Raw genomic sequence first — 144,179 nt, forward strand, 5'->3', positions numbered from 1 at the left:
CCAGGGACACCCCCCCCCCCCAACCAGAGGGACAGCAGAGAATGGGGGACCCTATCCCAGGTAAGTATAGGTAAGTACAGGTAAGTATATATTTTTTTAAGTGCCATTGGGGGCCCTGAAATGGGCCCCCCTACATGGCACTGGGTGCAATGGCCAAGCCCAGGGGACCCTGGTCCCATGTGCTGGCCATTAGGGTGGTGGGCATGACTCCTGTCCTTTCTAAGACAGGAGTCATGTGGTATGGATTGTGTTGTGTCAGAAAATTACTCTAGGCAGTTTAGAGTCATTTTGTTTTACTCTAACCTGCCTAATGTCATTTCTTGGTGCAAAACCCCCTTCTTCCACACCGTCAGCCCCACCCAACTAACGTAATTTGTTTTACCCTAGCCTGCCCTTTGCACCGGCTTGCACCATTCCATAAATATGGTGCCCAGCTGGTGCACAGAAATGGTGTAAGCCGGTGCTAAACTGTGTTAGTGGAGTTTTGCACCAAACAGTATAAATCAGGACCTGAATGTACAATAAATGGCTCAGGATCTCTCATGGGGTCTGTGAACTGGACATTGTATTGCATTGGAAAATACACTTGCACCTGTAAATAAATCTCCTTGTTCACATGTGTCATGTCAATGTTTACTGTGATCCATCAACTCAGCCAAATGTATGAATCATGTGAAGCTATTTCAATGAGAACATAACCTAATTACATGTGTGCCTTACTATCAGACACAAAGCCACACACTAGGATTCTAGCAAGAAAAAGGTGACAGATGGTGTTGTGGGCAACAGCCAAATTACAGAGCCTTAAATACATGTATTGAACAGGTATCCATGAAAGTTGACATATGGCATGAGTGGGTCAGAGTCAAGTGTCTAGAAAATTTCTCAGATGAGAGCACCAGTACAACTAATATGATGTAATATGTGCCACACTTTCTACCAATAATTCTGACAGACCTCAGTGATGACAGTTGAAGTTCCATACTTACCTATCACTTATTCTGTTTACATATACAATGGGGATGACAAATGTTCTGAGTAGCTGATGTCATTTTGCAGCCAATCTGACAGCTCCTTGGTCGTAGGAGATGCACATGGTCATCCATGGAAATAAAAATAGAAAGCATACCCTAAGGCATTCCTCCTACTTGGCTAGTGCACACATGAGAATACCCAGACACTCAATCAACATGGAGATATAACTGTCTAATACTAACAGGATTTATCAAAACATATTAAGAACATCATATCAAAACCTAACCTAGACACTACCCTACACTAAACTAACCCAAACTAACTTATCTTAACTTGCCCCTACAGCTATCTATCCTATTCTAAATCTATCTTAAACATGTAACACCGCACTCTAAACATCGTCCCCCCGCCCCTCTTAAGAGAAAAGATATAAATAAAACAACATCATCTAAGGCTACAGATGTACTAACTTAACCTATATCCTAGACAAATATATATTTTTGTAAGGTTTTTTGGTTTTGTAAAGTCTTTTATATTATAAACATAGAAACCACAATATAATCCCCAGCCAGCTCCACCAAAATAATTTTTTTACTAAAAGTCACTCCCAACTATACTTACACTAACCTACACTTAACCTAAACCATTTAACTAACTTAACTTTACCCACCTAACACCCACTAAAAAAGTTAACATTAGTAAAAGGAAGAAGAGAATGAACTGGGAGGCTGTGCCACAAATAGTTTACATCCTCTTAAGTCTCTTTTTGCAGTACTTAATCAATTTGTAGCCCTGTCATTTTCTTTCTCTAATTTGTCCAATCTTGCCATAATGGCTGCCATGTCTCGTCTCATGTCCGCCTCAAAGGTTGAGTTTGTGGCTGGAGCAGGTGGCTGTTGGGGAGCCTGACTATGGAAAGGTACAGAAGATGTGTAGGGGGTAGAACCAGGAGAGGCCCCTCTGACCCCAGATTTTTCCCTGGTGTGGCCTGCACAGTTGTGGGCTGTAGCAGAGGTCCCCCATAAGAAAAGGCAAGCCAAACCCCAGTGGATTTCTCTCTCTCCGATATTTCTTTGCCATCCTTTGGTACCCAGCCTGTAACTCCATGATGTGTTTGCATCTGTTAGCCCTCTTCTCAAATGCATGTTTCTGTGCTGGTGTCATGTTGGCAGCTAAAACATGAGTAGAACATGGCATCAAATACAGCATTGGGTAGAGATCGAACAGACATGCAATGTACACAGCATTCTCAGATGACACATGCTGTCCACCACACATTCCACAACACTGACAAACTCCAAATCCATACTAAATTCCTACCAGCCGTCTACAGTATTGTGTACATGTCACTGGGGTAAAGGCTAGCCATTGTTTACCACCAGGGCCCAGTGGTAAGTGCACCTGTGCATCCTTGCGCAACATTAGTGTAATCATACTAGTGAGGATCAAGTGGCCCAACAAGTCCCAAATCCCTGTGCCATAGTCAGTAAGCGGTGCAATGTAAGCAATCCACCTCTTTGACAACCCTGGGGGTACATCAAGCCTTGGTCAGGCATCATGGATGCAAGGTGGGGGTCATCTGATTGGGGGACCGGAAACATTCCACTGGCAATTCTAAGGTTTGGCAAAAGATCATTCATGTGCCCTTGGGTTAACACATGCTCAGAGCATGCATTACAAGGGGGCACACCATTGCTCACAGTGGGCCCCATGTACAGTTCAGGCTTAGTGCCCATATAATTTGCCCAAAGATTGAACAGTACATCTGTGTTGTCGACAAATTTTGTACCTGTTGCACCCTACCCTGTGCTATGGTGTGCAAATTGGGTAATGCGGAACACACATGGTGGCTATATAGGTGCCCTAAGGGGCACAGGAAGATTGTCACTGCACTGGGTGCAGCTACAGCATTCCTATTTATTGAACTACATGTGCACATGCATGTCAGACATCTGTGTACCAGGTACACACTGAGGATTCACTTTCTATGCACATGTGATGTGACCAAGATCACGCACAAATATCATGATGGGTAGACCATGTTGGTAATTCTGCACACATCTAGCTTGCTACAATCCATAGACATGTCCCTCATCCATCTGGAGCAGAGTTGTATTCTCATTGTGTATTCAACTAACTGTTGGCCAGCACAATAAGGCTGCCTCTCTTAAAGTCTGAAGAGTAGTGAGGCACTGGTGGTGCAAGTGTCTCCTACATAAGCCTTCCATAGACCTCAACACATGTACCTCATCTGTACCGTTTCCTGAGCAACTGGAAGCTACTTGTGGCACACAGTGCTGTAAACAGTGCTGTAACAAATATATTGGCAACAGGCATGCTAATATGATAAACAGCACCCCAGACACATATCTCAATTGACATCAATGTATATGTGGGCATGCTTTCCTTTTCCTAATACCCATAATTCCAAAGCAGCACACTTTGGCACTTGTGCAACAATCAACTCATTCTCCATCCTCAACATAGCATCAGACATGATGTCCATATCCTAACTCAGATGATGTCATCTCATTGGTCACACAATACATTTCATCATTACATTGCACACATCATATCCTATCACACAAAACCCTGGAATGACACATGTGACGCACAAAGTGACACTTACAGGCTCCATCGGGGGCTTCAAATCGGGACACTTCTCCACTGGTGTAGGGTAAAGGCCCACCTGCAATACATAACAGGAAAACATAGTTTAGCGATTTTGGGACATTTCTGTGTTTGGACAACAGATTCACATTCAACTTGTTAAGCTGAGTAAGCACGTCAACTTAGGGGTAGGTCAGAACAACTGCCGAACATTAAAAATCTTTGTTTGAGACAAAGGGCCAGACAATGGAGGCCCTGGCACCACCAAAGCGGCACTTTCCCTGATGCTTCTGTGGTGCATTTAACTGCACCATATATACATGGATTTGTAATGCAGCTGTTTTGTTGTGTTACACCTCCATGTCCATATGAGGAAGCACGACACAGTATTCTGCATCAGAGGGGCATGCAATGGTTGTTGCAATGGCCTGTCCCATTGTAACACCCATTGCTTTTGACCCTGCCCCAGATGTTGAGGACATCTTACTCATTATCAGCACCAAAAAACTAGCAACGGCCCAGGGGTGGTGTTGAGAAATGCATTGATACATCCTTGTTTCTTGTTTCTAATATGTGTGTGCCATTTGAAGGCACACACACTAAAGCTAAAATGTCATGGCAGGTTCCTTATGTTTCACATAGTTCTCCCTTCCTCCACATTAACTGAATAACATTACGGATGTCTTTCCTCTACTATATGGGCAGCCATTGTTGCCATAGTAGACCATTCATGTCCAGGAAGGGATACCAACCTGCAAATATACATTCCCCCCAACATAGACACACTTGCACTGTGGTACAAGTATGCCTGCTTTGGTGCAGTCTGCTGAGTAACGTGCTAGTGCTGGCACAGATGCAGGCCTGCCCCATACTGTCAGTAAAACGGGGCAGGCCCGTGGTACAAATTCAGAACATGCGTGTTGGATAATTGAAACATTATGGGGTGTATGTGATACACACTGTACACAAAGAGGAATGTCATAGCTAGGCTCCCTTAAATGCCATTGGCCAAATACACAAAGGGGCAGACTTAATTAAAGTGGTGCTGCACCTAGTGCATGGCAACTGTCCTTGTGCCCTTTAGTGCCCTCCTTTCCCCCACCATTGTGTGCGCTGTATATAATATACAGGGTAGGGGGCAATCACGTCATTATATGTAGATGCAAATGATGTACTCTGCAGGAATAGCACCAAAATGTTGGCGCAACTCCTGAAGATTGCATAGGGGCCCATCATATATAATGGTATGCCCCCTTTTAACACCTGCTCTGAGTAGGTGTTGAAAGTGAGGGAAAAGGGCGCAAGGATATCTTAAAGAGTACCCTGCCCCATTTATTTGGCCCCCTAAGAGGGGTTGGCCCACCTTACATACAGTATGCCTGGCACAGCCATTACTTGTGCAAGGCTGAACAAACTGGTACTATGCATGCATCAAACAACTTTATTAATATGGCACAGGGAAAATGCCACTTCAACCCTGCCTTAGCGTCAATTATAAATTTCACAATGGCAGTGCTAAGGTGGTGCTAGGGGCTCTTAAATTAGGCCCAGAACAACCTGTCCTGACACTTGACAAAACATGCTGCAGTCTACCTTATATCCGCCTGTCATGCACATGCAAATAAGGATGTTGCTATGCAAATGGAGTACTTACCAACTAGTCCCCCAATCTGAATCCCCAGGTGATCCAGTAGATCTTGCTCCCATGCTATGAGGTCTGCCCAACGTTGTTTTAACTGGTGGTCGGTGCGCACAACTCTGAATATTCTGCATAGGTGATGGAGCACCTACCCACCGCAGATTCTGTGCCAAGCCCTGTATTACCCGGCCACCCAAAATTAGCATCATGGGAAAGTAATGCTGCACCAATCAGATTAACCCTCCCAGTTCATCTGCTATCATCTTCGTTGTTCTCCCTTTCCCAGACATTTTTCAGTATAAGGTAACTCCATATGAAACAGCCCCAAAAATAAGATTTAACTACCCCACCTAACCCCAAATACCCCAACAAACTATGCTACCCCAAGACAAACACCCCACAATACAATGACAAATACAGGGGCAGGAGGGGGAATACCCGGAACAACTGGCCCACTCCATTCACAGGCCACCCACCCCCCCACCCCCCCACCCCCACCCACCTCCGTTGCTCAACATGCCCCCCTGGGTTTGGCCCTCCCCCTATGGGCCACCAAACCAATTCCAAGCCCCGTTGTATCCCCAGCCACAAACGACCTGGTCCTATCCCAATGTCCCTTTTTTTGGGAGAGGCCCCGGACGGGGAAGGGGCAGGAAAAAAGGAGTAAGTTGGAACCTAAAGGAGGGATTAACAGACGACGAATCCCCCAGTACAAGCAGAGTATAAGTAAGGGATCCACCACCGTTGTTAACCTGAGCCCAAAGGTATTAAATACCAACGAGCTCCAAGCCCTAGAGAAAGGTCTGGGTTTTGTCCCTACCCCAAAACTTGATATCTTCAAACTAAGGATAGAACTAGCAGAGTTCTTTCGCAAGATCAGATTGAGAACCTTTTTTCTTATGAACCCCGAATCAAATATAGAACAAGAAAGGAACACCGGGCTACGCCCCAAATCCAAGTTCACCCCCTCCCCTCACTTGATGCCACCAGAAGTCTTGGCATTTGAGAAATCAGTGAGTAGGAGGATCGACAACTTACAGAATACACAAAGGGAGATCTTCCACAATATCAGTACCGAAGAACTCTCAGCCCTCCAGAACCTTAGCAATGACTCCTCCATTACTATTAAACCAGCCGATAAGGGTGGGGCCATAGTGATAATGCCCACAGTGATGTACAATACTGAATGTCTACGCCTGCTGAACAACAATCATCACTATAAGAAACTATTGAGGGACTCGACAGAAGAGGTCAGGGAAGAAATCACTTTCCTGATTGACAAGGGTATGAACAACGGGTGGATCACTAAACATGAGGCCGCCTTCCTTAACCAATCTGACCCTAAAACTCCGTACTTCTACATCTTGCCCAAAATTCACAAAAATAAACACCCACCCCCGGGAAGACCAATAGTCTCCGGGATTGGCTCCATATTAGAACCATTGTCCCAATTCTGCGACTGGTTCCTCCAACCACTCGTGAAACAAATTCCCACATACCTCAAAGACACAACAGATGTGCTCTCCCTTCTAGAGACCCTGGAATTTGATAAAGACAAAGAACATCTCATAACACTAGATGTGGAATCATTATATACCAACATTCCACAGGAGGCAACTCTGGAAGTGATCAGTGACCTACTAAATAGGGGTATCTGGAACTACATTACCCCCCCAGAATTTATCCTGGACTTAGCTCATCTGGCCCTTACTAGAAACTTCTTTGAGTTCGATAAGAACTTTTTCTTACAGATCCAGGGCACCTCTATGGGTAGCACCTTCGCTCCAAGCCTGGCATGCCTATATGTGGATCACTTCGAGAAAGAAATGGTCCTCACTGAAGAGAACCCATATGTCAATCAGATCAGGCTATGGAAGAGATACATCGATGACATCCTGGTCATCTGGAGAGGCACAAGGGAAGAAGCAAATATTTTTGTCACTTGGCTGAATACCCTGAATCCCTTTCTGAGATTCACAGCCACACTGGGTGACCCAGCGGTCTCCTTCCTTGACTTATTAATCACAGAAAGAAATGGCTCACTGGCAACAGAAGTATTCTACAAACCTACTGATCGAAACACTCTCCTTCAGTTTCAGAGCTTCCATCCACGCTCCCTCAAGGAAAACCTGCCAGTGGGCCAATTTCTCCGTCTTCGGCGGAACTGTACCGAACTAACGGATTATAAAAAACATGCGCAGCAGCTCACTAAGAAACTCCAAGCAAGAGGATACCCGGACCATCTATTGAGAAGAGCCGACAAACGTGCTCGTGTGAGCCCCAGGGACACTCTACTACATCCTAGCAGCAGAGCCAGTAAGGGAGAACCATTGATCTGTGTGACTACATTTAACCCAGCATCTAATATGATCAAAAAGATACTAAATGAAAACTGGAAAATCCTCACTTCTGGGGGCCTCCCCTTTCAGATCCCAATGAATGCCTACAAAAAAGCAAAAAGTATTCGGGATATGATCATACATACACGCCCACGGGTAAATCCTACCACAAGTAGACAAAGGACCCTCTGGGATCTTCCTCCTCCCAAAGGACACTTTCCATGCGGCAATTGCAGCGTGTGCGCACTCACCAAGAAAACCCTTACACTTGATTTAGGACTACGGACGCCCTGGGAACTGAGACAATTAACGAATTGCAACAGCAAAAACGTGGTATATATGATTACATGCCCCTGTGACAAGAGATACATTGGGATGACAACGAGAAAAGTGGGCACACGCATCGTCGAACATAGGAGTACCATCCGTTGTAAAAGAGATGCCACAAGACTCACTGAGCATTATATCTCCAACAATCACCATCCTGACCACATGCAATGGGTGGTGTTGGACCAATTGAAATCAACAACAATCAATGCCAAGCATAGACTACTACTATATGAACAGAGGTGGATATGGAGGCTGCAAACAGACACTAGAGGATTGAATGACAATATCCAGTGGTCATCTTTAGGTTGATGACTAGATATCTTTACGGTTCCCACGCCGCATGAGATCCCCCCCTGGGGCCTTACAATGCCCTACTATGGGTTCCACTACCGTCTCGCTTGTGTTTATTTTTATATTTAATTTTTATTTTTATTTTTACTTTTGACCAGGGTAGTACCCCTATTAAACAGACTAGTCCCCCCTCTCTCCTGCCATCAGAGCTATTGTCGCTCATTTTCTCTCTCTCTCTCTCACATCTCGTTACTTTTCTCTCCTGCACTTACCCCTCTATTCTCCCGTCTACTGTCTTCTTTTCCCTCCTCTTTCCCATTTCCTTCTTCCTTTTCTTTTTTCCCCCCTTCTCGTCGCTCTCCTTCTCTGATACCCTCCCCTTTCCGCATACATCCCGGCTGTCTTCTCTCCCCGACCCTTGCGTTCCTTCCTCAACTTTCCTTTGTCTTTTTTCTTTCTTTTCCTCGCTTTCCCACTCGCCCTCTTTTCATGTTTTTTACCCTCTTTTCTCTCAGCTTTGTTTCCTCCCTTTTCCCCCTTCTTTTCCCCCCCCTTTTTCCCCCCCCCTTTCTTAGCCTTCCTTTCCATCCCTTTTGATCCCTTTTCCTGTCTTTCTTTTCTCTTTCCCCCTTTTTTCCCCCCCCCTCCTCCTTTCCCCCTTTATCCCCTGGCTTCACCTTTTTTCCCCTTCCCACAACCACCCCCTCTCAACTCCCCCCCCCCCTTTTTTAGTCTTTCCTCTTGTATCCGTTTTCTCCTTGTTTCTTTCCCCTTTTTTCCTCCCCCCCAACCCCCCCTCCTCCTTTCCCTCTCTGTTCCCCCGGCTCCCCCCGCCCGCCCCCGCCCCTCCTCTTTTCTCCTCACTTGGCCTGGGCGTCCTACATGGACTACCAGGCGCGCTCCACGGGACTCCAATTCCCAGAGTCCCCCGGGCGTAGACGACGCGCCGCGCCTCCCGCGACGCATCTCGGCAGGACGCTCGCCGCGCCTGCTAGCCGCGACGCATCCTCATCGCATCTTCCAGCACGTCTCCCGCGGGCCTCGTTTTCTCTGAGGTCCCGCGGGTGGATTCCGCATTGAAGCACCGGCGCACCCCGCACGGGGGTGCGGCCGGTCTATGGGCGTGGCAGAACTACTCCTCGAGCACCGGGAGTCTTCTAGGCAACACGCCCGATACACCTGACAATCCCTACTCCGGGCCCCGCCCCCAGGCCCCCAGCCTCTCGCCTATTGGTTGTTGATCGACATAATATTGCAGATCACCCTTCAGTCAGTACCAGAGCGGCCTGGCTCCGGCATGTAGGTACCCCCCATGGTATTCCCTTTGGAGTGGTAAGTGTTGGCCTCCCTGGCCCCTTGGATATTTTCTTTCACCCTTCTTTCCCTCATTCTGCCTAGCTCCTACCCTGTTCCTTTCCCCCCCTTTTTTCCTTCTTTCCAGTTTTTCTCCTTCTTCTTTTCTCTCTGTGTCCTTTTTCCCTCGTTTTCTTCTTTTCTCCTTCTTTCCTTTTTTTTTCTTTCTTCCTTTCTCTGTCACCAACCGCCAACCCTAGCACCCCCCTCTTTTTTTCCCCTTTTCCCTTCCCTATGTCCCTGTTTTTGCTTTCCCTGTCTTTCCTTACTTCCCTATCTAGGTCTTCCTTGCGCCCTTATGTTCTGCCCTTTCTCTACACATTTTTTATCTTCTTCTCCCCATTCTTCCCTACTTAAACGCCTAATCTCCTCAGAGTGTGACTAAAAGGGAAAACCCCTCCCCGGCATTAGCCAGACCAGAGGCAAACCGCCCCCTACCCCTTGGTAAGTCACATCTGCATGCGTGTGTGATTGCCTTTTTCATTATTTTTACATATTTTCACCTTGTGCTGTGTGCTTTGCAGTGGTTTGCCACGATTTGTCTCACTCTAAATATGTTCTGAATAATTGTGGTTTATCTATCTTCTATCACAGACCTACCCCACCGTGAACTACCCGTTCAGGTAGGCCATTCATTATCCACTTTGAGCACCCCACTTATTGCGTGTGCTCCGACCCTGACGAATGCCCCTGACCTACCAGCACCTAGTGAGGGCAGAAACATGTTGGTCATCCATTTTTTATTTTAGACTCCAGGAGACATTACTCTCCAACGAGCCTTTTCCCCTTGCTTTTAGTCTTACCAGCATGCACCTATATTAAAACTAGCAGCAACTATCAGTGACATGCTTGGTAATTTTATTACTCACCTCAGCTGGATCTAAGTAACTATCCAGTAAGTTTAATTTCAGTACTCCCTCCGGTTCTTTTAACCAAGAGGTTGAGTCCGCCCAAGCAGTATCATCTTGCTTGGGTGGGGCTAGGTGGTCATATGATGAAGCATGACACTATTATGTGTGTGAGACCACCTAGTCCGTAAGGGAGACTCCCCCTTCCCCTGTGGGACTACACAGCACCCCCCCTGTCTGGATATTCTCCAACAATGATTCCCCCGCGTTAGGATCCAAAGCCACCTAACCAACACCGATTTAAGACTGACCCAGTCTTACTTTCGGTTCCCTACTACCCCACACCTTTAGTGATTATATAGATTTCTTTAGGGAGGCGGTGTGGGCTAGCAACACTCCCAGTGCTCTCCTTTTGTGTATTTGTAAATACAGGACAAAAACACTACAAGTCCTGTTTCATCACATCCTGGGCGTGTGCGACACGTTTTCTGCCAATGTAGCCCCAGCATTGGGGTTAGGGGGCTTTGGGGGGGGACCTAACCTCAACATGATAGCTCTTTAGCAGAGAAATAAGCTGTCCTGGGCAGACAGACACAGGCACATATGTGATCACATGGCCTGGGATTTTAATTTTCTTTTGGGGTACTTGATGTCAGTCTTGCCCTATGATGTACAGCGGACTGGCTACTTGTACATGTAGGACGTGTCTCATCATTCGGCATGGTCTGATAGACATGGTAATACATTCTTAGTAATTTCCATTTGCAGCTTGATTGGCTCATCCACCAAACTCTAAATCAGGCTCTTAGTCACCGGGGAGACTCTAATTTTCATCTTGAAAGGAAGGGTAGTGATTACCACTGTACAGTGCTTAATTTGTAAGTAAAAAAGTGCCAAAGCCCTCCTCATAAACACGCAGCTGCTGCAATTAAATGTGTGTACACGGAATACTGAGGCCGTGTAATCCTAAAGCCATCTCGGGCCTCTTCAATCCATTTAAAGCACTCCCTGCAACTTCTTCTCACTCTTGCAGCTTTCTGCTTTCTCCCATTGTGATGCTTTTTCGTTTTTCTCTTCCTCCATCTTCCTCCTGTGTCTTTTGTCGCAGTAAATGGTTGAGGTAAAAAAATAAGTGCCGGCACTCAAAAAAAAGTGCTGGTGCTCCGCACCGGAAACAACAAGCACAAATAAAGCATTGCCACTGCAGTCCCTGCATGGATAGAGACGACTTCGAGGGGTGATATTAAGGTTGCTAGATAGGGTAAGAAACTATCAGAATCAGTCTGCACAGAGGCCTAATGACAGGGTAAGAAAAGTGTGTAAGTTCACAGAAGAAATATGGGTTAGAGGGTAGTTGGAAGGTTATAAGAAAAGTTCTTACAAAGGGTCTCTTCTCAAAATAATTAGGGAAGTGGAGGTAATGGAAGTGTCATTGCAAGTAATGGAGCTTGTGTGTGTGCGTGTATGTATATATATATATATATGTGTGTGTATATATGTATATATATATATATATATATATGTAGACATATATATATATCTTTGTCAAGAATCAGATACATTGCTGAGTCGGCCATCCTACTTGCTGAAAACAAGAAGCAGACAATTGGCACCTTTCTCGTTCACTCCGACCCCCTTGCCTCCATGCTGTCAGATTGATATGTGTACCCTACGTATCAACGGAGACAAAGAGGGGGAGTGAGAATCTCATCAAGCCAACTGCACCTTGCTCAAGCTTGACAACCGGACCCTTGCAGTGATGCTGATTGTCTGCAGTAGGTCTTTAAGATGGTGGCTTTTGTTTTCTTGTTGTGACAGGTGTGACTTGCTATTGGGGACCAATGTTTCTGGTTCAAGGCCCTTCCAGGTTCATAAAGGGGCAAACATGTAAGGTACCAAAGAGAGCAGCACGTAACCTCACATGCCTTCTACAGGAGCATGTTAACAATGGAAGGCCAGGAGGAAAGTGATGACTAGGCCTCAAATGTAGGGGCATATTTATATTCGTTTTGCACCAAATTTGCGGCACTTTTTCAATGAGATGCAAAGTAGGCATTCCCATGCAAAAAATGACTCTATGCCTTAGCGCCATATTTATCCCCCTGTGCTAAAATCACGCACGCGAGGGAGGAGGGGTCAAAAAATGGTGCAAAGCTTGCTTTGCACCATTTTGTAATGCCTGGGTCAGGGCAGGAGTTAGGGGACCTGTGGGTCTATTTTCCATGGTGGAACACCATGGAATATGCCCAAAGGTGCCCTCCCCAGGCCCCAGGGACACCCCCACCCACACCAGAGGGATAGCGGAGGATGGGGGACCTCATCCCAGGTAAGTATAGGTAAGTACAGGTAAGTATTTTTTTTAAGTGCCATTGGGGGCCCTGAAATGGGCCCTTCTACATGGCACTGGGTGCAATGGCCATGCCCAGGGGACCCTGGGCCCCTGTGCTGGCCACTGGGGTGGTGGGCATGACTCCTGTCTTTTTAAAGACAGGAGTCATGTGGTGTGGATGGTTTAGTCTTTTTTTTTTTTTACTCTAACCTGCCTAACGTCATTTTTTGGTGCAAAACCCCCTTCTTCCATACCACCAGCTCCACCCTACTAACGCCATTTTTTTACGCTAGCCTACCCTTTGCAGCGGCTTGCACCATTTCATAAATTTGGTGCACAGAAATGGTGCAAGCCGGTGCTAAATTTTTGGGTGCAAAATTGTGGTAGTGCAGTTTTGCACCAAAAAGTATAAATCAGGACCTCTGTTTGTGCCGTTTGTGCGTCATTTTTTTCCGCAACATGGCGCAAACTTAACTCCATATTTATTTTTTGATGCTAGACCCGTCTTGCGTCAAAATATTGGAGTTATTGTCATTTTATGGATGCGTGATTACATCTTGAGTCAGTGAGATGCAAGGGAGGCATTCCCGTTAAAAAATGACTCTAAGCCTGTAGGGACATATTTATCCCCTGTGCAAAAATGGTGGACGGGTAGAAGGTGGGCCTAAATATTGTCACTAAGCCTGCTTAGCACCATTATTTAACGCCTGGGTCAGACCAGGCGTTAGGAAACCTGTGGACTCATTTCCATGGCTAAACGCCATGGAATGGGCCCACAGGTGCTCACCCCATGCCCCAGGAACATCCACACCAGAGGGATACCAGAGGATGGGGGCCCCATCCTAGGTGAGTAGGGTAAGTATAGGTAAGTATCTGTAAATAAAAATTTAAGTGCCACTGGGGGCCCTGACATGGGGCCCATTGCATGACACTGGGTGCAACGGCCATGCCCAGGGGACACTGGTCCCCTGTGCTGGCCATTGGGGTGGTGGGAATGACTCCTGTCTTTTACAAGACGAGCCTATCGGCATTTTTTGAGGCAAAACCCCCTTCACACCTACCGCCACCCCCTCTCGGCTAACGTCTTTTTTTTTTTACAGTGGCCCAAGCTTAGTGCTTGCTTGCGGCATTCCACAAGTTTGCGCCTGGCTGGCGGTTTGGAATGACGCAAGCCGGCAGTAAACTTTTTGACGTAAAACTGCGCCAGCGCAGTTTTGCACCAAAAAGTATAAATATGGGCCATAGTCACATGAGCTTGGTAGCATCCTCTGAAGACTGCCGGCGTTTTGAATGCACCATAAACCACTAATTAAATGAACAGGTTAATAAATTATCTTAAACTGCGCTTAAAAAAATGCACCTCATAGTTTGCTGAAATGTCAATCATTTGCCAGCCAAGGTTTCGCTTGTCCTTTATGAATACCATTGAGTTTCATAACATGTCTTCTTTACAACATGTTTCCTGGCCAACTCTCAGGAGCTGCATTACTTAGACAGAAGTTGCGTGCTTCGATTTTGCAACAGGGTTTCAACAAGCCATCCTGTGCAAGATGCAGTTTTTTTCAGTGGTCAGTGGGTGCAAGTGTCACTTTTGCACTTACTTCAAGTACCCGTGCAAAATTGAATTGGTGTAATCGAATAAATCCGGAAATATTAGTGCAAATTGCATTCTGAGCAACCTGGCCCTGAAGGTAGTATGAAACATAAAGGGAGTAATTCATTTTCTGCAGAGATCTATTTACAATCTGTAATAGTGAAATAAATATAAATGCAGTAAATCAAAACATCACACAAACGCATACTTGTAAGTAATATATGTATTTCGAAACACGTAAATTATTGTACCAGGTTCAATACTGTGATTTTTTTTTAACTTGCACAATAAATTTGTAAATTTGGGAACATATCACATTTTAAATGATTGAATGTATCTCATTTAATGTCAAAACTCTCAAAATTCTGAATATATTTAAAAAAAATGCCCCATTGCCCAAAACGTTAGCAATCATAAAATTTGTATTTGTGTCAAATGAATCAACAAATTAAAGAAAGTTACTTAAATTCCACAACACACCAACAATTATCACATTTACAATTTAAAACTTTACAAATTCTGAAGTCTTCAAATTAATTACAAGAGGAAAAACATGATGGTGGTGGTGATCTTCTTTCCACAATTCCACTTAAAGGTATTTGTTCCAGAAGTATGATTTCTTCTTTATTTAAGGTCAGCTTCCTTTTCTTGTGTATCTGATGCTTCGGGGAAAGAAAAAAAAAAAGAGAATTCAACAAAAAGAAGGGGGAGAGTAATAAGTCTTAAGTAAGGCAGTGGAGAAAAGCAAAATATTCAGTAGCTTCTGAAGGTACCAAACTAACGAATTTAGGTTGTGCCATATATTAATAAATTATCCAATATTATCAGATTGGTTGGAGGAATGCCATATATATTAAGCATAACTACAGCAATAGAGATACACTTAGGCCCACATTCTGAGCGCCACATTAATATCTTGGCGGTTAGACCGCCAGGGTAACACCAGCACCGCCGGGATCCATGATCCCAACATCCTGGAGGTGGTAGAGATCACAATCAGCCAGGGCGGCGCTTCATGCAGCACCGCCCTGCTGATTACGACCTCGCTCACCGCCAGGCTGATAAGGCGGTTTCACAGGGAGGTGCAGGGGGCCACAGGGGGACTGCTGCACTGCCCATGCACTTGGCATGGGCAGTGCAGGGGTCCCCCTGCCCAGCACCATCGCGATATTCACTGTCTGCTGTGCAGACAGTGAACATTGCAAAGGTGCTGGTGCACCCTGTGGCTACAGCATTGCCCCCTTCTCGATTATGAGTCAGAGACAATGCTGCCACCTGTTTCCCGCCAGCCGAGCGGGAAACTCTTAATGGGTCCGGCGGGAAGGTAGCTAATGTGGTGGCAACCTCCCCGTCGGAAGTTCCTGAACACCCAGTGAGGCCCTTAATCACCAAACCCACCTTGTTTAATGATATAATTTACCTAGAAACACTGTCCAAGCAGCAGCGCCACCACTCCTCCGTCTCCTCAGCAGCAGGCAGGCACAGGCAGCTAGCCTGCCCTGCGGCAAATCCTGATGCTGCTCAGAGCAGCGTTCGATTGGCTGGGACTGCCCAGCCAGGGCACTCCCAGGCAGACTGGGTGCCTCTCCCTGTTCTCTCCAGCCCAGCAATGCAGTGCCAGGTATTGCCGGGATGGAGAGAGCACACTGCACATGTGTGTTTGGCTGGCCCGAAACGGCTAGCAAAACATACATGCACAATGAGGGGGAGTGCTGTGCACCCCCCCCCCATTACTGCTAGTCACCCCAGTGGCCCTGCCCCTTTACCAGAAAATGATAATAAACATGGGGGGGCACTCCTCCGCCCTAACGGAGGAGCCGCCCTTGTGTCCAAGATTCAAAACTAACCAACTACTAAACTTTTTTTGGAACATTTGGGCCCTCATTAGGATGCCTTCGCAGTGGCGGTCAGGAATGCCACTGCTGTGGCTGTTGACCACCACACTAAGACCCCGGCATTTAGACTACCAGGGTACTGCCAACACTGCCGGGTTCCATGAACCAGACAGCCTGATGGTGGTTGGGAGATTGCAGTCAGCCAGGGCAGGGCTGCCTGCAGCACCACCCTGCTGAATACAACATCATTCTCCACCGGCCATGTCATGGCTGGAGGAGAACAGGTGCAGAGGGCCACGGGAGGACCTCTTGGCATGGGCAGTGCAGAGGTGTCCCTGCCCAGCACCATTGCAATGTTCAATGTCTGCTGTGCAGACAGTGAACATTGCGAAGGTGCTGGTGCACCCTGCGGTGGCAGTATGACCGCAGGGTCGATTACGAGCCACAGACAATGCTGCCGCCTGTTTCCCTCTAGGCTGGCAGGCTGAAACCTCGGTTCCTGCCTGCCAGTCCAGCTGGAAACTCTTAAAGGGTCGGCAGAGAGGTAGCCAGTGTGGTGGCAACCTCCCCGTCGGAATTTCAGCAGACGGTGCAAAGCATCCACAGAACTCCTAATGAGGCCCTTAATGTATGTAGTCCCTAATTGAAAATTAACAATCCTATGATCATCAGTTGGTTTCCCAGGCATGGCTAAACTTTACAAACTAAAACAGTTGCATACAGTGTAGACTTTGTGAGATCGTTGGCTGTTATGTGGTGTTGATATCCCCCCGATTTCTGTACACTACTGATGCTAACAGAAATGTACCTAATCCCACTCCAATTCCCACACAGCAGAGGCATAGTCCCCCTACCTCCATAGATACGTGTATAATTACTTTTCTATTTATCCAGTCTCTCCATCGTCAGGCCCTCTACCCATACCCCACCCCTCTCTAGCCTCTTTTTTTCTCCCTTTTCCCACACTCTCCCCACACTCTTCAACAACTAGATCTTAGTTTCCCTAGTGCATCTGGCCCAGGTACCCGGGTAGAGGTTGTACCCTCAGAAGCTGTTAATTTGTAATTCTTCTGTTATCTATTCCCATAGCCATTTGCAGTACTGTTTGCCTCAGGGCTGAGAATTTTAATTTCGGTTCTGATTGTGATTTGCCAGTTGTTTCACTGGTGAACTTTTATGTATTGACATCTCAACTTGTTACTCTAAATCGATAAGAAAACATTGCAATAAAAGGAACAGTTGGACACAATCTTAGAGAACAATCAAATAATTACAAATTGAGAAGGCTTATTTATTTATTTTATTTTATTTATTTGTAGAGTGCAACATTCATCCCCAAAGGGATATCATGGAGCTAGAACATCTGCGACCTTGCAGTCTGCCTCACACTCAGTTATAGGGGAAACAGTCAGGTCTTCAGTTTCTTCCCAAATCATGCATGGTCTGAGGTCTATCAAAGGTCAACAGACAATGAATTCCAGTGCATGGCAGCCAAATGGGTGAAAGAGTGGCCGCCCATTCTGTTTTTTCTGAATGTTTAGCATTGACCAACGGCTTTTAAAAAGCCACTCAACTGAGAGGAATAACCAGTCCGGTGTCATATAAAGGTTTTTGGACATGACACAACAGCTAGACTTTAGCTCTCTTGTGAACAGGTAGCCAAAGAAGTGAGTCTAGGCAGAGAGAAGCTGAGCTGTTTTAGGCGCTGTTACAGATGAGCCTGGCTGTTACATTTTGAAGGATTATAGATGGTTAAATAGAAAATCAGCCATTACTAAATATAGAGCATTACCATAATCCAGCCTGCTCATAATCAGCGCCTGGATTTCTGCCCTTCCCCATTCCACTGGAATCCAGTGAATGATCTTACGCACAAATTCTAAGGAGACCCAAGCATTTGCCACAGGTGGCATTTACCTTTGTCCTGCATGAAAAGGGAATCATCTATTAGGAATCCTAGTTTTTTTGCTACTCTCCTTGGTTCTGGTACAGTGCCCAGAGACATCGACAGCCACAAATCATCCCATATACTGCAGGCTCCACAAAAGAGTACGATCTCTGTCTTTTCCACATTAAGCTTTTAACAATGCACCTACATCCAGGTAGCTACTTCTGACAGAAATCCAATGAGGTTCTCTTGGGTCTCCCTATGTCTCTCCTCTATTGGATTAATAAGCTGAGTATCATCAGCGTAGTAGCAGATCTCAAAGCCCCAAACTTTAATGATACTAACCAAGGAGGAGACAAATACATTAAGTAGTGTAGGACTGAGAGAGGAACCCTACAGAACCTCTCATTTAGATGCATAGGGAGTGGATCTAAAAGTGGCCAATTGGACTGACAGAGTTCTTTTATTCAAAAACTATCCCACCCATAGCAAGGCTTTCATGTACAGCCCAGTCTCATGTAATCTTTTTATCAGCAGCCTGTGAGAAACTGTGTCAAAGGCTGTGGACAGATCAAACAGGATCAGAACAGCCTTCCCCTGGTCTTCAGATCTAATACTATCCAGCACTGCCAGCAAGGTGGACTCTGTACTGTTTCTGGCTCTAACGCCTGTTTATGTCAAATACAGTAAATTAATACTTTCCAAAAAGTAGGTTAACTGGGTAACTAGCCTTTTAAGTACTTTCAACATGTAAGGCAATAAAGATACTGGGTGATAGAGGCCAATCCACTCCTGCTCCACCAAAGGTAAAATGAGGGTCTACTTCCAACTAGTTGAATATTCCACATTGACCAGAGATAGGTTAAAAATCTGGGTCATAAAAGCACTTAGTATAGGGGCCAAGAGTGAGTAGATAAAATGCAGACAAGGATCGAAAAGAGATCCAGATTTTACCTCTAACGTTTGCGTAAGTGTGCCATCGCCTTTTTTTGTGAGGGGCACAGCATTCTAAAGAGATCTCTTCTAAGAAGCATAAAACCTCAAAGGTTGAAGAGATATTTTCAATTTTATCAGAACCTCACCATCTCTTTGCATCGCTCAGCTGAGGCATTCATTATTAATTGTCTGATTTAACTTAAAGGGATGAGCTAATTAATTTACCATTGTAAATAATTCTTTATAGTACCCACTACTTTCTTCCAGTATCTTCATGAAATATTTCTTTTTTGCCTGCCTGATTAGCTTTTGATGGACTTTCAGCGCAGGTCTTATGCCAGGAAATCTTCCACACACTTTGGGGCATATTTATACTCTGTTTGCATCGAATTAGCATCATTTTTTAAAATCTAATTTGGTGCAAAACTAACTCCATATTTATACTTTGGCACTAGACCCATCGAGCTCAAAATTTATGGAGTATAAGTAATTTTTAGATGTGGAAATCTACCTTGCCTTAATGAAATTCAAGGTAGGTATTCCAGTGCAAAAAATGACTCTATGGTCTTAACGCCATATTTATACTCCCGTGCAAAAATGGTGCATGGGAGGGAGAAGGGGTAAAAAAATGGTGCAAAGCTTGCTTTGCCCCATTTTTGAACGCCTGAGTCAGGGCAGGTGTTAGGAGACCTGTGGGCCTATTTCCATGGTGGGACACCATGGAATAAGCCCACAGGTGCCCTCCCTGGGCCCCAGGGGCACCCTCCCCCACACCAGAGGGACAGCGGAGGATGGGGGACCCCATCCCAGGTAAGTACAGGTAAGTATTTTATTTTTTAAAGTGCCATAGGGGGCCCTGAAATGGGCCCCATACATGTCACAGGGTGCAACGGCCATGTCAGGGGACCCTGGTCCCCTGTGTTGGCCATGGGGGGGTGGTGGGCATGACTCATGTCTTTTCTAAGACAGGAGTCATGTGGTATGGATGGTTTTGCATCAGAAAATGACTCTAGGCAGGTTGGAGTCATTTATTTTTTACTCTAATCTGCCTAACGTCATTTTTTGGTGCAAAACGCCCTTTTTCCATTCCGCCAGCCCCACCCGACTAATGTAATTTTTTTTACACTAGCCTACCCTTTGCACCGGCTTGCACCATTCCATAAATATGGTGCCCGGCTGGTGCACAGAAATGGTGCAAGCCGGTGCTAAACTTTTTGGTGCAAAACTGCGTTAGTGCAGTTTTGCACCAAAAAGTATAAATCAGGGCCTTTGTGTGCCTCCATATGTGCTCTGGTAATTTGCATTTCTTTGTTGCATTGCTGTTTCTGCCCTATTTTCATTTGAATACCAATTCTTTGAAAAGAAAAAAACAGATGCATTACTTAACTTCCAAGGAGCACATCCATACAGTGCCCTAATCATGGGTGAGATTATGTTTTCTAGATGTGTTTCAAGTGGTACCTGTCTCCCAACTCAGGAGGACAAAAGTAACTTTTAAAAAGCTCTTAATTAACTTTCCCTCAGGCTCTCTTGGAGTGGGGCCAGTTTTTTTTAGTATAAACAGAAAGTTCAATACAAAATGGTCCGACCAATATATTGTGTCAATATCATTAATCCTGATTTTGTCGATGTTGGAGACAAGCAAATCCAAGGTTTGCCCTGTGCTATAAGTCGGGCCTTTTTTCTCTTTATCCATTGCTTTAAGTGTGGAATCTGCACCTCATTCTCCAGCATTCTACATAGGGAGTCCTCTGAATCTTCAAAATGCAGATTAAAATCACCAGTGACTAAATTGTATTTTAAGACAAATTGGGGAAGCCAGGTATTTAACTTGCCAAAGAGTTATACCCTGATGGCCTATAGAGAATAGTACCAACTAGTAGTACCAAGTTGGTCCTGGACTGCTGAAAGGCTAAGATCTTACAGTCCTCCGTTGAGTATTGCACTCTGTACAGTGATAGGAATCTTAAAAAATAATTGTGATACCCCCTTGTCTGCCTTCTCGATCGCATTTTAAAACCCTATATCCCGATGACACTGCTGCAGTGACCTCGGCAAAGCGCACAACTACAAATCCAAGTTTCAGAAATAAAAACTAGCACAGCAAGTCACCTTGCTACACTGCCCTGCATCATGCCGAAATGGCTGGATTTAGTCATATTTATTCAATACGGCACATTTCTGTCCTTTCCCCTGTGTTGGTAGCTTTTGGGCAGCCTAGTGCCAATGCAGGCAGCCGTGCACCATGGTGCAAGGGTGCCTGCATTGCATGCAGGATTGTTTTTGTGCAGTAAGGGCCCTCTTCCTACACAAAAACACTCCTGGGAGGCTTTTTCCTCTTTCGTTGTGTTCTGCAGAATGCAGCACACATAGAAAGAGGAATGTAAGGAGAACTACAGATAGTGCTCCACATTACGCCTCTCCATCGTAGGTGTCTAAGAGTTTGGGCATTCCCAGATTTACAAGGCCTTATAAATCTGGAAATGCCTCAAAACCCATGGGAGTTGCGTAGAAACACCCATTGCAATGTCTACTCTATATTTTTGAAGCCATTCAATGCCACGCAAAGTGGCTTTGTGTGGCTTCAAAAATATGACTTTGGGTCACGTCTGTGCTACATTGCATGGTGCAAGCATGGCACAACCCACTAATAAATATGCACCTAAAATTGATTTGGCGTTGTTCATTTTGTTCCACATTTCCATGCAGTGCATCAGAAGAGGGCCTTGCAAGGAAATGGTATTTAAAATTTGAAATTTCACTAGTAGTGTTAGTAACATGCCATGCAGGGTTATAAGGCTTCTGATCGGGCCAACCTACCCAGTTACAGCTGGCACAAGGGAAAGGGACCTCTGTGTTCTCCAGTGCCCCTGAAGCACATTTATCCTTATTTGATAGGGCCATTGCTAGTAAAGATTCATGTGAATACATGAGCCGAGCCTGCTACAGATGTGAAATGGACAGGGGTCCCGGCACCTAGCGATGGTCGGGCGAGAACAGGAGCAGATGGGCGTGCCTCTGGGTACCTTCAGTTCGGTCCCTACATACACCCACTGTGTAGGCCTACAGTTCCCACATTTGAATACATACAGCAGGTCTGTCAACTAAACCGCTGGCCTCTCCCTTCCCACCACCAAGATGGCAGGAGAATGACGCTCTATGGCATGATAAAGAAACAGATTGGTGTGATTTAAAAACACCACTTCCAACACACAGGTCAAAAAGTATTAAATTGACCCCAACCTAGAAAGAGCATTTTGTTGTGTCTTCCCTCACCTGGGACACACACTGAGCTGTAAATCCCACGTCTTTCCTGCTCTGCATGTACTTGTGAGCTCCAACATTCTAAACCAAGCATTTATACATTCTCTTCTAACGATTACGTCACACACTGATACGGAGTCCTCAGGGAACCAGAAAGGTTCCGTTCTAGATCATGCAATACACTGCACATATGATTTCTAAAAACAGATTTAAAATGCCCCCAAAACAAGAATAAAGGGCAGGTATGGTGCAAAGTAGCAAACAATCATATTCTGGACGCGCAGTGCGTACGTTTAAATACATGCAGCAGGTCTCCCAACGAGACCGCTGAGCTCTCCCTTCCCACCATCAAGAGGGTAAAAGAAAGACTCTATGGTAGGATAAAAAACAGATCGGCATGGTTTGAACAGACCATTGTCGACACACTGCTCAAATGTATTAGATTGCCCCAACCTAAACAGTACATATGATGTATAAAAACAGACTTAAAATGCCATCAAAACAAGAATAAAGTGTGAAGACGTCACAAACTAATATCACAAAGTATAACACAAGAACCAATGTCTTTGTATGTTTTTGATTTTTCCTTGTACACTGTAGAAGTTATTTTCTTTCCCTTCCTTCTCCTCAGTCCATTAATTTTAGTGAATAGGTTCCCGCACCCCTAAACTACTCAAAATGACATTCTTGTTCAAACATGACGCTCTAAGATCTTATACAGCTTGACATGCATGTGAATTGTAATTTCTTTTAATTAAGCACTATTGCCCACAGTTTCAGGCAATAACGGCTGTTAATACCAACCCACCCCTCTCCCAGTTATGAGCCTGAATCTGAGGTATATTCGATAAAAGAAAAGCCGAATCAGTCAAAGAAAAATAGAAAAGATTTGTAGATGTTGTACTGCTTTCCTTTGGCCGATTTTCCTTTCCTGTCACCAAAATACAAGAGAACGGACCCAGATAACTGTGTATGGACCAGCAGCTGATAGTGACGCGGCTGACAGACTGATGCAGGTGGATGGAGCAGTTTTTTGACACATACATTTAAATGAGAGGATTCGCATTCGCCTGCAACACTCCCCATTTACCCACAACACACAGTAGGGGCTTTGAGAGAAGGGCAGTCATAGAAAGCTCCTTTTGTGGGCCTGTAATGTTAAATGTAACTAGCAAAGAGCGTAATTTGAATGGTAGGGTATTCCAGCAAATTATAGTTTAAAAATAATGTAGCTCGCAAATACTGTGTCAAAAATATTGTGATGTCAAAAATATCTTGGGGCAGGATGAAGAAAGTAAGAATATAACCTTTTCCGTTCTTAATATGTTCTTTAAATTTATCTGTATGATATATTAATTTATTTAATACAGATGTTTAAAATATAGTTTTTTAAATTAATTTGATAGATTTGTGTTATTTTAGTATTATAAGTTATTAGTAATTTAATCATAATTGTGTCCATTAGCTTTAGTGTAGTTTATAACTATTCATTTCAACATTATTTGTTTAATTAGAAATGTTACCTTAGTAGCTGGTTATTGGGTTTGTAGGATATCAGGTTGGGAAGCATTTTAAAATGTGAAATATTGGTTTTAGTTCAAAATAATTTTTTATGTAATTTACTTTTATAATTGATAGCTAATGATTACATTAACTGATTAATTGTTACTTTAAATGTGACTTGATTTCTAATTATGCAATAATTAGTTTATGTTATTATTTAATTGTGTTAAATAAATTATATTTATTGTTTTAATAGTAATTGTTCTATTTATTAATTATTTTACTATACATAATTTACATTTTATAATATGTATGCTGTTTATTAATTTTTAAAGTATGCCATGGTTTGGTTTATAAGATAGTAGGATGAGAAGTGTTTTAATTTGAAATATTTTTATTATGTTTTTAAATGTTTAGATGTTTTTTATTTGTAATATAAACATGTACCTTTTAGCTGGTATTTTACAGTTTGTAAACTTGTAAAAGATTACATTTAAACATTTTATTTTAAAAAGTGAGTAGTCGGAAGAGTAAATCTGATCCTTTCAAAGTCCAAAATTTTCCATATTTTTGCTTATATGGGAAAGAGAATAGTAAAATTGACCCTCCAAAATACACTTCCCTACTGTTGTTCCATCTTGAGTGGATATAGTAAATCTGGCCCCCTCCAATGTCCAAGTTTCTTGCGGTACAGAATCGAGTGGGAATAGTAAATCTGACCCCTTCACAGTCTAATACGTTCTTTACTTTTGCTTATGTTGGAGTGGGAATTGTAATTTTCACCTCTCCAAAGTCCAACATTTCACCTACTGTTGCTCAGAATGGAGTGAGAGTAGTGAATTCTACCTCTTCAAGCCTAACTTTTTAAATTTTAACTTTTTAAGTTGTTTTAATGTATATTGTTTTGCTTTAATGTATGTTTATATAGTTATTATATACATTTTAAATGTTTGTTGTGTTATGTATTTTTCAATTATATTTTTTAAAGTTTTTTTTAAAATTATATTAAGTATATATTTTATTTTATGTTGGTAAGGTATATTTTAAAAAAAATATTTTTTACCTTATAGGTATATATTTTTTAAAATGTAATAATAATTTCTAAAGTTGATATCCTCCTGTTCAGCGTCTGTTGCCCTCACCAGCTCCTCCTGCTGCTGCTGCCCCTGCCTTGGGAACAAAATCAGAGCCTGTCTGACTCTCAGTTCAAGGCCCTCCTCCACCCGCAGGCTCCTGCCTGCACCTCCTCTCTGCTGGCCTAGTGGCCATCTTGTCTCTCTCGGTCTCTTCTTACTCCTGATTTTATACTTCTGCCTTTTACCTCTGCTTTCACTTTGTTTTTCTTTTTTCTTTTTTTCTGTCTCTTCTCTTATTTTTCTGTCTTTCTGTTCCCCTCTTCCTCCCGTGCCGCTGCTGCCCCTGCGGCCCAGCCCCTCTCCCCGTGAAGCGATTTTCCCACCCTCCCACCTCCCAGCTGATCGGACCCCCCTTCTCCCTCCCCTTCTTAATGGCAGCCACAGAGTGGCTGTGCCATTGGCGCCCCAAAGGCAAGCCCTTCTGCTCTCGTCCGCAACTGGACCAGGCCCAGCGGCAGAAACCCTAAATCTCCGATAAGCCACTCCATGGCCACCCTCCATTACGACGCAAAGACCCTCCACCGCCTTAACACCATATTTCTTGGCACCTGCTGCACCACATCTCCTAAGGACACACACGGGCCATTTTCCTGTCGGAACTGCAACCTCTGTTTCAGCTACAACAAACAACCGGAACACCCCAAACCTGAAACCACTGACTCTCGCCACAACCTCATCAACTGCCTCTTTCTGAATATACGCTCCCTCCATAAGTACACCACCGAACTTTGGGACCTGATTGACTCTGCCCTTCCAGACATCGCATTCATAACTGAGATCTGGACCAACCCTACCTCCGGACCAGACATCACCATCGCAATCCTGGATGGTTACAACATCCTAAGGAAGGACAGGCCCTCCCATCCGGGCAGAGGACTGGCCATCGTACACAAGTCCTCACTCTGCATCACGCTCAACATGGAGGAACACTGCACCACAATGGAACACTTACACTTCCTGATCAATGCCACTCACAACTCATCCCTCCACGACAACCTGGTCTACAGACTTCCCAGCCCCCACCCATCCTTCATCGTCGCCATTGTACAATGCCACCCCGCATGCCCTGGCGTCCACCAACTACCTCCTCCTAGGTGACTTGAATTTCCACCTCGAGGACCCCAACGACCAAAACACCACTTCCCTGCTCGACAATCTCGCAACCCCCGGCCTCAGACAACTGATCACCATGTCCACGCATGCCGCAGGACACACACTAGACCCCATTTTCACCTTAAGCAACTGGATTACCAACAAGAATATCTCTAACACAGACTGGACTAAGCAACACTGCCTACACTTCACCATCACTGCAGCCAACAGCTGCTGTGCGCCCCCAAAGCCCCCCACAGAAAATGGAACAAAATCACTGATGAGCAACTCGCCATTACCCTTGCCAAATCCCCCCTACCCTTTTACCAACAATGCCAAGGCCGCAGCACACAACCTCAATTCCTGGATCCCCAAATGCGCCAACTCCTTAGCCCGCCTCCGATCAACTTCGGTCACATGCATCCCAAAAAAAGCCAGCTGGTTCACCACCGAACTCCAAGAATCCAAACACACCTGCAGGCACCTAGAGAAGAAATGGAGAAACAGCAAAACCAGCTAAGACCTCGCCTCCTTCAGAGCCGCCACTGCCACCCATCAACAACGCATCAGGAAAGCAAAAAAAGCTGTACTCCGTGAATGCAACAACACGTCCCCACACAACACAGAACTCTTCATGGTAATCAACGAATTTACCAATCCTCCCTCCGAAGCCACCAACATCCCCCGTCACAAGACCTCTGCGACAAATTGGCCACCTTCTTTCACCGCAAGATTAAGGACATCTATGACAGTTTTCTCCTGCAGAACCAGCCCAGCATCAGAACCTACAACTGACCCAGCCCCCAGAACCTACCCAAACCATCCATAGCTGGTCCAGTCTCACCACAGAAGAGACTGAAATCACTATGAACAGTATTCACTCTGGAGCTCCCACATACCCCTGTCTTCACCACGTCTACAACAGAATCCATCGCCCCTAAACTCCGCAAGACGTTGAACTGCTCTATCAAAACAGGCACCTTTGCCGAAGATTGGAAACACACCGAAGTCCGCCCCCTCCTGAAGAAACACCCACAGCCGACCTATCAGAGCTCAAGAATTTCAGGCCCATCTCCTTGCTTCCCTAGCCAACCAAAGTAGTGGAAAAAGCCATAAACTCACAGCTGTGACAATTCCTCGAGGACAACAACTCTCTCGATACCTCTCAGTCTGGCTTAGGCAGCAACCACAGCACTGAAACAGCTCTTCTTGCAGCCACGATGACATCCGCACACTCCTCGACTGCTGCCACACTGCAGCAGCCTTCGACACAGTCTCTCATAGCACCTTATGCACCAGATTCCACGACACAGGAATCCACGGAAAAGCCTTATAATGGATACACTCCTTCTTCCCCGGAAGAACACATAGAGTTGGGCTCCCACCCTTCATATCCAAACCAACAGAAGTCAGCTGTGGGGATCCACCCTGAACCCAACGCTCTTCAACATCTACATGGCCCCACTTGAAGCCATCGTCAGAGACCACGGAATGAACACTGTGTCATACACCGATGTCACATAACTCATCATATCCCTCACTGAAGACCAGGTCAAAGCTAAGAATAACTTTGACACCGGAATGAAAGATGTCACCACCTGGATGAGGGAGAGCTGCCCCAAGCTCAACTCAGACAAGATTGAGCTCATTATCTTTGGAAACTCCCCTTGAGTCCCTGGAGGACTCCTGGTGGTCCTCATCGCTCAGTGCACTACCTACTCCGACTGACCATGTCTGCAATCTAGGAATCACCCTCAACTCTTCCATATCAAGACCCGTCAGGTAAACGCAGTCGCCTCTTCCTGCTGGCACACCCTCCGCCAACTCCACAAAATCTTCAAATGGATCCCGGTCAACTGCCACAAGATAATCACCCACGCCCTAGTCACAAGCAAGTTCGATTACGGCGACACACTCTACATCAGCACCACAACAAAGAACATCAGGAAACTGCAACTCATCCACAATGCTGCCGCCAGACTCATTCTGAACCTCCCCGACCAGGAACACATCTCCTAAAAGCTGGAGATCCTCCAATGGCTCCCAGTGGAGAAGCGAATCAACTTCAAACTACTCACTCACACCTACAAGGCCCTTCACAACATCGGACCGGCCTACATTAACCATCGCATCTTGTTCCATAACCCCACCAGACCCCTCTTCTCCGCCCAGCAGGCACTAGCCACCATTCCAACCATCTGGAAAACCACAGCTGGAGGAAGACCTTTCGCCTACCTCGCAGCTCAGAGCTGGAACAACCTGCCCACGCACCTCGGACAAAGCCCATCACTCACCATTTTCAGGAAGAACCTCAAGACATGGCTCTTCGAATGAGGCCCAGACCCACCACCAGCACCTTGAGACCCTCACGGGTGAGTAGTTGCGCTTAATAAAAACTGATTGATTGAATCTGTGTTTCAAAGTTAATATATTGTATAATAGCTAAAGTCAATATCCATACCTATTTTGTTTGCAATATTGTGGTCATCTATATTTTTACATGCAAAATATATAAATTTGGTATTTGTGTTCTCAACATTTTTTGTTGATGTATTCATCGCCGGTGTTTTGTTAGACAACCATGGTTGGTCAGCACCCAACCTTATCCTTCAGTATATACACCTGTGCTTTATTATAATATATTCATAATTTTAAAAATATGTTATGTAAAAAAGGGAGGCAGAGCTAAGGAATGGTTTCATTTTCTGCAGAAGAACTGTAAATCTCAGGTTAGCAAAGAAGCTGCAGTTGAAAGCAAGCTGCCATTTACAGTCTGCATGCAGACCCTGAATTCTGCTTGCTGAAGGCTGTGTAGAGGAATGAAGTAAGGGTGGTGGATTTTGATACTCACTTAAAAATAATAAAGAAAAGGAGCAACACTCTCAAACACATTGATATGTAGGAGTTAGTTGCATCTCTCCACAAGATTAAGGGCCTGATTACGATTGTGGCGGTCTGAGGTCCACACTCTGAGCTGTCCGATTGCCCAAATACAGCTCTAGCGGGCTGGCCCATCAGGAGACCGCCCGATTTGCTGGAAACATGGTACCCCAGCGCTGCCTGGCTGCTTACAACTCCCTCACTACCATGGAAAGTCCAGAAGTGAGGGTGTGCTGGCCAGCACCATCGGAATGACCACTGTCTGCTTTCCAGGCAGTGCGCATTCCAAGGGTGCTGCTCGCCCCCTCTCTGCTGTGAGATAGCATTCAGCTCCTTTAAGGGAACCAAGTGCTATTGTGATAGGGCAGAGTGGGGACAGCACCGCCATTGCGGTGGTGTCCTCCCTGCAAATTTGGAAGTCTCACATTGGGACTGCCAAACCCATAATCAGCCCCAGAATTTTATGTGCGGTGATGTCACTTATATGTCCAGAACAACTATTAGATATGTTCATTTACCGGCACTCATATGTGACATAGAGGGAAATTGGGGGGTCATTACGACCTCGGCGGTCTTTACGCAAGACAGCCGAAGTACCGCCGTGCTGAAGACCGCCAGTGGTGGCGGTCTTCCGCACCACATATTATGACCGCTGGCAGCCCGCCGTCCTTTTTCGTACGGAAAGCCGCCAGCAGTTATACTGGCGGACGGTGGGAAAGTGGAGGTTACTCAACCTCCACCGCCACGTCAACAGAACACCGCCCACTGAATCACATCCCATGATTTGGTGTGGCGGTGTTCTGGTGACGGTGTTCTGGTGGCAGAGCTGCCCCCATGGATCCCGTCCCCTCCCGGAGGATCAACGGACAAGGTAAGTTGATCGTCCATTAGGGATGGGGGTGGGGGGTGTTGTGTGTTGTGTTCGTGCATGGGGGTGTGCGTGTGGGAGTGTAGAGGGGGTTAGTGAGTGAGTGTATGCGTGCAGGGGGGTGTTGTGTGTATGGGAAATGTGTGCGGGTCGGACGGTGTGCATGTCTGTGTGTATGTGTGCGGATATGTGTTTTCAGTGTGTATATGTGCATGTTCGAGGTGTGTGCTTGTAGGGGTGTGTATATGTGCATGTTCAGGGTCGGGTGGGGAGGGGGTTGTGCCACCTTTGGGGGGTGGCAGAGGGGTGGTGGGTGTGGGGGGAGGATTTGTGGGGGGTAGCGGGGGTGGGGGAGACCCCTATCAATTCCAGGGAAGGAATTCCCTGGCACTGATAGTGCCTACCACCATGGATCTCATGGCGGCTCCCAACCACCCGAGATCCATGGCGGTATGCAGGGTCCTGATACCGTCAGCGGTCTAGTGACGACCGCCGGGCTGGAGACCGCAATCTCCAGCCCAGCGGTCTTCACCGCCATGGCGATCGGAATGGTGAAGTGGCGGATGACCATTTTTTTTTTTCGCCGGCCTGTTTGCGGTCGTACCGCCGCTTTACCACCGACCACCAGGGTCGTAATGAGGGCCTTAGTCTTTTTGGGGGAGAGGGCTATACAAACGGTGTTGAAACCCACGAAGATGTAATTTATTTTGAGAGTATTCACAAACATTTTCAATGCATTACCCACACTTATCTGAACTTCAAAACCTACATCTAAAAGAAACAGGCATTAAGTGATGAGATACATGAAGCAAAATGAATAGAACACACTCAGCTGTTACTGGTGGAGAAGGAAAAAGTAAACCTTCAGAGGATAAGTATTTTCAATGAGAAGAAAACAATTCTAACCCTCAAAGTGGAGTTTTCCACAAAACAGATAATCTATCCACTTAGGTGTGGAAAAAACACTTGAAACAAGCATTTGCAATGCAATTGGTCTCCTGTTTTCTCGAGTTAGAGCTATTAGGGTGTAAATTAAGAATTGGACTTTTCTTGCCACACAAAATAAAGTGTAAAACAGTTTCACATAAGCAAGCCAATTCAAAGCGCTGCTATGAGCATGACAGAGAGACACAAAAGGAAAAAGAAGTTTGCTTATAGTTAAATTTATCGGAAAAAGTGCAGTTATCCATGTAACAGGGTCGATGGCCAAGGCGGTAACAGAACCGCCCCAAGGAGGGGCAAACGTAAAGAAGTTACCAACAAAAACAAAGGAATTTTGAAAGGCAAGCCCACGAATGAGTGACAGTGATGGGCCTGTAGTGGCCATGGTTAAAAGCCCAGATACATACCAACACATCAGAAAAGCAGCACTTTCGCGCTTCTATGCTCAGCCTGAAAAAGGGGAAATCACAAAAGGCATAGCTTTCCTTATGTGTGTCCGGGACCTTTGTGAATTCGATAAAGATTAGAAATCTCTGCATTGTGTCAGCATAAAGAAATGTAGTCCAATACAGTATGTCAGAGAAATGTGCAATCAGGCTAAAACCCCTTACGGGACTATTCACAAGCTGCACTTTGTAATACATTTAGTAGTACTAATGGAACCACAAAATGCTATTCACAAACCTACATGCGTGCGGAGACTTCCACCTCTACTATCTTTTCTATGTGGAATTCTATGCCCAAGTTGCAAAGGTCTCAGCACCTGTATGTGTATGAAATGTGGGAAGATTCTTGTTTAGTGGCTGAAAAATCTGAAATACTGGCTACTAAATGAGAGGAGACTTGGAAGGAGTAACGAGGCGTTTAAGGAGGGACATGCAAACACACCCATTCACCTGTAAAGAGTACACCCATTGCTTTTCACGTGCTTCAGTTACATAGTTACTGCACCAAAAAAGACCCCAAATAGTTGTGCGTGTACTGTAGCCAAATCTTGGAGTAAGTCCAGCACCACACCTGGTAATAGTAACTGCAATACAGTCCCATATATAACAATGGTGGTAGAGACTTAAAATAATACCCCTTAGGAAAAAGTGTTATACAAAAAAAAGTATTATTTGAATTTAAAATTTTATATTATTATGGTTTTAAAATAAATCCATCAATATGCATTTTGTTTAAAAAAAGGAAATAAAGCTTCTAATCTTTTAAGTAAAATAAAAATTAAACAAATGTTTTATTACAATTTAGTGCACAATAATTAAATATCAAAATGATAATGAGGGTAGGATTGTGTTAAATAATTATTTTAAAATATAAAAGTTATACAATAAATTAATATATTTCAATCATGTAACTATTTATTGAAGATTGATTTGATGAGGTCATGTACTGTAACATTTTTCTTTAGCTAGAGGTAATAGTAATTAATATTTTAATTTAATTTAGATTTTTATTTTACACTAAAATATTTGAAATATATTTTCAGTAAATGTTCCCGATATGTTGTTATAGGGCAGTGGTTTTCAAACGTTTTAATGCCACGCCCTCCTAGTAGAAAAAAAAATTGGGACCCCCTCTGAGGTGTTCACAATTATTCTATTAAGTTGGTAGTGTTTAAATATGTCTAGAATAATTTACACATTGCAGTTAATTTCTGTAACCTTTTTAAGAATGCAATAAATGTTTTTTCTGCTTAAACCAAAGCACTGTTATCTACATAATACTTCTTTAGGCCAGAGCCTGGCACCCCCTGTGGGATTACTTGAGGCCCCCCTACGGGGCTCCACCAGTTTGAAGACCCCGGTTATAGGGAGATATCCAACCTGGTGGAGGAGAACATAGCCTACATATGAAAATTGACTAGTGGCAATTCTATCCTCGTAAGCAATGCTCTGGCCGGCTCCACTCTTTGAGGGGTTTAGGACATGTATGTCTTCACCTTCTACTAAATTAACACTCAGAAACGCTGATGAGCAAAAAAGTGTAATGTTACTTCTAGGTGCAGTAGTACATTTACACATGAGTAGATTTACACATTTAAATTTACATTTGAGAATAGGGCTTTGAGTGGCTACACAATTTCCCATAGTGGAAAATAATGCAAAATAGTAGCATATCCTCATATATATTAACCGAAAAAGAACTAATATAATGATGCATATATTTTATTTAGATGAATTGCAAATTAATAGAAATTCACAATACCATCTATTTCTATGTGGTAGCTAAAAAAAGTTCATTTTGTTTTTTAATTATTTTTCTAAGTTTTAATTTGGTGAGCTAACCACAAATAATCAAGTGCCAAAGAGCTGTTCAACTACTCTGTAAAAACTGAAATTGATTGAAATAGAGCATTCTATTACTTCCTGGGTTTCTGGGGACAATTTGTTAAAAACAAAATAAAGTCAATTGAGTACAATTTTGGTAAATGACCTGTTTTCCAAATTGTAAAAGCCAACTCTATAAGTCCCGCATTCTGCTACATTATTCCAACTTAAATAGTCTTAGCCACAAGCTGAGAGGAAATGATGACACTACCCTGTTGAAGGGAGTAATATTTAGTCAGATGTAATATTCTAGATCATTTGAATGTAGGAATGAAAAAAGCTCTTTTTGGTGTTAGTTTGAGGGCTGATTTCAAAATGAGTTTCAGATACGGTATTGGAACCTTCAGGACAATCTCTCAGTTCAGCCTCTTCCTTGGTAAAACACTATGGCCCTCATTTTGAACTTGGCGGCAATCACTGCCGACCGCCGTGCTGACGGTGAACAAAAGATTACCAGTGGCGGTGGACTGCACACCGCCGAATAATGATGCCAAAAACACGTTCTGACAAAAAAATGAGAACCTCCACTCACCACCAGGGCCAACGACGGCAGAAAGGCAGGACACAGCAGTCCGTCACCGCCATCCCTACACAACCCCGTGCCCACCAAATAATGATGCACAAAGCGAGGTGGACAGTGGATGTCGAACAGCCATTGGCGGTAACGACTGCCGCGCTCAGAAACAGGAGACCCCAACAACAGAAGCACATATTGGCAAATTTGGAAAGCACATACCTGACACAAATCCACACCACCATAAAACACACACATACACAACCCATAACCCTTTGCAACGCCAACACCACCACGGAAATCTACACCAAAACACACATACACTCAAACAACCAGCACACAAGTCACACACACAAAACCACCACCCAAAATCAAACACAGTATACACACCACCACAGAACACACACACAACCACACAACAGCACCATCACCAACACACTCACAACACACCACCCACAACACACACCATTGCACCCCTTAAGCTTCCCAGACAGGGAGCTGATGGCCATGGTGGGCAAAATACTCAGGGTCGAGCCGCAGCTACTGGGGGCGCAGGTGCAGCAGATGCCCTTGGCCAAGAAGATGGAGTTACAGCAGGGGATTGTCATCAAGGTCAATGCTGTGGGAATCCATCCACGCACAAGGGAGGACATCAGGAAGAGATGGAAGGACCTGCGGGGGAAGGTGCGTTCCATGGCATCACAACACAACATCTCTGTACAGAAGACTGGCAGTGGTCCCCCACCTCCTCCCCGCGAATACACCGCTGGGAGGAGAGAGTCTTGGATATCCTGCACCTGGAGGGCCTCACTGGACTCCCTGGAGGACTGGACTTGGGTAAGTCAACTACACCTGGAATTATGTATCACCCCATCCCTCTCACTACCACCATGCCACCATCCCCTACCCAGCCCACAACACCCAGACACTCCTACCCATGTTTCCTGTATGCCCCCCCACAGATCAATATCCAGCCCCTTGTGCACAGTCACCAAACCAGGAATGAAATGGCAGGAGCACTACAACACCCAGAATGCAACGCTCCCCCTCAATAAATGCATCCAAAAGACCACGAAGGGAGCCTGCATGCTACCACATTGGAATAGAACCACTAATAACTTCTAAGCAGTGCTGCAAGGGACAAGTAAGTGCAGGACACCCACATCTCTATTCTCTCACACACAGGCACCACCACCCATGCCATCCGGACGGAGACATCAAGGAGTGCCAGTCCTCCACCTGAAGATGAAGGCCCCACTCAGGAGAGTGCAGAGGGATGCCTGGACAAAGAGGAAATCCCTGGGCCAGCCACAGCCCTAGTCAGTTACCCTGCAGAAGCCCCACCCAGACACCACTGATACCCCTACCAGTCAGCCACCACCATCAGCACTGGCACAACGCCCCCACACCAGTGTCTCCAGGCCAGGGACTGGCTCCCCACAAGCACAGAGACCCAAGTCTCCACCCATTACCAGGCAGGATGATGAAGGGCCCAGTGAAAATGGGACTGCCAGACCAGTGCAGGGGACACAGGTACAGGGGGCTAGGGCCAGTGGGAGGGGAGCAGTGGGTCAGGATGGTGGCCCAAGGAGGGATGCTGCTGCCCAGGAGGCCATTGCTTACGTCCTGAAAGCATACCACCATTCCCAGGACAGGATGGCCCAGATCCTGGACACGCTGAAGGAGAATCAGAGGCTGCACGTAGCACACCATCAAGAGGCCACGGAGCAATGGAAACAGTTCAATGCTACCATGGCCACCATTTCAGGAGTGCTGCAGCACCAGTACCACAGCCAGCCTGAGTCCTCCATCCACCTGCAGGCCCCTTCCACTAGCCAGGACAATGCCCTGCTGTCCACATCAGCAGCTGCTAGTGGACTGGTGGCACTGCCTGAGGACTCACAGGACACCAGCACCCCTTCCTCTGCAGCCTAGTCTTCCCCCCCAAACGAGGCCTCAGACCCAGACAACCCTGTGAAACACCAGCCAAGACCAAGACCACCGCCAGGAAGTGACTCCACCCGGAACCGTCTCCCTTGTGAGCCACTGAGATACCTTGTTGACAGCCATATCTACATCTTCCAATGGCCCCATGGACTATGCCCCTGTGCTACCAACAGTTATGGAAATGTACCCGAGTATATTATTTACCATGTGCCCACCATGTGCCCTCTCCCTTCCACTGACTCATGGATATTTTGTCTTAGAATAAATACACTTGTGCACTCAAAATATCTGTTCTTCATTAATATGAGCAATCAAATGGAAATGTGAATATATTAGCCAGTAACCCGTAATAATGCCGTTTTCATTGTATGAGGGGGTCTAACAGACTGCAGTGTCTGAAGTTTGTCACACTGTACATTCCATTGCTGTAACACACATATCCTCCTTCATTCATGAAGTTTACACATCACTGGTAAGGGACACCACAGCACATGAGTCACCCTGAAACACTGCTGTAAACCCATTGGCATCATAGAACAGGACCTGAGAGTCACTGGAAGTATAGCTGGATTAGCTGGGTCCTGGAGTTGATGTCTTGCCCCTCCTCTTCCCCATCACACTCATCCAGCCTCTGAGATGGCAGGGGTGGTTGGACGGCATCCTCCTCATCCAGTAGTGGGATAGCTTTCCTCAAAGCCAGGTTGTGCAGCATGCAGCAGGCCACCAACATCTGACACACCTTGTCAGGGACATAGCACACGGATCCTCCAGAGAGATGGAGACAACAAAATCATGTCTTCAGGAGTCCTATGGTCTGCTCAATGACCCATCTAGTGCAACCATGTGCGTCATTATAATGGATTTCTGCATCTGTCCTCACAGGTGTCAGGAGCCATTGCATGTTTGGGTAGCCAGAATCCCCTGGAAAAGTGGACGAAAGAGGGTTGAAACACACACTATCTACTTGCATACAGCCTGTCTGTCAGCTATCTGACTGACTCAAACACACTCACCTATGAGCCATGCTCTGTCCCCCTGTAGTTGTTCCATCATGTGTGGCAAATTGCTGTTTCTCAGCACAAAGGAGTACTGGACTGATCCTGGGAACTTTGCATTGACATAAGTAATGGCCTGATAAGCAGTACACATCAATTGGACATTCATGGAGTAAAAGTTTTTACGATTTCTGAACATCTGTTCAGTTACTCTTGGGGGTATGAGGGCTATGTGGGTACTATAAATGGCACCTATCACATGGGGGATATTTGCAAAAGCATAGAATCCAGATTTGATGGAGGTGAGATCAGCCAGTGGGGGAAACTGGACATAATTTTGCAGGTGCTGCACAAAAGAATTCGTGCTGAACATTGGCTGAGATACACCGGCTGCCATGCCCACTGTCACTTGGAATGAGCCTGTGGCCAGAAAATGTAGCACAGATAGTACCTGCACAGTTGTAGGTATGGCATTGGGATTCCTATCAGCCAGGAGGATTGTGGCTCGAATCAGGCGGTAAGTGATGATGATGTGACGTTCCTCCATGGTGGCCAGATCTACCATGGGTCTGTAAACAGATGGGGCCCTCCCTCGCCACAAGGGTCTGTACCTATCGGGTGGAAGAGAGACACATTGAGTTGCAACAATGACTTCATTGACATTGTTCAACCATTCATTTTGGGTATGCAACACTATTGTCCCTCAAATAGACGGAGAGAACATGGTAATCCTGACAGGGTAATGTCTGGTGAAGTGTGTATGTTTCATTGCATCACAGTGCAGGCACACTTCCCACTATGATTCTATGAGGAGGATCGCTGATCATACCAGTACTCGACAAAGGGGGAGAGGGAATTGAGCCATGGATTAGGACACTGGACAGACTTGGTCCAGTCTGAAGGCATGGTGGATGCAAAATGGCAGGCCCCTGCCCTACAGGTAGTGTTGTGTAGAAAGTGACTTCATTCCGCTGGCGTTAGTCGTCATGGCGGTAGGCGGTGTTCACTGCCATCCCGCTGTTCATTGGATATCATTGGTGTCTAAGGGGAAGCAGGGCCAATCACGATCACCGCCTGCGGTGACAGTGCTCACTGCCACGGTAAATACTGTCATTTTGATTTGCCCTTGCAATTTGACTCCTGCACCTCGAGAGGGACGGACCTCCACTGCGTGAGCTGCTGTGTCCTGACTCTGGCCCTTAAGGTGGCACATGCTACAGGGGAATGGGCCCGTGCCTTCAAGCAGAGGATCTGGAGAAGCTGGTGGATGGGGTCCTACCCCTGTATGCAAAGCTGTATGGGCGACCAGAGCCTCAGGTAAGTTGCTATTTGACATCCATGAATGTGTGTGAATGTGGCGGATGCCTGTAGTCATTTTTGTTGGCTGTGTGGATGCTTACCCGTAATGTGTCTGGCAGTTGTTGTCTTGGCTATTGTCAATATGTGTGTCTTCATGGGTCATGTCAGGTCGAACTGGCATGGCATTTGTTTAGAGGGCACCCACACTGACGTCTGTTTCTTTACTCTGTGTGTCCCATGCAGGTCAGCGCCCATCAGAAAAAATTATTCTGGCAAGCCATCGCCAAGGAAGTGCAGACCCTGGGGGTCCACAACCAGTGGAGCACTCAATGCAGGAAGCAGAGGGAGGACCTACGGTGCTGGGCCAGGAAGACCGGAGACGCCCAGCTGGGGGCAGCCTCCCAACGTGGGATAGGTGCCCGTCGGACCCTGAATCCCCCTAATGACCCGCTTAAAGGCAGTAGCCTATCCCGATTTGGATGGGCGCTTGAAGGTGGCACAGCAACCACACGGGGTGAGTATCACCACTATTGTGATGCTAATATGCTGACTGCAGTTAGGTGCCATGGGGTGCATGCAGTGAAGTGCCAGGCCTATAGACAGGTGTTTCCCTGCAGTCCTGCCCCCCTCTTCGTCCATGGGATGGTGTCCTTAGGTAGATATGTCTTCGGAATGTAGGCCTGTGAGGGGTCCCCTGTTTGGGCTATTGGTTCAGCTGTAGCCTCATGGATTTGCAGATTTGTTGTCTTGCCATCGTCTGTCATTGTATCCAATTGCAAAGTGTATCAGAGTAGGGGGGCAGGATGGCCATGTAGTGTACTGTGGGATCATGCCTAGCAGTCAGGTGCATATTCATGTCAACTATTGTCTCTGCTGGGGGTTAGTGTCTGAGATGGGTGGGGGTGTTTGTGTGCAAACATGTATGCTTGACCTTGATTTGACATACTTCTTTCTTGTTTTGTCCCCCCACCCCTCTGTGCTCTTGTGTCCTTGTGTGCTTTAGCATCATCTGCTGAGGGATCGGAGGCACCGATGAGTGGGGATGCTGCAGGCCACGGTTCCTAGGAGGCAGAGACAACCGACCCCAAGGGGACCAGTGGGTTGGAGGGTGAGGGGAGTACCACGGGGGAGGCAACTACCACTGGAGGTAGTGACTCTGACACCTATTCCGATGGCAGCTCCCTGGTGGTGGCAGACCCTACTGGGCCCACCCATTCTTTGTCATCTTCCACCACCCCACATACCATCACCACCCTCCCAGTAGCTCCCCAGTGAGTAGCCCGTGCCTGTTAACCCAGGAGGGTGGGCGTCTCCTTCACCCCAGGCACCTCATCTCCTGCCAACATTAGCCCTTGTGCCCTCACCGAGGAGGCTATTGGCCTCCTGAGGAGCATCTCTGTAGGTCAGACAACCATTGTGAATGCCATCCAGGGGTTGGCATCAGAGATGCAGCGATGCAATGCATTCCTGGAAGGCATTCATGGTGCCATGTCTGGCCTACAGAGATCTTTTCAGGCCTTGGCCTCCTCTTTGATGGCAGCCAGTGTACCTGGTCTTTCCGTCCACCCTCCCACCACCTCTACCCCTTCCAGTACCCCACTACCTTCTCCCATCCCAAGCACACATCCAGACAGACATGCAACCAAATCAACACACAAGAAGCAGGCAGAACAACATAAGCACCACATGTCCCACCACATGCAGACACGCCCAACATTCCAAGGCAGACACAGCAACCTCCTCCACTGTGTCCACACCCTCCTCCCAGGGCACAGAAATGATCCCAGTCATCTACTCCACACACATCCACCAAAAATGGGCATCCTGTACAGGCACCTTTTTTCAAGCACAGCAGACCTACACCTCATACCACCACTCCCTCAACCTCCACTCCCAAACCTGCCTCCAAGATCCCTCCAATTGCTCCTCAAAAGCTTTCCCTCGCCCATGTTGACCTGTTCGAACCCACTGTCCCATCCCGTCTTGTCCCTAAACGTTCCCTTGGCCTCCAGAAAACCACTCCTTCCTCATCCAAGTCCCTCCCAATCACTACCCATTCCCTTGCCCATTCCCCAGGGAGGAAGAAGGCCTGTGTTGCCCCTGGTCCCTCTGCCACCCCCAGGGCCAGACCCACTCCTCCTCCTCCCAAGGGTAAGCCCAAACCCTCTCCACCTCCAGAGCCTATGCCCAAGACCCCTCCTTCCAAACCTGAGTCCCCACCCCTGCCACCCCCTGCCCCTGAGCCCTGAGGTGGCTGGCTGCCCCATTGATAACCCTTCTCAGTGGAGTTTTCTTTTCCATCGTAGAAGTCAAGTGTGGGCTATATTTGCCCTTCCGGGACGTGTTGGTGCTATGTTGACTCGTTGTGCAGCGTTTCACTGTGGGGGTGTGGTGTGCACAGGTGTGTGCATTGGTGCTGGTATTTGTTAGCTTGTGTCTGGTAAGTACATTTTGTTAGGGTATATATGGCTTGGGGTGGTGGGAGGGGTTAGGTGTGCATTGCAGTGTGGGTTGGGTGGGTGGGTGGGTGGAAGTGTAATTGTGCCCTTTCCTCCCATGTGTGCTAGGCTGCGGTACTTACTGTCATCATCTACTTCGGCAGTCACTGGAGAAATATGGCAAGGAGAAGCCGTAGCATTATCTCCAATTCTCGCTCCATGTCGGCGTCTGCGTGTTCTGTGTGCCCCCGGTGAATGTTTCCTTTTTTATGGGTCGTTTCCACCAAGCTTTGCCTGGAGGTGGTTCCTGCCCCACAGCTGATGGCGGTGTGGTGTATCATTATGTGGTGGTCGTGTTGGGCCTTACCGCCAGGCTGAAGATGGCCTCTGCCGTCATCGGCAGTGATACCAAGAAGGCGGTGAGTGGAAGGGCCGCTGCCTGTTTCTCCTATGCTTCTTTATTTTCCGGTCTGCACTGCTGGCCTGTTGGCAGTAGTTAACACCACCGCCTGTGGTGCGGACTTTCCCACCAGGTTCATAATGACCGCCTATGCCTTCTGCCTCCTGTTAAAAACAAAACAATATTAAGATACAGGCAAGGGATTTGAAGTGTAGGAGTGGGGGCATTACATACCCATCAGAACCTTGATAGAAGACAAAACTTCAGGAGCACTTCAGGATGGAGTAGAGGAATTGAACTGAATGATGTAAAAAGTGAGGTGGTCGCAATCTGTGTTTTCAAGTTGTACCATATGAAGCATCAATAACTATTCCAGTTTTGTGTTGTGATTTGCATATTTGGACTTGTTGAACACCATGGGCCATATTCATACTTTTTGAAGCAAAACTGCGCTAATGCAGTTTTGCGTCAAAAAATTTAATGGGAGCTAACGCTATTTTTGTGCGTCGTGCGGGCGTCAAATTTATACTTTGACGCTCAGCAGTGCAAATCAGAGGTGTGAGTCATTTTTTTTGACGCACACCGCAGCGGCGAGTCGCAAAGCAAAACGACGCTAACGCGACGTAACTTGCCTTATGACCGTGCACAACGTATATACGACGTTTTTTGACGCAATTGCACCAAAAATCGCCGCAAACACAGTCATCGCAGCAGAGGAGAGCCAAAATGGATCCTACATGCCCCAACAGACCCCAGGAAGAGGACAACAGACCAGGAACAAGCCAGGAGAACCCACACAACAACCAGGACACCTCAAAGAAAAAAAGAAAGTGTCGCTTCAGTGCAGAGGAGCAGGAAATTCTGGTCAAAGAGGTGACGGAACACCAGCACCAACTGTTTGTCACATCCAAATTGCCCATTAGTAGGAGAGAGGCCATATGGCAACAAATTGTTGACAAGATCAACAGTGTGGCAGAAGTACGCAGAACAGTCATCGAGTGCAAGAAATGCTGGCATGACTGCAAGCGCAGGACCAAGGAGAAGATGGCCAGGAACAGGAAGGCAGCACTGCAGACTGGAGGTGGGAGTCCAGCACACCAGAAGGCCCTGGACCACATGGAGGAGATGGGCGCAGCCGTCGTCCCTGAGGAGATCGTCACAGGGATTCAAGGACAGGACAGCGCAGATTACCAGGAGACAACACACATGCAGGGTAAGTTGCATGGGGAATTAACATGCACTAATGTCAACTGTAAGCGGGGGGATACCAACCACTAAATGCATGGAAGACATCATATACAAGGAGTGGCATGGGCAAAGGGGGATGGCATGGGGGCATGGCCTGCACAGACAGAAGCTGGGGCACACCATTACACTACACCCTCAAGAGTCCCATGGGGGCATGCCGACATGCCAACAATGGAGCAAAGGGGAAGCCACGCCAGCAGGGAAGGGCACAATGTCAAACTGACATCCCGGCACACGTCAGACACCATACCCCCTACCCTAACTAGGGCCCTAGTAATAACCACTAGCCATACTAACAACTGCAATGTCACTGCCACAACAGTTGCCACCACCACCTCCGCACTGTGTGCAGCTCAAGTAGCCAATGCCAGTAACTTCCCCATGGATCATACACACCTAAATCAGAGGGTTGGGGAGGACAGCTACAGTAATCCCCTGAAAAAAGACAAAGGCCCCAGTACTGTCAAATGTCAATGCCCATAGTTGTCCACAACATCAACAACAATAGGAGCCACACAGCACTAAGGACACACCCATGCTGCACATGTCAGGGTCCATCCTATGCCTGGGTCACAATGTAACATCACAAATGTCATACTGCTCAGACAACAGCATTGAGGGGGAGGACACATGTAACTGCTCACTGAAATACACCTGCACAGTCAGAGCAGGAAATAGGACACCACTACCATTATCAGGGCATTCCAATGTACCACACATTCACAACATCAGCTCCACACATTACCAATGCCAACATCCATATCGTGCCATAACAATGCTATGCATAGGAGATGCCACATGTCAACTACATTTAAGTGAAAGTGAAAGATCACAGACTGGGGCAGGTCCAGATTAGTAAGTGTGCTGCCAGTGCCATCAGAACACCCACGGCCAGTGAAAGGCTCACCATGAGAATGGATGTAAAGGGAGGGTTGATTAGGACAAGAAGGTGCCAAATCACTAATTGGCCTAAAACTTTACTAGAGGAGATGATGCTGACAAGTCCAATAACCTAATACTATACATGTGACATGCAGGTGGGCCATAGGCCTGGGAGAATGTCCATCTGAAAGACTGGAGCTATGCACACGAAACAAGATCACAATGTGAATCCATCACAAGGCAGCCATGTCACATCACTAATGCCACTACACAGACCCACTAATTGTACCCTGTTTCATTGCAGAGGAAGATGGATCTCCTGCAGATATGCCTGTCCCAGAATACCCTGATGACATGGATGACGAGCTGATACACATTACCCAGGAGACCATCCAAGAGATCCTTGGAACCCTCCAGACCCCACCTTCAGTCACAAGGAGGAGCACAGAACAAGCAGCCATCACACAGGACCCACCCATCACCCCAATTGTAAGACCTGCCAGCTCCAATACAGCTGAGGACTCAGATGACACTGGCACCAGCTTTGAGAGAACTGTAGTCGGAGTACAGCGGGAGCTGGCCAAGAAGGTGCGGGTGGGGATGCAAACTATGGCAGCCAGCCTTGAGGGGGTGCGCTCATGCATGATGTCAATGGCAGATCAGGCAGCAGCTATGCAAGCGCTAACATCCATCTTGCAGGAACAGCAAAAAACCCAGAAGGAAATCTGCACAGCCGTAATACAGTTGACACAACACCTACAACAGCAATCCTGTCAACGCGTGCACGAATGCAACATAGAACCCCTCAGGGCCGACCTGGCTGCCTACCATCATGATGTGGCTGCTATTTTTAAGAATCAGCAGATCCTCCTTGCAGCAGTACTGCCCTTAATACCTTCCCAAGGAGCAGCGGCCGGGATGTCTGACTCCACGTCTTTTAACACTGAGGTGTGTGTTGCCCCTTCACAACCACCACGAACAAGGACAGAGGATTCTACACACACATCAGAAGAAGAAGACATGGAACAGATCACCTTCACACGGAAAAGTACCCGGAAGCACTAGTCCCTGCCACATGGCCAACTATTACCAAGGTCCTGCGCTTTGTAACATGCCAGTCTTACAACAACTCGACTCAATGACTGTTCTGCTAACCACTCTATATCTTGTCAGCCTGCCCAGTGATTGTCTCTCTCCTACTAATCGGCAAATACTGTCCCTCTGCACTGTCTGTAACATCACCCCAGCATGTCAGTAGCATTACCTTCACCCCTTCTGTAGGATCACAACGTAAGATTTCACTAGAATGGACTCATCAAACATGGACAATGTACATGTTGCACTACAGCACTGTTAAAAAAATAGCACTTGCACAACAAATCTGTCTCTGTGTAATGTGACACATCAACTGTGCAGTAGAGAACACAAATGTGCCTGTGTTCAAATCAGGTAGCTTGTCAATACAACTGTCCTGATATCATGTAGTCAGAAACATCTGCACAGTGGCCAGGATTGCATCATAGCCTGCCCATCCTGAGGATAATAACTGATGAAGTGAGAAACCACACACCATCATGCTGTGTTGGACAGAATAATGCTTCCTCAAGGGATATCAAAGTCAACAAATAGTGGCTGATAAATGTTGTCACTATGCAATACTAACACATATAACTGTGCACACTAATCTAAGCAAACACTACAAAACACTGCATGAATTAAGCTGTCTGAGTTAACATCCAAATAGGTAATCATGCTGAATAGTGCCACAAATGATCTATGTGAGTCATGAAGACAAGAAGACAAGAGTGATTACAAGAACTCATCTTAGAAGGGGTCCCTGAACATCACACTGCAGTCAGACCTAAAACTGTCCCCGCAATACCAAGTCTGGAAGCACTCTTTGTGACGTAGAAAACATACTCATCAACAAAAATACTTTGTGATCCATGTTAACTGTGATTGATGGTTGAAACAAATGGTGGATTCTTACCAAGGTAGCTCTGGGGTAGCTGCCATTTTACACCTCAGTTTGTATTTGTTTGTAGTATAGGACAAAAGTGTCATAGAACAACAATCATCTACACTGATGCCAAGGCCATGATCAAGTAGCAGTTAACACATACTGTAAAGGGTTATCCACATATTTATTAAAAGCTAATCACACAAGATGAAACTGAGGGAAAAGTCATACCTACCCTAATCTAACCTGACTACTCATTACCCACAACTGTCCCTAACTAACCTAAGCTAAACTTACTCATCACATGTAACGAATCGTTCTAAACATCAACCCCCCACCCCCCATTATGAGGCGGGACACATGGAGAACAACACATACTAACCTACACACATACTATACTAACCTAAACAAATATATATTTTTTTGTATTATTTTTAAATAATTTTTTAATGAAACACACAGGAACCCCAACATTGCCCCCCACCCACACACTTAATAAGTAAAAGTAGAAAGAATCAGGACTCCCCCACGCCCCTCCCTAACACTAACTAAACTAACAGCCTATACTAACCTAACACTAATCCCCCAAGCCCACTAATCATGAGAACAAGGAAAGAGGAGGGAATCATGTCCATTGCAAAAAAGATATTTCTAGAGGTTGGCCCACCGGAGGGTCCGCCTGATCAATTTGACCCACCTCTTGATGTAGCTGACATCCCGGGTAAGATTGTTTACCCTCCTCAAAACTCGGTCCATCTTATGTTCCAAATCCCGGAATGCCGCTGGGTCAACTGTTGGTGCTGATGCTGTTTGTGTCCCGGCCGAGGTGCTCTGTGGCCGTGTGGAGCCTAGCCCACTGGACTGTCCTGCAGCTGTCACACTGCTGGGGCCTGGGTGTGCTGCAGATGTAGGGACAACTGTCCCCGCTGTGGGTGGGGCCACCTGGGGAGAACCGGTGGTTGTGGTGGTGGTGGCTGTGGTGGGCAGCGTTTGGCCACCCTGTGGTGAAGCCCACCATGCTCCGGAGGCCCGTTCCGCCTGGTATGTACGGGCCGTCCTTCTGAAGCCCGACTGTACCTGCAGGATGTGTCGGTACCTCATGGCCCGCCTCTCAAACTCATGCTTCTGACCGGGTGTCATGTTTGCAGCTGTGAAGACAAAGGGCAACTATTTACCATAGGAACTGCATTGTGTGAAATAGCACAAGTGGTCAATCTGACAATACATCTACTGTACTTGTAACACCTCAGATCACCATACAGATCATTGAAAGTCTCAGAGGATGTACATGGCAAACCTGACTACAAAGGTCATCTCACACATAGCACATCCAAAACCTACATGATGGGTAACAACTGGCAATAAGTTGCCATTTGAGTTCTGACAGTTGTCAGCTAACAATCATGCTGCACATCCTCCGCCTATTGCCTGGACTATATATGTCAGTGTATGTGATGATACCAAAAACCATAAGGTCTGCTATTTGTAATAGGATTTGCTAGTACAGTACTCATGTGCCATACCTGAGTGTGTACACCAGGTTCCAAACAAACTTTCAAATAGTCACAAGTATGTGTAACATACTGGTAGCTTCAGTCCCAGGTACCCTATTCACAAACCCATGCCTGTGTTTGAGGGGGGGGGAGAACAAAAAACAGTTCCAAACAACATGTACATCCAGGAGTGTATAGAAAGCTCAACATGTGTTTGGCTCTACACACACACCACGGGTAAGGGCTATCAACAATTCGGAGTCAGCTAAACCTTGACCTATCCAAGGCCCACACATGTCAGAATATACTGACCTAGGTCAACATCACATACTTCCAGTGAGGCATTATTTTCAACAGACACAGAGTAGCCAGAACACCCATAATCATGATTAGCATGCACACCTAGGCCTTAGCACTCTAGTTCCACACACTTGTAGTACTACATGTGGAAGTACATGCTACCAAAAGGTTCAACCTACAGTATAATCAGTACATTGGTGAATAGGGAAGCAGCAGTCTTCAGAAAAGCAATTTGCAGAAGCTATCTGGGAGAATGTGAGTCTGACATGCAGACTCAATCTGAGACGAGTCCCAGTGCAACTCTTATTGTTACTAGTGTATTCCACATGACTCACCCCAGTTGTCATAGCGGGGCCTACAGGAATGGTCTACAAACCCTAGATCATACAATTGGATAAGCATTGGCCTAGTCTAATATTTAAAGACTGAAATCCCACTAATGGAACAAGACTAATGATTGGGCAGCGCATCACACCTTGCAATGTGTTCAACACACAGGAGTCCATCACACATCACCAGCAAACACAAAACATAACACACGTCAACACTCACTGTAGGTGTCGAGGTCCTCAAAACGTGCCACCTTTCCCACTGTGTACGGTGCCGGTCCACCTGTAAAGCATGGAAGGAAGAATGTGCTCAGAATCTGTGCACTGACAAACAATTTCAATAACAAAAACAATGTGTAAGCTGACATAAGTAATGAAACCCTTTCAGACATGCTCATACTGCATGGAATATCTCACGGCCAACATTTACATAGGATGGGTCTCCTGCAACAGTTACACACACTTCTACACACATGCAGTGGCCCTGACTGTCATGTGGTGGCAAACCTGCACCTTCATTAGTGGGCAGCAACAATATTGGTGTGTATTCGTCTCATCATGTGCATCCAAGAGAGACATCCAAAGGCTGGTTACTTGAGGACTGCATTACCTGTCAAACAGCCTATGTGATCATGACACATTTGTGACAGATAGGTACATTGAACAGCGGGCAGGGACTTTGGCAATACCTCATGTTGTTACAGTTTCATCATTTGATGTGTCCCAACAATGGTGATTGGCACCAAACATAGATATTTGTACCCTTGTCCATACCTTTGGACTGCCATCCCTAATCAGAATTTGGCACAACAAACACCAAATACCTGTATAAGAGGTTAGCTGAGGGCACCTAGCTCCTTTCCAAAAATGGTTCATGTCCAGATCTGGCATGTATCAATAAAATATAAAGGAGCACATTAATCCCTAACAGGCATAGCACTTCCGTGAACGATTTCCTTACACACTCACCAGACACACATGAGACATATGTCTGGCCCACATTGCTATCATCAATTGACGTGAAGGCAGCACTCATTTTCAGCATCATGTAGTGTTTCCAATGTCAGTCTAGCTATAGCGTCAACATATGTAGGTATGATGTTAGTCCATCTATACTTCACTGGCAATTGTGACCTGTAGAGTCATGATTGCCTCATATGTGTTTTGCTTGTCTGATACAAAGGCGGCACTAAATTACATTAAGCAACAAGCATCCTGTAAGTTTGCAGAGCATGAGCTGGCTGACTGCTAGCATTTGTCATCCTTCACATAGTGCATCAATTACCCTGTATGTTTCGGCAGCATTACACACAGTCAGCAACTTATCTGGCAGATTGTGTACCAATCATCTCATGTCACTACCCAGCTTTTAATTGTGCACATTTACATGATCTGTACTCACCAACAGCGCCACCAATCATGATTCCCAGGTGGTCCAGCAGATCTCACTCCCTGGAGATCAGGTCAGCCCAGAGGTGCTTCAGCTGGTGGTCATTGCGCTGGCTCCCATAAACACGCACCAAGTGATGCCGCACCTTCCCCCACCGGACTTTTCGGGCCTCAGTGTGATACCCCTGTATCACCCTGCCCCCTGCCTCGATCATCAGTGGGAGGAAATGGCACACCAGCCATATGAACCCCCCCAACTCCTCATCACCCATCCTGCCAAGACGTGGCCCTCACGACATCTCAGCACAGATGAGGGGAAAATGTAGGGGGAAAAAAGAAGAAAGGCGAAAAGGGGGAAAGTAGGAGTAAGGAAATACAAAGTAAACTTAACAATTAGAAGAGCCCAACTATCCCCTATATAACAGTACCCACAACAGACTCCCACAAACAATAAATACACCACTTGACTGGACAAATGTAAACAACACACACTCAGACAGTATTACACAACAATATTAAAATCACAAAACAACAAGTAAGATAGCACTCAGGACACAAAAGCACAAAATCACTGGACAACACTCTGCACACAGTCTAGAAGAATCACAGACTGCAAAGTGAAAGTGAAAGTAAACCCACTGTACAGATTCTGTAAACAGGATATCCTATTACATCACATCAAGCATAACATGGCTGCCGTTTTTTTCGATTATGCGTCATATTTTCACGCATACACTTGTGCGTCATATTTTTTGACGCACAGGAGTGAAAATAATGCCGCCTCCAAATATTATTAATAATTGGTAAATATAATTTGGATGCAGCATAATTTTCACTTACAGAGGTTAAAAATATGCTGCATCCAAATATTATTTACCAATTATTAATAATATTTGGAGGCGGCATTATTTTCACTCCTGTGCGTCGAAAAATATGACGCACAAGCTGTATGCGTGAAAATATGACGCATAAGGGAAAATATGTATTTTTTATGGCCAGATGATTCATGCAAATTTGCTTTCGCTAACGGTGCAAAATGCAAAATACTGGGCTTTGCGAAAGCAAATGTGCCTTTCAGGATGTATGGAAGGCATTCACAGCGCAATAGTAAGGATTTGCCAAAATAGCGATTCCTTAAAATTGCGCACACATTTAGATAATTGCTAATTGCGACTCTCTAAATATGAAAGAGCTAATAGGGTGTCCTTATTAGCTAATTTGTGAGCAGATGTATCAAGCTTTTCCTAAATGCAAAATGGCCATTTAGGCAATGCAATTGACGCCAAAACAATTTTTGGTGGTAACCATGTGCTAATTACCAGATAATTTAGAGGAAATATTTTTTACTATTGACATGTAGCGCACACAAGCCCCTTAAGCATGTGTGTGCTTCACGTGTCCGTAAAAAGTTTTTAATTGGGCTGCAGCAGAGGGGAACTTAGGCCCCCAGCACCCTGGGATTTTCTGTACCTCACTTGCTAATTCATCAACGGCTTTCCCAATTTATGTACTACTAAACCATTGGCAGCAGGCCCATAGATGCAAATGGAGTATGATTCTCTATTTGCAAATCAGTAATAGCATTTGTCCATTTGAAGTTGTCCCTATTACTGCTTTGGAAAAATCAGACATACCATTTAGCATTGATTTAATAGCAAATTCTTAAAGTTCCATATGTTAGAATAGCAAATAGGTTTTTTGATACATGTGGCCCTTAATGCATTACCTGGTTTAGTGGCCATGTTTCAATCTTCATGCTTGGTTACAATTGTGACACTACTGTTATAGGCTGCTTGCAACCACTTTGGTGATTGGTGATGTATGTTCATATGTGAGACATCATACTGCAACGGACAATGTACCACTACTTCCTTAGCTGGAGTTTGACGGTTGGCTGACGCACTAGTAGACCATATGTGTGGGCTACATATATGTCTTGCCGAATTTGGCTATGTTTGCCATCAGGAGAAGATAGCACGGTGACGTACATGGGTACGATACCTCAATGCCTATGACTCACTGTGTGTGCAGTGGCCACTAATGTAGTTGTATGCCCAGTGTGTGTGCATCACAAGATGCATTATAGCAAATTTGCTTGTAGTATGTGTAGTCAATGTGTCCATACCATAGATGCAAGTCAATGTGGAAATGCATTAGGACATGTGTCAGTCATACATGTGGCAACATCCATTGTGTGGCCTTGCAAGGTTTTGGGTAACGTAGACACCACAAATGGAAAAACATGCACCAGATGGATGGCTGACATTTGGTAATGAGAATTGCCCACAGTCGGACCTTCCTATTGTCCTGGATATTTGTAAACTGCTTCCTAGGCACTTGTTGGTGACTCTAACAGTGAGTCAGGCCAAAGCCTTGACGAAGTGGGTACCTTGTAATTGGGCCAGATAGCCAAAGGTGAAGCAGATATGTATTATGAGGCCACAGTTGAGGACATATAACTGAGCCACACCTCTCCAGTGGCTGTGGTGTACCAGCATCCGAGGCAGCCCGTGTCCACATATTTCCTGTGATCAATTGCACAGAGGTATCATGTTCATGTGTGTGGTCCAATGTTGATCCTGTATAAACTGTTAAGGTGTATGTTGTCATTGTTACGTCCAGGTCTCATTATGAGTTAGTGGCAGCTAATCGTGTATCTACTGAGTATCCTTTGGAGATAAATGTGAGTAAAGTCATTGAGGACATGGGAACCTACACGTGGATGGTCCCACCCTGTCACTGAAGACGTGTAATGAGACTTTCAACTGGGCAACCTTGGTGTGCTGAGTGAGAGAAAGTCTCAGGTGTCAGGATCCGGCAGGTGTCATTGCAACATTTGTACTCAGGTTGGCCTCTGTGGATCCTACTGCATCTGGGAACATCATAGCCTCTGTGCAGAATAATATGGCTGCTATTCACCACACACGGGCCATCTCTAATATTAGGACAATGTTACTCAGTGTTTGAACTGTCAGGGTCCTAAAATATGTAGACTTTTCATGGACATCATCTGAGGTTTCTGGTTCTGCTGGAGCCCACGTACACCATCCCAGGCTATGGCCCAGGTACATTGTCACACTTTGTAGCTCAGGCATTAATGAGGCCCAGACAAGGAATGGGCCATGATTTTGCTATTCTAGGGCAATGTAACAAATATGGTACAAATAAAAGTCAGATGATGCAATACAATGTATTTGAGTATACATTGATGAGGCACATGATAAATTAGCCTCTGAGGAATGAGAGGTTTTGTACAGCAAGTGTGGTCCATATGTAGCCACTGGGAATCTTTAGGGTGACCCACGACAGGTGCCAGTCAGGCTGACAGGATGCAGGGTCAATCAGGATCCAGCTCTTTCACAAGTGACATGATCAGTGGTCTGACTAAGACTGGTCGGAGGGAGGAGTAGACAGTTGACATGTCAAACTGTGTATGTCCTGTGTTGTTTTGAAGGTGACACATGAACCCAGATACTGTGTTACACGGCTTCATTAGTAGCTATGCTTAACGGTGTATTTGCCAAAATGTCAACTTCTATGCTGTTGGAGGCATCAGCAGGGGCGGTGCATGTAAAATTGGGTGGCTTGCATGGAAGTGATCACTGGTGTGGCCTGCATCAGTCTCTCACAAGTCCTGTCGGATGAGATTTGCTTTCAAATGGCCAACAGTACCTTTCACACGGGAAGCAATCTACAGGTGATACCAGGCCTTAGAAACTCCAAGCCAGTGTATTATTTGAGCTGACGTCCATGCAGTCAGATAGTACTATGACAATGGTATACCATAGGAAAGGGTGTAGCACACTGGATGACTCTTGTTAGTGTGTGTGTGTAGAGGAGGGAATATCAGGGTACACATATTTGTATTCCAGGGACCTCTTCAGACTGGCGGGTTGTGACCAGGCGCATGGGTGTGTCAGGATTTTAGAAAAGGGCATACATGTAGATGGAATGTCATGTGCTGAATGCTTGTCATATGTGTGGCACTTGTGCTGTGTATGTTCTGCTTATGTGGAACTCTAGTGACAGATTGTCTTTGCAAAGATTGTATGTAGTTGGACCTACTGCTGTCATACATTCCTGTTCCTGAAGCGAAAGCATGTCAGCTGCCTGATGTGTGAGGCCTGTTTTCCCCTACTTGAGTGATGGTGTTTTAGTTGTGTGCCATATGCTGCAATGAACCATGTTTCCAATATGTATGTGTGTAATAGGTGTGGTCCTCTGCTATTGCCCTTCAAAGGTGAACTGTACAGGATGCCAGTCATTTACATTGTGTGTGTATGTGACCATTGTATGATAGGCATCACATTTGTTGTGGGATTTTCTGTGTCCTGATTGTTATATCATCAATGCTCCATAAGGCAACACTCTTCTTCTGATAGTTAGATCTAAAGGTGTGCAGAAATGATTAGCCAGACCATGATGTGGTGTTTGTTATCAGTGTTTATTTACAATAGTTCATAAAGTGGTGATGGTGATTATATTTAAAAGAAATTGTTCACGATGTGTTGGCGCCTACGCACTCCAGCAGCCGTGTTTGGTTGTTCCCCCTCATGTTGCAGGGCAGCATCCTCCTCTTCCTTGTCTTCAGCCATGTGTCGGTCTGGTTCCAGGAGGGGAATGTTCCTTCTTATGCAAATGTTGTGCAGGATGGCACATGTTAGTATGATCTTACAGACCATTTCAGGGGAATGTAGGAGGCTACCACCAGTGATGTCGAGGCACCTGAATCTCGACTTGAGAATGCCGAAGGTCCTCTCGACTATGCTGCGTGTCCTCCTATGTGCATCATTGTAAGCACGCTCTGCTGCAGTACTTGGGTTGCCAAATGGTGTCATGATCCATGGCTGGATCCCATACCCCTGATCAGCTGTAGGAGAAAGAGAATGGAATAAGTTAGATGTAGCTTGGCCCATTAATATCAGCTTACATGTCAGTAATTGTCTTGTGTTGTCTGTGTCTCTTTTGTGTTATTGTGTTGCATCCTGGGCTTATAGGATGTGCCATCTGCATTGTGTTGTTCTGTTGGCTGACCGAGTGTTTGGCTGGTGAGTGGTTGTCAGCAGTATGTTTTGGGATTTGCAGTACAGTGTGCCCTCCCTTGCACTGTGACTTGTGATCCAGGTGTCCCTGTGTCTTGATTGGGGGTGAGATGATAGTTCCATACACAGGTTAATTTTGACAGTGTTGTTAACACGTTGATATCAATGTACCATGTACATCCCATACCTTTAGACTTCTGCAATGGATTGTAGAAAACATGATTGTGAGGCTTACTATTTGCAGGTGACATTTAGCCGACCCACTCCAAACGTTGTGATCATAGACGTCTTAACATTAGGCTGTACAGTATTGTCAGATGTGTGACAGGTTCAATGGTGAGCTATGAGACATGGCTAGCGATGTCACAACCTGAGTGTGTTCTTGTCGACATGTTGCAGTTGTGGTGTATGTGTTGTGTGTCCTAGAGGGTTTCTGTGCAGTATGTATGTCAGTAGGTTTTCTGTACTTACCGACAAGTAATCCATTGCCATAGCGTCCATCCTGGAAGTGTTGATTGATGGTGCTGTGACGGAAGATGAAAGAGTCATGTACACTCCCAAGATATTTAGCCACAATGTTGGTGAACATTCCTTGGTGATCGACAATGGCCTGCACATTGATGGAATGTGTGTGCTTCCTGTTGCGGTAGAGGTGTTCAGTTGCAGCAGGTGGCACAACGCGTACATGTGTGCAGTCGATTGCACCAAGGACTTGTGGGAAGCCACTGATGAGATAGAACCCCTGTTCTGTTTCCTGCTGCTTCTGCAATGTGTTAGGGAAGCAGATGTGTTGGGGTATGAGTCTGATGATGGCATCCAATACTTTGGGCAGGAATGCAGAGAATGATGGCTGTGATATTCTGGCAACCAGGGCACCAGTTGTTTGGAAAGAGCCACTTGCCAGCATGTGGAGTACAGCAAGCAGCTTGGTTTGTGTTGGGATGGTGCGGGGTGTCATCAAGATGGGTGGCAACTGTGGCTCGATGTTTCGCAGCAGGTGCTGAATGGCTTCCCAGTTGAGCCTGTACCTCTGAATGATGTTGTTTTCCCTGAGGCCATGAAGAGTTGTTCTGGTGCGGCATATCCTCTCCTGCCTTCTGCGCTGCCTTTGGGGTCCCTGCTGGTGTTGTGGTAGCTGCTGTTGTAGTTGCTGTGCTCTGCGTCTACGTGCACGCTGGATGAGAAGCACCTCCATGTCTCCCTTTTGCTGCTCTGGTGTTGCTTCTGTGTGTTCTGATTAAATATAGGTGTGTTTGCCCCATTTTAACACCTGCCCTGACCCAGGTGTTAAATTTTGACGCAAATCGGTCTTTGCGTCATTTTTTGAGTCCGCATCCCGGCCATGCGTCATTTTTGCCCGGAAGCATAAATACGACGCACGCCCGTTTGAGTCATTTTTTGGACAGGAACGCCCACCTTGCATATGATTAACGCAAGGGAGATTTCCGCCTCCAGAAAACGACGCAAACGCTTGGATTTGGACGCCCGCGGCCATTTAAATATGGTGACGGTTTGCAACGGATGTGCGTCAAAAATGTTGACGCACATTCGCGCTAACGGAGTATAAATATGCCCCCGTGTATAAAGTAAAAGGGCAAGTGCACCAGATCATCTCTCAGCGTACACAAAAAAAGAGCAGGCCTGACTTGAAACAACTTGAGACATCTACATTGTATGCTATCCATCTGTAGCGCTGCCTCTAAAGAACTTTTTTTGAGCACTCAGAAAGATATATCTGTCAGGATTTTCCATGATCTTTGCAATCACATGGATAATCTTGCAAAATCAAAAGTGAAATCACTGGGTTACACCTTACGATGAAGTTTGATACTTGGTCTGTGAGAGAAAGTTGGCCTCAAAGATATCCTTTATTGTCCTTGATAGCTTGATCAGCCAGCCAAGGCTTTAAGTGCATGTAGATTCTCGTAAAACATTCTGGACTGTATCATATTGAAAAGCATCTGAAAGCGGCCATTCTTTCAGCATATAATTGCATAATGCGGTCAAGATATACATAATTAAAACGTTATTTTGTGGCTGGATAGAACACTGATTAACTTTCTGAATACAAATGGATGTGTCTTCTTAATGATATAATAATTGCAAATCAGGGATAAAACTTAACTGACCAAGGCATAAGTGCGTGGGAGGAGATGTAACCGAAAGGCTAGAATGCTGCTACTGGGTCCTGGACTTCTCAATTATACCTTGGGTGTAGCAGTGGATGATTGTGTTAATCCAAGCAAACTATGCTATATCTCTGTGCATCGGTATTAGGTGGGACCATGCAGTTTACTATCCAAGTTCCATGCCAGCCCTCCAAATTGCATTCTTGACGTTCTTGGCACATCATCTCATGTTTGTGCCACACCTGCTGCAAAAAATGTTCTTTAAAATAAAATCTTGGCGAATGGGCTAAAATAAGGAGAAGAATCTAAAGTAGGTGTGCTGCAGACTGAAAGAACAGAATCATTTTATTAGGAGACATCAATGTCACCCTCACATATAATGGTGTGTAGTATCACAGCTCTCAAGTAAATAGAAAAAAACAATAGTTTTATAATAGGAGTTTTAACTTAATATGATTTAGGATATTGTTTTGGAAATATTCTGGAAATTGGTTGAAGAGGCAGAGTTAAAAAGTCTTGATCCCTGTCTGTAGTGCCAAACTGCATTTTCTTTCACTTGACATCACGAGGTATAGTCATACATTCCTACCATGCTTTTGGAAATTGGTCTATAAGCAGTTTTGGCAATCGTTTCTGGGAAACAAGATGTTTTGGCTACAAGGCAAATTATCTTTCTGTCACGGCTGTAGTTTGAGGACATCCCGCCTTCTATGAAGAACAAACTTTAATTTAAGTTAGCCCCCATTTGTCGGACTTCAGCATTCGGGTACACACGTGAATAATCCTGTGCATTCCTCAAAATGAATACCCTTTCAAAGGTATTCGGTTTTAGCCAAAGAAAATCAGAATTTATTTAATGTTCTTTGCTATCTGGGTTCATAATATTTACTCCCTGCTTATTTATGCCCACCACAGTTATTTTATTAACAGCAATCATATTTGTTTATTTCATATGCATTAGACTGGCCTCAAGTAAATTCTATAAAATAATACTTCACATTTCTTGTGTGTGCTCTGATAGGGAAAACAAAAAACGAACGCATGAAAAAGCCTGTGTCTCTGATAGGTAATATTCTATTTCTGTTACATTGTGAATTCAAACTTTCTCTGTGTACGTTCGGTAGAGACTTGGGGACATCACCTGTCTGTTTTCCCTGTTCATGCAGGTACACTGGTTTTATGTGCCTACCTGAGGCCACAAAGAAATCTAACATGTGTGGTTTATCATGCTGTAAGGAGATCTGGCTATTACGATATAAAAATTGTCACAAAAATATGAAAATTGAGTTGTACTGGACATTTATGCTACATCTTCTAAAAGTTCTCAATAGGTTTGCAGTTTTTGCATTCTTATTCAGATGCTTTCTTTGTTTGATGAGCCATAACATTTTTGTCTTAAGGTGAGTTGTGGAAAGAAAATGCCACCACCATTTCATAGGGAACACCTGTCCCCACAAAATCGTTCTTGAATTTGTTGATAGCCCAATTGACAACCAAAGCCACCATAGCTATTACAGAATAGTTACATTTGCATCTCTTAGTGAAGTTGAAGCAAATGTGATAGCTCGTTCTTGACCTGTATGAAAAAAAACTAATTGTTTTGAGCAGGTGTTAATTAACCACATTCTGCTTACCTAGAAGAAACCCTTGGAGATCAGGTACGTTCTTTAGATTCCTCTTTATCTGCTGAATTTCCTTTTCACATTACTTGTCCCATTTGAACCCCACTATTTCCTTTAGTAACTCTCTCATGGAACTGGACGCTTAGTCAACCTGGCAACACGCCCATATAAAATTCAAGCACATCAGTGAACTGCAACGAATTGCTCTTTGTCCATGTCATTGAGTTTCACTATATCTTTGAACTGTATTCTTCCTCAGAAATGGTTGTTAACCTGGATCATGATTTAAAAATTATTTTAATTTTCCTACCTTCCATCTCAATCAAATCTGAGGGATTACTGATACTTTTAAATCCAAGCTGCAACAAAATCTCATCACACACATCTTTAACTTCTTTTCTTCACTACATAGTGACTACTATTCCACAGCTGTTCTCACTGCAAGACAATCTATTCATTTGGCCATATATCCAACCAGATCAAATCTATAATCTATAAACTTTGCTTCAATCTCTTTTACTCTACGATTTTTGCACACCCACTACTTTCACAGATTCTTTCCTGGGATTAACTGTCCTTTATTTTTCCGAAAACTCTGTCATGTTTTCTTTGCCCTTTGTCACTACAGTCACTTCGGAAAGTGGCCACTCATCTTTCAACTATAAGTTTTCTTGTACGTTTTCAAATTTACAGTTCAAGAGGAATCGATTCCTCATATAATCACCAGTTAAAGTTCCACATTTACAAGCTGAAGGCAATTTTCTGATTGTGATAATATATTCACCCACTGATTCCCTTCCCCCTGAAATCTTCACCCAAAATGACATTTCTCCAAAATGGTGTTTATCGTCGTTAAACGGTTATATAGTTTTTTGAGGCACTCACTATATTTTCGAAGGCCTCTGGTCTCATCCTGTTCAAGGTTTGGCAAATTGTGCAGTACCTCTGCCTCTCTGCTCCCAGGCAGTAAGTACAGTGAAAACTGTTGCTCCACACCCAATTGTGCCACGATGTCCTTGCAGGTTTTGAAACACATTCTCCCAATTTCCCCAGTGAAGATGTGACCCTCCAGGGTGACCCAGGAAAGATAGAGGTGTTACATTTTGCCTCGCTACTTCTAGAATGAATTTACTTGAAATACTGTAGTTAGTAGAATGGTAACACAACGTAACTTTTGAAGCACTTCATTAAGTTGCCTAAAGGCCATTCATTGTTCCAAAACATGGTGTTCGGATTGGAGAAGAACACAAAACGAAACTATGGCCAACCGAATTAAAACACTGAAAAAATGTATCAACCATCATATTCATTGTGGCAAGCTGCAAGACCTCTTTGCTTAGAGTTAAAAGAGCGTAAACAGGTACTTCTACTACCCAAAGTAGGTTAATGTAAAAGTTAGGAACATAAGTAAAATGTATTCTTAAGTACAGTGCTACCCATGGCCCGCTGGACTTTTCATCAGCATATGCTTTAATGTGCCCACTGTCGCAGGAACTAAGGCTAGTTCATGGAAGACCATCAGGGGCGTAGCATGGTCATTATGATTGGGGGGGAGGGGGAATTGTTAGCTTTAGATTTACCCACAATCACGCTGGCACATGATGTTAAAATAGATTATAGGACAAGCAAGGTGCACCAGAGGGGCTTAAGTGGCAGTGGAAAGGGAGCGGAATGCGGATTAGTAGCCTAAGTAAGAGAAAACGCAGTAGTTTGTGAACTAACCAACATTTTTAAAGTCTTTCTAAACAAAGAAAGGGAGGGAACGTGTGTTCGTTTTTGTCTGTGTTTATGTAAAACTCCTGTTGAAATTGAACAGACACGTCACCGTACCCGATTGAAAGCACCGGAATCCAACTATTTATCACAAAGTACATTTGTTAAGGGGGTGTAACAACCCCACCCCCAAACACCACTGAGGCTATGCCCCTGATGTGAAAGACTGAGGCAAAATCCCACCAACACCCAACTGCTGCAAGTATCCACGGCATTCATAGGTTTGCCTGTCACCACAGACACTTTAGGAATAAGGCTACTTCCACATTATGCAAGCTTTGTGGGGGCAAACAGTCTGCATCATAGGGAAATAGACCATACTCTTACTCGCCATACTCTTGTCATGTACCACCTGCAGATCAATGAAATATCTGTCATGCAGCACTGTCTTGGTTCTGGCTCGACAGTCACTAGTTGCTGCAATGGCCACAACGTCTTTAACTCCATTCTCATCATAGCACCATTAGTAAGCATGCAAAATGTAACGGACATGAGGCGCTCCTTGGAGACGTAGAGATCAGTAGTTCCTATATTTCTGCAATGCCACTTACACCACATCACCATCAGCAGAGCACATACCGAGGGCCCAAAGGACACACTGATCATCCATCCTTTCCTTCAATAACGTTACACACGCCACTCAGCAGTCAGTGTAGTACACATCTGTGGCTCTGTGCAACACTGCGACCCACTGTTCCTCCAATGCTTTTAAAGAAGTAACGTCTTATGTCTTGGGTCACACTCTCTAAACACCACCTCCACAGTTTTGCTTGTCTGCATAAACCTTACATAGGTGAGTTCCCCAACTCACCATGACGTGTACTCAACTACAAGTCTCAACTTGCCCGAAGGATTTTAGCACCTCTAATTTGTGATCAATGATGTGTTGAGGCGGTGTCACCCTTTACTCACAGGCTGCTTGTCAAACTTGTGGAAAAGAGAAATAGAAGACATACAACACCCTCCCTCCATTTTAGAATGGAACCTTCCTGCAGTGATGCACAAGAAACCACACGTAAATATCATAATATATTCTTACCCGGAACACATTTGAAATGATCACAGCACTTCCCAGGAACTCCTTCACCCTTTAAAATCATTTCCTTTTTAGTACTGTGCTGATCGCAGCCATGTTTGCATTTATCATAGTCGCAGGTGCAGAAGCTGGGTATGGTGGGGCAGCATTCCCCAGGTGGAATGTAAGGTTTACTGGCAACTGAATCCCTGGAGCAATTCCGCTGGGGCATCTCCGGACATGTTATGTTACCACAGAGTATTTTCGCTGAAAATTGAAAAAAAGTCAACATAATGTCAAACGTTATCGAGTTGTAACATTTTTTTTAAAAACAATAACAAGTTTATTAGTGTCTGAACATGGAAAAGAGGAACGGCAGTTGGTGACCACGTAAATCACATGTAGGTCAATAAATATGATCGTTTGCCTTCAGCACAATCGGTTGTATACTTGTTAAACATACAAGGGATGGTTCAATACTCAGACCTTACAGTACCCCATTCACCTAACTTGAAAAGGCAAAGATCCTTGTCTTCAGCACAATAGGTTGTATACTTGTTAAAAATACAAGGGATGGTTCAATACTCAGACCTTACAGTATCTCATTTACCTAACTTAAAAAGGCAAAGATCCTCTTCCACAACATTAATAAATGCAAAAGAAACCCCACTCGACCTTCCAGTCTTAACCTAAATTGTTGTTGAAATATTCTTTAGCCATTTGCACTTCCTAAGCCAGCAGTCATTCCTCCAATCTTTTAGCCGCCTCTCACGGGATGGTCCTGTAGGCAGTATAAATGAGCTAAGGAGACTACAATTCTGAGGAAAAAAGCATAGCCTGGGACCAACCTCAAATTCTTCCAAATCAGTCATATGTAGGAAAATAAACAATTCCCAATTTTCCACCGATACAAAGTCGACAATGCAGTTTGAAGTTATATATCCTCGGGCAATGAAAAGGCATGCTAAATGAAAAGCATAATACTATATTCACCATCTTGGTGTGAATAAAAGGGGTGGATACTGTGGTGCCCCTGGCACCCAGCCTCCGCTAGCATTTACATGGCAGTGAAACCACCATGTTATTGCCTGCAGAGAGAGTGGTCGTAATCCCCAGGGCAGCGCTGCTCTGGCGGATTTAGACGTCTGGCACTTCCAGGCCGTCTGGCAGCCGAAAAGTGGCAGTGCCACCGGTCCGACCGTGGTGCTTTCGTCACGGTCGTAATGTGGAGGCCGGACCACTACCGTGAGACTGGAGGTCCTAGGGCTGGCAGACTCATAATGAGGCCCTTCATGTTTGCCTGCTTATCGAGCAGTCCTTATGACAAATTCTTCTTGATTCTTATTTGCCATGTGATGGACATTTGTCGATGATAGCTATTATTATGATTATGGCTAATTTTCCCCTGCCGATGATACTTTATATGTATTTGCTTTTATGAATATTCTGAATTGATTGACATTCATTTTAAATACATTTCCACTGATTGTACTTTGAGTCCTGTCTTGTGTGGATTGTCTTGAGTGATTCTTCTTTTGCCTTTGGGTAAATTCTATAACTAATGTAGGGTTCTCGTCTGATATAGACTTATGCGTAGCCCCAATGGCATTGTGACCCAGGTACTGTTGCTGGAATAGCTCTCTGCAGTAGTGGGCCAGAAAGGTGTCTCTAAGCTAGGGCATGCTGATGCTGGTTTGGCAACTAGAATCTTACCAACTGGATATTTCACTTAACTAGGACTTTTCTGGATTCTGCCCCATTCATCTCGATGTCAGGCACCAAGTGGCACCAGCGATCAGGTCTAGGTCTCATCGTTGTTACCCCACTCCTCTTGATGTTGAGCACACAGGTGGTACCAAAGAGCAGTTCTGGATGTCAGACAGACTGTCATGAGCAGAGCCTCTCTGCTGCTCTTACCAAGTCATGTGCCTAACTCTGCCTTCCTCTAAAAACTGAGCACTGTTGCAACTCTAGGACTGGTGTACCTGGAGTTAAAGTGGTGATGAGGACCTGAGTCAGATGTTTGTATACAAGGCTTTGTTGTCCAAGTCATGGTGACTTAGACTATACCAAATTATTTAATGAACTCTGCTAATTTATATTTGGGGAGGGGCCTTAGCGCTGGGACTCATTGCCTCATGTTTAACACTGTCAATGTGGGAGACCAAATGAGGTAAATTTTGGGGTGTCCAAAATTTGGGGTACGATTTTTGCTCCACACTCTCACTACCATTAAAATTGGTATTTCTTCTGGGTGTCAGTGGGAAGAATTGTAGTAGTTTTAGCTAAGCAATGAAACGACCGCTGATGTGAACTTTAGAAAACTACAAATAGATATGCTAGACCATGTAACTTCAATTCAGATGTGTACTGCTCCGGATGCACTAGCTTGTCACCCTCGTCTAGTGGGGTTCAGAGACATATGTGACTAAGGCAAACGTTTCAGATTGTACAATCTTGCTTAGAGATTTAACAATGTGGACCAATAGGGGTCACTTTGGGGACATACACATTCTCGCCATCATGGACAGATAGATTTTTAGAGCTCTCAAGCTATACAAACACCCCTCACATTACACTTTCCTGTAATGGACCCACACATCACCCACATTGATACACAAAGGAAAGAAAATAGGATGAACAATAGTCAGAGAGACAAATATCCAAAGCTCACTATGCAACTAATACCTGCAAAATAGGGATGGGGGCACCAGGAGCACTGAAAGAAGGATGCTATACTAGGGCACAAATCACTTTTCACAGGCCCATAAAACACAATTTTTTTTCACAGGAACAGGCCCTACATGTATCTCCTGAACAAACAATACTTCAGCTAAGTGACATACTACACTTAAGTTAAGCGGGTGGTTGGGAATTATGGCGCTCTTACTGAGTCCCAATTGTAGTTTAAAGAGTTTCAAGGCAGCAGTTGCAACTGGTGCTCAACAAGTGAAGAAAACCACCCTGATTTCCTCAGTTATTGCATCCAAGATACTTTTGAAAACTTCAAGCACACAATGATTAGACCATGTAGTGTATTATTAGTGTCTCCTACTCAGGTGTATGGCCAGGTTAGTCAAATCACAGTCCCTTCTTATCTCTCACTTCATGCGCAACATATTTCAATCTTGACATATTTTTATATATGCATAACAAATGTTTTCAACCTCTCCTGTAGAATGAAGGAAAAACACCAAAAACACTATTTAATCTCCACAAATCAATACTCAATGTCAAACATAAATGTAATTTCAAAGCCACTTATAAGTCAGCGATGTCTCAACCAAATGGCTCATGATTTAATTCTGTCGCAATACATACGATACTCCGAGGCATATTTAAACAACATAGATCATATGGGTGCCAAGTTGCGTATGGAAAGTAAGTGAGAGTCACAAATAATTGTAAAATCTCGCAATATGCAAACTCAAGTAGAGGCATTGTCTAAAATACCACATATTGAGCTACGTCCGACCATGTCAGAAACAAAATGATACAGCGCTGTGGAATATGTAAAATTCCGACATGTATCTAGACATGTCACGTAATATCATGAATACTAGGCAAATCTACATTTGCCAATATTAAATCTGTATATGCCGCTATGTATAGAGTGTAATTTATGTCACTCTTGAACGTACCTTACGGACGAGTATATAAATATCTCACGTCTTGGCACGTATATCAGACAAATTTAAATGTAACAGAATCTGTAAGTGCTGCTACATGAAAAATGTAATATGTGTCACTCTTGAACATATCTTACAGTGTCCGGGTGCTATGTTAAAACCCCTAAAATCACAAACAAGTGACCATAGTGTATGTAATCGATCCCAGAACCATGTTCAATGTCCAACTAACAAGTGTGTAGTTACAAATAGCTGAATACGGCCGCCATCTTGAAATACAAACAATACACTTTATTGTGTTTACCAGCTTACATATACAGATTCCCTTCACTCTCAGTAAAAATGATTTTAAAAGTACAATGGACCTTACCACTCAATGATTATATGAAGACACTTGCGCTATAATAATAACACTATCAAATGTAAACCATAAAGCGTAGTCGTCAAAATTATCTCGATTTATACAGCATGTGATAAACTCAATTGGACTAGAGTAACCTGATGTTCAACTAAAATAAGTGTCACAAATGTAAGTTCAACTAAAGAGGCTATATCAGCTTAGATATTAATCAGGCCAAGCTCTGGGCCTTTATATTATAATGATACAGTTCAATTGTATCAAGAGGACCTCACCACTTCATTAGTGTTGCAGACCAATCTACAGTAACTAAGCCCTGCACGATATGATGTGACTGTCCTGAATTCAAAAACCTGTATTTTAATCAACCGTAAATTCCCATAATGTATATGATCAACAATGCTCCTATTAGTGTAAGAGGCACAGTGGGAGATAGTCCACATAGGAGGTTATATAAGGTCTTGTGACAAATACCAAGTCCAAGTGTTAAAGGAAAAAGTCAACCCCAACATTACTCATATCATATATACCAATTCAACAACCAGGTACATTTTTCCATATTGCTAACAAAGGGGGAAATCCCCTTCAACAATGAAGCCGGCTCGGAATGGAGCCGGCGGAGTTGCAGGGGTGCGACGGGTGCAGTGGCACCCATCGCGATTTTCACTGTCTGTAAAGCAGACAAGTGAAAATCTTTGTGGGGCCCTGTTAGGGGGCCCCTGCACTGCCCATGCCAGTGGCCCCACGGCACCCGTTCCCGCCATCCTGGTTCTGGCGGTGGACACCGCCAGAAACAGGCTGGCGGGAAGGCGGTAGGAATCCCCATGGCAGTGCTGCAAGCAGCGCCGCCATGGCGGATACCCTGGGCCAGCGGGAAACCGGCGGCTCCCCTTTTCTGACCGCGGCTTTACTGCCGCGGTCAGAATCGCCCAGGAAGCACCGCCAGCCTGTTGGCGGTGCTTCCGCCGCACTCCGCCATGGCGGTCATGGACCGCCAGGGTCAGAATGACCCCCAAAGTGTCTAAGTTAGTTATTTGTAATCATAGCATTCAAAAGCAAAATTTCCTACCATAGACACATCAAACCTACACAAACTTGTAACATAATTGCAAGATACTATGTATCCCAGTGATTATCAATATTTTCTGTTGTACTTCATCTTGTTAGTTGTATTTAGTAATATCCACATCACAGATTCAGTACCACAACCTAAAGGGCTCTAGATATAGTAGATTATACATAACTGTAACTGCCAGCAATGTATCCAGGTATCAGGTACCAACCCCAAATTATTAGATCTTGTATCTCAATCACCAAGATAATAATGTAATCCATGATCTATATTGAGACCTTCTTCAACTGCTTTGAGCCTCAAAATCCAGAGTGCTTTACATTGTCGGATCCGCAGTTCCCGGTTGCCACCCCTTTGATCTTGAATAACATCTATACCAAAGAAGGGGAAAAGTGTGTGCCTGAATTTTTCAAAAGTGACATGACTATCTACACAATGTGGAAGTGCAAGTCAAGAAAGCACATACAACAGCAATTGTATGGGACATACATCTCGATGAAGTAGCTACAAGGTACGCAAATCAAAACAGACACATTCACAGTCAAATGCAAAGGAGGCTAGCACAATTGAACACACTCTATGTCTGCACAAAGAAAACTCAAGTTGCTACAAATGAGACCAATATACAATCTATATCAAAGGAACAAATAAACACCAAACATGCTGACATTGGACCACACAAGATTAAATACTTACCACAACAAACAGAATACAATGCTATGACACCCCAATTGCATTAACACACACATATCTATACAGTCAACATCTACCTTTGTCTTGGGGGACACCAGCACTGCCCTCAAAGTCGGATATTGCAAACAACAGTGAACAGATCAGCAAGCAGACTGAAACACACACAACTGTCCGCATACAAGCCACGTTACTCAAAAACTACATAAAGGTAGAAAAGGAATTGTAGGACAAATGTGTACCCAACAAAACTTGAATTTATTAAAGGACAATTGTTCTAGAGCAAAGGCCATTGGCCAGTTTAATTTTGATGTCCATGCACATCACTTTGCCCACACTTGACTCCTATTACTACCAGGGAACCTCCACAGAAAGGAGCATCAAGTGGGGAGACAGGCACCTCAGGGATCATTCTTTGGGGGGGGGAGTTCGTATTTGGGAAGTGTGGGTTTGGGAGGGATGTACTGTTTCTTGGAAGGGGCGGGCTTCTTCTTGGGGACAGGGGTATAGGTGCTTGTAGGGGGGCAGGTGTGACAGAGGAGGACTTGGAGGTGGAAGGGATGGGTTGTGATGTGGGTCAAGTCCTCTTGAGTTTGGGAGGGGGTTTGGAGGAAACAGGGGGAAGGGCAAGGTCAAAAAGGAAACCCTCCTTTGGAACACAGGGATGGTCATCAGAAGTGGTTGGGGATTTGGAGGTTGAGGGAATGGTTGTCTGGAGTGTTGGTGTAGATGTCTTAGGTGTGTGTGTGTGAGGTATGCTTCTTTGTGGGTGGTGTCTGTTGCATGTGTGAGTGTGGGAATTTGCATGTCTTGGAGGGCTGAGAGATGGAGGTGCTGGGTAATGTAGTGGTGGAAGTCTGTGAGTCTGTTGGGGTGGTGTCTGCGGGTATGGTGGATGTGATGAATGTCTGTGTGTCTATTGGGGTGGTGTCTGAGGGCATACTGGATGTGATAGATGTCTGTGTATCTGTTTGGGTTGTGTCCGCGTGTATGGTGGGTGTGAAGGATGCGTCATTGGGTGTTGAGGTGGTGCTAGTGAGTATGCTGGATGTTGTGTGTGGGTTGGTAAGGGTTTGTGCTAAAGTGGTGGATGATGTTGTGTTTGTGGGTGTATGTTGAGTGCCTGCATGCTGTTGTGTCTTGTGGTGTTTGTGTTTATGTGTGCTGCTTGTATGTGTTGCAGTGGGTGCATGTAGGCGTGTCTGTGTGCTTGGGAAAGGTAGGGGAATGGGGGATTTGGATTGAGAAGAGGGAGGTAGAGGGGGGCGGAATATGGAGGATGACTGGCTGCCGTCAGTTAAGAAGTGAGAGCCTGAAAAGATCACTGTAGGCCAGACATGGTACTATGAATGCCTACCAGGAAGGCAATGGTTTACTGAAGGTTGCTTGCAAACCCCTGGATGGTATTTACAATAGCAGTCTGACCCACGGAGATGTTCCTCAGTAGGTCATTAGCCTCCTCACCCGGGGCAGCAGGGGTAACAGGGGCTGGGGCAGAGGTGCCTGCGGCAAAGAAGATGCCCACACTCATGGGTGAGCAGGATTGGCCAACTGGGTGGGGAGCAATAGGAAGGGTGGCAATAGAACTGGGGGTGGCAGATAAAGATGGTACAGGAGAAGGTCCCGATGGGTCCGCCACCAAGAGGGAGTGGCCACTGGTGGAAGAATCTGATTATGAGGATGTAAATCCAGTCTCCTCTGTGGCACCCCCCTCACCCTTTGGGCAACTGGGTCCCTCTGTGTCAGTGGTGTCTTTACCAGAGTTACCGTGGCCAGATGCCTCCCAACTTGGCTGTGCCCTGTCTCCTTTGTGTACCTGGGATGATTCTGAAAATACAAAGAGGAAGGTCACCACATATTTCCAAAAACACTTGAAAACAGCTGTGATTAGCAAACACTAACATTACGTCTGGTAGGCCCCAAAAACAAACTACATCACAGTGGCTCCTATATGTACCATAACATATGCATGCATGGCATCTGAATTGTCAACAGTTGCCAACAAGCAAATCAGGATCTCAGACTACAATTTACTGGCTGAAGTTGTGCAATCACAGTAACCATTGAACAAGTAGGAGACCACATCACCTTCAATGCTTCGCCTCATAGAAGAAACCTAATTTACCTGTTGTCACCTTATAGTAGCCCAATACCAACTTCAGTGCCACAGATCCCACACTAGGTCATGCACACATCTATTTGTCATATACCCAATAACACAACAATGTGAAATGATGCTCCCAGAAAATGTCATGTTGCTGACAACAGTCAGTAGCCTGGAAAAGGTGACGTGGAATTATTCATGTCACAATGGAAACACATCAACAATGCACACTTCACCAAGCGAAATTTGTCACAATGGAGTGATGGCGATTGAACCATTGATGCTCAGATATGCCACAAAAAGGAATTGGCATGTACACTGTAGACAGAATTGGCAAATTGACAGGGAGATATGTCCCTCAAGTTCACAACATACTGATTCAGTAAGCCCCAGGGAATTCACCACTAATGTCTGGCACCCCTCACAATGACATACTCTGTTTGCACCTGTAGAAGCCATTAGCCCTTTGTATGTTGGAGAGGCCCAGAGATATGCAGTTACTTGTGAAGGACCTCAACATGTTGCAAAATGGGAAGAAACATCACTGACTCTATTTGGTTCTGAAAACCCAGATATCTGCAGATGAATGGTTGTAGCCAACCACATGTGATTCCAAATTAACTGCAAGTCACTCCATGATGCATGCCGATAGTCATGTGTCAAACCTTCCCCGTTACTTATGTGCAGAGCATTTTGCTACATGATGCCACATCTATGGCCTGGAAATGTACATAGTGGCTAAACAATCTAGTCATACATGTCTTGCCCCCCATTGCTACTGCAGTTGCACATGAAAATTACATGCAATGACGGGTGAGGGTCTGTGTCAGCCAACAATCAATGGTGACACACCCCTGTCTGTGGCACCACATGAAATGTAGCATCATTGTAAATGTCCCATTCCACACACAGGTAGGCATGCACATAGATGTGAGGGAATCCAGAAATGATTCCATGAACACAGGGATGACATGCATGACACAGTAGTGTCCACATTTTGTCAAAGGAGAAAGAGACACATGCTGACATGCTGGCAAAAGGAATGTTAGCAGCAGTGACAGCACATAAATTTTGTTAATAGACATTCCCTACTTACCAAGGAAAAGTACTGATCTGTAGCTGCACCCAAAGAACAATGTATGCTGTGTCACATCTATGATGGCCACCTTCACAATACAGATATTAGTTAGGCACCAGCACCGTTCACACGCTGAAAACAAGTACCCTATTGGTGGCAGATGACAACATACTCATTTGACCAGACACATGGCTCAGGACAGTGATTCATGACTTCCGTACCTTTGGCCTAAAACACTGAGGATTAGTGGTCTGTTGCATAGAGTTTACACCCATCACAACAACATACATTACTTGTTTGATCAATGTACAAAGCCTTGTTCTAGCCCTGGAGAGAGAATTGTTTGTGACTATATAAAGCTGTGTACTAGGTCCCTGGGCCAATAAGCAAGGCTCATCAGTATGCACCACATGACATATCTCGACAAACAGTCACTCATCTACTGTGTCACCTGGCTCATCCCTAATTGTCAGGGGGAAGATGGCTGCTATGCTAACCTCAAATGCCCATCAAGGGCTGGGTACACCACCACCAGGATGATGGACATTAGTTGGGGTAATGGTCCGATGAGCACCCCCGCCCACGTTGGGAGGACAACTCCAGCTGGACATCCGCAATCTTGCGGGCCCAGCGTCTCAGGTCCTCCCACCTCTTCTGACAGTGGGCACTACGCTGGCTGTGGCCACCAGGGTCCACACCTTCTGGGCGATGGCTCTCCATATCTCCTTCTTCTGATGGCCCTTTACCTGTAGGGATGCAAGAGACACATCATAAGATTACAATCACAAGTTTGTGCACAAATGGTTGTGTCACACATGTTGGAAATGGGGTCTTTGGTTGGCAGTCCGGTTATCCCCTGTTCAAGTAAGGACCCTCACTCTAGTCAGAGTAAAGGAAAATCACCCTCAGTTAACCCCGCTCACCCTCTTGGTAGCTTGGCACAAGCAGGCAGGCTTAATTTTGGAGTCTAGGTGTAAAGTATTTGTACTAACACACACAGTAACTCAGTGAAAACACTACAAAATGACAGGACAGAGGTTTAGAAAAATAGGTACGACACAAATCCACCATACACAAGTCAAGTTATGAATTAAAAAGCAAAAAGAGTCTTAAATCCCTAGAAAACAGTGCTAACACTGTTAGCGTGAAAAAGTACCCGGGTTGCGTCAAAATAACACCGCACGGGTGAGTGTGTGTCGGAAAAGACCAGCAGTGCACCGATTTCTCACTTGCAAGAGAGACCGTGCGTCGTTCCTCCTCCTGTCGGCCCGGCGTGTTGTCGTTTTACCTCTCTGATCCGGCAAGCACCCTCGGGTCCAAGCAGGCTTTGTGTTGGTTTTACGCTACCAGCAAGGACTGTCACACGACATCAGTCACACGGCATCAGGAAACCGCGCTATGTGGAGTTGCAACATTAACAGCCTTGTTCAGCAGGTGTTGTGCGTCGTGTCTCCAGCCACGTTGTGTCGATCTTCCAGCCATGATGATGGTGGAGCGTAGATTTCAGCTGCGAAGCTGACGGCGCGTCATTTCTCAGCGGCGTCGCAGAAGGTGCGTCAAAAATGTCCCCTCACATCAGTCTGTGCGTGGACTTTCAGTCTTTGGCTGCCAGCTTCCCCTTTCAAGGGCCCAGGAACTGGATAGGGCACCACTTGGCAGGGAAGGAATCTCAGCAGAGAGTCCAGGTGCTGGCAGGGGAAGTCTTTGATGGCCCAGAGACTTCAACGACAGGAGGCAAGCTCAGGTCAAGCCCATGGAGATTTATTCACAAGCAGGAATGCACAACAAAGTCCAGTCTTTGTCCCCTTTCAGACGCAGCAACTTCAGGATAGCACCACAAAACACAGTCACAGGCAGGGCAGCACTTCTCCTCAGCTCTTCAGCTCTTCTCCTTGGCAGAGGTTCCTCTTCATTTCCAGAAGTGATCTAATTTTCAGGGGTTTGGGTGCTCTTCTTATACCCATTTTGGCCCTTGAAGTAGGCCTACTTCAAAGTAAAGTCTCTCTTGTTTGTGAGATCCTGCCTTGCAAAGGCCAGTCCCCAGACACACGCCAGGGGGTTGGAGACTGCATTGTGTGAGGGCAGACACAGCCCTTTCAGGTGTAAGTGGCCATTCCTCCTCTCCCTCCTAGCACAGATGGCTCATCAGAATATGCAAGCTACACCCCAACTCCCTTTGTGTCACTGTCTAGAGCATGGGTACTCGCAAACATTTTCCCAGGGGCCAAAAAGTTTGGTCTGTGATGTGCCTGGGGGCCGCATTGATACCAGGGCTGTGGCGGCCGGGTGGGGTTGCTGGGGGGATTGGTGGCAAAGTAGGTGTAGGAGAAGCAAATTATATACATCTAGTGACTGAAATAAACAATGGGAAATCAGAAAACCTGGAACTAATCCCGGCTTACCCACTTTTCCAAATTGTGTGATCCTAGGCAATTGTTTAGTCTCACTTTCTCTTCTTTTTCTGCATTCTCACATTTAAGATGACCTCGAAATACATGATTCATGGTGTGTGCTGCACAAAACCTGCTTCTATGTTTGATTTATTTAAGTGTAATGTTGTTCATGTATGATAGGAACCCAGGCCACCCATAAAGCGCACATACCAAGTGACTTGTCTCTTTAATTTACTATTGGTGGTGTTCTCAGGGTAAGGGAAATAATTAATGTTTCCAAATTTATGTTTCCAAATTTATGTTTGAAAACTATCACTTTAAATGGATACATCTCAATGCACTGATAAAATAAATTGTACTAAGGCGAAAAGTTTCTGCATGTTAACTAAATACACTTTTTTAATTTTGAAGAGGCTGTCTTAGTTTTACACTTGTGTTTCAAGATGTCTTTAAAAATGAAGGTGAAAGTTAAGAGCAGGAGTCCCTAGTTACCTCCTTTCTTTAACACCAATTGAGCACGAAATAAATTATTGTGCGTGTATTTAATATTTTTATTGTTAGTGCAGAGTTGAGCAAACAGCTGCCCAGTGCTCCTGTTGCTCGAAGGGCTGCATGTAAAGGTCAGAGGGGCCGCATGAGGTCCGCGGGCCGTACTTTGAGTATCCATGGTCTAGAGAGAGGTGCAAACAGCCCAACTGTCAAACTAACCCAGACAGGGAATCCACAACCAGGCAGAGTCACAGAATGGTTTAAGCAAGAAAATGCCTACTTTCTAAAAGTGGCATTTTCAAACACACAATCTCAAAACCAACTTTACTAAAAGATGTATTTTTAAATTGTGAATTCAGAGACTCCAAACTCCACATGTTCATCTGCTCCCCAAGGGAATCTATGCTTTAATCATATTTAAAGGTAGCCTCGATGTTAACCTATGAGAGAGACAGGCCTTGCAACAGTGAAAAACGAATTTGGCAGTATTTCACGGTCCGGACATATGAAAACACATAAGTACGTGTCCCACCTTTAACATAAACTGCACCCTCCCTACGGGGCTACCTAGGCCCTACCTAACAGGTGTCTTAAATGTAAGAAAAGGGAAGGTTTAGGCCTGGCAAGTGGGTACACTTACCAAGTCAAATTGGCAGTTAAGAACTGCACACACAGACACTGCAGTGGCAGGTCTGAGCCATGCTTACAGGGCTACTAATGTGGGTGGCACAACCAGAGCTGCAGGCCCACTAGTAGTATTTGATTTACAGGCCCTGGGCACCTCTAGTGCACTGTACTAGGGACTTACCAATAAATCAAATATGCTGATCATGGAAATCCAATTTACACATATATTTTACATAGGAGCACTTGCACTTTAGCCCTGGGTAACAGTGGTAAAGTGCCCAGAGTAACAAAAACAGCAAAAACAGACTCAAGCACACATCAACAACCTGAGAAACCGGGGCAAAAAAAGTTAGGGGAGACCACGCCAAGGATGCCAAGTCAATTAGGCCAATGGAAAAACTTGGCAGCCAGTGGAGAAGGCTTTTGGGCTCCTGAAGGCTAGATTTAGGTACCTTGGCAGGACTGGTGGGGCCCTCCTCTACTCACCCGGAAACGTGTGTCAGATCACTGTGGCATGCTGCATGCTCCACAACCTTTCCCTGTGGAAAAACATCCCATATTTCCCAGAGGAGGGATAGCCTGCTGTACCACTGGGTGAGACTCCTGAAATGCCAAGTGAGACTGACAGTGGTGAAGAGGAAGGAGATGAGTTGCAAGAAGACCTCATCAACAGCTACTTTTCATGAGCATAAGTATGTCATGTGATGTTATGTTATGACTCTGTACAATGAATTGTATTTGTCAGAAGGTGTGGAGTTGAGCATTTTGTAAACAGCTAGGGAGATGATACTCAGCAATATTCAGCCAAAGGCTGCTTGATGAGATAGCTTTTTGGCACATACCCACCTTGATGATGTTGCTTTGTTTGTGTCAGTTTCCTTGCAAAGAACTTTGTGTTCCATTAGCTTGCCAAGTGACTTCTGCAATAGGTATGGTTTCCTTGTTTTGTTGTTTGTACAGGTACCTTCACCCTGACATCTTCCTGTGGGCATTTCAGAGTTGTGACATTTGGAGGTATCTGATGCTGTTCTAACATACCAAGTGGTTGTGCGAGGTAATGTAGGTCGCAGAGTTTGGATGTGGGACTTGTACTAACACAGTTTGCACAGTATTTGGGTGGAGGTACAGAAGTGGCCATTGCACTTGTGTTGTGTGTTGTGGTGGGCCTGATGCAACATGTGTGTCATCATGTGGTCATAAAATATATAGGCCCCTTTTTACAAACTTTGGCGGTCGGACGAGGCTGACCTCCAAGGTTGTACCGCCAGACGGCCGCCCATGGGGCCGGAAACCCACCGGCCCCATTTGGATATCCCCGCTGGGCCAGCGGGGATGTCGGCCGTAACATTGCAGCCGGCTCCTAATGGAGCTGGCGGCAATGTGGCGGTTTGGCAGGTACAGCAGCACCCATCGCGCTCTTCACTGTCTGCCAGGCAGACAGTGAAAATAGCGATGGGGCTTTGTCTGGGGGCCCCTGCACTGCCCATGCCAAGTGCATGGGCAGTGCAGGGGCACCCAGGGGCCCGCGACTCCTCGTCCCGCCAGCCTTTCCATGGCTGCCCTGGCGAATTATAAGCGCCGGGACAACTATGGTGGAAAACCGCCGGTCCCGGCGGTGTGACCACGGCACTACTGCCGTGGTCAAAATATGGCGAATTGTACCACCAGCCTGTAGGCGGTACGATCTCCACTTGGGTTGTAATGAGGGCCATAGTCCTAATTTTTGACCAAGTATTTTCCCCTTCGCATTGGCTAAACATTCTTTTTGTATGACCTGTATGTGGCTGTAGATGTGTTTCATCATTGTAGGCCACAGTGCCTGTGCCACAACACTGACACATGTTTGTGTCATGCCACCAGACCCATGGTCATTGGAATAAGATGTCCCTGTGTTGTACTGCTATATGTCAGGACCTTGGATTATGTGATGTTGGATTACTTTGGTGTGGTATGTGATAAGGCTCAAGCTGATGACATTAACCACTTCAATGTTTACTACAGGACAATGTCTGACAAATCCCTTCCTTCTGTGGTCTGGGGGTCTGTACCTGCAAATATGTACATTTACTCAGCATGAGTACCTCAATCTTGATTTCCAATAGTCCAGCCATATTGACAGCCTACATGCTGAACACTGGATTAACATTTTTGGTTTTACAGGACACTTGTACTAATGTGTTGGTGTGTGATGTTTGTAATCCTGAGCTGTACACTGTGTACCTGTAACATATCCCTGCTTGCACAAGTAGCTTGTATCTTCGTCGTATGGTTCACATGGTCTTACATCTCTACATAGCTAAATGAGAAATCAAAGCAAGCAGACAATGAGTTTGTGATGGGTGAATTTATTTTGAGGCCAATACAGAAAATACATTTTGGAGTGAAAGAAACAAAAATGAAAAGTGAACGGGTAAGTAATGGTGAATAAAATCATTGGATTAGATGCCACACCATTAGGCATCCAAAGTCCAGAGTACTCCTCCCATTATTACAGGTAGGTGGTTCAGGATCAGTCCACAGAGTGTATGTGTGACACACAAAGGAGGTCCTTAAGGAAGAGGGTTATTACTGTAAATGGTGGGTGTCTTGCCATCCGCACCTTTTGGATTCATGGCTGCACATCCCTGCTTGCACTGGAGTGTGGTGGATCTGCTGCTACAGAGGCAGGGATGTCTGTGGCTTGTTCCTCCTTCAGGGCCTCCCTTCCAGTGGCTGACACCGATGAAGAAGGGACGGGTGTTGAAGTGCCAAAGGAAGGGGTAGAGTGGTGTTGTAGAGAGCTTCTCAGGGTGGTGTTAATTTCCCTCAACACCCCTGTTAGGGAGGCAATGTTGGCATTGTGGGCCTCCCACTGTTTATGCATACACTATGGATGTCACTCTGTAGCTGCTTGATTGCCCGGAGTTCAGTCAAGACCTGGCCCATCACGCCTCGGTACTCCTAGTAGACCCCCAAGACTTGGTTGATGGTGTCCTGGCCAAGAGCAGCCCTAGTGGCCTCACCACAATTTTCATGACCATTCCACACTTAAACAGGTACTGGGTGAATTCAGTACTTGGCAGACCCGATGGTCATGTGCAGGGACTTCAATCATGTTATGGAGGCTAGGGTGGATTCAACTGCTTCCTCACTAGCTACTCAAGGGAGAATGGCAAAGACTTGAGCATCTATTAAGTAGATCTGTACTACATATGCTGTGTGTGATGTCCGGTGGGTTCAACCAAGATTTACATTTCATTTGACATCTTGCCGGCTGAATGTGTTTTTTGTTAGTCATTGCCTTCTGCCTGCTGTTCCTATCAAGTTAAACCAGCAGATTGTTTCAGACCATAACCCTCTTTCAATTGTGATTGAACCTAGCTACATGACCAACTATCTGCCCTTACATAGATGGACTTTTGACCGTAAGCTGCTTCCGGACTCCCAATATATTAACTTCATGGGTGCAGAGTTGAGTGAATATATTTGCATTAAAAGGGGACAGCCAATCTCATTATGTTATGGGATGCCTTAAAGGCCTTTGTCCGGGACCTGACTACAATCTTTGTTATTCACAAGTGCAAGGTGGGGAGCAGGCCACAGAGACTAGGCTATGGGGGTGACTCATCCAACTGGAGCTGGAATTCTGTCAAAGAGCTCCTAATTCTCCAGAGAACTCCTCTAAAGTCTTTCAACAATTGACTATGTTGCAGATGCAGTTAAGGAAACAGATAAAGGATGTTTATTGAGCCTTGAAAATAGTGAAGAGATGGGGCAGGTACTAGCCTTCCAATTGAAGAAAAAAAGTAATAGTAATCCGATTCAGGGGATAAGGGATTCTGCAGGGCAGGTATTTATGAGCAGATCTGAAATACTGAGGTATTTCATTAGTTTTATTCATAACTATATAGAGAAGATAGTGCTGGCACTCAAGATATGATTGATTCCTACTTGCAGCTCACAGAGGAGCAACAAGCTGCTTTGGATGGCATAATAACCGGGAAGAGATTTAAATGGCTACAAAAATCCTCATTGTGAGATCTGCTACCTTCAACTGCCCTAAAGAGAAAGTGGGTTTGCGCTCCCGCTACTGTGGGATTACTATCTAGCTGCGCTTATGCTTCAGCTCTCCACAGTTGTGGGGCTCAGTCTATGGGAGTTGGCAGGCTTATTCCCTGAATATTGTACATTTTAAACAACAGCCAAAAAAACTATTCGTCGACATAACCTACTTCAACAGACCTGCCAACTCATTTGGTGCCACCTTGTGAAACACGGTAATGGCTCCCCTCACACGGTTTCTGAGAGAGAAGCCAATATCACACAGTGTCAGGGAAAACAAGTGGAAATCCACAGTTGGCAGTGGTTTTCAGCTCGTTTTCGGAGTTTCTTAACTGCCAATGTCTATTAATGGGTGTGAAAACACCCCAAGACCTCAGCAGCAGCCTCATCAAGCTTGTTTTTTTGTTTTTTTAGGAGAAGGATTTGGGACTGGGTGGGGGTGAAAGTGCCTCTTTAGTGCTTCTCGGCATGAGGCCACGCCCCCTCAAAGGCCCCGCCCCTTCTCACACTGTGAGGTTTTTGGTGAAGTTGACAGGTTTGCTTTAAGCATACACAGTTTGACGTTGATAGTCTATCATAAGGTCTGGCAGGTTATCCGATCCAGATGCTATGTACCCCGGTACACCAAAATACGCCCTGGGGTACAATACCACCCTCCCACCCTCATTTCAAAATAGTTTCATTAGTTGCTTTGGTTGAGCTAAAATCCAGTGTCTGGGCCAATTTTTCTGGAACAAGGTTTTTCTATACCTTCAGGATTTGAGTAGGGATTATAGGCTCCCCAATAACGGGGTGTTCTGCTGTTTGCAGTGGCGAGGATTTTTATAGCGTCTCCCAGATGGTGACATTGTTATGAATCGCAATGAATTTCTTTGGAGTTTTGTTAAGATTACAAAGCATGGCTTTATACATACCTTTTATACTATCTTGGGGTCTTAAGGAAATCTGTGAAACAAATGTGAGGCACTTGCTGCTAAGTGTCCTCATCATTTACAAGTCAATGTCTTTTTGTGTCTGAGATTCAGTAAACCAACGTGTTGGCCCAGAGTGCTCTTCATGTTTCTCCGTTAAAAGCCACTCTTTTAAAATTGTAAATGATACATTTTACGCTCCACTTAAGCTGTTTCAGTGGGCCTTGAGGGAGACATCAGCCTGCTTTAGGTGTGAGGCACCCAACGTTGACACTGTACTTATTTTTGCAACCTGTGGTTCCATCATACAGCTTTGGCCTAAAGTGTTTTTACTGATAAATCAACTTTGTAGGATCAATATTATGCCTAATCCAAAAAAACATTTTGTTTGGACATTTTCCTGATGTCCCAGTGGAACTTGCTGAAGTCTTCTTTTTTGCTGTAACTTCTGCTTGATTAATAATTGCCTGTTCCTGGCTTCAAAAGGAAGCCCTGGATCCCCTATCCTGGTGGCTGCAGTTTGTTATTTCTCTGTGGCCTGGAGCTCGCAATTATTGAAAATCATCCTAGCCGCTATAGGTTAAGAAAAGTATGGGAACCAGTCAAGGGGAGCTTATTGGATCTTTTACCTGGTTGTGATCTGATTATGTGAAACAATTGTATGGTTTTTAAGGCATTCAACCTTTAAATAATGGGAAAAACATTTTTATTTGTCATTGTATCTGTTTCTAACTTATTGTATCTAAGTATGTCTAATAGCTCTCTATTGGTTATTATTTATATCTTGAATTGTTGATATTTTGCCATTTGTACACTCCAATTTGTGGGAAGATTCAAATTAATTATAACTCCGCAATAAAAAATAAAAAAAATAATAATCAGGAATTCTGCCATAAGATGGGAGTATGGCATAAATGTGTGCCTCTTATGTTATCACATGAAGTTCCTCTCAGCTGGCACCAAACTGGAGGTAAATGACTGTTGAGGGCATTGGCAGTGGAAGTGATTGGAACAAAAATAAATGCAGGGAATATAGGCATTTTGATGACATTGTATGTTCCAATAATTCCTAAAGGAAACTTGTTCCATTTTTGCAAAGTTGCTAGAGTCAAGATATATAAAGTTTTAAAGTTTACTTTAAACATTTTATCCATATGGATAGTCAATTTAAGACCCAAGAAGGAAGCAATGGAGAAGGACTCAGACTGTGCTCAGTCTCGGTCCCTCTGTGTCCCCCTGCACTGGCTTTCCACCAGCCTTTTCATGATGGGCTCCCTGCCATGGAAAGGCTGGCAGAAAGCGGGGTTGTAATCAGCCAGGCCGCGCTGAGTTCAGCGCTGCCATGGTTGGTTACATGTCCGACCACCGTCACCCCATCGGGATCTATGATCCTGGTGAGGATGGCAGTCTTTAGGTGGGCCTGCCTGCTGAATTTTTAATGTACAAGTGGGACCGCCACAGCCACAGTGGTCTTACCACCACTGCTGGGCTGGCGGTCATAGGATTGTATTCAGCCTCTTTGTCTTTCTGACAAAACAATAACAGTTTCTTTCCACAAAAAAGAAGGAGAGGAATCTTACCTTACTGAATGAGTTAAACAACAATAATAGAAAGAGTGCCTGAACATTAAAAATACTTTATAGAAATCTGAACAGATAGAATCCAAGGCTGAAGGTTTAGCACTGAATAGCTGGCATTACATTTTCATAAAATGTGGTTAGTGATAAGCATTTCAAATAATGTGTTTTGGACCTTGGTTACATGATGATAACTATTCTCATCCTTTTGCTATTCTCAAAACCTTTAGGAATATTTCAGTAACATAGTAGCATAGGCAGCTTTGTCCCAGTTATTTTCCTAACACGCATCTTGACAGTGATAAGCTAGCTATAAGCATTATCTTGACTTGAAGTTGATACATTATTTTATTTAATTGAAGACATACCTGTTTCAACTCAAGGGTAAATGATATTTCCCCTGAATGGTCTTGCTTAACTTTTTTGTTATCCCTAGTAATACTGAAAGTGACAGCTGCACCGTGAATAACTGCCTTTGAACATTCTCACACCCTATTGAGAGTAGCTGAATTAATGTTAGAAGCCAAATAGTCTTTGATAGTTCTAGCCAAATAGGTGTTAAAGCATTATTTTGAAATATGCAAAATGTGCAAATATTGTGTGAAAATTATTTTTTAAATGTTTTAGTTTTAATGATGCAAAGTTGTACCCAAGAAATGATGAGATTGCTCCTCAATCAAATTACTTAGATCACTCGGAAGAATAAATAATGCTATGAATAGTTATGCCACTTTATGAAGTAGACCTCCATTATTATAAAATGGATGCAGTTTCTAGTGTTCTGTCCACCTCCTCCTGTTCTCAGGTTTTTGCTGCTATACTTCATCATCTTGTCAATTTTCATTATACAAACCCTCTACCATCGTCAACTCCCTCCAAGATCTCCCCTTACAACCACAGGAGGATCCCTCCCTACCTCCTACCAATACCTATGGGGGCTTTTGTCAGATTTCACATTCCTTATTCCCCTCAAATGTGAGTAAAAGGAAAGGGTCAATCCCATCAATGAAAAAAATAATACAAAACTCAAGCCTCAGCCTCAATTGCCCTCAATATCTCTGGAGAAATCAGCCACCATCTGATGAGCCCCACACAACCTTTTATCCAAAAGTTGTTGACCTTTCTGTCTGCATTACAATTATAAGTATGTGACTTATATATGATTTTTTTCAGAAGTGTTTTATTGAGATTTTATACAACAGAAGAAATAAATAACATAAAGAGAACTGCAGTTTAAGACATAGCATAAGATTTGAGCCGCATGTTAGGTCCTTTTCTTTAGCAAAAGTAAGGGCATTTAATCCTTCTATGGCTCACACACATATGGAACTATTATATATATATATATATCTTTTAATAATTTTACTCAGTTGCCCATCTGCCCCCTTAATCAATGATAAATTCTCACCACAGTGTAGTTCGCACTTAACTTTTATCACGCTATTAGATTTAGATGTTGATCTTGCATGTGCTTGGTGTAGCAACCAAAATTATACAAGTTCCTTTCACTACAAAATGCCTCCCATGAAGGTATGTGTAATCTGGGACAGAAACTGCCCATCATCAAATATGTAGTGTGACGAATCTTACCAAGTGCGGCTTTGCATTGCTGCTGATCCTTGAAAGTGTACTGAGTTCTGCATTTACCAAACTCGCAAAGACATCGTTTGTCTCTAATTTCACATCCTTGGTTCCAGCAGATTTCAATTCCTTCAAAGTAAACTGGATCATATCCTAGATAAAACAAATTATTACATATATAATTGCTTCCTGCAATATCTTCAATATAAATGCAAAATACAATTGCGCAGGTCTTGAGAAATGATACTATGAAATATTGAACAGGAGAGCATGTATGAAGCAAGGTTATGATGGTTAGTGGTTTAGGGTGAGTTTTGGGACGATTGATTGAGAAGTATTAGAGGTATCATGCAAGCATCAGGACTACAAGAAGCCAGCCAGCCGTTTTCTACGATGAACTTTAGGTTAGGTTAGGTTAGGTTAGGTCAGGTTAGTGCAGGTAAGATTAGGTAGGTTAAACTTGTTTATTTAGTCTTGGTGTGTTTTTTATGTATCATTTATAGACACAAATGTGATATGGTCCTATGTTGTATGACATTAGATTATATGTTATGTTCATGCTATGTTGTGTTGTGTTATATTGTAAGGCCAGACTACCTAAAAGGATTATTGGTAAAACAGGGTTGGTTAAAATAAACAAAGTGTATAATCCAGAAAGGGCCCAACACTTTCTTACTCAATGCCTGAGTATAAACAATATGGGTTACCAAGGAGGTTTGGACCCCTTATAAAGTGACCTCAGTCTGTGAAGTTGAACAACAAAAAGTAGGTAAGCCCATATAAAAGTTGGTTAGTTCACATCTTGCTTTTCACAATTCAAATCTAGAGTAAAACAGTCAGGTCGTTGCATCCAGTGAAAATTTTATTTTGAGTGCAAGACGAATGAAGATTCATGTGAAGTACATAAGAGGTGAGCAAACGCCGGAGCAAACGCTGACACATGTTTTGACCCCTAGTGGTATTTGTAGCTGTGGCTTTCTCAAGCCTTTTCAGATATTCTTAAGGGAAGTTCTTATAAGACCTAATTGTCATGTGTTTAGCCAATATACATACTCATCGAGCTGAAGAATCACGGGATGAATCTCTTGTTACAATTCAATTGTATTGTAACGAGGGGATTCATCCTGTATATTGATTGCAACAACCTGACTGATGTGTTACTCTAGATTTGAACTGTGAAAAGCAAGATACGAACTAACCAACTTTTATATGGGCTTACCTACTTTTTGTTGTTCAAAATAAACAAAGTGTGAATTGCTCAAGGGTCCCCATTGCAGAAAATGTTTTGCTTGCATCGTAGATGGCTGCTTTTGTTTGGGAAAAAAATCAGAAGAGCATTCTAAAGGTTTACCACCTTGGTTGGAAAATACCCCAATACACCACTGACCAACTTAAAATAAAGGACTAAAGATATTAAATCAGTAAAGAAAGGCATGGTTTGATTTGGTTGATAGCGCATTCAACTATTGGACATAGAAAACAGTCCTAGACGGAAAAGAGATTCTATGTGCAATAGAAAGTGCCTTGTATTTAATTCTTTCATGAATGGGCTAAAATGAAGGCGGCGTTCGGTATTAGCTGCGAACAAATGAAAGACTCGGAAGAAGGGCCAAGAAACATTGCATCGTGAGAGCTGGACAAAATCAGAGCCTTGACCATCCCAACACCATGATGGAATTAAAGTTAGTGCAGATGTTTCTTACGCAGTTTAGATGATAAAAGTATCAGTGAGGAATATCCTCAGTCTCGGTTGAGACAAACGTCTCTGCACTGTATGGTCAAGTGTACTACTTGTTGAATTTCTGTTTAATACTGTCTATTTTACCCCAGGAGCCTTCCATCCAAAAGCTATTAGTTAATGTCACATTTTTCTATTGCTTTCCAGCAAGGGTACTAAAACTTTCTTGATAGCGGTTACTCTGTATATGTAGCTCACTCTTAGTTCTGCAGGTCACCCTCCATCAGCCCATGGAGAAACTCTCTGTTGGTGGCACTGGCTGACAGTTAAGGGGGACTGTGCATTTTACCTTTCTATAAAAATCTGTTCATCCCCTATCCAATATGCATTGCAGTGCTTAATTTGTGAAAGAAAAGGTTCCAGTGCCCAAATCTCTGCTCAGAAGCTGGCTCCCTGGGTAATTATACGTCAGCGAGCCACATACCAAGGATGGTAGTCTTCAGTCTAGTACCAGACAATCCCTGCCCCTTTCTCTCGTTCTTGCAGGTCCCTGCTTTCTCCCTTTGTGATGGTTTTGCCGTCTTTCTCTTCCTCTGTCTTCCGATCTGTGTGTTGTACTCAGAAATCATCTGATGGAGACATATAAGGGCCAGTGCCCCACACAGCAACTAGTGGCTCAAATTAAGCATTGATGGCATGCCATTGGTTGAGCTATACATGTGCCATGTGTGTTTTAGGTTTGTTTACAATGATAAAGTAAATGTAGCACAAGATGGTGCTGTCTCTCCTTCCCTGCCAGGCTCTATCTTCCAAAACACAGTTTAGATGGACTCCATCAGTCTCTATGAAAATACATTTCCTTCTCCTACAGGGAGGTTCTTCATTCACTTGACATGATTGTCAGCATTTTGGATTGGCTTTGCAACATTATGTTGATGTTCCGATGGGAATAGCCTAGTGTACGCTGGAGAATATATATTTGATGTGATGGCAATTGGTACCACACTGGTATATTGTCATTGAATAGGGACTGTGAGGTGGAAGATGGACGCAAATGAAATAATCCAATTTCTTACTGGTTATCTTTCTTATTTGAAATCCTTCTCTGCCACATCATTCTCTTCATGATTATCCTCCTCTGTGATGATCTGGCTTTAATATCATTTGTGATACACTGCTTTAAAAGAGGGTATGCCAGCTTTAGGAGGTGGGAGATTTCTTATAAATAGGACACCTTACAGGGAATGGGTAATGTTTTCCTTTAAATGAAAATGAAATCACAATATATATTAATCACAATGATAACTTACACTTTTGAATACGTTTACACTTTGGAGTAAGTTCACTACCTTTGGTATCCACAAACTCAGGGTCTGATTCGCAAACTAAATTTTGTACTTTGTTTTGTAGTACTACAAATCATACTACAAATGACATTCACTATCTATGTGAAAAGGTTTACAACTCTGCACTCCCTATTCTTATATGTGTGGAGTTATACTCTATGGTTGCACAGTGTCTGCATGTGAAAAATTCTGCATACTGAGTGAAGGGCATTCGGAGTCGTAGAACTCTGCAAATAGTTTGTGTATTTTGAAAAATAGTAAACTTACATAAAACTGTATGTTTACCTTTGTGAATCAGGCCCTCAGACTGTAAATGTACTACAAAAGTGTAAGTTACATGTCTCCACCCTAAAGTAAAGCAATTGGCTGACTTTTCAGTGGGTGTGTGACGTCCCTTCCTAAATTCCTCCCTGATGCTCAATAAATAGCTCTTTCTCCTCCTTAATCCCATCCCTTTTTCCTGTCCACTCCCCGGTGACCTTCCCACATTTACTACTAAAAGGTATTGTTGCATATGCTGTAAATCTGCAGTCAGGACAGAGAACCACACATATATACATATGGGTAAAACTTACCTTTTGTAATAGTACAAAACATATTTCAAATTGCAGATTGTGAATTAGGCCCAATTTCACAGTGATATCAGTGTGGAAGTTTCAAATGTGAGCACCATGGGGCATATTTATACTCTGTTTGCACCGAATTAGCGTTATTTTTTTTACTCTAATTCGGTGCAAAACTAACTCCATATTTATACTTTGGCGCTAGACCCTCCCCAAGTCCCAGGCACACCCCACCCACATCAAAGGGACAGGGGAGGATGGGGGACCCCATCCCAGGTATCCCAGGTAAGTACAGGTAAGTACGCAACTTTCTTTGTCCGATAACTCCCGGATAAGATCAGCCTCCCATTTAGTTGTTAAGATAACCAACAGTATCATGAGATGGGCCTGGAGCCCATGACAGAGCCAGTGTACTAGGAGGCATATTTATACTCTGTTTGCACCGAATTAGTGTCATTTTATTTTACTCTAATTCGGTGCAAAACTAACTCCTTATTTATATTTTGGTGCTAGGCCCATCTAGCGCCAAATTTATGGAGTTAAAGCCATTTTTTGTATGTGGAAACCTACCTTGCCTTAATGAGATGCAAGGTAGGCGTTCCCGTGCAAACAAATGACTCTATGGCCTTAACGCCATATTAATACTCCTGTGCAAAAATGGTGCACGGGAGGGAGGAGGGGTCAAAAAATGGTGCAAAGCTTGCTTTGCCCCATTTGTTAACGTCTGGTTCAGGGCAGGCGTTAGGGGACCTGTGGGCCTATTTCCATGGTGAAACACCATGGAATAAGGCCACAGGGGCCCACCCCAGGCCCCAGGGACACCCCCACCCACACCAGAGGGACAGCGAAGGATGGGGGACCCCATTCCAGGTACTTACAGGTAAGTACAGGTAAGTATTTTATTTTATTTTTTAAAGTGCCATAGGGGGCCCTGAAATTGGCCCCCATACATGACACAGGGTGCAATGGCCATCCCCAGCAGACTCTGGTCCCCTGTGCTGGGCATTGGAGTGGAGGGCATGACTCCTTTCTAAGACAGGAGTCATGTGGTATGGATGGTTTTGCGTCAGAAAATGACTCTAGGCAGGTTAGAGTCATTTTTCTTTTGCTCTATTCTGCCTAATGCCATTTTTGGTGCAAAACACCCTTCTTCCATACTGCCAGCCCCACCCGACTAACGTTATTTTTTTTTACACTAGCCTACCCTTTGCACTGGCTGGCACCATTCCATAAATATGGTGCCCGGCTGGTGCACAGAAATGGTGCAAGCCGGTGCTAAACTTTTGGTGCAAAACTGCATTAGTGCAGTTTTGCACCAAAAAGAATATATCAGGGCCCAGATATTTAAAATAAGTCACTCTACAAATGAGGTCAGGATTCCACCCAAACGTACTTTTATTTAAAAAAGCAACAGTTTTATTTTTCAAAATTATTATTGTGTAGTTCTTTTTTTGTAAATCATAACCCTTTCTAGAGTATCAATTACAAAGAGAGTGTGTGGTCTTCGTGAACGTTATTTGTAATATATATAAAAGTGCAAAATTTTATGGGTGATGCGAGTCAGATTTCCTGATGTAAGACCAAAAAACATACTTTTCTTAAAATACTCGACAATACCTTCTAGTAAAATATGCATGTTAAATTATTTGGAGCTGGAAAATACTAATATGTCGCAATTCTGTGTTATAAACTGAGATTTTCAGTATGCCTGCAATTAGACCACTTTCACAGACATACAACCTCCACTATGAAGACATCCATTTTAAATACAAAGTAAATTTGTACAGTTGTGATTGGAGGATTTCGTGGAATGGAAAATCATCCAGAAGAATTACATTTTTTACTGGGATATTGTCGCACAGGTCGTTCTACTGGAAGATCTTTATTTGACAGAAAATCCTCGTCTCTGGAGCTTACCACTTGCTCTACTCATGGGAGAAATCAGACCTTGCGGTCACATTTGTGGAATGAAGCCATTTTTGTCCCTTTCACTAAACGTAATTCTGTTAGTTTCCTGCTGTCGCTATCATGCCTGATTATGATCAATTCACCAGATGACACAATTAGCCCTTCTGTAACTTTTGTTTAATTCTGCACTGTGCCATTTACCCTCCCCAATCCCATTGCCTCCTTTGTACTTATATGTATATTTTTAAATGTAAGCTTTGTACAGTAAAACGTAAAAAGTAAAAACTGTAAACAATGTTCAGGCATCTACCTGCATCTGTATGTTTGTAGCAAATGTCGTGATTGCTGAATCTAAAGTCATCAATGCAGGTGTTTTTGGTGTAGCAGTCACAGACGCCAGTTCGCTTGTAGCAGCCATGTTGCTCAGGACAAATTTCATCTTCTTCAACAAAGTAGGAGTAGTCAGGCAACCCTGTGCAGGAAGAAAAGTGGCATGTTCTGCTTTACTTATGTAATTCAATTTCTACTTATTACAACAAATCACAATACAGGGAGACACAATACACGATTTACAGATCTTGTAGAAGTAATAAGGAGAAGGATTTAGAAGTTATCAGGATTACATTTAGGGCCTCATTACGAGATTGGCGTGCGGCGGAGACCTCCCGCCAAACTCGTTGGGTCGGAAGACCGCCAGTTCTGTTTTCCACCCGCTAGCCCTATTATGAGTTTCCCGCTGGGCCAGCAGGCAGAAACAGCGTTTCCTCCCACTGGCCCAGTGGGAAACTACCCACAACATTGACAGCAAGGTTGCGGTGCGTCGGGCAGGCAGGCAGTGAAAAGCCTGACTGGACTGCCCATGGGGCCCCTGCACTGCCCATGCCAAGTGCCATGCAAAAACTGGCAGACACGGGACTTGTAATCCCCAGGGCAGCGCTACTTGGCAGATTAAGACCGCCGGCACCACCAGGCCATCGTCTGGTGAAAAAGTGACAGTGCCAGCAGTCAGACCTTGGCGCTTTCACCACGGTCATAATGTGGCTGTCGGACCACTGCATTGGCCTGCATTGGTCCTAGGACTGCCAGACTCGTAATTAGGGCCTAAATGTTCAGTAGCAAAAGCTCTAAGGTAATTCCAATTTCTGTTATGAATTGGGAGACAGCAAGCATGTGTGTCAAACTGGGAGGATAAAGACTATGGTGCAAATAATGATTTGTGATAAAAGAAAATGTAAACACGTATTTGCAAAGCTAAAAAATATTGGCATTGTCTGCAAGCCTTTTGGCGTCATCAATGCTTCCTTTGTCATGTTTTAATAACTGCATTATTGGGGTAGCTGCCGGTGCCATGCAAATATAAAATAAAAATGACTGAAAGAAAAAAAAAATGTGGTCTCAAAAAGCACTCATTGCCATGCTGTGTGTTGCAGGGATTTTCCATAACATACAATGCAGGCCTGATTATGTGATAACATGAGTACATTAACACATTAGTATGTGTCTGTGTTTAGTTAGAACTGAGAAAATTAACTCTTTGAATGGTATTGCTGAGTAATGCTAACAAGTGTGTGCTCAATAGCAATATTTTGTATTTTTGGAAACACCTTTTTAACATTGATCACACAAAAAGGCACAGGAGTTGTTTCAATTTCTCTGCTCTGCATTCTTCATTTACAACTACGTCCTTCTTGCCTTCTTCTTTAAAGGAAGAAGAAACTGTTACAGCTGCTTGCATTCCATATATTTCTGCAAAGAGACATTGTATATAACTGGGCTATTGGATGAGGGGGTGAAAACCCTTCTCAAGAAACAACCACAATCCTTGTCAAGGTGAGCCACAAAGTCACTAAATTAACCCCTCTGGTAGTGTAACACAAAGGCAGTCAGACTTAACTTAGAGGCACTGTGTAAAGTATTTATGCAGCACACAAACAGTAATAAAGGTAAAACACAACTCAAGAAAAATCGCAAATGAATTTAGAAAAATAGGATACATTTTAATGCATAAAATGACACCTATACATATTAGATCCAATCAGTAAAACCAGAGTTATGAATTTTTAAAGTTGTTAGGGACATCTAGTGCATAAAAGATCAAAGTGGCAACCACAGGTATCTGGTCGCACAAGACTGGGGCAAAGTCAAAAGTTAGGGCCAAGCGTGATGGAGTGCAGGTTGGCTACATGAGGTGGATTGGACCCAGTCGCAGCTTATCTGTCAACTTAGAAAATTTCTGGGAAAAAAGTCCAGGAGATGGTAGAGTTCAGCTGGGCAAGGCAGCAGGATGTGCCAAGTAAGAGTCATCACTGGGGAGTGCTGGATCAAGTCTTGGTGAAGCCGATGACAAAGTCGTGGAAAAATCTCAGAGTAGGAGAAGCTGGATTTCCAGGTCCAAAAAGGTCATAGTTGCCAGTGAAAGTCTGTCACCATTGAGCCTGGTGAAGAGTTTTACCTTTGGACCTAGACAACATTTTGGAAGTTGAAAACCTCCAGCAAGATGAAGCTGCAAGCTCTAGTCGGCGAGGGATCCATGAAGGTGGATACTGTCCCACGGAGGTCCCAATGAATGGGGTTTGAAGATGCAGAGAAGAACGTAACGGGAGCTACCGCAAAGTCATGGCAACCAGCGATGCACCTTGGGTGGATGAACTGGCATGTAGGTCCTAGTCTGACAGTTCTTCTGCCCCCAATGTTTATGGTTAGGCAGGAGCAGCACCTCTAATACCACTTCCAAGGGTCCAAGTCTTGGGGGCACTACTTGGTCAGTTAGGACTCACTCCAGCGGGGGCCAGGTACAGGGTTAGAGGCCTCTGGAGCTTGTTATTTTTCTGTAGCTCACATATGAGACCAGCCAACTAGCCATTGGAGTCACTCTGGTAGTCCTGGCTTCAAGCAGTAGGCAGGCCTCAAGCAGCACATCAGTCCTCTGAGGAGAAAGACAAGCCTCAAGCACCCCGGCAGCCTTCCAGTAGCAGCTGGGCAGTCCTCTAGGGCTCCAGATAGTCCTTCTGAAATCTTCGACAGGTCCAAGAGTGTACTGAAGAGTTGTTATGAGGGTCCAATATCTATACATGGTGCCAGCCTTTGATGTAGGGGAATCTTCTAGGCTATCCCTGCATCTGTTTTTGGAAATTTCCTTCCTTACCTCACCAAGGCTCCAGGAATTATATTGTGTCAAACGATTAGAGGCAGGTTCTTTTGTGAGGGTCAGGGGCAGTCCTTTGAAGTGTAAGTTGGGACAGAGAACAGCTCCACCCCCAGCCATTCTGGTAGGATGGCCCATCCTGCCAACCACTAGTCCCCTTGTGTCTCTCTGTCTGGGAGGAATGCCAAAAGCCCAGCAGCTAAGCTATTCACAGTCATGTGACCCAGGGTACTGGCAGCAGGCACCAAATGGTTAGGACAAGAAAGGTCCAACTTTCTAAAAGTGGCATTTTCAGAAATGTGACTTAAAATCGGACTTTACCATTAAATGGGATTTTGAATTACAATTCATTTGAGTCCAAACATAAAATTTCAACCTGTTCCCAATCAAACGTTAGCACTTTTTTGATGCCATAAGGTAACCCAATATTATCCTCTGCGAAAGGTTGTCCTTACGGTAGTGAAAAATGAACTTAGGAATTTTTCATTACCAAGATATGTGAAACTTAAAAACACATCTTACTTTTTAGATACAGTCCACCCTGCCCCTTGGGCTGTCTAGGGCCTCCCATTGGGGTACTCATATGTATGAAAAAGGAAGGTTTAGGTCTGGAAAAAAGTTTATTTGGCCAGCTCAAACTGCCAGCATCGAACTGCCAGTATAAAACTGCAGTACATGCTGCATTGGCAGGCCTGAGACAAATTATAAAGAGCCACTTTAGTGGGTGGTACAGTGAGTGCTGCAGGCCCATGAGTAGCATTTAATTTACAGGCCTTGGGTACATGTAGCACCCTATAGCAGGGACTCACTAGTACATTAAATGCACCAATCAGGTGTAGGCCAATTTTAACACGTTTAAGGAAGAAAGCACAAGCATTTTAGCACTGGTTAGCAGTGATAATTTGCACAGAGTCCTTATGCCAACAAAATGAATTTCAGAAAACAGAAAGATAAGATAAGATCAACCATTGTGATGTTTTTGTGAGGTGGGCTGGGCTGTGCCCTTGTGTCCCTAAGCTTACATTTGTACTTGAGAGCTGTTGAACAATAATTGACTTACGTGAAGGCAGAATCACAGAGGGTCCACTTTAGGTTCCAATGTAGTTTTATTTTTAAATAGACAACAGCACCCAAGAAAGATGTTGGAAGTACAGTGTAATTTGCCCCATATCCATTTCCCAGCCCTGGGAGATTCTTGATGCATTACATCATAAATAAAGACAAGCACACAGGTATTTTCAAGTCGGCCTCTAGGACCTCTCAAAAGCTCTGGATGTTATCTTTCTGGCCTGCTCCTTAGGTTGAAACTGCAGTACTCTTAAAGTCCTTAGGCGTTTAAGTAATCTGGCATTAATGAAGAAGCAGAGCAATGCCTTCCATTGCTCTGGAAATTCCGCCAGGTACCTGAAACATAATAAGAATTTATCTCTATCATTATTTGCCAAAGTCTAAGGTAGTCATCTAATTTGTCCAGAAGGGATTGTTTGCCAGGAGAACATAACTATTTTCCATGCACCCTTTGCAGCCCCATTTTGCCTCTGGTGTCCAACCCAACAACACACTTGGTGCCAAAAGCGTATCCCTAAAGCGCATGATTCAGAATATGTCCTTGAAAACCTTGTTCCAGAACCTGCACGTTTTTAAGCCAGTACTACAAAATGTGGGACAATCAGGACCTCTTCCCACAACCTCTTTAACGTTTGTCAGATTTACCATGCGGGTCCAATTTAGGACTGTGCACTAACTTCAGATGATATGGGTATTCTGGCAAAAAATGAAAAAAAGTTTTTATTAAGACTTTAATACCAATCATGGATGATACAGACCAAATGTATAAAAGAGTAAGATTTTGCTATTCAGGATGTCTACGTTGTCTTAAAAAGTCCTTTGATGCTAATGAGGAGAAACGGTTCACTCACCTGTTAAAATTGTTCTGCCAAAACAAAAAAAGCTGCCTTATCTATTGGGAAGAATGTCAGGTCTAATTACCTTTTAAAAGACAACCATTGAGAGTTGCTGTTGACAGCACCTGTCTGGATTAGGTAGCAAACGCAATGATAGTGGCTATCAAAAGTTCCAAGTAAAGCAATGAAAAGCCTAACCAGGTGAAAGAAAATAAATTACTTAGGTTATTGTTTCATGTACCTACTTTTACCATTAAAGGACTGATTTATTTTGAATTATGCCTTAATCTGTCAGAGACATCGTATAATTGCTACTGACTCGCTTACAGATTGAGGTACAAACTGGAAAGGGTGGGCAGTAAATTAAATCCGTATTTTATAAATGATATGATTGGCTCGGAGCTAGTGCTTAGAGTCCTGTGATTTCTGTACATTAAGAAAAACCTATTTTTATTGTTTATTGTTTCAACTTTACAATAAAGAAATACAGTAATTGATCATAAAACTGACAAACTGCAAGTTTCCTAGGTACATGTAATACCTTAAGTGTAATACCTTAAAACAATATAAAAACTACCCATATTACAACATTTAAAAAAAAAAATCCTTCATTATACACTTTTCCTTATTAGTAAAATACCTCCCTCCTGCACATCCTTAATTGTAGATTGCACTCTAAACAGATGAGTAGTCAACCTCAGTGGGATAGCTGTTGATCTATGTAACTTTCCTAAACAGCATAGAAGAAGGATCCCAAAAACAATTGTAGCTATTGTCCTCCATATCAATTAGCTAGTAAAGTGCAATCAATCAATCAATCAATCAGGTTTTATGAAGCGCGAATAATCACCCGATCGGGTATCTGGGCATTTGCAGGTCCCGGAGGCTTATTTGAACAGCCAGGTCTTGAGAGCCATTTGGAATTCATTCCCGAAGTGAGGTGATGGGCCAGACGTGCAGGGGAAGTTGTTCCAGGTTTTTACTGCGATGTGAGAGAAGGAGCACCCTCCACTTCTGCTTCGGTAGATGTGGGGAGTATGGGCAAGTGAAATGGAGGCAGAGAGCAGCCTTCTCAATAGTTGGTGGAAGTTCAGGTGGTAGTTATTGTACGTGGGTCCTTGGATGTGTAGAGCCTTGTGTGCATGGGTCAGCAGCTTGAATTGGCATTGCTTCTGTACGGAGAGTCAGTGGAGTTGCCTGAGGTGGGGTGTGATGGGGGTTCATCAAGGAAGATTGAGGATGAGTCTGGCTGCAGCGTTCTGTATGGTCTGAAATCTCTGTAGGAGGTGTGCGGGCAAATTCCTATTTAGATGGCATTGGCAGAGTCCAGTTGGATGGTTATGAGGGCCTGTGTCATGGTGCATCTCGTGTGCAGGGGTAGCCACTTGAAGATCTTACGTAGCATGCACAAAGTTAGGAAGCAGGCAGAGGAGGCGGTTTTGATCTGTGATTTCAATGTGAGCTTGGATAATTCTGAGGCTTCTGGCGTTGTCAGAGGGGGTGTGTACGGGTCCTAGAACTGATGGCCACCAGGAGTTGTTCATGTGTTGTGCTGTTGCCAAAGATCAGTACTTCTGTCTTGTGTGTGTTCAGCTGGAGGCAGTTGTTCCTCATCCAGTCAGCCACACTTGTCATATATCTGTGGAAGCTGGTTCTGGTGGAGGAGGGGATGCCGATGTGGTGGAGTCTTTTGATGATCATGTGGTGGGATATGGTGTCAAAGGCTGCCAAGAGATCGTGGAGGATTAAAACAACTGGTTCTCCTCAGTTGAGGAGGGTTCCGATGTCATTGGTGATTGCGATCAAGGCAGTTTTGGTGCTGTGATTGCTGCGGAAGCCGGATTGGGAGAAGTTGAGTAGCTGGTTCTGCTCCAGGTATGCCATGAGTTTCTTGTTGATGATCCTTTCCAGTCCCTTCGCTGGGAATGGGAGCAGGTAAATTGGCTGGTAGTTTTTGGGGGAGGGTTTTTTAAGTAGTTGTCTGACTTCGGCAAGTTTCCAAGTGTTGGGAAATGTTGCAGGTGGTAAGTTCCTGGCTGATCCTTTGGTTTCCAAAGCTGACGATGTGCACATGGGTCTGTGGGATTTCCTAAGTTGATGAATTTTATGGTGGAGGTGATGTCGTGGGTGGGGAGGATTTTCCAGGTGGTCAGTGTGTGGTTTGTGTCAGTACCGGTGATGGCATATCTGTCGAAGAAGTCTGTAGGTGTGGGTTGGTGTTCAAAGTTTATGAATATGTTGAGATCTTGTCACGGAAGAACTGGGCCAGGTAGTCACGCATCTCCTGTGAGGGTGTGATGTTGATGTGGGTTGGAGAAGTCCTTAACAATGTTGAAAAGTTCCCTGGTGTTGTTGCCACTGATTTGGATACATGCTGCAAGGACTGTCTTCTTTGTTGCCCTTAGCAGGCGGCTGTAGAGGTTCAGGGAGTTCTGAAAGGCTGCTCTGTCGAGTTGCCCTTACTGGCACATCATCTCCTCTCCAGCTGTTTGCTGTCTCGTTTTGCTGTTCTGAGTTCTTCGGTATACCAGCTGGCATTTTTGGAGGATTTTCCCTAGATGTTGCTATTGATTGGGCCAATTGTTGACCCAGGCATTTAAGTTTTTCACTCCCTGTTCCAAGTTGGTGGTGGTAGCAGGGTTGGAGGTGTTGAGGGCATCTGCCCAGCTGGTCTCTGAGATTTTGTTCCACCTCCGCTTAGGGGGTGCTGGTCATATTGGGGGTGACGGTGCAGGGGCTGGAGATGCTGAAGTGAATGGTGAAGTGATCAGTCCATGTGAGTTCTGTGACATAGTTGTATTTGATGTGGTTGCTGGAGGTGAAAATTGGTTCCAGCGTGTAGGGTTGTGCATGATTTAGGTTAGGGGCTGCTCATACTGTCAAGGAGGTGTGCAGTGTTGTTGTTATTGGAGTGGTTGATGTGGAAATTTAAGCTGCCAAGGACGATGTAGTCCTTGGAGTCTAAGGCTAGGGGTGCAATTAAATCTACAATGTTGTTGCAGAAGCTGGTGCGAGGGCCTGGGGGTTCGGTATGCGATGGTGCCTCTGATAGTTGTTTTGCCATCCATGTGGAGCTTGAAGTTGAGCTGTTCCATGGAGGTGATGGTGTTGTCGGTGATGGTGGTGTACTGTATGGTCCCTTTGTGGATGATGGCAGATCCTCCTTCCGGCTTTTTGGTGTGGTCCTGGTGAGTGATTTTATATCCATCGGGGATCACTGTGGCAATGTCTGGGGAAGATGTGGGTTTGAGCCAGGTCTTGGTGAGGAAGACGATGTCAGGTGCCGGGGTGGAGATGAGGTCCCATAAACCAGTGGATGCCTGCATAGCGAGCGTGAATTGTGAAGGATGCATGCGAGTTTGTGTTTTTGTTCAGGTGTTGTCTGTTGTGTGTTCGGGGTGGGGCTGGTATGTGGGCTTCTGTGTGTGCTATGGCAGGTCCTGCGGTGGAAGGGGCTAAATTTGGTGGGAAGAAAGGTGAGTGGGAAAGCCGGTCAGGAAAACCCTGGCGTGAAAACCCAGGTAGCTGCGATGTAACTGGATCAGTCTGGAACAAGCAGGAACAAGCAGGAACTGGAAACCACAGGCAAGAAGGCAAGGGGTTTAAATATAACATTTCTAGGCAGGAGGCACACAAAAGCAACTAGCAGCAAAGTTACATTTGGATAAATAGTGTATCTCCTGCACAGCAAAAGAGCAAGATAGATATGATCTGTATACTAAGACGTGGAAGAGGCATCTTGGCTTGTTATACAAAAATTATAAAAGGTAAAACCAAAATGATCATTAGTACACTTGCCTGTACAACTAGCTAGTAAAGTGCTGCATATCATATTTATATAGGGCATCTCTAGTCTTGATGACTTAAAAATGTCAGTCCATCTCAGTGGCCTTATCTATGCAAATAGCTATGAAAGTGCATCTAAATAAACCAGGGCTTTGGATACTATATAGCCATACTAAAGATGAACCTGTACTGCAATTAGGCAGTCAGGTGAACCAACTAGAAATTATATTTTAATACTAGTCAGCCGCTCACGTAAAGTAGAACCTAAGACAGTCTTTATCAGCAAATATATCATGGCAGTTAAGGACCTATCATAATCAATATATACAAAGCTTCTAAAGAAATAAAAGACGCATGGATCAGGATGTGTAATCATGCTACAACCTCAATCAGTGCTATTGCATGTAAAAAAGTGCAAGTGCAAATTTAACAGCCAGGAGTTCAAGGAAATAATAGGGTCTTAACTTGCTTATTATCCAAGTTTGCCATGGTCATTCGTCTCACATCTTTGCTTTTTGTCCGATCGTCTGGCCTTCCATGCAGCGTATATGTAGGATGCTACAGCCTGATAAAGTTCTGACCAATCTATTCTGTAGTAAAGTGTCAAAGCAACCTTACAGTTCCTCCTATTATATTTAAAAAACAAAGGACAAGGATAAAACCTTAGGGGTATTAGTGACATGACACAGAGAAACATAAAGTGCCCGGGGCTGCAGCATAGGACAGCTCTCGAACTGGAGACCTTGGACCAGGATTTAATGAAGGACTGAACCTGCAGGATTGCTTATATGAGTCTGATATATAGAGTCCTTTTCTCAGGTGGAATTATAAAATCGAGAAATGGCTTCCACTGAGGTTCGGGCTTCAACACCAGATATTTTGTCAATAGACCACTTTTCTTAGCCTCATGCTTTCACCATGTAAAAGCTCAATATTTATTTTTTCACCATTTATACTGTGGCTTTATACATCATTTCTGGATTGCGCCACCGAGGTGGACACTTTACTGACGTACAAAGATTGACAACATGTCTAAACCAATTCTGGCTTTTCAGGAGACCCTTCAGTGTCTTCCGGAACTCGACGAGGGCTGGAAAATTCCAGACATGTATCCAGTAACCTACAGGATGAAAGGCAATCAAGTCCCCTACAGATGTCATTTCCAACTCAGCTCTGAGTATTACCATTGGGGTTCCCGGACCTTAGTGCAATAATCATCTCAAAAAATAATTTTCCAATTTTTTTAAAGCCTGCATATTTTTATGACCCCAAAATATTGGTGCCATAATAGCTCGCCGCCACAGCTTTTGTTCTATACATGTTTAATACTGGCTTTTTTAAGTGATTTTTGTAATAATTTGTGAACCTCTGTATCACTCCAGCCTGTTGAGACAGTACTACTTTGGACTTGGCTGCTTGGGCACCCCAGTGAAGCTCATCATTAATCCGGATGCCAAAATAGCCAAAGGCCTTAACCTCCTCTATTGATTTTCCATAGACCATGAAGGTCGATTTTTTGGGGGCTTTGGATTTTATTATCATACCTTTTATTTTCTCTGTATTAATAGTTATTTTCAAATCATTCCAGCAGCCAGTGCATTGACAGTTCTGTGCATGCTAAGATGACCGCATTATCTGCAAACATCAAGATCGGAATATAATAATTCTCCAGCTTGGGAACATCAAGACCGTGGTCGTTGAGAATCTTCCCTATGCTATTACTATAGATGTTAAATGACGATGTGGCTAGAACGCACCCCTGCTTCACTCCTATGTGTATACCAAACCTGGTTGCGCATTCGCCTTGCATCCATATTTTACTGCTGCTGTGTTGCCAGTATGCAGGTTAATTAGCTATCTCAATAAATTATTAGGGACGGTTTGCTCCTCCCGAATGCTCCAAAGAACTGTTCAATCAACACTATCAAAAGCTGCCTTTAAGTCTATGAAGACCAGAAAGATGAAGGGATTTTGCAGAGATGCATCCTTCAAGCAGATCATATACAATCTCAGGACTTGACTGACTGTGCTCTGCCACTTGCGAAATCCTCCTTTGAGGTAGGATATAATGTGGTTATCTTTCATCTAAGACTCCAGCTGAGAGAGCAGCAACTTGCTGAATATTTTCCCTATGCCATCCAGTAATGAGACTGGACATTAATAACTGGGATCGTCTTTCTCCCCTTTTCGTAAAATGGCACTATTTTGGAGGACCTTCAAGAGTCTGGAACCACTCCTTCTGCTAATATGACACTGAAAGCCACTGTCAGAGGGCCCAGCTATGTGTCTAGTTTTTAGAAACATCGAATAGAACCTTGTCTGGTCCTGGGCATTTGCCCTATTTTTTATGCTGGATGGCCTAGGCTACTTCTGTCTTATTAATTGCATCATCTGCATGCTTTGGTGACACAAAAGAGCTTTAGCAGCATCTTGGCTCTTTTGGACTCCATGTGGTTGCTTTTCTGTGTTACTAATTTCAGCCTCAGTAGGCTTTTCATAGCATGAGGCAAAATGCTCCACCCATTGTTAGACTTGGCATCCTTGGCGTGGTTTCCCCTAACTTTTTGCCTTTGCTTCCCAAGTTGTTGATGTGTGCTGGACTCCGTTTTTGCTGTTTTTGGTACTCTGGGCACTTTACCACTGCTAACCAGTGCTAAAGTCCAAGTGCTCCTATATAAAATGTGTATGTAATTGGATCTCCATGATTGGCATATTTGATTTACTGGTGAGTCCCTAGTACAGTGCACTAGAGGTGCACAAGGCCTGTAAATCAAATGCTACTAGTAGGCCTGCAGCACTGTTGTGCCACCCACATTAGTAGCTCTGTAATCATGTCTCAGACGTGCCACTGCAGTGCCTGTGTGTGCAGTTTTAAACTGCCAGTTCGACTTGGCAAGTGTACCCACTTGCCAGGCCTAAACCTTCCCTTTTCTTACATGTAAGACACCCCTAAGGTAGGCCCTAGGTAGACCCTGGGGCAGGGTGCTGTGTATGTTTAAGGTAGGACATGTACTAATGTGTTTTATATGTCCTAACAGTGAAATACTGCTAACTTCGGTTTTCACTGTTGCAAGGCCTATCCCTCTCATAGGTTAACACGGGGGCTGCCTTTAAATATGATTAAAGCATAGATTTCCTTTGGGAGCGGATAGACATTTGGAGTTTGGGGTCTCTGAGCTCACAATTTAAAAATACATTGTTTAGTAAAGTTGGTTTTGAGATTGTGTGTTTGAAAATACCACTTTTAGAAAGTGGTTATTTTCTTGCTTAAACCATTATGTGACTCTGCCTGTTTGTGGATTCCCTGTCTGGGTCAGTTTGACAGTTGAGCTGTTTGCACCTCTCTCTAGACAGTGACACAAAGGGAGCTGGGGTGTAGCCTGCATATCCTGATGAGCCATCTGTGCTAGGAGGGAGGGGAGGAATGGTCACTCACACCTGAAAGGGTTGTGCCTGCCCTCACACAATGCAGTCTCCAACCCCCTGGTGTGTGTCTATGGCCTGGCCTGGGCAAGGCAGGATTTCACAAACAAGAGAGACTTTCCTTTGAAGTAAGCCTACTTCTAAGGCCAAAATGGGTATAAGAAGGGCACCCAAAACCGCAGAATTTAGATTACTTCTGGACATCAAGAGAAACCTCTGCCTGGAGAAGAGCTGAAGAGCTGAGTAGAAGTGCGGCCCTCCCTGTGACTGTGCTTTGTGGAGCTATCCTGCAGTTGCTGCTTCTGCCTGGTGAAAGAGGACAAAGACTGGACTTTGTTGTGCATTCCTGCTTGTGAAGAAATCTCCAAGGGCTTGTCCTGAGCTTGCCTCCTGTTGTTGAAGTTTCAGGGCTATCAAAGACGTCCCCTGCCAGAACCTGGACTCTCTGCTGAGACTCCTGCCCTGCCAAGTGGTTCTCTATCTAGTTCCTGTGGCCGTGACAGGTGAACCTGGCAGACCAAGATTGAAAATCCACGCACAGACTGTTGTGCGGGGAAATTTCCGACGCAACCTCTGAGACGTGTCTGAAGAAAAAACGCACTGCCGGCTTCGCAGCTGAAATTGACGCAGCGCTTGCAGTGCGGCTGGGAGATCGACTCTCGCAGCTGGAGAAACAACGCGCCGCAACGGTAACGGAGGCTGGTAACGTCGCAACCCACACAGCATGGTTTTGCTATCACCGTGCGGCAGGATCTTTGACGCAAACCATGCTGGGTGTGGAAAATCGACGCACCGCTTACCTTTTTTGACGCAGACTCGCCCGTGCATGTTATTTTGATGCTACCCAGGTACTTTTCAAGGCTAACAGTGTTTTACCTTTTCACCAAAGGATTTAAGACTCTTTTGCTTTTAAAATTAATATCTTGCCTTGTGTATGTTGGATTTTTGTTGTTTTTGGTCTTTTTTTGTTTAGATAAATATTTCCTATTTTTCTAAACATTTGTTGTGTAATTTTGTAGTGTTTTCACAGAATTACTGTGTGTGTTGGTACAAATAATTTACACCTAGAACCCCTATAGTTAAGCCTGCCTGCTTGTGCTAAGCTACCAAGGGGGTGAGCGGGGGTTAACTGAGGGTTATTCTCCTTTACCCTGACTAGAGTGAGGGTCCTTGCTTGGATAGGGGGTAACCTGACTGCCAACCAAAGACCCCACTTCTAACACCCATCTTGCAGGGCTTAGATTGGCTTCTATATTTCTAGCAGGGCCTCCAGAGCCCCGGCATATGATTCCACAGTACTTTTTTGTGTCAGTCTGATCAATTATGTCTGTAGGGCTTTCCAAGTCTTAATACAATTAATTTTCTTCCTATATCTTATGAGGAATTAATAAGCCCTTCTGGCTTTGAGCAACTGCCCCCCCCCCCGGGTATTCCTTCTGTTTTAAGGGCTACAATGAGCTCTTTCTTCCTTTTAAAGCATTCCTTGTCATACCAATCATGGTAGAAATATTGCAATGTTGTTTCCCAGCTTTCTATATGGTCAAGTAGTACTTGATTGTAAGCTTTGAGGAGCAGCTTGAATGATACAATCATCTCAGGCCCAAGTGCTTTAGCCTCCACAGTCAGTGCTGGATATTTTTACCTATTTACATTCAGGATCACTTTTCAGGTATAGATACAGGTTGTATCTCATACAGTGTCTCAATTTGGGTTTCTGAGAAATCGAGCATGAGATGAAGTGGGTTGTGATCACTTTTTGTTCTCTCTTCAACCCACATGACAATGACCAAGTGCCCAGCCTCCAAATTAATCATGATGGAGTCTATAGTACTTGCTCGCTTCCCTACTCGAAAAAAAGGTATTGGGGGGTTATCAGAAGTAGTTCGGCCATTCAGTGGTGTCAGGCCCACTTTTAAAATTGTACTCAGTTACTCCACTTTCTTTGTTTATTCTGTAACCTTTAAGCAGGGGAGATGGAATCCCCCATGCAAGGCCCTGCTTCATCAATGTTTGGTCCTGCAAGACAGGGTGGAGGCTAGTGTTCAGATCCCGCATACTATTAATATTCTGGTAAGTTACCAAGGTGCAAGTAGGTAGAAGCACGTTCCTGCCTCAAGGTAGAGAGCTGCAAGTCGAGAGATGTTCAAACCACAGAAGAAATTTTAAAAGCATAAAAGTTTCTTACTTCCCACTTGGTCGTAGATTAGATCTTTAACTCATTTGTCTTTTTCCAGCTTCAAAAGTTGAATATTATTGCTTATGAAGGTTACTTTTTTTAACATTATCAGTAAAGCTGGCTTTTATCCAGATATGGAGACCACTCTTTGCTCTTCCTTTTCTCTAGCTTGTAGTGTTGGTATTGAAGGAGCTAAACCCCTCTAAGTCAATATTTTACAATACCCAAGTTTCTTGCAGGCAACAGGTGTCCTGCAGCTTTATGTAGGATACCCAGTCTGTGTCTTCCATCTTTTTATCTAACTCTACTAAGGTCCAGCCTATTATCTGAAATTAATTAACCACAAGGTGAAGGGATGACTCTTTTCCCTATAAGTTATTTCTTGCTCATCTGGCAGTATCGATCAGATCACACCTAGGATGATGTTGTAAGTTTGGAAGATTAGGGGTAGTTTTGGGCTGTCTGTCTGATAGTAGTTGTGAATCCACTGCTATGCTTTGATTTATTGCCACATAAAACCTCTGTTTCTTGAGATAATTTTTTGAAGGAAGAGGGAAAGAAGATGAAAAGAAGGACTGCCTGCTGTATTCAAGGTTAGATGATAACCGGGCCATGTTTTGAGATTCTGACTGATGCTTTTTTAATCCCACCTAAAACATAGAAAGGTTTTATTTAGTATGCAGCTTATCAACTATTACCCCCCAGGTTGACAAGTCTTTGGCGTGTTTAATAATGTGGACCACTACAGCATAATCACGCCAAAGTGTTATAGCCTGCTGCCTTCCCTGGTGGTCAACTGCGGCACAAACCTTAAGCTAATAAGATCATTAGATGTTATTTGAAGTGATCCTGATAGTGAATTAGCCAATTTGAGGATGTTACCCCTGTTAAGAATATTGTGGTTACCCACTGACTGATATAACGGAGTGAATACCAGAGCCACCTTGCCACTGGTTCCTATGCTATCCTAGGTAAAACGCCTGACCTCGCTGTGACAGCTCATTCGAAGGGGAACAAGGGTTTGTTGGACTTGGTCCTGAGTTGCTATGTGGACTGCAGTATTTGAAATCATCACTTCCTTTGTACAACTTAATATGTTAGTGGCTTCTGCAGCAAGTCTTAATATGTGGTCTTGGTTAATTGAGCAAGTGGGTTCAATGTGTAGGGGATCATCATCATTTCGCAGTTGTAAATAAACTGCATTAGATTTCAATAGATTAATGTTAGATAGAACCTCAGGATCGGTGACGCTTTCCTGAGCCATTACGGCTCCCACGCCATCTTTCATCCTGAGTTGGTTAATTGGTTGCACATCTTTCTTCCTGGATCTCTTTCCGCAAGGCTGCTTCTTATAGCTTCTAAAGCCATTGTCAGCTGTTGCCGATCTAGCCCCTGCCTGGGCTCTTGTAGCAACAATATGTCTTCCAAGACACTTCCGGAAATCTTGTGTGAGGATGCCTTATTAAGCTGACAATAACACACCCGAGGCACAGGATCCTTGCTTGCTTTGGATGGAGGTGAAGACATGGATGCCTCACACCATGTGGATGTATCAGCAGTGTGGCAAACTTGAGAAACTGTCTCTCCTTTAAAAATCTTTGAGGAAGTCACCTGGGTCGATCTCTGGCCTGAAGGGAAACTAATATTCTGTGCATGTATCTTGCACTGTTTATCACATAAGAGGCCGGAATGAGTAGGGGATGAGTGCCGAGGTGATAAGGTGGTTGACTGAGAAAAACATGGGTTGCTTAACAAGGCACCATAGTATCAGGGCTTTACCCTGAAATGTGTTTGCTGCAGTGACAAATACAGGACGCCATGCATTTGCTGATGGCTCTGTGGGCTCATGTTCCATGATGACTTCCCCATATGCCCGCTATGCTGCCCTTTTCCATGTTTTTTTAACTATTTCATGAGTTTCAGTCTAGTTGGGAGTGAGGGTTTCCTTCTTAGCCTATTTTTCTGTTTATTTGTCCTGAGGGTAGTGCTGTTGTTGGATCCCACACATCAGCATATGCAATTTGTGGGTCTTTTTACTGACTTTATTACCTAGATCATTCTTTGATCAAAGCTGGTCCGATGACGTGTTTTTGGATGGCTGGTTGGTTATCCTTGGTAACTGTTTCTTACAGCCCTCGAAAATTGTATTTATGGTGTGTGGTACCTTGAACAATCAATTCAGAATAGGAGAAGAAGGCCATACCTTGGATAGCATGACTGAGTTAGTTTAATCTTCACAGCTTCTTTGATTGCTGCCATTCTTCGCTTAATCCAAATGACTGTGTTCCGGACATCGAAGGATTGTCTTGGTAACTGTATCTGATTGTCTATTTGTTATGGCTGTGATGTCAATGCAGTGACAATTGTGTCCAGTGTACTACACATAGCTTTCAGGAGGCTTAAGATAGGTTGAGTAGGAGGTGTCTCATATACCTTCTCTGGTGCTATCAAAATCAGAGGGGGTGCCTAGCCTAGAAGATCCAATACAGAACTATGGCCGCCCGCCAAGTTGTACCCGCAGCGTTGCACTACAAAGGCATGGGCAGTGCAGGGACCCCCAGGGGCCCCGCGACTCCCCTTTCCGCCAGCCTTTTCATGGTGGTTCCTACCACCATGAAAAGGCTGGCGGGAGGGGGACTCGTAATCCCCTGGGCAGCGCTGCAAGCAGTGCTGCCCTGGGGGATTACAACCCCCGGGACCAACGTGGCAGTAAACCGCCGGTCCCGGCGGTGCGACCGCGGCGCTTCCGCCACGGTCGTAATTCCATGGATTGCACCGCCAACCTGTTGGCGGTGCATCCGTCGAAACAGCCCTGGCGGTCTTTGACCGCCAGGGTTGTAATGAAGGCCCAAATGTCTGTTGTATTCCTTTCAGCTGCACATCTGCATCGTCATTACATTTTATATTGATCAGATCTTTGTCATCCACAGGAAAACAGTCCAATGAGGATCTGGAGTCTAAAAAGAGCATGCAATTATGCTTAACTCCATTGCAGACCAAACCACAGGAGGACTGAACTAGTTCCTCTTCATTAACTGACCAGTTGATTGGACTACAATGACATATTTAGAGCCCTGGGAGAGCAAGGGGCACTCCTACGTGCGTGGTGTATTTCTGCCAACACTAAATAACTATTCAGAAATTGCGGTGGCGCCCTGCACTATTGTGGGCGTGTGTATTTTGATGCACCTTGTGGCCTCCATTCACCAGCTCGGCTGTTTGAGAGAGCCTTGTGGCTGCTATTATTAAATCCTGATATGTATGAGTGGAGTACGATGATTTGGGCTGCATGAATACAGGTAAAGAGGTGGACTGCTGCTATAGGAGAGGCAACCGCGACAGAAACATAAGAATAGGAACACCACTGGGGAAGTTAGCTAGAGCTTTCTTCGTAGGGAATCCAATTAATTTGTGATTGTGTTGACCACTGACTGCTTATGATTTGTTTTTTTGGTTATAGATGATTCTTCAAAGCATAGTTTCTCCCCTCCTTCATCACCGGCAGTGGGGCCTGGCGTAATGAATGGCATGTTAATAGCATGAAAACCATCTATTATACCTTTGCTTCCAGTGGTCAAGTTGACACTTGTTCGAGGAGTACCACCCCCCCCCCCCCCCCCAAACACCCGGTAGACCTGTCGTTGTTACTGCGTCATGATCGATTATCTAATTCATTTTAGCCGCCATTACTTTATTTAGCCTTTGTTTTGCACATTCTGATGTTGCTTGCTGTAGACCGCTTGAAGCTGTAAAGACAACAGCGGGATGGGATCCAATTGTGAAGAGCCTTGGATGTAAGCGCCTTTCCTTTATTGGCGCTAAGCAGCCCAGGTATTTACAGGGAAGAGGCACAAACGCGCTAGAAAGCTCAAGGTTTGCAGAGAATTGCAGCTCTGTTTATAAATGTACTGTAGGTGTGCTGCTGAAGACTTCTGATAGCCCTTGAGGAGGCCTTTGTAGGAGGATGTCGGGAAGATGATATTCATTTAAAACTTGGAGTTTTAGGAAGCAGGAGCCACAGAGAGCAAGACACAAGCGATGAGTTCTCAGCTCCTTCTCCATGTAGCAACAATCTGCCGATTCAGGATACAGGGAGATGGTACAGATAGCGAGGGCACAAAGCACGTGGTGCTGGGCAACACCAGGGGGAGCTTGCAGCGTTCTTGGCGAACAAAAAGCAAGCTACATAGAGGCAGTCTGGCCCTTTACCGCCCAGTACCGATGCACTCACCGCCTCGCTGCCTTGGCACCCGGCCTTCTACTGGATCCGAACGCCTTACAACCTTCCTCGGTCTTGGCTGTTCGATACCCCAGATTCGATGCCCTTGCGAGCTGCAGGCTCTGCGGGCAAAGAGGCTGCGATAAAAATTACAGGCATCAGGCTTCCGACTGCCCTTCCCTGACTCCGGCTCCTGCTGGTCCCTTCGCTGCCATTGGTTCACCAGCAGTCCTGATATAATCTTTTTCAAGATGTTTATTTTTTCCGAAGCTCTATTAAATAGATAAAGATCCACATTATGAATCCGTCTAGCAGGAGTACTGCACGTGCACTGATTTTTTACATACTTACATTTCACCATGACAAATCTGGATGTTTGAGTTAAAAACGATCTAAACAATACAACTGAACCTCAAGGCTCTACTACTGATTTTGTTACACCTATATATTGCATTTGTCATGGTGACACACCATATTCTATTAAATAGACAGGAAGAATTGGGTGTTACCGCGTTTACTGGTACAGCTCAGTTGTGACACTATTTCTTTGCTAACATAAACTTGCATGTATTACTTGCTCCTTTTACCACCGCTATAAGAACTTTTAGCTGTGGTTTCCCCAAGTTTCCATGTTATTTCCTATTCTCTTCAACACAAGTATGACTCCGTTGTCTAACCTGATTCAATCTTGTGCGGCTTGGCTTCGCTATCAATGCCAACAATACTCGGATCATTCTAAAATTGCTTTTGATGCAAATCTTTTTGCAGCTCAATTGTTTGATTGTGTGACCAACAAAGAGAGTTCGATGAGTTTTAACTATTTAAAATTAAACATGGCAATCAGAAATTTGTTGCCTCATCCATCCCCTTTCTGGCACTGGTTTGCTTTTTTGGGACTTAACTCCACCCTTGTTACATGTGTAAACAAATTGGGTATTAAAATGTATTTTACTCCGACAATAGCAGTTGTTAAATCTTGTAGTTTTCAACTAGGTATACTAAAAAGTATTTTCTATATGTACTTCTTGTCTCTGATGATGTTAATTCTCAGTGCATTAATTAATTCCCGTCGGGATTACTGCAATTAAATAAATGCTGACTGATGCAAACTTTTCATAATTAAATGTTTTGGATTAATATCATCATTAACTCAACGTGGTACACGCAAATGTTTTGTTTGTGTATTTTTTCCAAGTTTAGATTTACCATAGCTAATGTAGGCTGCATTTTAAAAAGAGTTAATGTCTGGCTGCTGTCTAGTTCCATGTTGTGTACCTTTATTTTATGAAAAACTGAACCAGCAATCTCTTTGCGCAATCCTTGATGAATGGTGCCACCGAGCACCTGCGGAAACCAGTTTAAACCAAATGTATCTCATTTTGGTGCGGATCTCTGTAAGTTCGACGGATGTGTAGATTGGGCTCATTGGGTAGTAACCTGAAAATAATATTTCTGTGTTATCTTCATGTACCCAACCCTGATTGGTCCTTGGACTAGGAATCATGTCTAGACATTATCAAGTGTTAGAAGTTGTGTAATGGCACCTAATGCAATGTAGAAGAGTCTCCAGAAGTATCTCTCCTTGACTCTTAGGCAGATGCCATTTCATGTGTCTTTAAAGCAGCTGCTTTTCAGATGCATTTAAGGCAAAACCCTTTTCCTGACTTGGCAGAGCATGGTGCTTTGTTTATGAGAGAACTGTTCTTGCTTAGCTTTCCTTTTGATACAACTTTACAATGAGTTGCATTTGATTACATGACTTTGAATTTCTTTGAATATATTGGCTAACACATATATTTATTGATTACAGCTAATTTGAAGATTTGAGTTTGTAATTTTGCTAATCCTTTATAATGTTGGAATTTAACCACTCTCTGTCTTCTCTGTGGAGTCAAATGTGCTTCAAATTTTTCAAATGTATTGAATATTGATTGTTAGCCTCAGTCGTAACTAAAAATTAATCGGAGAGAGCTTTCTGAAGGGGAATATGCACAAGAATTTGCTTGGAGCTAAGTGCTCTACCATAATATTCCTAGCTATTGTATCTGGAAAATGCTTAATTTGGAATTATGCCGCAAGATTAGTTTGGGTCTGAAATATACAGATCATATTTGCCCAGGCTTAGCTATGTTTACTGGCTCCCAGTGAAGGAGGGTGTAACATTCAAATCTCACTGCCTTGTCCATGGAGCAAATGAGCTCCAAACTTTTCATCACTGTGCAGTCGTTTCATTTAGTATAGCCCTTATCAATTGTTGAGAACTAAGGGTAAATTTCATCTTGAAGACTCTAAACATCTTTTCCCAACATTCGGAGGATTTGCTTTCTCAGTTGCTGTGACAATCATGAGGAATATCCTGCCTCTTTACCTCAGAAGGAAGATCATTTACATAATTTCAGGAAAGCCTTAAAAATCTCACTGTTTCATTATCCTCACTGACCTGACCTGGATAAGGTCAAAGGTAATACATTTTTTGCATGAGTTAGTTGGACTTAGTGCCAAGATACCTTGCAAGGACGTTAAGAAACCACTCCCTTACATGGACGTTAAAGATACTAGTTTTGTGTTTTTTAGCTCAGTGTTCCCAAGACTAGCACTATGTGGGAAATGTTGAAAGTTTATAATAAAGGTATTTGTATTGCCAATAACGAGAGTTCAAGAATGCTTTAAAGGAGCAGCTCAAAGTGCTTGAGGCTGAGAAGCAAGCGCTGTAGAAGTACATTAAGATATCTAACTGTGGTGATGCTCTTGTCAAAATGTAATTGACTCTAGAGGCATTTCAGGCTGAGAATGAAGTGAAGTTTTTGCGAGAGCCTGCACTAGGGTGAAAGACCTAGTAAAATGTTGGCTTGTCTACTAAGTAGCTCAAAAGAGGCCCCTGATGTAATGTGTTAGAAAGTAAATTATTAGTAGGGTTGCTTGTGAGTCCTCACCAACTATTAATGTAACTATTCTGTATCAGGTACAGGTAGGATACTTTAATTTAAACCTTAGCTCAGTCCTAGGTAGCTGCAGCACAGAGCAGTCATGTTTAACTCAAAGGAAAATAAGTATAAGGCATTTATCAGTACCAAAACAGTTAATAAGTAAAAAAGACGACACAATACAAATCTCACTCCAATTTAGAACAATAATACACATTTATATCTTTACATAAACACCAAAATGAAAAAATCTGATGAAACGAACAGTAGTCATGACTTTTCAAATATTTTCATAAACCACTGTAAATCATTCAAAAAGTTTCATAAATCACTGTTTTTCGCTAGTAGTGGTAGTGATCCTCAAACGCGAGGGTCTGAGTCAGAGTCAAAAATTTCAGCTAACTGCAAAGAAGCGCTGGTCAGATGCAGGGGCTGAGCCGGACTCAATCAAACTTTTACCTTCACACTTCAAAACTTTTCGTGTTCTTTTTCTTGTCGAGAGGCTCGTTGGCTGGGTCCTCTGCAACTCAGTTCTGGCACTGACCTTGACTTCATTAGACAGGCAAAATTCAGCTGGCTAGAAAGAGACTTGGTTCTTAACAGGACTTTGCAGCTATCCACAAACCACCAAAACATTTCCGTTTGTGCAATCTTAAGTCAGTGGCCCAGGGAAGCTTCGACCACAATGGGGAGCTGAGTGGTGAGGGTGTGGCAGCCTCTGGTTCTTTTTAAAATATGTTATATTTGAGCTCTAAGCGCAAAAGTTTGCAATTCTTCTGAGGAGAAAAGAGTGCACTGTGGCACCAACCAAGTGTTCAGGAATTGTACAACACCTCTTGGGGCTGGGCTGCACCAGTTGAGTGTGCTGCATGTCCAGTTTTAACTGGTCTGCTGGACACTTTTCAGATTCAAACCCACTTTAGCTTTTGCGTTCCTGGAGCTCAACAGGAGGCTAGCCAACTATCCTTTGGAGTCCACTCACTAGTCCTTGACGCAAGGGAGAGGATACAATTAACTCTGTTTGAACCTGGTAAATACAACACCCAATACATCCTAGAAGTTGTAATCTCATACAATTCAGACAGTAAGGTTTTGTTAGGATAATTGCCAGTCTCTTGAGCCCATTAATTCCAGCATTGGTCCTGCTAGTATTGTGCACATCATACCATATGCATAATCTCTGCTCTCCTGCATCAGGTGGACCCACAACTGCAACCACGTACGATATTCCCTGTGGCTGTGAACATGTTAGATGTACTTAAATTGGACTTATTGGTGGAGGTGTTGCAACACATCGGTGTGGTTGAATGTCTCATTAAATTCATCTCGTACCTCCACACTTGGCCAGAGGTAAAGGCTCAGACTAACAGTATGATTTATGGGGAATGATATAAGGGGAAATTCATGCAAGGGGGGCTAGCAGGTAGGGGTGTGTCATACTGCCACTTCTGTTCACAAGAGTAACGGAGCAACTTACTCGCTTACTGCTTGAGATTTATTGACCTGCAGGATTGGCTGTTCACAAGCAACAGTTATTATTGCTGACAACATATTTTATGTCAAAATCTAGTTTTAAATCAGTCATCTATATTTTGTGATTGATAGAGCATCTGTATTTGTGATCAGCACCTGAGTCTATAGATCATCTGGCGGAATATATAGGTGTTCCCACTTAAAGACGCCACTCAGTGGTTTAAGTTAGAATTCCCACTCCAGTGGAAGGCAGGCTACATCAAACATCAGAGAAAGGCAGTTTGTAGAGATGCTGCTGTGATGGTCAGTGAAAACTATTGAATAGTAGTGGGGAAAGAGGAGAGTGGTGAAAAGTGGATAGAACTTACTTTTTCCTTAATCTTTCACAAAATCATGAACAATATTGTGGCTCTTCCTGAATTATTGTACGAGTTTCTCATCTTAACAATACTCCCAACTATCCTAAGTTTATATCACTCCTAATTCAACAGGTATCGGCAGGTACACAAGTTAGAATTATGTCCTGAATTTATAACATGCCAAAGGTGATCTGAGGGTCTCAGACTTTGAACTGTAGTATCAAGCCTGCAATAGTGTAATGAAACCTTAGGACTCCCCTGCAAGATACTGTGAGGGGGTCATTACACACAATCACCCCACTGTCTACCATTTTCAAGCCCCTCACCCCTGTACACTATAGACAACATAGCAGCACGACCTTCAGTGACACAATTGGCTTTCAAGGAGATCCATATTTTCTGCAGTTAGGGAGGCATCCGGGCATATCTAAACTGTTTTGGTGTTATTGATTTATAGAGTGTATAGGTGCACCAAAATGATAACTTTATGGTAATATGGAAGGAAGCCAGGGAATAGACATGAAAATATGAGCATATCAAAGGTGACCGTGCTGTCTTTTTGCTCCTGAAAAGTCAATTCACAATTCACCAGTGGACCTTGTTACGTCATTATACATCTCTCACATTTCTCAGTTCCATTTTACTGTTTGCCTTTCATTTCCAGCACTCATTTGTTCTCCTCCTTTTCTGCTTCAAACGTATGACCCAAGCTGTCATTCTTCTACCGTTTCACCCTCTTACCATCATATTAAGCCCTGCTGTCTCCTGCACTCCTGCTGTTTACTCAGTGCTTTATTTGTAAAAGAATAAGTGCTGAGGCCCAAAGTTTTGCTCTGGAGCTGCAGCTGGTGCTATCGAAGGTTGGAGTGCAGAATAACAAGACTGCATATTCTTGATTCCATCTTGTGTTTTTAATCTCGCACCAGACACTCCCTGCTTCTTAATTTCACTCTTGCCTATTCTTTTTTATCACTGCTTTTTCCCTTTGTAACTGTTTTTCCATATTTCTTTTCCTCCTTCTTTCTCTCTTTTATGTTTTTCTGTCTCTTGTTTTGGATCAAAGTCTACTCAGGAAAAATGAGTACCGGTCTCCATAAATAGGTGCCGGGGTCCACTCACGCAACCACTGGCACAAATTAAGTACTGCCTCTATCACAGTCATTCTCATTTCCATCATTATCAGTTTTCCATCCTCCCTCCTTCCTCTTCTCCTCTCAGTTGCCCTCTCAGTTCCACCTCTATCCTCTTACTTCATCCACTTCTTCCATTTTTCAGATCCCCTTCCAATTTGCACCTCTTATTCTCATGACTTTATGATGTTCCCTAACATACCAACTTCTTGTTCTCTCACATATGTGAAAGACAATTTTGCACTGTTCTCTATTCCTTCTTTGAACCTCCATCTCTCATTTACTACAGCTATTCAAATTAGAAACGTACCTCCAACTCCATAACTCTTGTTATCTAAACCTTATCTTTACCTATCCAATACTTATCCCTATCTTTCCAATTTCTTTTTCACCTGTCTCTCATTCTCCCCTCCATCCTCCCATTTGCGTTCAACCTGAACATGTCTGTTCTCTAATACCCCTAACAGCAACTCTCCCATTCACATCCAATCTTATCTTTGAACACTAAGGGCATGGTTTATACTTTGGCGGATGAGATGCTCCACCATAAACACAAAGGATATCCTGTCTGCCATACTACAATTATATTAAATCCTACGACATTTGCAATACAGCGGATGGGATATCTGTCACATTTGTGATGGAGTAGCTCAGCCACCAAACGCCAAATGAGGCCCTAACTATCTGTCTTCAGATCATATCCTACTTCTAGACATTTTTTAGGACAAACTTCATTACCTTGTATAAATTCACATTATATTTATCACAACATTCCTGTACATTCGAACACTGCATGATATAATGATACGTTTATCATGCAAGACACTGTGTAGGGACACAAACTGGACCTGGTATAGAAGAACAATTACTCTGCATATTGCTAACTTTATTCCCTCCCCTCCACTGCGTTCTAACAAAACTGCACCACCTCTCGGTAAGCATGGGCATGTGATGTGTTGTGTGGGAGAGTGTGTGTAAATTCCTGCTAGTATCTGCAAAGTAGCAGTGTTTGACCTGTCAGCTCTTGGGGTGGTTTCAAATATTTTTTTTGCTTCTGCCCTCCTGTTTTGGATCCTGTGCTGAATTTCATTTTTGCTGGCTTTAGGACTCTGCACACTTTACCACTGCTGACCACTGCTAAAGTGCAAGTGCTCTCTATCTAAATGGTACTGGTGATTGGTTTATCCATGATTGGCAAATTGATTTACCAGTAAGTCCATAGTATAGTGCACCGGGGGTGCCCAGGTCCTGTAAATCAAATGCTACTTGTGGGCCTGCATTACTGGTTGTGATACCCACATGAGTAGCCCTGCAAGCATATCTCAGGCCTGCCACTGCAATGTCTATGTGTGCAGTTTTAAACTGCCATTTCAACCTGGCAAGTGAACTCACTTGCCAGGCTCAAACATTCCCTTTTACTACATGTAAGTCACCCCTGAGGTAGGCCGAAGGCACCTCCGTGGGTAGTGGGCAGCGTATTTAAAAGGTAATCCATGTACTGGTGGGTTTCATATTACCTGATAGTGAAATATTGCTAAATTTGTTTTTCACTATGGCAAGGCCCATCTCCCAGGTAGGGTAACATGGGGATTGCCTTGAAATATCTTTTAAGTGTAATTTCCCATTGGGAGCGGATAGAGATATGGAGTTTGGGGTATCTGAACTCACAATTTAAAAATATATCTTTTGGTGAAGTTGTTTCTTAAATTGTAAGTTTGAAAATGCCACTTTTAGAAAGAGGGCATTTTCTTGCGTAACCATTCTGTGCCTCTGCCTGTCTGTGAAATAAACGTCTGGGTCAGGATGACAGTTGGGCTGGTCTTGTGCACTACAAAGACTTTCCTTTGAAGTTTGTCTACTTCAAAGTCAGAAATTAGTATAAGTATTGGACTGCTGACTTCACAACCTGAGAACACTTCTGGGCTGAGGACATTCTGCCTGAAAGAAGAGCTGGATGCTGTAGGAGGGAATGCCACTCTGCCTTTTGCTTTGCTGTGCTGGCCTGCTGCCTGCTGCTTCTGTCCTGGGACTGAATGTACTGTACTTTGCTTTCTACATCCTGCTTCCAAACGTTCTCCAAGGGCTTGGACTGAGATTGCCTCCTGTTACAAAGTCTAAGGGACATCAAAGACGTCATCTGCCACCACCTGGGCTCTCTTGTTCAGAGGCCTGACTTGCCAAGTGGTGCCAAATCCAGTTCCTGCGCCCTTAAGAATGTGCTCTGGTGCAACCAAGAAGAAACCAAGCACATCGACTCCAGAGCGACTTCTGAACCGAAGCCGCTGTCTAACTCTACACCACTGCCTGCACTGGAGCCGTGGTCCCTGCTGAGTGCAACGACCTTGATCTATGCCACAGGCCCAAAGCTGCCACAGCGCCTTCCGAATCCTACCACATCGTGAATCCTGAGTGCCATGACATCAATGTTCATAACACCTGACTCCGCCACAGCACCTGTGGCCCCGTGGTGTAATCACAACACCACGAAGTCAACGCCTCATGTCTTGACCTGCAAGATTCATCGGCTCTGCTGGATCATAAGGAACCAATGCCTCAGCTCCACTGCCTAGCAGTAAGGAACCAACGCCTCACCAATATTGGCTATTTTTCTAAACTGCTGTGGAGTTCTTTTGTGGTGTTTTCACCATGCTACTGTGTGTGTACAAATACTTTACACATTGCCTCTGAGATAAGCCTAACTGCTCGTGCCAAGCTAGCAAGGGGGTGAGCGGGGTTAACTTGGATGTGTGACTACCTAACCATGACTAGAGCGAGGAGCCCTACTTTGACAAGGTGTAAACCCCTGCCAACTAGAGACCCCATATCTAACAAGCAGGAAATGACAATGGTATATCTGTGATTTGGAGGGGGGCTCCTGTATCCTACAGAGTTAAGAAAAAGGGGTAGTGTGCGTGCCTTCACCTACCATGATAGAGGGAAGGTGGACCAGCCTATAGTGTGGCTAGGATGTTCTCAGTGGGCATAGAGAGGACATCCATGTTTATCACTCTTCAACCGGTACTTCATCCTGCGCCTTCAATCGTCTAGAAGGGCATTTCATTAAAGTGAGATGGGCTTCTTTTGTAGACCTCTATACAGCTCCCGCCTTAACGTCCCACTTTCCGCTAGTCCCCAATGTGCAAGTTTTTCCTGCCACTGAGCCACCCATGGAGCCCTTGTAGATTTCTAGCTTCTAGTCACTTCACCAGTAACAAGGCCAAATCAATGAAGCATAGTGCCACTTTTGAGCTCTTTGGTCTCGGATGTAAGCCTAAGAGACAGTGTGCTGGTGTATCCCACCTATTAATTCTGTCAAGGCTGCTGATATCTCCAAACAATAGGCTGACAATGAGGGGCATGCCCATAACATATGCATAAGGTCAGCGTCTTCTGCATGATAATGAGGGCACGCCGGAAAGGCTGTCGGAAACATGTTGTTAAGCCTGTGCAGAGTAAAATATGTTCTATATAATATGGAGAATTGGATGAATTTACATCTCAAGTTACTTGAGACTTTTTTTGGTTATTCCAACACATACGCCACTTTCTTTGTCCGATAATTCCCGGATAAGATCAGCCTCCCATTTAGAGCTTAAGATAACCAACAGTGTCATGAGGTGGGCCTGGAGCCCATGACAGAACCAGCGTACTCGGGGGCATATTTATCATCTATTTTCACCAAATTAGCGCCATTTTTTTTACTCTAATTCAGTGCAAAACTAACTCCTTATTTATACTTTGGCGCCAGACCCGTCTAGCGCCAAATTTATGGAGTTAAAGTCATTTTTTGGATGTGGAAACCTACCTTGCCTTAATGAGATGCAAGGTAGGCGTTCCCGTGCAAAAAAATTACTCTATTGCCTTAACGCCATATTTATACTCCTGTGCAAAAATGGTGCACAGGAGGGAGGATGGGTCAAAAAATGGTGCAGAGCTTGCTTTGCCCCATTTTTTAACACCTGGGTCAGGGCAGGCGTTAGGGGACCTGTGGGCCTATTTCCATGGTGGAACACCATGGAATAAGCCCGCCGGTGCCCTCCCCAGGCCTCAGGCACACCCCCACCCACACCAGAGGGACAAGGGAGGATGGGGGACACCATCCTAGGTATCCCAGGTAAGTACAGGTAAGTATTTTATTGTATTTTTTAAAGTGCCATAGGGGGCCCAGAAATGGGCTCCCATACATGGCACAGGGTGCAGTGGCCATGCCCAGGGGACCCTGGTCCCCTGTGCTGGCCATTGGGGTGGTGGGCATGACTCCTGTCTTTTCTAAGACAGGAATCATGTGTTATGGATGGTTTTGCTTCAGAAAAAGACTCTAGGCAGGTTAGAGTCATTTTTTTTTTACTTTAACCTGCCTAACATCATTTTTGGGTGCAAAGCCCCCTTCTTCCATACAACCAGCCCCACCCGACTAACGTCATTTTTTTTTACACTAGCCTACCCTTTGCACTGGCTTGCACCATTCCAAAAATATGGTGCCCGGCTGGTGCACAGAAATGGTGCAAGCCAGTGCTAAACTTTTTGGTGCAAAACTGTGTTAGTGCAGTTTTGCACCAAAAAGTATAAATCAGGGCCTCGGTGTCTACCATGTACCATGGTATGTATGCCTAAAGCAGTTCATGCTTCACTGGTTGCCTCCCATGTGGTGCCCAGTACTGCCAGACATAACAAAGAATGCGCGTGTTAGCTAGAAGTCTTCTGGTAACCCATGTGCATGTGAAAAATCATTATGAGACAACAACACTCCATCCTGAAACAAGTAACAAGGAACCCACCCTCAGTACCCCCTCACACATCCAAGGGCTTAGCCTATGTGCCGTCAGTGTGACTGAAGATGTGAGGAGACTGAACAGTCTTTTTTTGGTGCACATGGCACCATAAAACCAGTATATCTCATTGCTATCCTCCAATAGGTCAGGGTTATACGCAGTAAAAGGAAGCCTGTTGGGGATACAGCTACACTACTAGAGGCTTACTTTACAATGACCCCCTCCCCATCCAACCTAGCATGATGTTTAACAATCTAAACACCCATGGCAGCACTATAATCAGCAAGTTCAGATATTGGTACAGCAGGTGCAGCAACATGACCATCTTTGCCAGTGCCAAGAGTCCCGCCACTGACAGGGGCAGTGTGATCCAGAGTCTGATATGGGATTGCAGTGAGTTGATTGTGTGGATGAGGTTACCCTCCAGGAGGTCCTGAGTTTTGTGATAGATTTGATTGCCTAGGTACCGGAACATGTGTGGCGCTATCTGAATAGGTGTTGTTCCAAGCTGCAGTGTAGGTTCTGTATATGTGGCAGCAAAGGAGAATGCACATGATTTCGCTGCATTTACATGGAGTCCCAATAGCTCCCCAAATACAGTCAGCAACTGGGCTACTCTATTGAGTCCCTCATGGATGTTTTTAAAATATAGTACCATGTAATCGGCACAGAAGGACACTGAATGTATTGTGCGGTCTCTGGGATCCCCCACTCCCCAGCATGCTGACAAATCTGTTGGGCGATAGGTTCAATGGGCAGTATAAATAGGAGCAGCAAAAAGGGGAAGCCCTGCTGAATTCCATGTGATATAATCAGAGATGTAAGGCCATGTCCAGGCCCTGGCCCTGGGTGCCCTGCTTAACAGTTGCACCCTCTAAATGTTTCCTGGGGGTATTTCGTATCTGGCCATCGTAGCTATCATGAAGTCCCTCCCCAGGGTGCCAAAGGCCTGACAGATATCCAGGGACAGACAGACAGCAAATGGCTACTACTCTTGAGCGGCATCCATTATATGAAACAAGTGATGGATATTTAGGGAGGTGCTACGTCGAGGAACAAAGCCAGTGTGCAATAACCTCTGGTGCAACAGGAGCAGCTTACAAACTAGGATTTTACTTAGGGTTTTATATTCCATGTTCAACAATGACATTGGTCTATGCATACGAGGTGAGCTCTGTGGGTGGCTTGCCGGGCTTCAGTAACTTGCGTTTCAGGCGTGTGAGGTCCTGCAAGACCTCTCTTCTGGCCCCCACTACAGCCCCAACGGATGTGCCTCTGACCACCACCTCTAAGGCCTCCCACTCCACTAAAGGAGAGGAGGCCATACCAGAATTTTCAGACAAATATGTATCAATGCAGATGGCCATTGTTTCCATCTTCAAGCAATGCTCGCCGCAGAAGCCAGGTGGGAATTGGGGCAGGAACTCGGCCCTATCAAAGCGTTGTCTCTAGGGGATTGTGGCAGGATATTGTCTTCCCTAAATAAGTGGCATGTGTAATGCTAGAAAGCAGGTGTGTATTGCAGAGAAACCGATCAAGGTGGGAATGTAGTGTGTGGGGGGAGAATAAAATGAGTATTTCCTAATTTCTGAGTTGAGGCTGTACCATATATCAGAGAGATTCCAACCCTCTAGCCCCTGTCTCAGTGTTTTCACCTGTCGCACGGGGACTGTGCCGGGTAAGGGGGGTGGATGTGAGCGGTTGAGTGTCATGTCCAGAACTGAGTTAAAATCCCCACCTGTTACTCACAAGTATGATGTCCAGTCTGCCCACACTGAAAGGTGTGCTAAGAACAAATCCTGTTTCATATATATATATATTAAAATCAATAAATCTATAAATCTTGGGTAACAAAATACCTAAAGATGCATGCAGTGTCCCAGAGGAGTAGAAGATGTAAATCGCTGCAGCGACGTAGAGACATGCACAGTAGCAGGTACTGAATTCTTTCTTTGGTTATTATCTCTGCCCATTTCATTTGAAAGGTTGTTGCACATGAAATTGGGATGTTTTTTGTGGGTTTTTTTTTTTTGTAAAAGGTAATAGTTACACACAAACTTTCACTGATCTTGAACAGTCAGTGCACGTGGAAGGCAGAGAGCCAGCGAGGAAGGAAAGCAGAGAGCCAGTGAGGACCCAGCTCCCTGAGGGTGCACAAAACGTTCGAGGAGTCAGATGCCTGCTGGAGCATAGGAACTATGTGATTTTGTTTGCAGACGTGATAGAGGGTCTTTGAAATGGCTGTTTCTGTAGAGTTCATGAGGTATCTGAGAAATCACCTCAATGGATGAACAAGGAGTCTGTGAAGGACCAGATCCATGAGACGTCAGAGTATGTGAAGGTCTAGCTCCGAAGAAATACAGCATCTGGGAGGGGCCAGCTCCCTGACAGAAAACAAGATTTGTAAATGGCATCGCCTAAAAATGACAAAGGCTCTGTGAGGGGCCCACTCTCACGTGACATTGGATCTGGGTCAGTGAAGGGGGCAGCTCCCTAAGAGGATGCTGCATTGGTCAGGAGGCCAACTCTAAATTTGTAAGCAAACTTGCCTTTCTAATTGGCATATACACTCTTGTTTATCCCTGCCCACTCCGTCCTTGGGGCTGAGACAGGCACTGTATATACACGCATACACCCACTCGCAGACACCCATTTCTAGATGCCTCGTTAGGCCCCCTCACGCTCCCTGGTCAGTCCAGTCCCGGCCTTGAATTCTCGGCAGCCCTTTACCTAGACATTAAAAGTTGCCACAAGACCTTTGACACCATCCTTTGATGTCTGTAATCCATATCCCAAAACGTCCACAGCAATAGATCTCTCTTGCCCTTAACTTTGAACTCCACCTACCCCTAACCCTTTATAGCACTAGAGAGTACTTTTTAAACATTTTTTCATTTTACTGAAAAGTAAAAAAAACAAGCTTACAACGTGGAATTTATACAGATATATACAGTGGACATAATTTTCACATCACCTTGTGCCTCTACTGTCCATACGTGATCCCTGACGCAATGTCACACCCTTGTACACACATAGAGCACCCTCTGATTCATTGAACGTGCTCCTGCTAAAAACCCTTTCTCCCTTACACAAAAAATAACTCCACTGCCCTACCTGGGATACTTCCCCACTTTACAGCTTCTCAGGAAACGTGCATGTGAAAATACTGGCTTGTGGGTGGGTTGTATGCAGTGCTTAATTTGTGCTTGTTGTTGGACAGCCACTTATTTTTGATTTTTCTGCCTCTAGCATTTACAGCGAGAAAAAGACATGGATGGGACAGACGGAGGAAGAGAAAAACGAAAAAGCATCACAATGGGACAAATCAGAAATCTTCAAGAGTGTGAGCTGAAGGGGTAGGGAGTGGATGTAAATGGATTAAAGAGGCCCGAGATGCCTTCAGGATTACTCTGCCTCAATATTCCGTGTTCGCACATTTAATTGCAGCAGCCGCGTGTTTAAGAGGAGGGCTTTGGGTACCGGTACGTTTTTATTTACAGATTAAGCACCGGTTGTATGTTGTAGTACAAGGTTGTAGATCTTGAAGTGTACAATTGAGTCTGTAAAGTTGTGAGGGAAGGCGAGAGTATTTCACAATCTGTTGGGCCATGAGTTCGTTTAGGATGGATATGGAAATGTAAACAGTTGGGACTGGCCCGAGGGTCAGCAGGCCTGTCCTGAGCAGTGGCATAACAAGCAGTGGTGTAGCAATAGATCCATGGGGCCGAATGCAGTCTGGGAAAATGGCCCATTTGACTACTGTTGGGATGGTAAAACACAGTAAATATTCAGGGTTCAGCGTGCCCCTAATCCCTCTGGGCCCCAGTGCCACTGCACCAGCTACACTATTGATAGCTATGACCACTGATAGCAAATGTCGCAGGGGCCATAAATCAAGCAAGGTAAATTGGTCTCCGATCGCAGGGCTTGGTAATAAACAACAGCTTTAACGCAAATTCCCTGAGCCTGGTGCCACTGCACCTGCTGCACTACTGATAGCTTTGTCCGTGGCAGAGTTATGTGCCGGGCGTGAAGGCTGCGAACACCTCAGACTGACTGCCATCTCCTTTCTTTAATTCCATCCTGCAATAAAGCCGATTCATTTGATTTTTAAACATCTCTTCAATCTGGCAGCACAAAGTGTGTTGTGCCTCACATTGCTTTGTTCTTTCAAAGCTGACTTCCGGGGTGGCAGAATGTATTCTCATTGTCTCTGTGATTGGTGGTGCTCAGCCTGCCTGCATCACCTGCCCACTGCTTTCAATCACACATATAGTGAAAGTGGGGTGAGCATAGCTGCATCTTGGATGCACGAGGTACCGTTGTAAAATAGGGGCAGGCCTGCACATATAAGGGTGCAGCAGTAGCAGAATTACTGCACGCCTGCTGCTGTTTATTTTTCCAGGGGCGACATCTCTGTTAGGGCGGAGGAGGGTCGCCTCTCTCCCCTCCCCCCAATCAGCGGCAGCTGCAAAACCTTTAAAAGTAAACAATAATAAACTTTGTTTATTATCAGTTTCTTTTAAAGGGGCATGGCCACGGGGTGACGGGACTCCCCCTCAGAGCGCCTGTGTCTTTGGCCAGCCAACTCAGGTCGGCTAAACACACATGCGCAATAGGCTCTCTCCAGCCCAGCAACTGTGTTGCTGGGCTGGAGAGAACCTGCATAAGGTCCCTGTCTGCATGGGAGCGTCCTGGCTGGGCGCTCCCAGCCAATCCAGATGCTGCTTTGAGCAGCGTCAGAATTGGCCGCAGTGCAGGCTTGGAGCCTGTGCCTGCAGCAGGTTGATGCAGAGGAGACAGAGGAGCGGGGCGGCCTGCGTGCAGGTAAGTTTATTTTTCAATTTTTTAATTTTATGATTATTTCCCCCATAGTGAACCCCACTGCTTACCCTCCCGCGCGCCGCCCTGCCCTCTTTAACACCCGCAAGCCACAACTGTTTTTGACACCTGTTCCAGAGCAGATGAGCCTCAGCCAGCCTGTCTACTCAATACTTACATTTTTCAGTTTCTTTATTTAATGGCTTGGCTGCATTTCAGCAGGTGCTAGGTGCCCCCCCCTGACATGAAAGAAGTGGGTGTCCCCTGGCCTGGTCTGCGAGAGCACTAAAATTAGGCAGAAATGGGGAAACTATATGACGTAAACCAGGAACAAATTATGTCTGGATACTGACTGCCCATTCCGGCCTGTTTTAAATTAAAATTTGATGGTGCAATGCAATAATTACAGCCAGAAATAGTAATTCCAGTCTTGTTCATTCCGGACCTCCCTGTACGTCTCTACTCGTAATCAGGGCCATTACATGAAATATTTAGTACGTACATTTGCAGACTCCGACATCCGGTATTTGCACAAGCCCCGTTCCAATCACTGCCGCGCATCTAGTCCTATGGTCACAGTAGCCGAGTTCCCAGTTGTTGCCGCCACAAACCTCCCATTCCTGCCTGGCACAGTGTCTGCAGCAACCGCATGGATCTATCGCCCAATTGCCCGGGCAAGGAGTTGACTCAGGAAGGCATCTGCTTTTGTCACACTCTGTACAGTTGTAGGCCTTCACATATCGAAGCACAACAAAGCACACAAGTCCAAATAATACTCTGAAACCCATTGTTCTGTGCAGCAGTCGATTCTAAAACAAAATGAGCCAAGGTAGCTGTTTTATATACTCGCAAACAAGATTGTGTAACACTTTTCTGAACTAGACTCAGTTACCTTTGGTTACTCACGACGTCACTTTTGTTTGAGAAAGAATGGATAAAGAGCATATTTACACGGACTAGTTAAACAGAGCGTTGACTTCACGGACATCATCTGGGCACTATTTTTCTTAAGCGCACACTTTGGACATTTGAGTGCCATATTTCTGCGCAGCACAGTCCTCGGCCAGAATGTTTTCTTAAAATGTGGTTACAAGTTAGATTAAAATGTATTTAACTCTAATTCCCTTTATTGGCTTTAACGATGTTAATGCAAGCACTCTTCATCAATTTGAGGCAGTTCGCGGTTAGGCCCTCATAACTTTTTGTCCACATAAGCTACCCACACCGAATTTGCGCCCATTTTTTTCCAACATGTAGATTCTTGAGGTACCCAGAGTTTGTGGGTTTCCCTGGAGGAGACCAAGAAATTAGCCAAAATACAGCGAAAATTTCGTTTTTTAAATAAAAATGGGAATAAAGGGCTGCAGAAGAAGGCTTGCGTTTTTTTCTCCTGAAAATGGAATCAACAAAGGGGTACAGTGCTAAAATCACCATCTTCCCAGCTTTCAGAAACACACAGACTTGAATCAGGAAACCACATTTTTCAACACAATTTTGGCATTTAACTGGGACATACCCCATTTTTACTATTTTTTGTGCTTTTAGCCTTCTTCCAAGTAGGGACAGAAATGGGTGTGAAACCAATGCTGGATACCGGAAAGCTAAACATTTCTGAAAAGTAGACAAAATTCTGAATTCACCAGGAGGTCATTTGTGTAGATCCTACAAGGTTTTCCTACAGAAAATAACAGCTAAAACACAAAAATATTGAAATTGAGGTGAAAAGTGCCTAGCTGTGGATTTTGGCCTCCAGCTCAGCTGACACCTAGGGAAACCTACCAAACCTGTGCATTTTTTAAAACTAGAGACCTAGGGGAATCCAAGAAGGGGTGACTTGTGGGGCTCCTAACAGGTTCTGTTACCCAGAATGCTTTGCAAACCTCATAATTTGGCAAAAAAAAAACACTTTTTTCTTGCATTTCGGTGACAGAAAGTTCTGGAATCCAAGAGGAGCAACAAATTTCCTTCCACCTAGTCTTCCCCCAAGTCTCCCGATAAAAATGATACCACACTTGTGAGGGTAGGCTTACTGCCCGCAACGTGAAATGCCCCAAAACATAGCATGGACACATCACAAATTCCCAAAGAAAACAGAGCTGATTTTTGCAAAGTTCCTAGCTGTGGATTTTGGCCTCTAGCATAGCTGGCACCTAGGGAAACCTAGCAAACCTGCGCATTTTTGGAAACTAGACAACTAGGTAAATCCAAGATGGGGTGACTTGTTGGGCTCTCACCAGGTTATGTTACCCAGAATCCTTCGCAAACCTCAAAATGTTGTAAAAAAAAACACCTTTTCTTCACATTTCGGTGACAGAAAGTTCTGGGATCCAAGAGGAGCCACAAATTTCCTTCCACCCAGCATTCCCCCAAGTCTCCCAATAAAAATGGTACCTCACTTGTGTAGGTAGAGCTAGTGAAAGGAAATGCCTCAAAGCACTATGTGGACACAACAAAATTATCAAATATAATACTACGTGTTTTTGCAGGGGGCACCTCCATTTTTGATCATGGGGTCAGCAGCCATATAGGGCAACCTACCAAACCCAAACATTTCTGAAAACTAGACACCCTAGGAAGTCCAGGGAGATGTGACTCGCGCAGATCCCCCAGAGTTTTCTTGCCCAGAATCCTCATCTAACCTCAAATTTAGCTAAAAAAATCAAAATTTCCCCAAATTTCTGTGTGGGATCACCGCACAGGGACACATTTTCTACCACCCAACGTTCCCCTCAGTCTACCAGTAAAAATGATACCTCACTTGTGTCGGTGAGCCAAGTGCCTGTGACAGGGAAGAACCTCAGTCGAAATTGAGGCGGAACCAAAGCGGGTCCAAAAGGGCAGTGTGAAAAAAACACATTTTTAGGCTGACAAGTGGGGCAGATTTGTTATCAGTATAGATGCGACAATGCTGGGGAGTAGGAATTTTGTTGATTTCCGCAGATTCCGGAAGGTTCCATCACAAAAATGTGTCACAAATGTGTGATTACCAGCAAAGTTGGAGGTTTGCAGGGCATTCTGGGTAAGAAAATGGTGCCGGGTGCATGTGAAGCACACCACCCTGGACTCACCCAGATGTTTAGTTTTCAGATGTGTCTTGTGGATTTTTCTATATGACAGCATCCCAAAGTCCAAAACGTGCAGCCCTCACCATTCCAAGTGGGACGATTTTGAGAGTTAGACAAGCTCTCATGGCCAAAATGTAAAACCAAAACCCCAAATAATGAAATGTCCTCTTGCTTGCCATGGATAAGATGTTTTAGTGTGTGGGGGAGAGCTGAAAGACTGTTACCCCCTTCAGTTGGGGTGGGGGCATAACTAGGCCCATACTGGTTGGCACCCACCACCCCACATTTTTTTTTTTTTTTTGTAATTCCCTGGCATCTAGTAGCTTTTTGGCCCCCCGGGAATGGATCATGGGTAATTGCCCCATCTGGCCACCATTTATTTGGGGTGGGGGAATGGCCATACCCCCACCTTCTTTTTTTTTTTTTAAATCTTCCATGGTAGGCTTTCTGCCACCCATTGGGAGCAGATGGGCCTTCCAAAAATAGGCATCCAAGGTGGGCAGATATGGCCAACATATGGCCCCATGGGGAGCGACCCTTGCCCAAGGGGCTGCCCCCCGAAACAAAACACACACATATACACACACCAATCCCTAAGTGGTTTCTGCCCCCCTGAAGGCAGATCAGCCTAATTGAAATAGTCCAATCTGCTTCCAAGGGGGGCAGAAATGACCTAAAAAAAATTTGCCCCCGGGGTCGTTCCCCTCGCGTGAGATTGACGCGAAAAAATAAAAATCCCTGGTGTCTAGTGGTTTCTGCCTCCCATGGGGGCAGATTGTCCTAATTAAAATAGGGCAATCATCCCCCAAGGGGGGTAGGAACCCCTAAAGAGATTTTTCCCCCCAGGGGAGCGACCCTTGCTTTGGGGGTCGCTCCCCTCGCGTGAGATTGACACGAAAAAATAAAAATCCCTCAAGCCTAGTGGTTTCTGCCCCTCATGGGGGCAGATTGCCCTAATAAAAATAGGCCAATCCTCCCCCAAGGGGGGCAGAAACCCTTAAAATAAATTTGCCACCCAGGGGAATGACCCTTGCCTAAGGGGTCGCTCCCCTCGCGTGAGATTGATGCGGAAAAATGAAAATCCCTGGTGTCTAGTGGTTTCTGCCCCCCCCCCATGGGGGCAGATTGCCCTGATAAAAATAGACCAATCTTCCCCCAAGGGGGGCAGAAACCCCTAAAAAGATTTTTTCCCCCAGGGGAGAGACCCTTGCCTAAGGGGTCGCTCCCCTTGCGTGAAATTGACAAAACAGTTCACGATCGGGCAGCAGAAAAGCTGAGAGGGACATCAAAGGAAAGGAAAGGCCTTTCCTTTCCTTTGATGCCTCTCTCGCCCCCTCCATGTGATCAGAAGAGAAATACTTTTGCATTTCTCTTCCAATCCGCCTGGGCAGCCTCTGATGAGGTCAGCACGCAATCGCGTGCTGATGTCATCAGATGCCAAGGAGGGGGCCAGGGGGTGGGGTGGAAGGGGAAGCGATTCTCCATCCATCCTTGCCCAGGGAAGGGGGGTGCTTGGCCATTGGGGGGGGCTAGCTTTTAGGCCAATCTTTATTGATTGAGAAAAAGGCTATTAGCAGCATCCTCTGCGTTCACAATCCCTCTTATATAGGCTTTCAATAAATCCCAAACAATACTGGGAGTGGCTGACCTGTGGTTCCCACTGAGAAATCCTCTTAGCTCCTCTTTACAGATCTGAACCCATCCTTCCTCTTGAACGTGTTGTTTATTAAATATCCACCTTGTAGGTCAAAAAGTGTCCCTTTCCAGCAATACCTCCAAAATGAGGGTTGCATTTTCTGAGAAACCACTATAAAGTGACCACTGGCCCTAAAAGTTCAATGATTTTATTAACAAGAAAAAATCAGTCCGAGAAGGACTATTAAATCAGCTAGAGAAGCATGTATAATCTCTCTTAGTTGGAAAAGTGATCCTCCAGGGATCAGACAGTGTCAACAATCTCAGATAGGTCTGAAAAACATTTGCAACTCTGGGTTTTAACTGTTTCTTCCCTTTTACTGAGGAGTCCGTATGCGGATCTTGGAGGAAATTAAAACCCCCACCAATAATGATTTCACCCGGTACTTGTAATAGGGATTGAAAAAGTTCCTTGTACGGCCCAGGGTCATCTTCCACCAGGGCGTAAAACCTTACAAACGCAAGTTTTTTAGAAAACACAGAGCAGCTCACCCAACTCAAACCCCCAATTTGATCGCTAACAAAGTCTAGCGCCTGAGCCCCAAGCCCTTTAGCCAAGAAAAACTGCGGTGTCTGATGAGCTGCTTGAGCCGTTGGACTCCCTTATATTCTAGCCAGTTTTGAATCATGGAAAATTCCCCATATTTTTTGGCTGAAATGTGGGTCTCTTGTAGTAAGACTACCGAAAGATTTTCAGCTTTAACCCATGCTTCAATTGCGTCCCTCTCTGCGTTCAATCCTACCATTCAAGCAGATAGACACTAAAAAGGTATGTTTCAGGGGTAACGATCAAGAATGGGAGTAGGCCTACAATACAAAGCACGTAAAGGGAGGCTGCCATACAAAACAAAAGCCAATAGCCTAGTTTATTCCCCCCCGCTGCTCCCCCACTCTGTGCACCCCAGGGTCCCCCTCTCCCTTGGTAGTCTAAACCTGAGGCCCTCTCGCCTGGGAACTTGGTGGCTCTTCCCTACCCTCACCTCCTTTAAGTGACCCTGCTTCAACCTACCTCTCCCAGAAACCCCAAAAAGGTGCCTTGACATGGCACCCTAATCACAGAGAGGAATTAGTATACTGTATTTGTGATGCTCTATGCTATGAGCGTGCCACAAACGTCCTCCTTATACCACCCACAGCCATAGTTACTTATTCTGCTACCCAGACCCTCCCATTGTTATTTTGTATTGAAAACAAGAGGACTTTGGCTGTGTCAACCGTGTGTAATATGTTTGACAGACACTTAACAAATCGTTAAGGTTTTGATTGTTGCAAAAGACCTGCTGGGGCCCCAGCTTTTTGAAAATCAGGGATCAACTCCTTAAGTTCACGCCTCCTCCGAGCTGCAAATGCAGATATATCTGAATTTGTTTTTTAAATGTATAGTGACCAGGAATCTGGTATGCCTTAGCTTTAAATGCCTGTGAAAGAATGCGCTCTTTTGTACGATAGTCCACAAAATTCACCAGAATCGACAGAGGATATTTTGCGCTGGGAGCCTGAACTGCAGGATCTCAATGAGCTTAGGTTATTGTAAGGTCCAGAATTCTATCTACTGATTCTGGAAGGACATGCTGGCTTATAAAGTCTGAGATTAATTTAATAACAGTCTGCCATTTTCACTGTATTCCGACACCCCAATAAACCTTAGGTTAGATCTGTGTTATTGATTTTCACATCATCCATCCGAATCTGAAAGTCCATCAGTTCTGATTGACATTTGGAGACTTACATTTCCAGGTGGGTCCCCCATTTTCCAAATCTGATATCTGCTGCTCTACCTTGTTGACACGGGTGCTTAGTAACTGCATGTTGCTACTTATAAGATTTAGTTGTGCTTCAGTCTTTCGATTTGCATCTTTTTGTGACAATTTTAAGGTTTTGAGCTCGCTCAAGATTTGAAGAAGCAAACTGTCTGTTGGCGTATCAGCATTTTCTTCTTTTTCACTTTCCTTCCGGTTTTGATTACTTGACTGGGAATACCCCAGACCCGCATGTGGATGGATAGCCGCATTGCTAACATCCTGCTGTGGCAGGCGATTTTCCATCAGAGGGTGTAGTTGATGCCATACCAGAGGATATGAAGGGGTCTGAGCAGCGCTGGGTATTAGGTAGAGAGCTGCCTGTAAAAGGCACTGAATTATGTCGATACTGCCTGCCTGCCTGTATAGAAAGTACCTTTGGAACAGGGATGTGATCTATCTATTTTAGGCAGAAGAGGCTGTATTCTGTTATCTGCTTTTAAAAAAATGCAAGAAAAATGTAAGCAGATGGAACAAGAAAACCAGCAATTAGAGAGGCAGCCGGATAAACGTAAAAATAATGTAAACATGCTGTCATGTCAGAATAAGTTATTGCAAGATAAGGCCGATATAGCAGCTGTCAAAGTGGCTCAACACAAGTATCAGAAGGGATAAAATCAATCAAAAGAAAGTTAATTTAGCTATTGCTAAAGCACGGTTAGACTGTGACTGTGAAAAATTGGATTTCAATATCCGGGACTCTACTGATTTTTCGAATTCCAGTTATGAAAAAATTTAAAAAGGTTGGGGCCAGCATGAGCCAGATGAGTCCACAGTGGTTCATCCACAGCCAATATTTAGATGGAGGATACAGGACACTCCACAGAACCCGGGAGGAATTGAGTTCACTCTCCAGATGATTACACACAGCAAAAAGTCAATGATATTATAGACAGATTCTAACAGAAATCTGGGGAAGCATTACTTACGTGGATAGTGAGGTTGTTTGACACGGGTGCCCCTGAGATTCAAGGAGGTTTTGTACTCTTAGCACTGACCCATAATACAATAACAACTTAGAAGTTATGGGAATCAAGGAGCAACTAATTTGTTGCATTTGGCAGTTATAGGATATAGTCAGAAATATGGTACTGAATCAGACTGGCCACCAAATAATAAGCCTTGGTACACATTTAGAGATGATATACAAAGAATTAAAGAAGAAAGTATGAAAACTGATATTCTCTTGGATGAAGCTCACAATTTGTTAGATGCTCCATTGACAATTTCAGTAAGAAATAAAATTATTCACCTTGCTCCCTCAGCTTACAAGCAGGCAATAATGACTCTTCTAATTAATCAGACAGAGCAGGCATTTAAAGAAGTGTAGAAGCAGTTCGCAAGTTAGGAGAGCTTGGCGACTGGAAGAAACCTGAGAGAGCCTCGAGGTCTGACGGTCACACAGATAATAACAGAGTATCTTGGAGAGACATGGCTATGGCATTACTGAAGGATGGTGTCAACAAGGAGCAGATTGATGGGATAGATACCAAAAGCTTGTGGGAGATGTACAGTAAGAGAGGGCTGGACAGAAGGGGGCGTGCCAAGCTGCCAAACATGGCGGACGCGAGCTTCTAGAGCTCCGCACCGCGTCCGGATAATCCGACTCAATTAGGGGTGAGCGGGGACATCCCACTTCCCCGAAACTCGAATCGAAGCAGGGGAGGCTTGAGGACCCGAATGCGCCGAGAGGGACCCTCGGCACCCTACGGAGGTGAAACGGCACGGCGGCCCGAGGGCCGGATCGGAAGTTGGAGCCCTGAGTCCTGTGCCTCGACACCCGAGGAGCTCCCTAAGTATGTACAGAGGTGGCCTTGCGACCGCGCGGGCCGCACCCGGCCCCTGAGCCGTGAGTTGGAGCGGCTACGGGAGGGAAGCGGTGCGCGCCAACGGGGTTCCCCTGGCCGCACGGACTCCATCCGGAGCCCTAGAATTGGAACGAGCCCTGGGGACTTGAAGTCCAGGGCCCGCCGGGAGTGGCCCCCCTAGCGCCCTGCAGCAACGAAGTAGTGCTGCATTCCCGGGGGCCGCAAGAAGAAATTGAAGCGGTCCTTCGACTACACGGGCCACGCCCGGATCCTAGGCCGCGAGTCGAGGCGGCACGCGGTCGCGCGGGCAGCGCTTGGAGGCCCGGGATCGGAGCGGGGCGACCGGGAAGGAGAGAGCGGAAACCTGCCGGCCTGCAGCAGGGAAATAACACTCCGACTCCGAGGGCCGCACCGGAGGCGGGTGCTTCGAGCACTTGAGGAGCTGGGAGCTCCCTAGGAAAAAGAAGAACCTGGGGCGACCTTGCGACTGCGCGGGCCGCGACCGGACCACGAGACACAGTGGCCTCCAGGTGAGGGGCGGCTCGCGCTGAGAGAACAAACGTGTCCGCGCAGGCCGCGATCTGGGGCTGGGAATCAGAACAAGGCGGCTGGGGAGGAGGGGACGCCTGGGGCGGCCTGGGCACTGTGCTTGGGCTGTTCCCCACCGGCCGCAGACTGCATGTGAGAGGCAGATACAAGCTTGGGCAACCAGAGAAGACGAGCACCCCTCGGCGGTGACCTGTTGTCCATCTGCACCAATGGCATTAGTTATGTTTTGGTTTTGCCGGCCGATACTTGCTGAATCCTTTACACCTAGCGGAAAAAGGGAAAATAATGACGAGTCCCAACTCGAAGGGGCAGGGCAGGGAGATATGTCAGACAATCCAGTGTTTCCATTATGGCCACATACACAACAGTCACCTAGAACGTGAGAGGTATTCACACCCCCAAGCGGCGATCTGCTATTTACTCCTATCTTAAGTGTCACTCAATCCACATAGCTCTCCTACAGGAGACACACATAAGGAGCCTCGAGGTCCCCCGACTGCGCCGGCGCTGGAGAGGAAAATTATATGCGACAGGACACTCAGCATACGCTAAAGGTGCGCTAATTTGGATTAGAGCTGGCACCCCCTTTAAGGTAGAGGAGCAGGTTGTGGACCCACAGGGCAGATTTGTGCTAGTTAGAGGAAAACATGCAGGTCATATGGTTGTACTGGGATCAATATATGCCCCATACACAGACCAAACTGCTTTTCTTCACGGGCTTTCCCACCAATTAGCGGGTTGGAGTGGCCTTCCATGGCTCCTTGGGGGTGACTACAATAGTGTACTCGACGTGACAATGGACCGTTCCTACCCCCGCTGCCTACATCACCAGTGGTAGCAGCCTCAAAGGGCCTGGTAAACTGGACCCAACAATGGCAACTGGTAGATGTGTGGAGAGAGCGACATAAGATGGACAGGGTTTACTCCTTTTACTCTGCACCGCACTCCCTGCACGTACGCCTAGACAGAATACTTTGCACCATGAGATTTGCCTCGGTAGTGGTGGATTCGGAATACTTAGGGCGCACACATTCTGACCACAATCCCCTGATTGCACGATTGTGCTGGGGTTCCCCCCGCGCGGCTATTCCCACATGGAAGTTGAGATCGGAGCTGCTGGAAGATTCTGCTTTTCGAGCATCGTTAGGCGTTGTAATCCCAGAATTTTTCGAACAAAATGACGGCATGGCCTCGTCGGGTTTGATAGAATGGGACGCATTTAAGGTCTTCATACGAGGACACTGTCTGAGCACCCAATGCAACCTGCGCCACTCTGTTGAACGGGAACTGACCAAAGTAGAGCGGGATCTACTACAACCAGAGAGGGAAGCAATTAACAACCAGCCAGATCATTCGAGACTATCAGCAATACGCGCCGTGCACCTGTCACTGCTAGAGCGTCTGCGTTGCTTAAATTACTCTGCACACTCTGCAAGAACTCATACATCAGCTGATAAGGCAGGCAAGCTCCTGGCCTGGCTGATTCGACAGGACTACGAGAGGAAACCAATATTGGAAATCCTCTCACAAACAGGGGAACTACTATACACGCCCCAGGAGATACAAACTGAATTTGCGAGGCACTACGAGGCACTCTATGCCTCGAGGGCAACTCCTGGCGGCAACTCCGGCGTAGAATTCCTTGCCGGAGTAGAACTCCTGCACATAGAGGACGAACAAGCCGAAGCCCTTGAGGCACCCCTAGACCTTGAAGAAATTCGATCTAGTATCCGCGAGCTCGCATCTGGCAAAACACCAGGCCCAGACGGACTCCCAGTTGACTTTTATAAGGCCTTCGCGGTGCAACTGGCGCCCAAATTACTTGAACTTTACGAGACAGCTGAACGAGAAGGCTATCTCTCGGCCACTCAGAGAGAAGCACTGCTGGTTTCCCTTCCTAAACCTGGAGGGGACCCGGCAGACATGGGTTCATATAGATCATTGGCAATGTTGAATACTGATTATAAAATATTAGCCAAATTACTGGTGACGCCCCTTGCACCGGCTGTACCAGGTCTGATACACTTGGACCAGAACGGATTCGTCCCGGCTAGAGATACCTCCCACAACATCAGAAGGTTATTCCGAGCTATGCAATATGCGAAACGCGACTGGCCACGAGCGGGCTGTCTCGTTTTAGACCTGGAAAAGGCCTTTGACTCCTTGGAGTGGCCCTATTTGTTCAGAGTCCTTCGGCAATTCGGTGTAGGTCCATTCTTCACTCGCCTGACTAAGTTACTATACACCAAACCACTAGTCCGAGTGAGGCTGGGGTCTGCGATATCGGAACCAATTCGAGTGAGCAGGGGTACGAGACAGGGTTGCCCCCTTTCACCATTGCTGTTCTCACTCGCTATGGAGCCCTTGTCAATAGCCATGCGCAGAGCGGGAGGTGACTGGGGTATTCCGTTAGGAGATGATACTCACATAATCTCACTGTTCCCGACGACCTTCTTCTATACTTCCGAGACATCACGCGAATCCCTCCCGAGGCTGGCTCACTTCTACAACAATTTGCCCTTTCATCTGGCCTGAGAGTCAATTGGTCTAAATCCTGCCTCTTTCCCTTCGACCCGGGACTCTCTGATCCGGGACTTATTATTGCCGGAAATCCCGTCCCATGGCAACCCCATACATTCAGATACTTGGGTATTCGAGTATACCACCGTGAGGAAGACATATTTGAGGGCAACCTTGTAAGGGCTGTATCCTCGGTTAAATCCCAAATGGTCTTCTGGAAAACACTACCGCTGTCAGTAGCAGGCAGGATAGCACTCCTGAAAATGGTGGTCCTGCCCGACTTGTATACTTCTTCACTAACCTCCCGCACTATATTCCTCCTGGTTTCTTCAGGGCTCTGGAGACAGAACTGAGGGAATTAATTTGGAATGGTGGCCGCTGTAGAGTTGCTTTAAAGAAACTGTACCTGCCACCAGATAAGGGCGGACTAGCAGTTCCTAACCTGGAACAATACTACCTAGCGGCTCAGCTCCAGTGGATAGCCAGATGGCTGGTGGATCTTCAACACGTGGACACGGCATCAGAGAGCAGACCCTGGTCACTCCAACAGATACAACATTTATTCCAACCACTCACGCAGGCGCAAACCCCCCGACAACTCTTTCTTAGGGTGGCCCACAAATGTTTCCGTTGCTCACTTCGTCTTAGGCACACCAAGAGGCACCAGAATCACATCAGAATCCGAACTGCGTACATGGCACGAAATAGAAATATACACACTGGGTGATCTATACGAAGAATCCCAACTGCTCCCCTTTGCCAGGCTTCAGGAGATGGGACTACCACCAGGCCAATTTTTACTGCACTGCTCCCTGATAGGGGCAATGAGATCCAAATTGGGTGACATCTCTGTGGCTCCCCCCACTCACTTACTGATTCAATACCTACAGGTGATGGGCCGAGGGCATCATCTGATTAGCTGGCTAGCAGATGCTTTGAGATCCCAAACTGCCCTTGAAAACGAAACGCTACGTATGGCATGGGAAACAGACTCAGGCGATTCAATTACACTATCACAGTGGAAGGCCGCCCTTTCAGGCCGCCTTAACGTGCCTCGCAATTCCCGATTCCGCTTAATCCAATATTACATAGTGCACAGAGCCTACCTCACACCGGCTCGAGTGAATAGATACTTTGCTCGCAGATATGCGGCCTGCCCCAGATGCCACGAGATTGGAGCAGACCTGCTACACATGCTCTGGTCCTGTCCTGCCTTGGGCTCCTACTGGAGAGCAGTAAAGGAAAGCCTATACGACTGCATAACACTACAAATACCCTTTACATGGGAAGCATGTATCCTAGGTTTATTTCCCAGAAGCAAGCAACACAGAGCAGAAGTGCGCTTCGCAGACTTAGGACTCATTGTAGCAAAGCGATTAGTGACCCGCAGATGGAAATCACCAGACCCGCCACCGACACAGGCCTGGAAGCGGTCTCTCGAGGTGTGGGCAGGAGCTGAAGGCACGGCGCTGGCGCAGGAGGTTTTGGGGTTAAGACAGTTTCCATTGTCCGCTAGCTGGGAGGGAATGTTGCTGCGGCTGCGTGATGAGGGAATGCGCCCATCAGAAGAGGGAGTGGAGTAGTGTGAGTGGACGCCCCCCTGACAAGAAAACGCACTGCACGGGGAACTGAATATGAAAAGTTGGCCAGATATACCCTGACACTGGAATTTAAAGTGACAACACCTGCTTGGCCTGATACCTGACCCAGCCCTCCTATTAATAAGCTGATTTGTAACAATATAACCCCACTCCGACTGGGAAATAGTCACATGAGTGTAATCTGCACAAGTGCCATTGCCGGCAATTGTTAAATGTTAACCTTTTTCCCTTATTGCTTTTCCCCTTCCCCCTTACATTCAAAGTTAGCATACATACAAAACTCATGATCCCTTTTTTCTTTTCCTTTTTACCTAATCAAACTGCTCCAATTGAACACAAATACTAGAAATAACTTTAAACCAGCAAACACTGTTATACGAGCAGGTTGATAGACATCAGAAACCTTATGGGGCTTTTACACCTGCAAACATATAAGGGGTCGACAATGATAAAACCCATCAAACAACAGGTACAGCATGGTAAGATAACTGTGGATACCATAACAATGGAAATGTATAACTGAATAACTGCAAATGTATGCCAAATAATATATTGCAGCAATGCATCTTATATACAATACCAGCTATGTAATGGTATAAGAATACCATATTGTATGAAACGGAAACAAATGTAGAAACATGAAGCAATGTAAAGATGAAAATACCAATAAACAGATTTATGGAAAAAAAAGAGAGGGCTGGACAGAAAGGAGGGCAGCACAAAAGTTAACAAGCAAGATAATAAACAAGTGAATCAGGGCCAGCCACAGATGCAGGAGGACAGAAAAGGGAGGGAGAAAAATGTTATTTCATGAGGGAGACTGGAGGAAGATTTGGACAGCGAGTGATTAACTACTGAGAACAGGGAAGGAGAGGAATCTACTCGCAGTTATGAAAACATATATCCAGATCTGACTTGGGAAAAAGTTGACAGGTTTAAATCAAATTAAGAAACAGGCCAAGCTCCGGTACAGGAATGGGCTCATAAAGATAACAGACCCCATGTTGATTTAGAAACACAATAAAAGCACTAAAAGGTATATATTTCAGTGGTAGCAATGAGGTGATTAATTTAAAGCAGTACCATATACCAGGAGAGCATGAGGAAATAAGTGAGACTATACAGGAGTTGATTGAGGCTGGCGTGGTGGCTCCAGTCACCACTGAAAGGAATAATCCTTTGTGGCCCGTGCGCCGACCTGACAAGCCCTATAGAATGACAGTTGATTACCGCAAGTTGAATAAATATAGATCCCCCTTGACTGCTGAGGTCTCCGACACCATCACTATGACTGAAAAAATACAGAAACATAAAGGGACCCGGTATGCAACCATCGATTTTACTAATGCTTTCTTTTCTGTACCATTGGCCCCTGAGAATCAGGATTCTGAAGCAAAGCAGAACAGCATGTCTGCTGGTAGTGGAAGCCTGCTGTCCACAGAAAAACATTTTCCAAACTTAGCACTGCAGACCAACAGATGGAGTTTCTGTCACCTTATCACATTACAATCACATTTTTCACAGTGCAAAGTCAAAATACTAAGGTCCTCATTATGAGTTTGTAGGAATATGGTGGGGCACTTACCATATTTACCACAGTTGGTACATACAATTACCACTCTGTGAGGTATTTCCGAAGTCTGGCAAATACCTCCTTTCCTGAGTTTTGACGAGAAAAATGGGGCATAACGTGGGATCACTTTTTTACGCACCGAATTTTCCATGTTTGCGTTTTTCAGGGAATTTTCCCATGATAAACTGCAGCAAGTTTGAGTTGCCGAAATTTATCAGGGGAAAACTGTGATGTGTCATAATTATCATACAACTAGTACATTTTTGCACATGGATCAGAATTTATCACCTAACTCGCAATGAGGGACTAAGAAGTTGTGGCAATACTTTGCATATTGAAATATAATTGTATATGCATGATATGTGTGAGAGTATCGACTGAGTAAACAAATAGACAAACTAGTAAGTGACTGCAGCAACACTGTGAATGTTCGCATGTTGTGAGGAAGAAGATACAAGGGGTGCATGAATGAATGAATGAGCGAGCAACTGATTTTTTTTCTTAAAGCTCAGGGGTTAATTTGAATTTCAGATTGCTGGAGACTTCCCATAATAATAACACAGGAATGTCTTATATTAGTGGATCCTATATTGCAGGAAGATACTGGTCTGGGCTCAGTGCACAGTCACTGGGCACATAATTCAGGCAGCACGCTTAACAACTGCTATTTAGAGCCCATGTACAACATGCATGACCTGCTTCCCTAATGAACAGGCGTATGCTCTGTCATAGGTCCGGACTAAATAGTAACAAGTAACAAACACATTGGCACATAGTCTCAAACTCTTGGCAACCACATTTCTACTCCAATGTCTACTCATTTTGATTTCTCTCTTCTCCTATCCATACCTTCTCTCTATTCTTCATGTTTACTCTATAGTTCATACTTGTTTTCTTCTCCCTTTCTCACTCAACTCCTGCTACTACTCTCCATTTCTTTCCACTTCTGCTCCTCATGTTTCCATTCTCCTTGTCATTTTACTCTCCCATAATATTCAGTGTCTATATCCTCCATCAAATGCTTTGTATGCACGTCAAATTCACTATTCTCAAGCCTTTATCTTGCCAACCGATTTTCCTTTTTCTTCTGCTCAGTCATCCTTCTTTCCAGTACTTGTTCTTAATATAATTATGCATCTCATTCTTACTTTGGAAAGTTTTGAACATGCGCTCAACCTCTCCAGAGTTAGACCTAACGACTACTCCGCGGAAGGATTCCATGTCTGGCTCAGTGCTGCCCTGGATCTTATAGTCCCCTGAAAGTTAAAAAGGTTACTAGATGTAAGCCCTCTGCACCCTGGTCTTCTGAAAAACTCAGGAGCCTAAAACAAAACTGCTGTGGGCAAAAGCGGAAATGGAGAGCAAACGCAGGCTCTGTTGAAAAAGAGAAGCATAAGGCTCGCCTTGTGCGTTACAAACTAGCCATCAGGATTGCTAAATCACCCTTCTTTGCAAACAAAATGATGGCAGTGAACAACTCCTCTAAATTACTATTTAATGTAGTAAAAGAGTTATCCTCCATCCCAGGGCTCCCTGAAAACAGAGCTGCACTTTACTTTCGGGGAAAAAATCTTGATACCTGCTCAGACTTTAATCAGCTGGCAGAAAATGAGCTTTGTTTTGAGGCCACTTCCAGTTGCTTTCAGCCCAATCAACTCGCAGATCTCACATCCGTTTCCCTCCAACAAACCAAAAAAATACTGCTTAGCATTAAATCCGGATTCCCATCAGATCCTTGTCCTCTGAAGATTGTTCTCCTTGCCTTGAACTTGATTGCCAACGTTTTGCAGTGTGTATTCACTCTCAAGCTGTAATCAGGAAGGTTTCACAGCCTATGGAAAGAAGCAATTGTGACTCCTCTTCTTAAAAGAGCTAACACAGACCCCAAAGACTTGAGAAACCTTTGTCCCATATACCACTACCAGACCCTGTGGATGTACTGGAAAAGTTCATGAATCAGGAACTAATTAAATTCAGACACATAGGGGCCAGATGTAGGTACAAAAAAATTAGCGACTCGCAATTTGCAGACACATAGGCAAATGCAGGTACAATGTCCGTGTACAAATTGCGACTCGCACCCGGAGTCGCAATGCAAATAGCGAGTCCGCTGTCTGCGAGGTCGCTCTTTGCGACCGCGCAAAAAACTGACTCGCAATTTGCGAGTAGGTGTCGCAAATTGCGAGTACCATGTAAATTGATTGCAGGTGCTGCAGAACACTCCAGAAACCACTCCAGAACACTCTGGAAACACTTCCTGGCACATGATTATGACATCACAGCTAGGAAGTTTACTAATACACCTGGGAGGAGGGAGGACCACACCCTTTTTAAACTGCTGAACAGCCAACAGGAGGAACAGCAGCTCCAATGGCAGAAACACCCAGAAAGAGAAAACTGAAATTTTCTGAGAAGGAGCTGGAGGTGCTGACAGAAGAATGCTGTCAGCACTATGATGAACTTTTTGGAAAGGCAGCCCTCAATGTGCCAGACTCAACAAAAAAACAACTCTGGCTGGAAATTCAGGAAAAAGTGAACTCCCTGTGGGTCAGCCACAGGAGTGTGGATGAGAGCAAGAAGAGGTGGTATGACCTCCACTCCCGGACCAAGGAGAGGGTGCCAGAAAGGCTCCAGGAGAAGAGAGGCACAGGAGGGGGACCATCATCCGTACCACCACCCACACCCCAAGAGGAAAGGGTGGAGGAGACCCTGGAGCAGGAGGCAGTTACAGGATTTGGAGATCTGGACACCTCTGAGCCCACTACATCAACCGGTGAGTACCATGTGATATGCCTGTACCCCCATCAATGCCATATCCCCACCCACCATGTACACAGGGGCATGCACAACCAACATAGGCAGTCAGTAGGCAAATGTTTATTAAGAAGTGTGCAACAGATAGTAGACACTGACAGTCTGTTCCCCATGTCCCACAGGTCTCCCACAAGACACCACCACAAGCCACAGCAGCCAGGTGCCAACAGTCAGCCAGTCCCATGAGGAAAGCACAGGAGCTGCCACCACTCCCACCTGCACCACCAACACCATCCCCTTGATGTCTACACCTGCTGCAACAGTGGTTCCGGAGGCTGCGCCAGCAACAGCCAGGAGTGCCACGGAACAGCTCACAGGGCATCCACCGCTGCGCAGGCGACGCAGGTTGAGGAGAGCAGGGCTGCAGGCTGAGTCCGGGCATCCATCCACCACCATGACCGAGGCACAACTGCTCCGTGGTCAGCGCCTGCAGAACCAAATGTTAGGGAGAATTAGTGGGGTTCGGCAAGGCTTTGTTAGGAGCAATGAGACCAGCATGCAGCAGCTCCATGCCCAATTGGACGTCATTGGCACAAACACTGGGGACCTAGCCCTGTCCATGCGGGAACTGGTGGCTGGACTACTGTCACAGAGCGAGAGTGGGCGGCGCAGGGACCGCCAGCTGCTCCAGAGGCTGGACAGGATGGCCTCATCAATTGGCAGACTGGCAGTCAACACCACTGGCCTGTCAAGAAGAACAGTCGGCCTCCAAGTGGAAATGGGCCACTTTGCAGGGGATGTGGCAAGAGGCCTGGGCCGGATCACACATGTGATCGATTTAATGGAGGCACGGCATGTGTCCAGGGGTACAGGGGACACCCCTCAGGACAGCGAAGAGGGCTCCACTGTGAGCAGTGTCTCTGCCAGTGACACTAGGGTGCTCCGGAGTGGGAGTACCAGGCAGAGCACTGCAGAACAACCTGGGACTAGCCAGGCTGGCAGAGGCCGCCGTAGGTCATAGACTAAACCCTGTCCCTGATGTTGGGGCACATGACGGCAATGTGCCCCATGCATGGTTGGCTTTTTGAAGTACATGAACAGTTTGTCATTGTAAATAGTTCAATTTCTGCACATATTAAATAGTTTTGGGGTTCCACTTAACAAATTGAGTTTTTGGTCAATAGGTGGATATGTTTGAATTTGACACGTACCTTCCAAAGTATTGTGTTGCGATGTGTTGCCGTCTCAGTCTGCGTTGATTTGCGATGCTCCAATCCCCATGATGGCGATGTGGTTGCTCCTGCTCTTCATCCTCAGAATCAGGGTCTGCAGGGGTGAGAGGTAGCCCACGTCGGGTGGCAATATTGTGCAGGATGGCTCATGCGACAACAATTTTGAATGCTGTAATGGGGGTATACTGGAGGGCACCTCCACTGCGGTGGAGGCATCTGAACCTTGCTGTCAGCAATCCGAAGGTGCGTTCAATCAGGTTCCTGGTCCTCTTATGTGCACTGTTGTATCGCCTCTCGGAATCATTGCTGGGGTGTTAAGAACGGAGTCATTATCCATGGCCGTAGTGCATATGCACTGTCACCTGTTGGGCACAAACATTACACTGTTAGAAAGTCCTGGTTGGTGTGCACATTGATCTGTGTGTATGTCTACGAGGTGTATGCAGCTCTACCTAGGAGGTATCCATCTCCAAACTCCCCACGTTCCAGGCGTTGGTGTATCCCACTGTGCCTAAAAATGTATGAGTCATGGGTACTGCCTGGAAATTTTGCGACAATGTCAGTGATGACATAATGAGCGTCACAAACAACCTGAATATTCAGTGAGTGGGTACACTTTCTGTTGCGGAACAGATATTCCAGGTTAGCAGGGGGGCATATTTGAATATGTGTCCCATCTACACACCCTATGACATGGGGAAAGTTGGCAATCCGGTAAAATTCCAACTTGGTGTTGTTAATTTCTGCCTCATTCCTGGGTAGGTATATGAAGTGAGACATGTGTGTGAGTATGGCATCTAGGAATGCCCTGAGGAACCTTGATAGTGCACTTTGAGATACCCCACCTGCCACAGCAATGACCCCCTGATAGCTCCCCGAGGCCAAGAGGTGCAGTGTGCATAGCACTTGCACATGCGTAGGGATGGCGCAGCCGCGCAGAGTCTGGCGTTCTAGCTGTGGTTTTAGTAATTCAATTAATTCTAGTATGGCTGTGCTGCTAAGTCGGTATTTGTCATATATCTCTTCCTCAGTTTGCTGAAAAAGAGTCTGCCTTGTTCTGTAAATCTTCTCCTGTCTCTGGCTCCTCCTCCTCCTCTGCTGGGCTGCGTGGGCTCTCCTCCTCACTGCTATCAGGTATATCTCCGCCATCTTGAGTAACCCAGATGCCTTCTGGGTCTCCTTTTATACTTTGGTAATGATTACCACCTGCTCTGAGTTAGTGGTAAATGGGACATGCAAACTGGGCTTTTTGCGACTAGTCGCAATTTGCGAGTTGCAATTGCATATGGTTTGCAACTCGCAAATTGCGACTTCCTATTTGCGGGTCGCAAAATGGGGTTGCAATTTTTGCGAGTCGGTAACGGCTCGCATCGCTTTTTGCGAGTCGGAAATGGGATTTTTGCATCCCATTTCCGATTTTGCGGTGTCGCAAATAGCGATTCGGGCCATTTGCGACTCGCAAAACTTTGCTACATCTGGCCCATAGTATCCCTGCCCCCTCGCAAAATGGGTTCAAGAGTGGCCACAGTACAGAATTGGCTCTCATTGTGGCTGCAGGCAGGACCCGGTGCCAGGTTGACCGGGGGGTTGGCCATGCTGGTAATGCTTCATTTACCCACAGCACTTGACACCGTCTTGCTGGTTCAGATGGCCTATCATCTATTTCTACCCTGAAGCTTCTCTGCTCTTTCTTAACTAACAGGAAACCAATCGTCAGCTGTGGGGTTTCAGGGTGGCATCCTTTAACTTCCCGTGTGGAGTCCTCCGGTGCTTGTTTTTGAGGCTGACCCTTTTTAATATATATGTGGCCGAACTGGCAGAAGTGGTGGACTCCTTTGGGTTCCATGTTCTATCATATGGCGACGACACCCAAATCATTATGTCTATCTCAAAAGATTCTACATTGGTGGCAGAGAAGTGCAACCAATGTATGACTAACATCAACAGGTGGGTGTCAGACAATGCCCTAAAACTGAATGGAGGAAACATGGAGGTTCTAGTGTTTGGCACGCATAAATCCATCTTGTCCAATAGCTGGTGGCCGAAAGACTGCAGACCCCTTCCCACTCCGGTCAAGTCAGCCAAAAACCTGGGTGTCATCTTTGATAACACCTTGAGTTTTGACACTCAGGTCAGCCGTACCACCAGCACCTGTTTTCTCACCATCAGCACCCTGAGGAAGAACTTTCCATATATTTCAACGGAACTGCTCCAATCCGGTCACCTCATGACTGGATTACTGCATTTCTCTCTACCTCCTGCCTTAATAAGCTTCAAATGGCCCTGAATGCAGCAACCCACTCGGTCTTTAACATCCCCAAACACCTCTCATCAGGGACGGGATTTGTTCCCTTCACTGGCTCACTGTCAAAAAAAGGATTTATTTTTAAAACATCTCTGCATGGCGTACCCAGACCTACATCAGAAAGGACCCAGTCAACTTAATTCACTCTATTGTAGGTACACTCCCAACAGGCTTATTCAATCTTCCTTCAATAAAAAAGCAATAATTCCCAGATTTCAGAATTCCTGATGGAGTGGTTTCGCTATCTCGGTGGCCGCTGCCAAGTTATGGAACACCCTCCCCACCCACATCTCTGGGCCTGACTCTTTTTTTGTTTTTAATAAAACACAACGGAAAACATGGCCTTTTTCGTTCCAGACCTCTCAGTGATCTTTTGCACTACAACAGACTGCTATGCACTGCCTCCCAAAACTCTCTGACACATTCTTGTATAGTGCGCTCTATAAAACTTCTTAATATAACATAACTTCAGTTTTTTTCCATACTCTCTCCTCTCACTCTTCCCATCTTATTTTCTGTAATCACCCCAGGTTCTTCACTTAACTCCTACCCTGTATAATGCTCTGCATCGTCCCATATAGCTCTCTGCCTTATCCTTGCTCTTCTTTCGTTAACCCCTTCCCATTATTTCTCTCTTTTTCCTCCTGTTTCCCATATTCCCGTTCTCACCATACGTTCTGTTTTTCTCCCTTCCTCTTTCTATCCATTTCTCTGTTTACTTCGTTCTCTTCTTTTCCTTTCCTTTTAATGACAAATACAAATGACAATAAAGCTAATGTACTTGTGTGAGGAAGGGCGAATCTGGAGACTACATAGAGTTTGAGAGAATTAAAAGGCTGGAAAGGATACATTCAATGGCCCACATGATTCGGGTAGAAATAGTAATTGAAAATGTCACGGTTAAGGCTGGTAAATAAGCTATGTCAGCAAACAGCGAGACTAGATGTGGCATGCTGTTCTCATCTGCTACTGTGTTTCTTTTGTGCGCAATGAAATATCTTTGTGAGTTTAACCCAACACTCACATCTTTTAGTAATCTTATAAGAATCAAAGGCCACATCATATTGTCTGTCATTTCCTGTGATCTCATTGCCATGTTAAAGGTCTTGGGATATAATTTGCTGTGATGTCATTGTAATGCAAATTAGCATGTTTGTAATCTGAAAAATCCTACCTCTTTGGGTAGTAGAATATAGCTGAATACACCTTAGCCTCATTACGGGCTGCCTAATGGTGCCATGGGGTATGCTATTTGTAACTCATGATAGTCCAAGGTAAGATCAAGAAAAGAAGGGATCCTAAAGTGTATGGGTGAGACAGTGAAGAACTTATATAAGTAATTGCGTATCATTTGTCTTCTTCCTTTTGCCATTTCTGACATTTTAATGTATAATTCAATAGGTGTGAATTAGCTGAAAATGGACCAGAAATTCAAAGTTGTTGGAAAATCTGCAGCGCCAAGAAATCCTAGCTATTATCTCAGACCAAATGGACAGACACAACATTGATTATAGAGGATGTCAATATTACATGTCATAATCATCATAATAAACATCAATAAACAGAGATTGGCAATCTAATTACACTTCAATGTCCACACCAGTTTATTAAGAAGGTTTGTAAAATGTATTTCCCTATAATAACAATGCTAAAGTCACGTAAATAATTCTCCAACACAAATGATACATATAAAGAATCATCACTGGCTGATTAGAACCCCTTATATATATAAATTTAACCAAAGCAAGTAAACAAATTAACTCAAGGTTTATAACACAACCTAATAGCACCAGAATCTGCGCCACTGAGATAATATACGTTGAAGCTATAGATCAAAGAACGTCAATATGAATCATGAGCATGTAGAGACAAACTCCCTCACTAACCACTAATTAGCATTAACATATTAGGCTTCATGTAAAAGTTTTAGAAACACAAATTTAGAAATACATACTAACTCAGGTTATAACAAAAATAATATTATTATGCAGCAATTAATTCACGAGTTGCAGCTGGTACCTGTAAAACAAAAGACACATATAACAATTTGCAATTTATACATTACCCATAAGATCTATGAATAACAACAGGAATCGCTTCAGTAAGGGGACACCATCTGTAGGAACGATCTGAAGATCTCTCAAGTTTACATGACTACAAAACTCCCTCATTAATCTAATCTAATGTCTCCTAAAATCTCTCAAGTCTCACAATAGCTCTCTCTCAATAGCTCTGACTCAAAGAATAAGTGACAGAATGTCATATTAATGTTCACAAAGCTCACGATTGGTCAGGACATGGGGTGTTGCACATTCAGCCAATAAAACTACTGTTAGATAACTAAAAGTTACACATTCATAGTACACTAAGTTTTAGTTTTACATGGCGTCATTGACAAAATCATTAGCTAAATACAATTTATAACAATTTCTTCTTCTCTTCCGTCTCATCTGTGGCTCCATTGTTCCATGTTGTCAAAATCTCAGTTTCAGTAAGAAACATCTAACAATTTTGCATCTACTTCCATCCTCGAGGAAGAAACCACATGTTAGTGACATTTTCTAAACAATATGACTCTGGCAATGACCTAATAAATCTGACCTTGTAAGGCATAACACAAAAGTCCACTAGGGGTAGGTGTTTACATGTCTATAAACTATTAAACACACTCTTATTAAGTAAGCATTGAGCAATGAGAAGCAACTCCAAAGTTAGCCTAAATAGAAACAAAATGGATTATGATGGCCATTTACAAAAGTCACCCGTTTTGTCAGCATTCATTAGAAAAATCACACATTAGTTCATCAAGATCAATACATTATTAATCATAAATTTCATCAGTAAAATCTCTGCTCTCACAGAAACAACAGCCCCAAAATCCTTAGGATATTCCTCACAAATATATTTGCAGCAGCAAAATTCCTTATTACAATGTGTAAATGCCCTTGCATGAGTCAAAAACTACCTTTGGGTGCATGCCTGGCTCGGGATGGGATGAGACTTGTGTGACTGAATTTTCTGCCATCTACAGCACTGGGACCGGTTTGCAGAACTACACAAGCAGAGGAGAATTGCTGATTACCCTCCCTACTCCCTTTCTTCTGCAAAAGTTCTCTGGCTGCCATCGAATCAGCCTAGCTAGTAGTTAGAGGCCTGGATGGGTGGCTGGGCCTGTCAGCGTTGCAACTTACCCCAGAGGACTGCAGAACCCTGTGGAGCGATACAGGGCCTGATTACAACTTTTGCAGAGGGGGTTAATCCATCCCAAATGTGACGGATATCCCGCCCGCCGTATTACGAGTCCATTATATCCTATGGAACTCGTAATACGGTGGGCAGGATAT

At 44.8% G+C, this 144,179-nt stretch overlaps 1 protein-coding gene across 1 annotated transcript; it reads right to left on the bottom strand.

The window, feature by feature from the left end:
• Positions 1-14,524: 14,524 nt before the first annotated feature.
• LOC138302144 (cysteine-rich motor neuron 1 protein-like) lies at positions 14,525-120,762 on the bottom strand. The gene is made up of 5 exons (XM_069242507.1): positions 120,437-120,762; positions 86,113-86,274; positions 80,317-80,460; positions 59,782-60,024; positions 14,525-14,970 (listed from the first exon to the last, which is right to left on the bottom strand). Exons 1-5 carry the CDS (start codon positions 120,720-120,722, stop codon positions 14,933-14,935), a joined length of 873 nt encoding a protein of 290 aa, XP_069098608.1. The 5' UTR covers positions 120,723-120,762; the 3' UTR covers positions 14,525-14,932.
• Positions 120,763-144,179: the final 23,417 nt, after the last annotated feature.

This window comes from Pleurodeles waltl, chromosome 6 (genome assembly GCF_031143425.1).
Source record: "Pleurodeles waltl isolate 20211129_DDA chromosome 6, aPleWal1.hap1.20221129, whole genome shotgun sequence".
NCBI classification, from domain to species: Eukaryota; Metazoa; Chordata; class Amphibia; order Caudata; family Salamandridae; genus Pleurodeles; species Pleurodeles waltl.

Coding starts and splice junctions, on each gene's coding strand:
- LOC138302144 (XM_069242507.1), bottom strand. CDS start 120,722: ATGGGTTTCAGAGTATTATTTGGACTTGTGTGCTTTGTTGTGCTTCGA. Junction 86,275..120,436: donor GGATGTCGGAGTCTGCAAAT/GTACGTACTAAA, acceptor CTTCCTGCACAG/GGTTGCCTGACTACTCCTAC. Junction 60,025..80,316: donor GCAATGCAAAGCCGCACTTG/GTAAGATTCGTC, acceptor TTCAATTTTCAG/CGAAAATACTCTGTGGTAAC.